This window comes from Hypanus sabinus, chromosome 1 (genome assembly GCF_030144855.1).
Source record: "Hypanus sabinus isolate sHypSab1 chromosome 1, sHypSab1.hap1, whole genome shotgun sequence".
NCBI lineage: Eukaryota > Metazoa > Chordata > Chondrichthyes > Myliobatiformes > Dasyatidae > Hypanus > Hypanus sabinus.
Window position 1 is genome coordinate 49,775,577 of NC_082706.1, and position 115,880 is coordinate 49,891,456.

Below are 115,880 nucleotides of genomic sequence, written 5' to 3' on the forward strand. Positions count from 1 at the left end.
AACTACATTCCTCCTTAGAACACCTGGAGAATAACGACACATATGTAAGGCTCCTTTTCATTGACTACCACTCTGCCTTTAATACAATCATTCCAAATAAACTGATTCCTAAGCTCCGGAACCTGGGTGTTAGGACTCAGATCTGCAGCTGGATCTTCAACTTCCGCACAGACGGGACCCAGGCTGTGAAGATAGGGGACAACCTCTCCTCTACAATCACTCTGAGCACCGGTGCCCCACAAGGCTATGTACTCACCCTGCTGTACTCACTACACCCATGATTGTGCAGCCAAGTTTCCATCGAACTCAATATATAAGTTTGCTGATGACACCATTATTGTAGGCCGCATCTTGGGTAATGAGTCTGAGTAGAGAGGAAATGAAGAACCTGGTGGCATGGTGCGAAGACAATAACCTATCCATCATCGTCAGCAAGACAAAGGAATTGTTGTTGACTTCAGAAGGAGTAGAGGACCGCTCAACCCCATCTACATCGGTGGTGCGCAGGTAGAACAGGTCAAAAGCTTTAAGTTCCTCGGGGTGAATATCACAAATGACCTGACTTGGTCTAACCAAGCAGAGTCCACTGCCAAGAAGGCCCACCAGCGCCTTTACTTCCTGAGAAAGCTGAAGAAATTTGGCCTGTCCCCTAAAACCCTCACTAATTTTTATAGATGCACCGTAGAAAGCATTCTTCTAGGGTGCATCACAACCTGGTATGGAAGTTGTTCTGTCCAAGACCGGACGAAGCTGCAGAAGATCGTGAACCTTGCCCAGCACATCACACAAACCAATCTTCCATCCTTGGACTCACTTGGACGACACCACACGCTGTCGGAGCAGTGCTGCCAGGACAATCGAGGATAAGTCGCACCCAACCAACACACTTTTTGTCCCACTTCCCTTCGGGAGAAGGTTCAGGAGCATGAAGATATGTACGACCAGATTTGGGAACAGCTTCTTTCCAATTGTGAACAGATCCTAACCCGGATCTGGGCCATACCTACCAGATATCTGGACCTGACTTGCACTACCGTACTTTCCCATTTCAATTTTTCTAATTATGATTTATAATTTAAATTTTTATTATATGTACTTGAATTTGTACTTCAGGGCGTGGGAAGCGCAGAAACAAATATCATTGTGATGATTGTACGGTCTAGTATCAATTGCTTGGTGACAATAAAGTATTTGTATTTGTATTCCTGACTGGGAGACCACAGTCAGTCCGGATCGGAAGTAGCATGTCCAAAACCATCACACAGAGCACGGTTGAGTGCTCAGTCCACTGCTGTTCACTCTGCTGACCCACGACTGTGCAGCAATACACAGCTCGAACCACATCATCAAGTTTGCCAATGACATGACCGTGGTGGGTCTCATCAGCGAGAACGACGAGTCAGCATCCAGAGAAGAGGTGCAGCGGCTAACAGACTGGTGCAGAACCAACAACCTGTCTCTGAATGTGAGCAAATCAAAAGAGATGGTAGTTGACTTCAGGAGAGCACAGAGCGACCACTCTCCTCTGAACATTGACGGCTCTTCCATTGAGATCGTTAAGAGCACCAAATTTCTTGGTGTTCATCTGGCAGAGAATCTCACCTGGTCCCTCGACACCAGCTCCATAGCAAAGAAAGCCCAGCAGCATCTCTACTTACTGTGAAGGCTGAGAAAAGTCCATCTCCCACCTCCCATCCTCATCACATTCTACAGGGGTTGTATTGAGAGCATCCTGAGCAGCTGCATCTCTGCCTGGTTCAGGAATTGCACCGTCTCGGATCGCAAGACCTTGCAGCGGATAGTGAGGTCAGTTGAGAAGATCATAGAGGTCTCTCTTCCCGCTATTACAGACATTTACACCACACGCTGCATCCACAAAGCTAACAGCATTGTGAAAGACCCCACGCACCCCTCACACAAACTCTTCTCCCTCCTGCCATCTGGCAAAAGGTACCCAAGCATTCGGGCTGTCGCGACCAGACCGTGTAACAGTTTCTTCACCCAAGCCATCGGACTACTCAATACTCAGACTCTAGACTGACATTGTAATTTTTCCTCTACTGTGCCTGTGGTCTTGTTTACTAATTATTGTACTGCAACACACAGCTGGTGGAGCACAGCAGGCCAGGTTGCATCTATAGGAAGAATTACAGTCGACGTTTCGGGCCGAGACACTTTGTCAGGACTAACTGAAAGAAGAGATAGTAAGAGATTTGAAAGTGCGAGCAGGAGGGGGAAATCCGAAACGATAGGAGAAGACAGCAGGGGGAGTGGTGAAGCTAAGAGCTGGAAAGTTGATTAGCAAAAGGGATACAGAGCTGGAGAAGGGAGAGGAACATGGGCCAGGAAGCCTGGGGAGAAAGAAACGGGGAGGGGAGCACCAGAGGGAGATGGAGAGCAGGCAAGGAGTGATTGTGAGAAGGACAGAGAACAGAGAGAGAGAAAAAGAAAAAAGTGGGGGGGGGAATAAATCAATCAATCAATCAATCAATCAATAAATAAATAAGGGATGGGGTAAGAAGGGGAAAGAGGCATTAATAGAAGTTAGGGAAATCAATGTTCATTGCATCAGGTTGGAGGCTACCCAGCCGGTATATCAGGTGTTGTTCCTCCAACCTGAGTGTGGCTTCATCTTGACAGCAGAGGAGGCCATGGATAGACATACCAGAATGGGAATTGGACATGGAATTAACATATGTGGCCTTTGGGAGATCCTGCTTCCTCTGGCGTACAGCGTGTTCAGTGAAACGGTCTCCCAGTCTGCGTCGGGTCTCACCAATATATAAAAGGCCACACCAGGAGCACCGGACACAGTATACCACACCAGCCGACTCACAGGTGAAGTGTCGCCTCAGCTGGAAGGACTGTCTGGAACCCTGAATGGTGGTGGGGGAGGAAGTGTAAGGGCAGGTGTAGCACTTGTTCCGCTTACAAGTGCCAGGAGGGAGATCAGTGGGAAGGGTTGGGGGGACGAATGGATGAGGGAGTCGCATAGGGAGCAATCCCTGCAGAAAGCAGAAAGAGTGGGGACGGAAAGATGTGCTTGGTGGTGGGATCCTGTTGGAGGTGGCAGATGCTACCAATATATTTTGGACCCGGAGGCTGGTGGGGTGGTAGGTGGGGACAAGGGGAAGGTGGGAGGATGGGGTGAGAGCAGATGTGCGTGAAATGGGAGAGATGTTTTTGAGAGCAGAGTTGATGGTGGAGGAAGGGAAGCCCTTTTGTTTAAAAAAGGAAGACAACTCCTTCGTCCTGGAATGAAAAGCCTCATCCTGAGGACAGATGCGGCTGAGACGGAGGAATTGCGAAAAGGGGATGGTAGGGTGGGAAGAGGAATAGTCCAGGTAGCTGTGAAAGTCTGTAGGCTTATAGTAGAGATCAGTAGATAAGCCTTCTCCAGAGATAGAGGCAGAAAGTTCAAGAAAGGGGAGGGAGGTGTCGGAAATGGACCGGGTAAATTTGAGGGCAGGGTGAAAGTTGGAGGCAAAATTAATGAAGTCAACGAGCTCAGCATGCGTGCAGGAGGCAGCGCCAATGCAGTCGTCGATGTAGCGAAGGAAAAAGGGGGGACGGATACCCATATAGAGTTGGAACATGGACTGCACCTCGAAGCCAAAAAAAAGGCAGGCATAGCTGGGACCCATACGGATGCCCATGGCTACACCTTTGGTTTGGAGGAAGTGGGAGGAGTCAAAGGAGAAATTATTGAGAGTAAGGACTAATTCAGCTAGACAGAGGAGAGTGGTGGTAGAGGGGAACCGGTTAGGTCTGGAATCCAAAAGGAAGCCGAGAGCTTTGAGACCTTCCTGGTGGGGGATGGAGGTATATAAGACTGGATATCCATGGTGAAAATAAGGCGTTGGGGGCCAGGGAACTTAAAATCATTGAGAAAATTCGAAGTGTGAGAAGTTTCACGAACGTAAGCGGGAAGGGATTGAAAAAGGGAGGATAAGACAGTGTCGAGGTATGCAGAATTGAGTTTGGTGTGGCAGGAGCAAGCTGAGACAATGGGTCTACCTGGACAGGCAGGTTTTTGGATCTTGGGTAGGAGGTAGAAACGGGGAGTGCGGGGTGTGGGAAATATGAGGTTGGTGGAAGTGGATGCGAGATCCCCAGAGCTGATAAGGTTGGTGATGGTGTGGGAGACAGAAGCCTGGTGCTCCTTAGTAGGGTCATGGACGAGGGGTAAATAAGAGGAGGTGTCAGCGAGTTGTCACTGTGCCTCTGCAAGGCAGAGGTCAGTAAGCCGGACAACAACAGCGCCCCCCCCCCCTTATCAGCGGGGTTTATAGTGAGGTTGGGATTGGTGCGGAGGAAGTGGAGAACGGTGCACTTGGAAGGAGTGAGGTTGGAATTGGAACAAGGTGTGGTGAAGTCAAGACGGTTGATGTCCTGTCGGCAGTTAGCAATAAAGAGATCCTGAGTAGGCAGAAGAGCAGAGTGGGGTGTTCATGAAGAGGAGGAGGGTTGAAGACGGGAGAAGGGGTCATCGGTGGGGGTGGGAGACTCCTTGCTGAAGAAGTCGGCTCGAAGACAGAGCCAGTGGAAGAAGAGTTTGGCATCATGGCATACGCGGAACTCGCTAAGGTGTGGGTGAAGGGGGACAAAAGTAAGGCCCTTACTGAGGACAGAGCACTCTGCCTCAGAGTTGAAGGTCGGAGGGGATGGTGAAGACCCAGCACGGATGAGTTCTGTGATCAGAGGGGGGAGGGAGCCTGGTAGAGCCAGTGGAGAGGGAAGGGTTGGGGTGAGGAAGATGGAGCCTGTGAGGGCCCAGAGGCTTCCGGCGGTATCTGAGGGAGCGGAGATTGCAGAGTGGTGGTGGGGGACATGTAGACGGGAGTCACAATCACAGCACATGAAGACCCGGCCTGGAGTCGCTGTTGGAGGCTGTGCAGTCATTTTGAAGGTGTCCATGGTCGTTGGATCACACATTGCTGGTGCTGGAGTCCGGGTTTTGAATATGATACTGCCCTGCACTGTTTCCTGCACTTTATGTAGTCCTGTGTAGGTCTGTAGTCTAGTGCAGTTTGTACTTCGTTTAACATAGTCTAGTGTAAGCCTTGTGCTGTCTCACATAGTCAAGTGCAGTTTTGTGTTGTTTCATGTAGCACGAGGGTCCAGGAGGAATGTCGTTTCATTTTTACCATGTACTGTACCAGCAGTTTATGGTTGAAATGACAATAAAAGCAACTTGAACTTGATGTAGCACAGGAAAGGTTGGGATGTGATAGCCTGAGTAGGCTTAGAACGTAGACTGTTCCATGTAGCCAACAAAGTGGCAGGAAGAGCTGTGACCCATGTGAGTGCCCATGGCTATACCTTTGTGTGGTGGCATAATCAGTTCTCCAGGACAGGGCACAGTCTATAACTGGAGGGCACAAGTTTAAAGAGCAGATTTTTAGTGTCCTTTAAGGGACAGGTTTTTCAGACTGATGTGGGGTTTAGAGGGAGAGGTAGAGGCAAGTGTAATTATAACATTTAAAGGACACTTGGAGAGGTATGTGGAAAGAAATGATATTGAGGAATATGGGCGAATAGGACGTTTGGATGGACTCTTGACCAGCAGGGACTTTGGGCCTGTTTCTGTCCTGTATGACTATAAACGATTCCCCTTGACCACAGCATCTGCAGTGTACTTTGTGCTTACTATTCGTTAAGGTAAATAGTTTGGCAGGGTGCAGGCAGAAGAACCAGTTTCTGTCTTATTTTGTTCTGCTCTCTGTATTCTTCTCCCCACTTCATATTTGAGCCTGGTGTGTGGGGGCCAAGAGACTCCCCATGTCAGAGAGAGACCAGACCAGAACCCCATCATGCAGCCCATCTCTTTCTCACCAATTCCTGACCGTAACCCCCACCGGCCATGCCATTGTTGCAGAATTTCCTGAGAATGGTGTTTTGAGGAGGAGGGGGCCAGGGGAGCAGAGTGTGCAGAAACTGAGAGACACTCATTCCCTCCCTCTTAACCAGTTCTCCATCTGCATAGCTAGGGGGTTAAACCCACCTGGACAGGGAATGGGTTAAAACTACCCTTGGCAGGAATAGATCATAGCACATATAACAATACGGCACAGTACAGGCCCTTCGGCCCGCAATGTTGTTCCGACCTTTAAACCCTGCCTCCGATATAACACCCTCCCAACCTTAAATTTATCCATATACCTGTCTAGTAGTCTCTTAAATTTCACTAGTGCATCGGGCAGTGCATTCCACACACCAACCACTCTCTGAGTGAAAAACATTCCTCTAATATCCCCCTTGAACATTCCTCCCTTTACCTTAAAGCCATGTCCTCTTGTATTGAGCAGTGGTGCCCTGGAGAAGAGGCACTGGCTGTCCACTCTATCTATTCATCTTTATATCTTGTGCACCTCTATCATGTATCCTCTTATCCACCTTCTTTCCAGAGAGTAAAGCTCTCTTAATCTCCCTAAATCTCTGATCATAATCCACACTCTCTAAACCAGGCAGCAGCCTGGTAAATCTCCTATGTACCCATTCCAATGCTTCCACATCCTTCCTATACTGAGGTGACCAGAACTGGACACAGTACTCCAAGTGTGGCCTAATCAGAGTTTTATAGAGTTGCATCATTACTTCGTGACTCTTAAACTCTATCCCTCAATTTATGAAAGCTAACATTCCATAAGCTTTCTTAACTACCCTATCTACCTGTGAGGCAACTTTCAGGGATCTGTGGACATGTACCCCGAGATCCCTCTGCTCCGCCACACTCCCAAGTATCCTGTCATTTACTTCGTACTCTGCCTTGGAGTTTCTCCTTCCAAAGTGTACCACCTCACACTTCTCCGGGTTGAACTCCATCTGCCTCTACTCAACCCACTTCTGCATCCTAACAATGTTTCTCTGCAATCTTCAACAATCCTCTACACTATCTACAACACCACCAACCTTCGTGTCATCTACAAACTTGCCACCCCACCCTTCTACTCCCACATCCAGGACGTTAATAAAAATCACGAGAAGTAGAGGTTCCAGAACCGATCCTTGTGGGACACAACTAGTCACAACCCTCCAATCCGAATATACTCTCCCCACCATGACCCTCTGCTTTCTGCAAGCAAGCCAATTCTGAATCCACCTGGCCAAACTTCCCTGGATCCCATGCCTTCTGACTTTCTGAATAAGCCTACCATGTTGTACTGTGTCAAATGCCTTACTAAAATCCATGTAGATCACATCCACTGCACTATCCTCATCTATATGCCTGGTCACCTCCTCCAAGAACTCTATCAGGCTTGTTAGACACGATCGGCCCTTCACAAAGCCATGCTGACTGTTCCTAAACAGACCACGATTCTCTAAATGCCCATAGATTCTATCTCTAAGAATCTTTTCCAACAACTTTTCCATCACAGATGTGAGCCTCATTGGTTTATAATTAACTGGACTATCCCTACTACCTTTTTTGAACAAGGGGACAACATTGACCTCCCTCCAGTCCTCCGGTACCATTCTGTGGACAAGGAGCACATAAAGATCCTAGCCAGAGGCTCACCAATCTCTTCGCTTGATTCGTGGGGCAGCCTGGGGAATATTCCGTCAGGCCCTGGGGATTTATCCATCCTCATGTAATCTAACAATTCCAACACCTCCTCTCCCTTAATATCAACATACTCCAGAACATCAACCTTATTCATTTTGTCTTCACCATCATCAAGTTCCCTCTCATTGGTGAATACTGAAGAGAAGTATTCATTGAGGACCTTGCTCACTTCCACAGCCTCCAGGCACATCTTCCCACCTTTATCTCTAATCAGTCCTATCTTTACTCCTGTCAACCTTTTGTTCTTCACATAATTGAAGAATGCCTTGGGGTTTTCCTTTACCCTACTCGCCAAGGCCCCCTTCTTAAGCTCCTTTCTTGCTACCCTATATTCCTCAATAGACTCATCTGATCCTTGCTTCCTAACCCTCAGGTAGGCTGCCTTCTTCCATCTGACTAGATTCTCCACCTCACATGTCACCCATGGTTCCTTCACCCTACCATTCTTTATCTTCCTCACAGGAACAAATATATCCCTAACATCCTGCAAGAGATCCCTAAATAGCAACAATGTGTTCATAGTACATTTCATTGCAAAAACAACATTCCAATTCACACCCACAAGTTCTAGCATTATAACCTCATAATTGGCCCCTCCCAATTAAAATATTTCCTGTCCTCTCTGATTCTAGCCTTTTCCATGATAACGGTAAAGGCCAGGGAGCATTGGTCACTGTCCCCCAGATGCTCACCCATTGAGAGTTCTGTGGCCTGACCCAGTTTGTTACCTAATACTAGATCTAGTATGGCATTCCCCCTAGTCAGCCTGTCAACATATCGTGACAAGAACCTGTCCTGGACACACTTAACAAACTTTGCCCCATCTAAACCATTGGAACTAGTCAGGTGCCAATCAATATTAAGGAAGTTAAAATCACCCATGATAACAACCCTATTATTTTTGCACCTTTCCAAAATCTGCCTCCCAATCTGCTCCTCGGTATCTCTGCTGCTACCAGGGGGCCTGTAGAATACTCCCAATAGAGAAACTGCTCCCTCTTGCTGACTTCTACCCATTCTGACTCAAAAGAGGATCCTGCTACTTTACCCACCCTTCCTCTAGCTGTAATAGTATCCCTGCCCATTAAAGCCACCCCTCCTCCCCTTTTTACCCCCTCTCTATCCCTTTTAAAGCACTGAAATCCAGGAATATTGAGAATCCATTCCTACGCTGGTGCCAGCCAAGTCTCTGTAATGGCCACTACATCACAATTCCATGTATGTATCCAAGCTCTCCGTTCATCACCTTTGTTCCTGATGCTTTTTGCATTGAAGTACACACACGTTAGCCCTTCAACCTTATTACCTTCACACCCTTTATTCTGCTTCTCTTTCCTCAAAGCCTCTTTATATGTCAGATCTGGCTTTACTCCATGCACTATACTTGCAGCTCTCACATGACTTTTATCCTCCGCCACCTCACCATCTGCTCTAACACTCTGGTTCTACTCCCCCTGCGGAAAAATGGAATAAAAATGCCCGCGCCAAGAATGGGTTCAAAACGCCCACACTGGGAATGGCTTAAAAACATCCATGTTGGGAATGGGTTAAAAATGCCCATGCTGGTAATTTGTTTAAAATGCCTGAGCAGTCAATGTGTTAAATACAACAGCGCAGTGAACAAGCGAAACTCGCCTCTGCATTCCTGTGCCCCACCTGTGCCCTCTGATTGCTGACTTGGCAGTGGAGAAGATCCCGGAAGTGTCTCTGCATCCAGGGATTTTCCCCAGCCGGTCTACCCTGTTTGTCCGACTGTGCGATCTGCCAGGCACAGCCCATGAGGAGGTTCAGGGAGACCCGACGTGCACGTACACACTCACACAGAACAATAGGACTCTCTGTGATGAGAATTTAAGTTGGCACAGATAGGTTGGGCCGAAGGGACCACTGCTATGTGGCACAGGAACACCGATCCGAGAAAACACAATGGGGCACACCCTCCTTTGCCAACCTTCCCGCAATGGGGAGCTCCCTCTTCACAAATATAGAGACATGTAGGACAGATTCCCACACAGACAGCAGAACGACTGGTGAAGAAAAGAAGTTTATTGGCTGATATAAAAAAGATAATTTATTTTCCATCAGATTAGTTTAACAATCCCCCCTCCCCCCCACCACAGTAGACCACAGATGAGCAGAAAGATCGCCCCTTCTCACTGGTCGGTGTCTTGAAGACACAGCTGGGGTCTCAGAGTTCAGTGTGTTCCCAGTGTCAGAGTCACAGTGAAGCAGGCATTCCGCATAAGGTGGGAATACCACACACACACACACACACACACACACACCAGAAACCTAGACATACAGATCATAGACACACAAACTCACACATATACACATGATGAGGTTAAAACCACGTTAATGATTCAGTAGTGATGCTTGGTCCCACGCAGGGTACAAGGTCTGTCCATTACCAGCGAGTGTTCTATCCCCTCCCCACTCTTCATTCAACAATAACCACGCCCTCTGCCACAAATACCGCCTGCTGCAGGCTTGGCCGTCGCCCCACACCACCACTGCCAAGGGAGAGATCCCAGGAGTCTCAGCGAGCCTGCCTGGCTCCGGAGTCGATGGACAGGCTGCAGAAGGCAGGGCCGACCACCAGATGGCAGTCGCTCTCCACAGGGGAGGAGGCTCGGCTCTCATACCGATACACTCCCTGCTTCAGGTGAGCTGGGAGTTCCTATGGAAGGAGATTTCCACCCAAGGACCAGGGAAGGTGCTTCGCAGAGTGTTTCAGGCACTTTGATAAAGGTTCAGGCACAACAAGATCCCAATCTAGATGGGGATCAGGGAGGGGAGGGAAGATGGAGAGAGCAGAGTAGGAGGAGAAGGGGTTGGATGGGAGGAACTAGAGGCTATGGGGTAACGAGGTCTGCAATGATCAGAATGGATAAGGGGAATACGGAAAAGGGAGGATGTGGGTAAGGGGGGAGTTCCAAAAGATGAGGGAGAGAGAGGGGACAAGACCATGGGCAAAGGGCAAGAAAGGAGAGGGGTGGGAGGGGGAGTGGAGGGGTGAGTTTGGTTGGGGGAGGCTTTGGTCACCAGCATTATTGCTTTGGTCTCTGAGAATCTGGAAATCAGTGCCTGCACCCATCCAGGACTCACCCACCCCCCACCCTCCCCACCCAATAACAAGGCTCTGCAGGCAAGCAGGAGTTGGCTTTGGGGTCTGGGCCTCTTGACAAGAGACCGAGTGTAGAGGAGATGGAGCAGGCTGGCAAGAGAGAGGGATGTGCGCCCTACACGAACATCCCCTTGGAGACAAACTCTTGGCTCTTCCTGTGCTCAGGTTCAGGCTCGGGGTACTGAACACCATTGTAGATGGGGTTCTCTTGCTCCAGGTAGTCTCCATACTCCATCTCTAGCGGAGACTTCAGGTCCTCATCCCCCTCTGGTTCCGAGTATCTCCCCGTCAGCGTCTATGGGGGCAGGGGGTAAGAGGAAGACACAGTTAATGAGTTTGTGGGGTGGGTCATTGAGTGTTATAACAGAATCTAGGCCAGTTGACTTACACAGCAAGCAGGGCTCTGGGGTGTATAATAGAACAGAGGGACCCAAGGGTACAGGGACACTGTACACAAGGTGGTGAAGAAGGCGTTCATCACACTGGCCTTCATCATTCTGGAATACTGGAGTTGAGACATCAGGTTAAAGTTGTACCAGATGTTGGTGAGACTGCACTTGGGGTATTGTGGGTAGTTCTGATCGCCCAGGCACTCAGCTAGAAAGAGTGCCGGAAATATTTACCAGGGTTTGCTTGTCCTTGGTTTGAAGGGGTTTCTGTGTCCGTGTTGCTTGAGAGGCAGGAGAGGGGCTTGTTTTTGGTTATGTCGCTGTTGTTGTTACTTCCGTTCTTCTGCCAAACATCACTGTGGGCTGTTATGCTGGCGACAGAATTTGTACTGACACTTTCGGGCTTCCCCTCACCACCCCGCACACAAACAACGCTTTTCACCGTATCGTTCAGTGTACTTGTGATACAGAAATGAATCTGAGGGGCATGAATAAGGTCATGGGTCACAGAAGCTTCCCCAGGGTAGGTGCTGGTGGGGGTCTAACACAAGAGGACATAGGTTTAAGTTAAGAGCAGGACGATTTTCACCTGGAGGGTGGTTCCTCTATGAAATGAGCTGCCAGAGAAAGTGGTTGAGGCAGGTACAGGAAAGGCTTTAAGGGATTTGGGCCAAATGTGGGCAAACTTGGGATAAGGTGGACACCCCAGTTGGCAGGGGTGTGTTGGGTCAAAGGGTGTGTTCGTGGCTGAGCGCAGAGTGATGGGAGACAGAGTGACAACCGGTAGGATGCTCACCATCTCGTTCGCCTCCTCGCCTGAGGTCTCGAAGTAAGTAGTGTTGAGCGGGATCGTCTCCGTCTTCTCTGCCATCTCCACCTGTGAGAGGAAGCGGAGGCAGTCAGGGCTTGTTCAGGGAGGGGATGCCTCAGGAGGGATTGGAGCATTGGGACTAGGTGGAGACCTGCGGATCAGGGGTGTGGGGGAGCACAGAGGGAGGGGGTGAGTTCAGATGCTGCACAAGGGACGGTGAGGTCGGGGTCGAGCGGGTTCGAGGGTCCTTAGTGGGTAACTGTCGCGGGTTTGGGAGCAGCGAGATGAGGAGGAGTGAGGGGGAAGGGGGAGGAGCGGTTCACCATGGGAGCAGCGAATGTGGCAGGTTGTCTGAGGTGCAAAGGTTGTAGAAGGCCCCACTCAACGCTCGGTAGAACAGCTCACGGCCACTGTGAGATCTTCCTGTTTGAGAAACACCCACACACCCCTCCTTCGTTCGAGTTACCTTGGCTGGGTCAGCAAGCGTCACTCTCGGTGGGGGGGGCTTGTGGCTCGGGGGCTCTCTGCCGGACAAGATGAAACGCAGATCAGCAGGTGGCTACTCCCACTCCACCCGCTTTCCCGTAGACTTCCCCTCCCATCCTCAACCTTCACCTCCACCGTCCCCTCTCCCACTTCCCATCTATACTACATCTCCCCTTCGTCCCTGATTACTCCCCTCCCCTTCACCCCAACCCCCCACCCCTCCATTACCTGTATATTCATCCCTGATTCCCAGGGAAAAGGTAGCGTCTACTCAAGAATTGCCTGAGGAAATTCATGCCCCTTCCTTCACACCTCACCCTCCCAATCTGCCGGAGTATCTGTCCAATGCTTTCCCAAGGAGGGGATTCTTCAGAAAAAAAATCACACGAAAAAAATCCAAATGGCTGGCTTCTGGTTCTTGTACACGAAGCTCCCCCACCCCCGGAATATTGCCCGGATGCTCACACACTCCGGCGTTCCCGCTCATTTCCAGCCTGACAGAATTCCCTATGGTCAAAACGGATAAGGCCCAGAGCTATCCTGCAAGCTGTTGTCAGTCCTGGTATCTGCCCCCTTTGACTGGTGGACAGACTGGAAGGTTCTGGCACAAACATTTCACTGTTTATTCCCCTCCAGAGTTGCTACCTGACTTGCTAAGTTCCTCCTGCATTTTGTGTGTGCTGCTCAAGATTTCTAGCATCTGCAGAATCTTTTATGGTTGCTACAGCCCTCCTTTTTCCTATCATCCATCTACCTGTCTAAAGATCTCTTAACATATCTACCTCTGTCGCTCCCCCGGCAGTGCGTTCCCACACCCACCAGCCTTTGTGTGAGAAACCTGCCTTGAAAATTCCCCTTAAATTGTTCCCTTCTCACCGTTGGCCTTAAGCGGATGTCCATGGGTATTGGCCATTCTCACTCTGAAAAACCAGCACTGGCTGTCCACTTTGTCTGCACCTCTCTGCATCTTGTACACCTCTATCAACCCTCCTCTCATCCTCCTTTACTCCAAAACCCTAATTTGAACAACCTTTCCTCAACATATGCTCTTTAATTCAGGCAGCATCCTGGTAAATCTCTTCTGCATTCTTTCAATAATGAAGTAACTAGAACCAAACACAATGCTCTAAATGACTTTATAGAGCTGCAACATTACCTGGAGCTCTTGAACTCAGTCCCCTGAACAATGAAGACCAACACACCATACTGTATGCCTTTTTGACCACCCAATCAATCTGCGCAGCACTGTTGAGGGATCTATGACTTTGGACCCCAAAGTACTCTATTCCTGCACAGTGAGGCCGAATTTGGAATACTCTAGTGTGTACTTCAGTCACCCAACTGCAGGAAAGACGTCAATAAGACTGAAAGAATACAGAGAAAATATTCAAGGCTGTTACCGGTAGTTGAGGACTTGAGTTGCAGGGAAAGGCTGAATAAGTTATCACTCTATTCTTTGGAGCACACGAGAATGAAGTGAGGTCTTACAGATGAATATAGAACGATGAGGGGTAGGGATACAGTGAACGCGCTCAGGCTTTTTCTACTCAGTTGAGTGCGGCTGGAACATGGGTTCAGGGTGAAAGGTAAAATATTTAAGGGGAAACTTCTTCACTTAGAGTGTCCAAGGAACTGCCAGTGGAAGTGTTGGGTGTGGGTTCAGTTGTTACATTTAAGAGAAGTTTGGTTTACATGGATGGGAGGGTCATGGTCCGGGTGCAAAGAGATGGAGCTAGGCAGATGAACAGGACAGCATGGACAAGATGGGCCGAACAGCCTGTTTCAGTGCTGTAGTAACCCTGGACAGTGGCTGTTGAGAATCCTGTTATTGTCAGCGCCACGCTAGTGGAGAGATTAACGTGATGCTATTACAGCTCAGGGTGTCGGAGTTTGGATTCAATCCTGGTGTTCTCTGCAAGGAATTTGGAAGTCTTCCCCATGGAGTGCGTGAGTTTCCTCCGGATGCTCCGGTTAACTCCCACAGTCCAATGGCATACGAGCTAGTAGGTTAAGTAGTCATTGTACATTAGGCAGTGATTAGGCTAAGGATTGTCAGGCAAGACTGGAACGACCTATTCTGCACTGTATCTCAAAATAACTAAATCAAGGAGCAAATAATTTGACGTCCTCTGCCTTCAAGTCCAAACTTCCAAAGTGCATCGGCTCACACTTGTCTGAATTGAATAGATAGGATGGGGATGTGGATTCTGCCCTCTCTCCACCGGCTGGGTGGAGCTGAAGGGGAGAGATATCTGCAGTGTTGGGGAGGGCCTGTGGGCTGCCTCTGGACTGGACCCCTCTGCAGGGCAATCGCCATCACAGTCCCACCCAACCACATCCTGCTAACAATTCCCCTCCCCTGCTCCCTATTCGGGAATGACACCCAGTCCCGCTCAATCCCAGGCAGGAGAGGAGGGGAAGGGTCAGAGGGAGGATGGAGGAAGGGAGGGGAGAGGGGAGGAACATGGTAAGAGAATGAGATTGGTGGTAATGAACTTGACCATTGATCTGTATGTCATAGATCTAGTTTTGGTAGGACTCTGGTACAGACAGAGGTGAAATGTCAGGGGATGTGAGATTTCAAGTGTTGTCGGGTGTAAGAGATCAGGAGGGATGAGAGTTTGGGGGTGGGGGCACTCTAGACACCAGACAGTCACTCCCCACATACTCGTCACTAGCGTCCAAATCGGTTTTCTTCCTCTGCTGGCGGAAGATTAGTACGGCCGTCACCAGCACCGCCAGGATGACCACTGCCGCGATGATGCCACCAACGATTGCCCCGGTCGTCGACCCCGACTGCAGTGGTGCCTCTGGGAAAGGAGGAAGGAGGAAGACTGAGAATGAGGCAAAGAATTCTGACAGGGTCCTGGACAATTTGAGCTCCACAGAGTGAAGCACCCTCCACGCTGTTCCATCACACACTCCTGGGGTCAAACCATCGAGTGAAGCTCCCTCCACACCATCCCAGGGTCAGACACTGAGTGAAGCTCTCTCCACACCGTCCCATCACACACTCCCAGGGTCAGACACAGAATGAAACTCCCTCCACACTGTCCCATCACACACTCCCAGGGTCAGACACAAAGTGAAACTCCCTCCACGCACCGTCCCATCACACATGCACAAGTTAAAATAGAAAATTATGTACCCTCCACACTGTCCCATCACACACTCCTGGGGTCAGACACAGAGTGAATCTCCCTCCACACCGTCCCATCACACACTCCCGGGGTCAGACACAGAGTGAATCTCCCTCCACACCGTACCATCACACACTCCCGGGGTCAGACACAGAGTGAAGCTCCCTCCACACCGTCCCATCACACACTCCCGGGGTCAGACACAGAGTGAAACTCCGTCCACACCGTACCATCACACACTCCCGGGGTCAGACACAGAGTGAATCTCCCTCCACACCGTCCCATCACACACTCCCGGGGTCAGACACAGAGTGAAACTCCCTCCACACCGTCCCATCACACACTCCTGGGGTCAGACACAGAGTGAAGCTCCCTCCACACATCATCCCAACACATTCCCGGGGTCAGATTCATGTCATACACACACACTCACTCTATCTCACAGACACAGCCATAAGAAAACTGTCAGGGCACTGCAGAATTGCTGAAGTGGACAAATTCGAGTAACACAGCTTTCCCACAGTTCCATTGACATTGGATACACCATCACAGTCCTGGGATATGGTGATCCTGGCCATGTATGAAGGTAAAACAAGCAGAGCCCAGAATCCACATCTGCTTCACTGACAGCAGCACACAGAGTAGGTGACACCATTCAGCCTCCCCAGTGTGTCTGTCTATATGCATTCATGTCTATGACTGGGTTCTCGAGTGACAACACGTCGCCACATCTCTCTGTTATACCATGACAGACACATACCCACCAACACTGCATCCCGGTTTTATAGAGTGACTGACATGATCCTAGCAGTATGCTACCTGACTTAAACAGTGATAATCTCATCCCCATCAGTACAATAGTCCGGTGTTATACAGTAACAGACATGATCCTGTCGGTACTGTATCCCAGTGTTATGTAGTGACAGACATTTTCCCAGCACTACTGTACCCCAATGTTATACAGTAACAGGCATATCCACCAATACCATACCCTAGTCTTATATAGTGACTGGGACTTCCCCACTGGTACTGTACCCCAAGTGTTACACAGTAAGAGACGTTCCCACCAGTACTGTACCCCAGTCTTAAAGAGTGACTGGCACTTTCCCACCGGTACTGTACCCCAGTGTTATACAGTAACAGACACTTCCAAAAGTACTGTACACCAGTGTTATACAATGATTAATGCTTTCCCAGCAATACTGTACCCCGGTGCTATACAGAGAGAGACCCAACTACACATTAAATAAAGAAAAGCATATATAGGTGTCAAAGGTAGATTTAATATCAGAGAAATGTATACAATATACATCCTGAAAGGTATTTTTCCCGCAACCATCCAGAACAACAGAGGAGTGCCCCCAAAGAATGAATGACAGTTAAATGTTAGAACCCTGAACCCCCCGCAGCTTCCCACTCCCATGCGTAAGCAGCAGCAAAGCAATGAACCCCTCCCTCCCTCACCGAGCAGCAAAGACTCAAACTTGCAGCACCCCAGAGACTACCCGTTCACCCAGTACTCGGCATACCACATGCTCACTCTCTCCCGAATAAGGGAGAAAAAGATGTCTCTGTTTCACAGAGAGAGGGGAGACATAACAAACAACTCGCTGGTTTACGATGTTTTAAGTCCGCTGTGTCACTTTTTCCGAGCTCTGTGCCCAAGGATCTCAGGTCGCTGGGTACGCAGCCGGGTATTTTCTTACTCCCATGACACACCGATTTCCTGCCAGGACACCAATCTTTGACCTGCCCGACTCCAGAGCCTCGAGATCTCGGACCTCTGAAGCTGAGCTCAGCTCTCAGTCTGCACCCTTGGTATGCTAAATAATGGCCAGTAATGAAATCCCGAAAGCAGGTCCCATTCTCCAAAAGAACCATAGGCAGTGTGTAACTGCAGCTTTTCCTGATCCTGTGCAATGGCCTCTTCTTACCAGATGATGATGCAACCAGTTAAAATGTTCTCCACGGTACATCTGTAGAAATTAGCATTACTAGAACCTTTGATGCCTCAAACTCCAAAAGAAGCAGAGCCTCGGATTTGGTAATACCGTCTCATGTGATGCTAATTCAATTCTACCTCAAGGAAATTCGTGGGCATTGTTTGGAGAAATGCAAACAGGGTAACATCCCAGAGAGAGAGTGCAGAATGGAAGCAAATTTTCCATGGAACTCCTTCATCTTATCATGCAAGCTGCTGTTCGTCTTGTGAGAGGGGGTTTTGGTAAACATTGCATTACGGTATCCAGAACAGCTGCTTTAATCATGCATATATCAGAAGATGTATAGATTAGTTGGGTATTTGTTCACACAGGATTGGATGATGTGGGCTCCATCAGATTAAATATTATAAATCCTTACACAGATTAGATATTGGAGTTCAGGAACCTTCAGAAGCAGCTGAATTTTGGATAATATATGGATGTTGTAGGGGAAGGTGAGAGTACATGCACAATTTAATGGTAATCTCCTGAAATAATTCTCTCACAATGCGATGGTATTATTATTTATTTCATGGGAAACCATCAAAAAGGAGAGGAGCACAGCGTTTCAATAGGCAGGAAAGATAACAGGGATATTGTACCAGAGAGGCAAGTCTGTCTCTGTATAACCCCGGGGTACAGTATCAGTGAGACAGGTCAGTCACTGTATAACCCCGGGGTACAGTATCAGTGAGACAGGTCTGTCTCTGTATAACCCCGGGGGTACAGTATCACTGAGACAGGTCAGTCACTGTATAACCCCGGGGTACAGTATCACTGAGACAGGTCAGTCACTGTATAACCCCGGGGTACAGTATCACTGAGACAGGTCTGTCTCTGTATAACCCCGGGGGTACAGTATCACTGAGACAGGTCAGTCACTGTATAACCCCGGGGTACAGTATCACTGAGACAGGTCTGTCTCTGTATAACCCCGGGGGTACAGTATCACTGAGACAGGTCAGTCACTGTATAACCCCGGGGTACAGTATCACTGAGACAGGTCAGTCACTGTATAACCCCGGGGTACAGTATCAGTGAGACAGGTCTGTCTCTGTATAACCACGGGGTACAGAATCAGTGAGACAGGTCTGTCTCTGTATAACCCCGGGGTACAGTATCAGTGAGACAGGTCTGTCTCTGTATAACCACGGGGTACAGAATCAGTGAGACAGGTCAGTCACTGTATAACCCCGGGGTACAGTATCACTGAGACAGGTCAGTCACTGTATAACCCCGGGGTACAGTATCAGTGAGACAGGTCTGTCTCTGTATAACCACGGGGTACAGAATCAGTGAGACAGGTCTGTCTCTGTATAACCACGGGGTACAGAATCAGTGAGACAGGTCAGTCACTGTATAACCCCGGGGTACAGTATCACTGAGACAGGTCAGTCACTGTATAACCCCGGGGTACAGTATCAGTGAGACAGGTCAGTGACTGTATAACCCCGGGGTACAGTATCACTGAGACAGGTCAGTCACTGTATAACCCCGGGGTACAGTATCACTGAGACAGGTCAGTCACTGTATAACCCCGGGGGTACAGTATCACTGAGACAGGTCTGTCTCTGTATAACCACGGGGTACAGTATCACTGAGATAGGTCTGTCTCTGTATAACCACGGGGTACAGTATCACTGAGACAGGTCAGTCACTGTATAACCCCGGGGTACAGTGTCACTGAGACAGGTCTGTCTCTGTATAACCACGGGGTACAGTATCAGTGAGACAGGTCAGTCACTGTATAACCCCGGGGTACAGTATCAGTGAGACAGGTCGGTCACTGTATAACCCCGGGGTACAGTATCACTGAGACAGGTCGGTCATTGTATAACCCGGGGGTACAGTATCAGTGAGACAGATCTGTCTCTGTATAACCCCGGGGGTACAGTATCAGTGAGACAGATCTGTCTCTGTATAACCCCGGGGGTACAGTATCAGTGAGACAGATCTGTCTCTGTATAACCCCGGGGTACAGTATCAGTGAGACAGGTCAGTCACTGTATAACCCCGGGGTACAGTATCACTGAGATAGGTCTGTCTCTGTATAACCCCAGGGTACAGTATCAGTGAGACAGGTCAGTCACTGTATAACCCCGGGGTACAGTATCAGTGAGACAGGTCTGTCTCTGTATAACCCCGGGGTACAGTATCAGTGAGACAGGTCTGTCTCTGTACAACCACGGGGTACAGTATCAGTGAGACAGGTCAGTCACTGTATAACCCCGGGGTACAGTATCAGTGAGACAGGTCAGTCACTGTATAACCCCGGGGTACAGTATCAGTGAGATAGGTCTGTCTCTGTATAACCCCGGGGTACAGTATCAGTGAGACAGGTCTGTCTCTGTATAACCACGGGGTACAGTATCACTGAGACAGGTCAGTCACTGTATAACCCCGGGGTACAGTATCAGTGAGATAGGTCTGTCTCTGTATAACCCCGGGGTACAGTATCAGTGAGACAGGTCAGCCACTGTATAACCCCGGGGTACAGTATCAGTGAGACAGGTCTGTCTCTGTATAACCACGGGGTACAGTATCAGTGAGACAGGTCAGTCACTGTATAACCCTGGGGTACAGTATCAGTGAGACAGGTTAGTCACTGTATAACCCCGGGGGTACAGTATCAATGAGACAGGTCTGTCTCTGTATAACCCCGGGGGTACAGTATCAGTGAGACAGGTCTGTCTCTGTATAACCCCGGGGGTACAGTATCAATGAGACAGGTCTGTCTCTGTATAACCCCGGGGGTACAGTATCAGTGAGACAGGTCTGTCTCTGTATAACCCCGGGGGTACAGTATCAGTGAGACAGGTCAGTCACTGTATAACCCCGGGGGTACAGTATCAGTGAGACAGGTCAGTCACTGTATAACCCCGGGGTCATCTTTGCCTGTTCATCGATCTTCAATGATATCTGAGGCCTGGGCAAGGATGTATGGAAAACCTATGTTACAAGTCACCTTCTCCACACCACCGGTGTTGTCCAAGGGAAGGGCATTGGGACCCATAAAACTTGGGCCAATACACATTGCAGAGGTATATGTGGTTAAGTGCCTTGCTGAAGGGTACACACACACAGCCTCAGCTGAGGCTCAAACTAGAGACCTTCAGATCACTTGGCCACACGCCATAACCACTGTACAACGCCAGTGTGCAGCGTCAGTGGGGCAGAGGGGAATGGAGTGGGGGAGAGAGAGGTGTAGTGTGAGCAGGAGGGGGAGGGGGCAAAGGGAGAGAAGGGGAGGGGACGGGGAGTGAGAGGGGTTGGAGAATGGGGTTGGAGATGGAGGTTTGGGGGATGGAGGGGTGGGAGAGAGTGGGGGGGAGAGGAGGCGAGAAATGAAAGAGTGATGTGGGTTAGAGATGGGGAAAGGAGGGAGAGATGGCGGATAATGGGAGAGAGCATAGAGACGAGTTGGAGGGGGAGGGGTGGGGAGAGAGAGGGAAGCAGAATGGAGAGACGAGGGGTGGAGAGAGTGGGGAGGAAAGTTTGCCAGCGGGTTGGGAGGGGGAGAATGGTGGAGAAAGAACACAGAGACAGGGAGTGCAGAGAGAGGAGGGTTAGAGAGGGGGAGAGGGAAGGACAGGCAGGGAGGTGGTGGAAGGGGGGAGAGGGAAGAAGAAGGGTGGAGAAGAGAGAGGGGCACAGTGTGGATGGAGGAGAGAAAGGGTGGTGGCTAGAAGGGGGCAAGAGAAGAGTGTAATAGAGGGGGTGAGAGAAGTGGGGAAGAGTTGGGGTGGAGAGGATATGTGGGGGAGGGGGAATGGCAGTGAGGGTGTGAAGGGGTAAGTGGGATTAAAAGAGGGGGTGGGTGAGAGGGAGCAAGGAGCCAAGAGAGATGGAAGAGTGATGTGGGGGGAGAGGACAGAGGGGTGGAGAGAGGGGGGAGATGGGAATGGAGGCGGGGCAGGGTTGGAGGATGGGCAGAGATGGAGAATAGAGATTAGATGGGGGAGGAGAGGGAGAGGTATAGGGAGAGAACTACGTACCTGTTTCTCTATGGGGGGCCGTACAGAGTCTTCATTTCTTTGTCATTCAGAATATGTGTTAAAATATTTCTTATGAAGCTGTTAAATCCTAGTTTTGTAGTTATTTGTGAAGTGCAAGAAGAAAAGTGCAAGCTTAGAAGTCCTGCCGAAGGTTTCGGCCCAAATCATTAAATGTTCTTTTTTCTATAAATGCTGCCTGGCCTGCTGAGTTCCTCCAGCATTTTGTGTGTGTTGCTCGGAATTCCAGCACCTGCAGATTTTTGTCTTGCTTGTGATTTGAAGAACAGATTTTTGTTTTGTTTTGTCTTGTCTGTGCTTTTTTTGCTTTCCCATATGGAACCGATTTTCAGAGACTCTGGCCCATTGAATCCAGGTGACGGAAATCTATTTGTCTCCATCCTGAAATGCAGTGCTGTGGCGACCCATTTCCTGGCACATCCGAACCGACTCACAATTAGATAGCCTACGGGGGTTTGCGAGCACAGAGCTTTGGAGCCTCTGCGCCATGGGGGGCAGGTTGAGGGAGGCTTAAAAGTGAGGCTGAAGATTTCAAATAAAGTTTTTTCCTTCGACTGCAGTTACCGACTCCATGTCGTAATTTTAGCGCTGCGTGTAGCACACCGCTACAATTGGTGACCCCGACGGTCCAAACGATTTTTGGACCAGAAATGACCGCCGCCGCCTCTGTTCATGCGGTTTCGTTGAAACTGCCGGGTTTCTGGACACAGCGCCCGAACCTATGGTTCCAGCAAGCCGAAGCCCAATTCCACGTTCGCCAGATCACCTCAGAAGACACCCGCTACTACTACGTGGTGAGCTCCCTCGACCAGGACACAGCGGCCCAGGTTGCGGAGTTCGTACAGTCGCCCCCGGCAGACGGCAAGTACACAGAATTCAAAGCCCTGCTCCTCAGGACTTTCGGACTCTCACGGCGCGAGCGGGCTGCCCGTTTACTGCACCTGGATGGCTTGGGCAACAGACCTCCATCGGCTTTAATGAATGAGATGTTGTCTCTCGCCGACGGACACACACCCTGCCTCATGTTTGAGCAGGCATTCCTGGAGCAGCTGCCCGAGGACATACGCCTGCTGCTGTCCGACGCGGATTTCAGTGACCCCAGGAAGATGGCAGCCCGGGCGGACTTGCTGTGGAACGCCAAAAAGGTGAGCGAGGCGTCCATCGCACAGATCTCCCAGCCACGCTCCCGGCAGCAAACCAGTCCAGGCCCGGCCGCAGAGCGCGCCCACCCCCGGCCCAATGAACACTGGTGCTTCTACCACCAGCGGTGGGGCGCAGAAGCCCGCCGTTGTCGCCCGCCCTGCAAGTTCACGGGAAACGCCAGGGCCAGCCGCCGCTGATGGCTACGGCGGCTGGCCATCGGGATAGCCTCCTGTATGTGTGGGATAGAAGGTTGGGACGCCGGTTTTTGGTCGATACTGGGACTGAGATCAGCGTTTTACCTCTGACGAGTTACGACACCCGCAGCAGGGCACCGGGTCCCCCCCTGAGGGCCATGAATGGCAGCACAGTAAGGACCTATGGCACCCGTCAGGTGCAGCTACAGTTCGGCTCCAGCCAGTTCACGTGGGACTTCACACTGGCCGCCGTAGCCCAACCGCTTCTGGGTGCGGATTTTTTGCGGGCTCACAGCCTACTGGTCGACCTGCCCAGGAAGAGACTGGTACACGCCGAGACCTTTCAGACATTCTCCCTGGGTGCAGCCCAGTTGCCAGCCCCTCACCTCGGCTCCATCACGCTGTCCGACAACGAATTCACCAGGGTCCTGGCGGATTTCCCATCGGTTCTGGCACCCGCAGTTCACAGCGGCCATGCCTAGGCATGGCGTACAGCACCACATCCCAACCCAGGGACCACCCCTCCACACCCGCGCTCGGCGGCTTCCCCCGGACAAGCTCCGACTGGCGAAGGAGGAGTTCCAGAGGATGGAGGAATTGGGATCATCCGGCAGTCCGACAGCCCATGGGCCTCCCCCCTGCACATGGTGCCCAAAGCAACGGGGGGCTGGAGACCGTGCGGCGACTACCGCAGGCTGAATGAGGCTACCACACCGGACCGCTACCCTGTGCTGCACATTCAGGACTTTGCAGCAAACCTGCACGGCGCACGGATCTTCTCCAAGGTAGACCTCGTCCGAGGGTACCATCAAATCCCGATGCATCCTGACGACGTCCCCAAAACGGCTCTCATCACCCCGTTTGGCCTTTTCGAGTTCCTCCGCATGCCGTTCGGCCTGAAGAATGCCGCACAGACGTTCCAGCGGTTAATGGACGCAGTGGGACGGGACCTGGACTTCGCGTTCATCTATTTGGATGACATCCTCATAGCCAGCAGCAGTCGTCAGGAGCATCTGTCCCACCTCCGTCAACTCTGCGCCCGACTGAGTGAGTACGGTCTTACAATCAACCCCGCCAAATGCCAGTTCGGACTCGATACCATTGACTTCCTGGGCCACAGGATTACTAAAGACGGGGCAACCCCTTTGCCCACTAAGGTAGATGTGGTCCGCCTCTTTCCCCGACCCACCACGATCAAAGGCCTTCAGGAATTCGTAGGTATGGTCAATTTCTACTGCCGCTTCCTCCCTTCAGCTGCCCGGATCATGCGCCCCCTGTTCGCCCTGATGTCGGGTCGAGCAAGGACATTACCTGGGACGAGGAGTCCGCCGCCGCTTTCGTTCAAACGAAGGAAGCTTTGGCGGACGCCGCAATGCTAGTACATCCCAGAATGGACGCCCCTACCGCCCTCGCAGTGGACGCATCAAACATGGCAGTCGGTGGGGTGCTGGAGCAACACATCGCAGGTCGCTGGCAACCCTTGGCGTCTTTCAGCAAACACCTGCGACCACCCGAGCTCAAATACAGTGCTTTCGACCGGGAACTGTTGGCGCTCTACCTGGCAATCCGGCATTTCAGGTACTTCCCAGAAGGTCGGCCCTTCACCGCGTTCACGGACCACAAACCGCTTACCTTTGCGTTTACGAAAGCGTCCGACCCCTGGTCGTCCCGCCAGCAACGCCATCTGTCCTACATCTCTGAATACACGACGGATGTCCGGCACATCTCGGGTAAGGACAATGTCGTGGCGGATGCGCTCTCTCGCCCTACCGTTCATGCCCTTTCCCAAGGGGTAGACTTTGAGGCACTGGCAGAGGCGCAGCAGGCGGATGAGGAGATTCCGAGTTACAGAACCGCAGTCTCTGGTTTGCAGCTCCAGGACCTCCCCGTGGGCCCGGGTGAGAGGACCCTACTCTGTGACGTCGCCACCGGCCAGCCCCGCCCCGTCATCCCGACAGCTTGGCGGCGCCGCGATTTCGACTCCATTCATAACTTGGCGCATCCCTCCATCCGGACAACTGTCCGGATGGTTTCCAGCTGGTTCGTTTGGCACGGACTCCGCAAACAGGTCAGTGAATGGGCCAAAATGTGCATGCACTGCCAGACGGCCAAGGTGCAGCGGCACACCAAAGCCCCACCGCAGCAGTTCCATCCCGCCCACCGGCGTTTCGACCACATTCATGTGGATATCGTGGGCCCCCTGCCAGTGTCGCGCGGAGCGCGGCACCTCCTGACTATCGTGGACCGGTTCACAAGATGGCCAGAGGCGGTCCCGCTCACCGACACCACCTCCAAATCTTGCGCCCGAGTCCTGATCGCCACCTGGATATCTCGCTTTGGTGTACCAGCCCACATTACCTCTGACAAAGGCGCCCAGTTCACCTCCAGCCTGTGGTCAGCTATGGCCAGCCTTTTGGGGACTCAGCTGCACCACACAACTGCCTACCACCCATAGTCGAACGGGCTAGTGGAGCGTTTCCACCGTCACCTGAAGTCGGCCCTCATGGCCCGCCTGCGAGGAGCCAACTGGGCGGACGAGCTTCCCTGGGTCCTACTCGGCATCCGCACAGCGCCCAAGGACGACCTGCACGCCTCGTCGGCCGAGTTGGTATACGGCGCGCCCCTGGTCGTCCCCGGGGAGTTCCTACCAGCCCCAAGGGGGCAAGAGGAAGATCCCGCAGCAGTCCTGGGCAGACTACGCGAGAAGCTCGGTAACCTGGCCCCCATACCCACTTCACAGCACGGGCGGCACCCGACCTGCGTACCCAAAGACCTACAGAACTGTAAGTTTGTGTTTGTACGAAGGGGCGGGCATCGGCCACCACTGCAGCGGCCATACGAGGGGCCGTTTATGGTGCTCCGGAACAACGGGTCCACGTTCGTGCTGGACGTTGGGGGTAAAGAGGAGGTTTTCACGGTGGACCGCCTCAAACTGGCCCATGTGGACCTGGCGCAACCGGCCGAGTTTCCGGCACCTCGGCGCAGAGGCCAACCTCCCAAGCGGGTTCTGGCCCAGACTGTGGACATTGGGGGGTGTATCGCCGGTTCTGGGGGGGGGGTTATGTGGCGACCCATTTCCTGGCACATCCGAACCGACTTACAATTAGATAGCCTACGGGGGTTTGCGAGCACAGAGCTTTGGAGCCTCTGCGCCATGGGGGGCAGGTTGAGGGAGGCTTAAAGTGAGGCTGAAGATTTCGAATGAAGTTTTTTCCTTCGACTGCAGTTACCGACTCCGTGTCGTAATTTTAGCGCTGCGTGTTGCACACCGCTGCAGTGCCACATTTCAGAGGGGAATGGGGATTTGAGGAAATTGCTCATTGGTGAAAGAAATTAAATAGGGAATGTGGAATTGATTTGCTATTTTGGAACACTGGAATATCTGGCATGCGATCTGAAAAGTTATTTATGTTAACAAGACTGCTGTGGCTAAAAATTCTTTCATTTACCAGAGCATAAAAACATATTCCTCAAGATATGACACATATCGAGTTTCTTTAGATGTAATCATAGTGTTTACCACGTAAATTACAACTGGTCTAAACTGTGATTGAGCAGTAATCCCCCACCCTGTAAAAAGCACATTTATCCAAATGCCAATGGATGGTCAAAGGCAAGATTCACCAGCAAACAATGCAACCAGCAGAATCATCCTGCACTGGAGGTTGTTACACATTTTGCTCTGTGTTTTAATGCAAGACCATAAGATGTACGAGCAGAGTTTGGCCACTTGGTCCATCGAGTCTGCTCCGTTATTTCATCGCGGCTGATACAATTGTCCTCTCACCCCCAATCTCCTGCCATCTGCCTATACCCATTCATGCCCTGACCAATCAAGAATCTATCGAACTCTGCCTTAAATATACATAAAGACTTGGCCCGTGACAATGATTTCCACAGACTCATCGCTCTCTGGCAAAAGAAGTCCCTCATCTGCTTGCTAAAAGGACACCCCTCTATTCTGAGGCTGTGTCCTCTGGTCTTGAGACTATCACACCAGAAGAAACATCCTCTCCAGATCCACTCTGTCAAGGACTTTCACCATTCTATAGGACTGGAAAACTGCAAATGTCACTCTTTAAGAAGGGAAGAAGGCAAAAGAAAGGAAATTATAAGTTAGTTAGCCTTACCTCAGAAGTGTTAGAGTCTATTATTAATGATGAGGTTCCAGGGTACTTGGAGAATAGTCAGCAAGGTTTCTGTACAGGGATATCTTACCTGAAAAATCTGAGTTCTTCAAGGAATTAACAAGCAGGGTGGACAAAGGAGAGGTAGTGGATTTCATTTCAGATTTTCAGAAGGCAATTGATAAGGTGCCACACATGAGACTGCTTAACAAGATAAAATCCTATGATGTTACAGGAGAGATAATGGTGCAGCAGGAAGAATGGCTGAGGGGCAGGAGGCAGTGAGTGGGAATAAAAGGGACCTTTAGTGAGTGCCTGCCAGTGACTAGTGGTGTTCCTCAGCGGTCAATATTGGGACCACTACTTTTCACATTGTTTGCCAGTGATTTGGATAATGGAATTGGTGGCTTTCTGGCAAAGCTTGTGGATGATACAAAGATAGGTGGAGGGTAGGTAATGTTGAGGAAGCAATGCGATTGCACAGAGACTTAGATAAATTGGAAGAATGGGGAAAAAAGTGGTAGATAGAATACAGTGTTGGGAAATCTATAGTAATGCATTTTGGTAAAAGGAACAATAATGCAAACTATTATCTATGGTGAGAAGGTTTAAACATCAGAAGTGCAGAGGGACTTGGGAGTCCTTGGGCAAGACTCCCTGAAGGTTAATTCACAGATTGAGTCTGTAACAGAAGGCAAATGCAATGTTGGAGTATTGTCAACAGTTTTGGGCCCCGTATCTCGGAAAGGAATTGTTGTCCTTGGAGAGAGTTTGGCAGCTTTGGGCCTATACTCATAGGAATTTAGAAAAATTGGGTCTATCTCATTGAAACCTACCAAATGTAGAAAAGACTAGATAGGGTGGATGTTTCCTTTGGTTGGGGGGGGGGGGGGGGTTGGGGAAGATCCAGAACTAGAGGGGCACAGCCTCAAAATTGAGGGGGTGAACTTTTATAACAGATTTAAGGAGAAATTTTGTTTTAAGCCAGAGGGTACGGAATCTGTGGAATGCTCCATCACAGACTGCAGTAGAGGCCAATTCCATCAGAAGTTGATCATTTCCTTATTGGTCAGAGTATCAATGTATATGGTGAGAAGGCACGTGTTAGGGGTTGTATGGGATCCAGAATCTGCCATGACAGAATGGCAGAACAGATGGGCTGAATGGCCTAATTCTGCTCCTGTGTCTTATGGTCTAAAACTGCTTGCAATTCTCCAAGTGAGGGTAGACCAAAGCTTTATTTTGGTCCTCTTGAAATGAGTGCTAACGTTGCATTGCCTTCCTCACCACAGGCTCAACCTGCAAATTAACCTTTGTAGAATCCTGCACATGGACATCCAATATTGTACTTCCTTTCCTGTAATACCATAGGCTCATAGCTTGTTAAGCAGCCTCACATGTGGCACCATGTGAAAGGCCTTCTGAAAATCCAAGTACTGATCAACTGATTCTACTTTGTCTATCCTGCTTATTTTTTCAAAGAATTCCAACATATTTGTCAGGCACGATTTTCCCTGGGGTAACCTTGCTGACTACAGCCTATTTTATCATGTGCCTCGAAGTACTCTGAGAACTCATCCTTAACAATCAATTCTAATGTCTTCCAACCACTGGGGTCAGACTAACTTGCCTATTGTTTCCTTTCTTCTGCCTCTCACTTCCTGAAGAGTGGAGTGTCATTTGCAATTTTCCAGTCTTCTGGAAACATTCCAGAATCTAGTGATTCTTGAAAGAACATTACTAATGCCATCTATAGTCTCTTCAGCCACCTCTTTCAGAACCCTGGGGTGTATACCATTTGGTCCAGTTGACTTACCTACCTTCAGAAATTTCAGTTTCCAAAGAACCTTTACTCAAGAAATGGTAACTTCACATATTTCATGACCCCTGACACTTGGAACTTTCACCATACTGCTAGTGTCTTCCACAGTGAAGATTGATGCAACGTACTTATTCAGTTGGTCCGTCCCTTCCTCGTCCCCCATTACTACTTCTCCAGCACCATTTTCCAGAAGTCTGATATCTACTCTTGCCTCTCTTTGACACTTCAAGTTTCTGAAGAAAATTTTGGTATTCTTTTTAATATTATTGGCTAGCTTACTTTTGTATTCCACCTTTACCTTCTTAATTACACTTTTTATTTGCCTTCTCTTGGTTTCTGAAAGCCTCCCAATCTTCTAACTTCCCACAATTTTTTGCCCTATTATTTTCCTTCTCTTTGGCTCTTATCACGGCTTTGACTTCTCTTGTTAGCCATGGTTGTGTCAAACTTCTTCCTGTTTGGAATAGAGATATCATGTGCCTTCTGAATTGCTTCCAGAAATTCCAGCAGTTATTCCTGCTCTGCCATTATCCCTGCCAGTGTTCTTTTTCCAGTCAATTCTGGTCAACTCCTTTCTCATGCCTCTGTAATTCCCTTTACTCCATGGTAATACTGATACATCTGTCTTGTAGCTTCTCCTTCTCAAGTTTCAGGGTGCATTTGATCATATTATGATCACTTTCCCCAAAGGGTTCTTTTACCTTAAGCTCTCCAGTCAATTATGATTCATTGCACCACACCCAACCCAGAATAGCTGACCCCTGGTGGGCTCAAATACGAGCTGCTCTAAAAAACCATTTCATGGGCATTCTATAAATCCCCTTTCTGTTTTTCCAAATTTACCTAAATATTGAAGTCTCCCATGACTATTGTAACATTGCCCCTTTGGCATTCATTTTCTATGTCTCATTGTAATTTGTCGACCTCATGCTTTCTACTGTTTGTGGATCTGTATTCAACTTCTCTCAGGATCTTTTTACCCTTGCTGTTCCTTAGCTCTGTTCACAATGATTCAACACATTCAAAGCCTATGTCACCTATTTCATTTTTTACTAACAGGGCAATGCTACCTCCTCTGCTTTCCTACCTGTCCTTTTACTATAATGTGCATCACTGGACATTAACCTCCCAGCTACAATCTTCTTTCAGCCATGACTCAGAGATGCCTACATCATACCTGCCGATATATAACTGTGCTACAAGTTCAACTACCTTATTCTGTATACTGTGCACATTCAGATATAACACCTTCAATCCTGTATTCACCTCTCAAAAAAGAGAAAATCTGCAGACTGTGGAAATCCAAGCAACACACACACAAAATGTTGGAAGAACTCAACAGGCCAGGCAGCATCTTTGGGAAAAAGTACAGTTGACATTTCAGCCGAAACCCTTCGTCAATCCTGCCAAAGGGCTGATGCCTGAACATTGACTACTTTTATCCCCAGAGATATTGTCTGGCCTGCTGAGTTCCTCTAGCATTTTGTGTGTGTTGCTCTGTATTCACCCTTTTCAGTTTTGTCCACCTTGTACATTACAACTCATCCTGTTGACTACAAGATTGCCCTCTCAATAGCTTCTCCTTGCTAGGAGTCTCATTATATATTGCCTCTGTATGTAAACCAACAACCTCAGCTTCAGTACTATCATTTGTCTTTTCCAATAAATAACGCTAATCTTTAATCTATAAAAACAAAGTTCATTGATGGGAAATCCCCGGAGGAAAATGCTGTAGGAATTTTTGTGACTTCCTTGCAAGAAGGGCTACTCCGGAACCTGAGGTGGTATGGAAGGGGAATTTGGTGTTGGGTGAGGCTTTGCCCACCCAGTGGATCTTCCACTGCCATTCAGGGCCCACGTGCCCTGAATTCTGTCTTTTGGGATAAGCTGCCATTTGGGATAGAGGGGGTAGGGCAACCAGCTGGGAGTCACCAGGCCAAGGTTCAGCTCCAAGGGAGAGGTCAGAAACTAGGGGGGAGGATCTTAATAACTTGTGATGGATATTCACTGCCTGTGGGCCCAAGGGCCTGTTTGCCAAGTTCGGCTTTCTTAACATAGCAGCTGACTCTTTTAGGGGTCAAACAGTTGTTTTTGAATAAGTTAAACTCCCAAACAATATTCCTTGTCAAGTCTCTTATCATAAACAAATGAACAATATGGTCCTCACTGGCCCACAGTTTAATCTAGGAAAAATAATGGGGGAGGGGATCTCTTTCAGCTTAATTAAACAACACATTCACCTGGCCTGACAAATGTAACTGAAAGACATCTCATGCGTGTAAAGTTGCCAAGTGGCAAAATACAGTATAAATGTTGGACAACAGTCAGACTTAATAGGAATGCTCAAGGGATGCCAAAAATGTCAGAAAGGCATGGTAACTTTTCTATGATATATCACCCGTTCTTCTGCAACTCGTTGCTATATCTGTTTAGCCGATAGAAATTGCACCTGTGTTTTGGAAATCGTTTGTAATCTGGAAACCTTTTGTAAAATAGAAATCATCGGTGAATTTAAAAGTGTTTTTATGAATTTTATCTAATCATCAGTGTTTAAACTACTTTGTCAGCTGACTTGGTAAGGAAAGGAGACTCACTGCTCATGTTCAAGTTTAACTGTCATTCAATCAGACATAAATTCCCATGAATACAGCCAGCATTACTCCAGGGCTAAGGTGCAAAACAATGTACCAACAGGGATACATATGCCATGAATGTGTATGTGCTACATACATTGCTTATATAAGGCAGCAGTAATCATACAAAAAATATATAATCCAAGTTTGCAAGTCCATGATTGCACCAGTCTGCTATCGAACACAATGCATTTTGTATTCTGCCGAGTAAGCGCTGGGGTAGCAGCAACAATTGCAATGCCTTCCCTCTAGATAGCCGCAAAGCTACTCAAAGCCTAGTCCTCACAGCTCTCCTGCTACTCGCTAACAGATCACTGAATCAGACTTACAGCATTCCACATTGGCAATGCTCAACAGGGTCCTGCGATCACAAGAAAAATGACCAAGGCACACCGCTTTCGCATACCGATGCCTCTCTAATGTAAGCAGCCTGCATCAAGTCAAGCTCTTTCACTTTAACCGGCAATGAGCAAACTGCTGTCCAGCAGGGTCTCACGATCATTAAAATATATTTAAAAATAGACAATAACACCTTTAGTTGACCCCATAGAAGCTGGTTCGTGATCACACCACCATTTTAGATGAGGTCCTCAAATTGGTTAGTATTGGCAACTAAACACATCATGCAGGATAAACTAATCTTTCAAGAGTAGCTGGCTACAGTGTAACTTCCCTTTAGAGAGGTAACCTTAGCTATTCTACCTATATCAGATGGGGTTTATGATCTTTGATTGAGTTTGGAACTTTCCTGACAGCAAACCCAATACCATCACAAATTGGCATCTGTACCAAAGCCAAAGAGGGTTTTAGATTGGCACAGACCTTCCACATTCCCCCAACTTCCTCAGCCCACTGGAAAGGGGAATCAGTGGAACAGACCTTTCAGCCATTGACAAGCCCCTACCTTGTATACTTAACCAGTTGTAGGACCCAGTCCCACAGCATACTACCCTGCCAAGAGGGTACCATCCCACATTGAGTTTGTCAGTCTTCCCACTCTCTCCTTCTAATTTAGAGTCCTATCCACACATAGGAGGGGTGGTCCCCGCTCTGGATCCACACACACACACACACACACACACACACACGGGGCTTAGGAACAGGTCCTTTGGCCCACTATGTCACGCTGGCCCATCCACACTGATCCTGCTCCACTCTCGCCACCTCCCATCTCCTCTCCCTCACCAAACCCATCCATCACCCAGGGGGATCATCCCATACAGACCCGTGGATGTTGGAGAGAACTGGATCTCCCCAACAAAACCCAAAGGGTCACAGGGAGAACATGCAAATACTAAACATCCAAGCAGCACTAGGGGCTAGGATTGAACTCATAGGATGTGAGGGAGCAGCTCTACCCACTGAGACACCACAATGCAAAGCTGCATCGGACACAACTCTCCCCACCATTGCTAGTACCTACAGGAGTTGCTGCCTCAAGTAGGCAACATTCACCATCAAAGACCCTCATCATTTGAGCATGCTATCTTCTCACAGCTCCCATCAGGCAGAAAGTACAGAAGCCTGAAGTTGTACACCATCAGATTCAGGAACCACTTCTTTCCTTCATCTATTCAGTTCTTGAGCCAAGCGGCACAATCTCTATTATCTCAGTACAAAAACTGTGACCACTTTGCACCTGGCATACCTGGCAATTGTTCTAACACTATTACAGTGCCAGCAACTTAGGCTTAATTCCCACTGTTGTAGGTTATGTAGGCCTCGGAAGCATGGCGACACTTGCAGTGTTCCCCAGCACCTCCTCAGAATGTGTTAGTCATTGACATTAACAGCACATTTCAACACAACACACACAAAATGCTGGAGGAGCTCTTCTGGCCAGGCAGCATCTATGGAAAAGAGTAGACAGTCAATGTTTCAGGACGAGATTCTTCATCAGGACTCAAGAAGTGCCCTGATGAAGGGTCTTGGCCCGAAACGTCGACGGTTAACTCTTTTCCGTAGATGCTGGAGGAACTCCACTGGCCAGCCAGCACTTTGTGTGTTCTCCTTTGGATTGCCAGCAGCTGCAGATTTTCTCATGTTTGAGAACACTGTATGTACCACAAAGAAAGCTAATATTTACAACAGTCTGTTTTATTTTGTTCTGATTTTGCCCATAATATGTATAATTTAAACTCAATAGCCTATTTATTGGTATCTTTTGCAGCTAATAAAGTGGCCATCGAGTATGTTCATGGTCTTCTGCTGCTGTAGCCCATCCACCTCACAATCTGATGTGCTCTACATTCAGTGATGTTGTAACTTGTGTGTAGAGTTACTTTCAAAGCAGGTTGAACCTGTTTGGCCATTCTGCTCTGACTTCACTCACTCATTAACAAGGAACTTTTGTCCACAGAACCACCGCTGACTAGATGTTTTCATGTTGTTTGCATTATCTGTAAACTGCAGAGACTGTTGTGCATCAACATCCCTGGAGAAAAACAGTTTCTGAGATACTCAAATTAACCGGGCTGGCACCAACAATCATTTCACTGTCAAAGTCATTTAGATCAGATCTTCTCACTATTCTGGTATTTGGTCTGAACAACATGTCTGTATTCTACGATTGGCTGACTGGATATTTGCATTAAAGAGTAGGTGTACCTAGTAAAGGAGCCACTGAATGTATGTATTATCAATGTTTTTCCAGTGAATTCTACTGTGCCTACAATGCTTTGTCAGGAAGTTTTCAATACTCCTTTGTATATATAGACTGGAGCATTTGATAATAAACTAGACTTTGATTTACAGCAGGTGACTAAATCTTTAATATGATTGGCTGAAGAAACATTCCCGTTTCCAGACATTACAGCCCCCAGCCCTGACCTTAGGAACTTCCAAAGCTCCCTGAACTCTTGTATGCAGAAACCGCTGCTAGATTCCTAACCGAAACAAGGACTGACTGCTCAAGACTCTGATCTCTGTGAATCATGCTCTCAATAGTGGGATAGATTCCATGTGCCAGCTCTCGTTTGGCCAAAGTTTATTGCCACTCCCTCCAAGATTATTCACTCTTCCTTAAACTGAAGCAGTTCATGTGGGGAAAATGCCCCCATGGTGCTGTTGGAGAGATCCAGGATTCAGACCCGGCACAGTGAAGGACCACCTGCTAGATGGACGAGTGGGAAGAGTGGAGGGGAACTCTATATATTGCGGTCATTTGCAGATGAGGAACAGGAAGTAACTTTCTGCTGAAAGCCTTATCTGTAAATACATTTGCAATTAATCACTTAGTTACTCGAGAAACTCGTCCTACTCTCAGGAATGTGGATCTGCAGGTACAACAGTAAGAAATCCACACACACACCACCCCCCCCCCCCCCCCCACCATATAAAAGGAGAAGAGTCACAGACAAAATGAAGAGCCAGAGACTGTTGTGCAGGGCTGAAATGGCTAATACGACAGGGCATAATTTTATGGTGATAATTTTATGAAAGTATATGGGGGATGACAGAGGTATCTCTTTTTTTTAAATGCAGAGAGTGGTGGGTGTGTGGAACACCCTGCCAGAGGTGGGGATAGAGGCAGATACATTAGTGGTTATTTCAAAGACTCTTAGCTAGACATATCGACAAAAGAGGAATGGAGGGCTATGCGAGAGGGAAGGATTGATCGATCTTAGAACAGATTTGGCACAATATCATTGGCCAAAAGGCCTGTACAATGCCATGTTTACACATACTAGGTGACCAGTGGATTCTGGTGTGGGCGGTGGTGGGGTGAATGACACAGCCAGTGAAATCAAGGGTCCCACCTACTCTGGCTATTCATTCTTTTTTCCCCTCCTCCCAGCGACCAGGAGATACGAAAATTAGGAGCATGTACCACCAGGCTCAAGGACAGCAGAATGGCCATTTCAGTACAACAAAATGGAGTCTTCACCTGAAAATCCACCTTGTTATCAGCACTTTGTCTGTTTGCAGTGTGTTGTACGTATCACATTTCATCTCTCATTGTTACTGGTTTACCTTTTCTACCTCAATGCGCTGTTTAATGATTTGAACTGAATGAACAGTATGCAAGAGCAATTCTTCACTGTATATCCCTCCGTACACATGTGACAATGTAAACCTGTTCCAATATGAAGTCCCTCGACATCCCTCCCCTCTGGATCCCCACTCTGACATGGAGGCTATGAATCCAGCAAGGATGCAGTCTCTCTTCCTCCCAAAACCAGAAACAATACCTAGCACAGACCACTCAGTCCCCCACACCCCCACTCGCTACCCAGCTGTCCCTGACCGACTGCTGCAACTGGCCCCTGGAAACACACAGGAAAACGTCAAAGGCATTCCACTTTTCATTAATTTACTCCTTTTAATTAAAAAAAATATTGTGCAGCAAAACCCAAATTCATCACATGGATTAGAAAAGGCACTTGAATTGTTCAAGGCCAGCAGGAGACATTTCGGGGGGTGGGGGGGACAGAGGTGATGTGGGGAACAGATGGGTTGGTGGAGGGGGGTGGGAGGTAGATGTCCTGTGTTTTGAAAGGGGGAGGGGAATGGAGGGCAAACATTTTTGGGAACTGGTGGGATCATATATTACACAACCATGGATGGCCCCCACCCTGGAAAAATCACACGGGACAGCAGACACTCCCAACCTGCTGTGTCCATTTTGTTAACCACCTACTCCCCATCTCAGTGAGTACTTATTCTGCCCCCCCCCCAGCTGTTTTGGTGACACCCTATGCTCCTCCCTGTCTCTGCAACCCCCTACACCACCCCCCCGTCTCTATGACACCCACCACCTTTACTATGTCTCAGTGACACCCTTTCTCCTTCTGTGAACCACTAAACCCCTCCTGCCTCTGTGACCCCCGTACCCCTCCGTCTCTGTGACCTCTACATCCCGACTCTGTGACCCCTATGCCCCTCCCGATTTCTTTGACACGCTTCATCACTCCCCATCTCCCTTAAACCCCTCTTGCAGCCCATTCTTTATCTTCCTGAGCATCTCTGTCTCTCATCCACTGTCTCTCTTTTTCTCTCCTTCTCCATGTCTCTCAGCATCTCACTCCCTTTCCATATCTCTATCGAGAAGCCACTCGGCCCAAGCTTTTGACCCCGCAGTTAACCAGACGCACTGAGACCTCCCCGTACTAAACTATCTGTGCGCCAGGACCACCAAGATTAACCCCTAGGGGCCAAACTCAAGTCTTCTGAAAAGCAAACACAGGTGCTGGAGATTAGAGCCACACACCACAAACTTTCTAACATGACATTATCCCAGACCCCACTATTACTGTTAAATGTAGCCTTGCAGGGCATCAAAGTCTCATCAGTATCTCAGTGCAGTCTCCCAGTTCAGAGACTTAGACAAGCTGACCTCAGGACCTCGTCTTGCTGGCAACCACAGGAGCTACTTTGCATCCCAGCCACTATCACTTCCCGCCAAGCAGCCGTGAAGCACAGCCCCTCTCCTGGGAACGGATCCTTGCCCACACCAATAGGGAGTGTTAAGGAGGTGGGAGATGTATGTTAAGAAGAGCAGTGGGACAATGTATATAAGGAATGAGTGTGGGGGGATGTATGGGAGGGATGAAGTGGGGGGGAGCTGTATGGGAATGTCAGGATGGGGGGATATGTATAGAGATCAGGGTGGGGGTGGGTGCCTGGGAGGGACAGGAGTGGGGGACCATGGGGAAAGCGAGGAGAGCAGTGCAGGCGGAGGAGATTCAGGGGCTGGGTGGCTACAGAGACAGACAGCCTGCTGTCTAATCAGAAACGAGGGACAGGGAAGAAGGTGGGAAGACGGCGATGGGGAGCCAATGAGCCACTCAACAGGGAGTGGTCACCCGACCAAGGGACTTGGACCTATGCCCTGTAATCAAAAGCTGGGGACGTGATGGAAGGAGGCATGACACTGGGAGCAAGGAGCCAATGATGTGCCCGCAGACGGCTAAAAGCACTGAGGAAGTCCGAGGAACCGGCCCTGCGGGGTAGCGTCCGTTTGTGCCAGAGTCCAACCCAATCCGGCTCCCACCGTCTTGGCCCCCTCACTGTTGAGTCCAGGAGGTGAGGAGGGGAAGGATCCAAGGCCAGTTGGGGGGACTGGGGGTGCAGGAAGGTCCAGAATGGGCCAGAGCAGACTGCCTCAGACGTATACAGCTTTCTTGGAGATGATGGAGCCATCTCTTTGGGATTCCATGTCATCTTCCAGCATGGGATCTGAGGAAATAGGACCTTTCTCATCCTCCTCCTCCTCGTCCTGGTAGTCGTTGTAGGTCGGTGGTGGGCTCTGCAGCAGGATCTCCGTCTCTGCTGGGGCGGTGACAGTGGTAGTGGGAGTGGTGGGCGCCAGGCTGGGGCCCTTCTCCGAGTCTGAGTCAGGGCGATAGGTAAAGTCAGGGCGGGCAGCACCATTGCCATCCCCGAAGACCCGGGTCTTGGGGTCGTAGGAGCCGGCTGCCTCCCCTCCCCTTCTCCTCCTCTGCAGTAGGAAGCCAGCCAGGCAGGCAAGCAGTAGCAGTGCCAGGATTCCCCCGATCACACCTCCCGCGATCGCCCCGGCGTTGCTGGTAACCACCGCCTTGTGTTCTGGGAGAGAAAACACAGGGGGAAGGAGGTCCCGTGTCAAACAGCGTCAGCGTAGCCACCCTCCAACCTCCTACTAAAGCTTGCAAACATTGGCATCCAATTCTGCAGAACTAGACAATGAAGTATCTCCCCAAAACTTTGCAAAGTGTCAGATACAAGAATATTACAAGCAGTTCTGGGCCCTGTGAGATGTACAGGCCTTGGATAGGTTCACAGGAATAATCAAACAGAAGCAAGCAAAAAAACCTGTAAGGATCGATAAGATGAAATATAAAGTTAGCCAACAATATCAAAGTGGATACCAGAAGTATTTTCAGATATATAAAGAGTAAAAGAGCAGTGACAGTAGATATTGGGCAGCTGGAAACTGATGCTGGAGAGGTAGTAATGGGGCACAAGGACATCGTGGACAAACTGCATAAGTATTTTGCATTAGTCTTCACTGTGGATGACAATTGCAGTATGGCAGATGCTTGAAACTGTCAGGAGGCAAAAATTAGTGTTGTTACTATTACTAGGGAGAAGGTGCTTGGGAAGGTGAAAGGTCTGGAGGCAGATAAGTCACCTGGACCAGCTGACTACAACCAACTGTGAGGGAGGTTACACAGGTGACAGAGAAAGGGAGCGCTCAGACCAAAGATGTAGGGGAGAAGGAAGAAAAAGATAATAAAGTTGTTTACACCGTTAGGGATAAACAGAGAGTAAAAGGTGGATAGTTTCTTAAATGCATCTATTTTAATGCTAGGAGCATTGTAAGAAAGGTGGATGAGCTTAGAGCATGGATTGATGCCTGGAAATATGATGTTGTAGCTATTAGTAAAAAATAGTTGCAGGAGGGGTGTGATTAGCAACTAAATATTCCTGGATTTCGGTGCTTCAGGTGTGATAGAATCGGAGGGGCAAGAGGGGGAGGCGTAGCATTGCTTGTCAGAGAAAATATTACAGTGGTGTTTTGGCAGGATAGATGAGCGGGCTCATCTAGGGAGACTATTTGGGGGGAATTGAGGAATGGAAAAAGTGTAGCAACACTTATAGGGGTGTATTATAGACCACCTAATGAAGAGCGAGAATTGGAGGAGCAAATTTGTAAGGAGATAGCAGATATTTGAAGTAAGCACAGGGTTGTGATTGTGGGCGACTTTAATTTTCCACACATAGACTGGGAAGCCCATACTGTAAAAGGGCTGGATGGTTTGGAGTTTGTAAAATGTGTGCAGGATAGTTTTTTGCAGCAATACATAGAGGTACCAACTAGAGAAGGGGCAGTGTTGGATCTCCTGTTAGGGAATGAGATAGGTCAGGTGATGGAGGTATGTGTTGGGGAGCACTTTGGGTCCAGTGATCACAATGCCATTAGTTTCAGTATAATTATGGAGAAGGTTAGGACTGGACCCAGGGCTGAGATTTTTGATTGGAGAAAGGCTAACTCTGAGGAGATGCAAGAGGATTTAGAAGGAGCGGATTGGGACAATATGTTTTATGGGAAGGATGTAATCGAGAAATGAAGGTCATTTAAATGTGAAATTTTGAGGGTACAGAATCATTATGTTCCTGTTAGGTTGAAAGGAAAGGTTAAAAGTTTGAGAGAGCCATGGTTTTGAAGGGATATTGGAAACTTGGTTCTGAAAAAGAGAGAGATCTACAATAAATATAGGCAGCATGGAGTAAGTGAGGTGCTCAAGGAATATAAAGAATGTAAAGAGAATCTTAAAAAAGAAATTAAAAAAGCTAAAAGGTATGAGGTTGCTTTGCCATGTAAGGTGAAAATAAATCCAAAGGGTTTCTACAATTATATTAATAGCAAAAGGATAGTGAGGAATAAAACTGGTCCCTTAGAGAATCAGAGTGGACAGCTATGTCTGGAGCCAAAAGAGATGGGGGAGATTTTGAGCAATTTCTTTTCTTCGGTATTCACTAAGGAGAAGGATATTGAATCGTGTAAGGTACGGGAGACAAGTAGGGTAGTTATGGAAACTATGATGATTAAAAAAGAGGAATCACGGGTGCTTTTAAAGAATATAAAAGTGGATAAGTCTCCAGGTCCTGACAGGATATTCCCTAGGACCTTGAAGGAAGTTAGTGTAGAAATAGTAGGGGCTCTGACAGAAATATTTCAAATTTCATTAGAAATGGGGATGGTGCCGGAGGATTGGCATATTGCTCATGTGGTTCCTTTGTTTAAAAAGTCTTCTAAGAGTAAACCTAACAATTATCAGCCTGTAAGTTTGACGTCAGTGGTGGGTAAATTAATGGAAAGTATTCTTAGAGATGGTATATATAATTATCTGGATAGACAAGGTCTGATTAGGAACAGTCAAAATGGATTTGCGCGTGGAATGTAATGTTTGACAAATATTGAATTTCTTGAAGAGGTTACTAGGAAAGTTGTTGAGGGTAAAGCAATGGATGTTGTCTATATGGACTTCAGCAAGGCCTTTGACAAGGTTCCACACTGAAGGTTAGTTAGGAAGGTTCAATTGTTAGGTATCAATCTTGAAGTAGTAAAATGGATTCAACAGTGGCTGGATGGGAGATGCCAGAGAGTAGTGGTGGATAACTGTTTGTCAGGTTGGAGGCCCATGACTAGTGGTGTGCCTCAGGGATCTGTACTGGGTCCAATGTTGTTTGTCATATACATTAATGATCTGGATGATGGGGTGGTATATTGGATTAGTAAGTATGCAGATGATACGAAGATAGGTGGCGTTGTGGATAATGAAGTAGGTTTTCAAAGCTTGCAGAAATATTTAGGCCAGTTAGAACAGTGGGCTGAAAGATGGCAGATGGAGTTTAATGCTGATAAGTGTGAGGTGCTACATTTTGGTAGGAATAATCAAAATTGGACATACATGTTAAATGGTAGGGCATTGAGGAATGCAGTAGGACAGAGTGATCTAGGAATAATGGTGCCTAGTTCCCTGAAGGTGGAATCTCATGTGGACAGAGCAGTGAAGAAAGCTTTTAGTATGCTGGCCTTTATAAATCAGAGCATTAAGTATAGGAGTTGGGACATAATGATAAAATTGTACAAGGCATTGGTGAGGCCAAATTTAGAGTATTGTGTACAGTTCTGGTCACCAAATTATAGGAAAGCTGTCAACAAAATAGAGAGAGTACAGAGGAGATTTACTAGAATTTTAACTGGCTTTCAGCACCTAAGTTTCAGAGAAAGGCTGAGCAAGTTAGGTCTTTATTCTTTGGTTTGTAGAAGGTTGATAGAGGTATTTAAAATTATGAGGGGGATAGATAGAGCTGACGTGGATAGGCTTTTTTCCATTGAGAGTAGGGGAGATTCAAACAAGAGGACATGAGTTGAGAGTTGGGGGCAAAAGTTTAGGGGTAACACGAGGGGGAACTTCTTTACTCAGAGAGTGGTAGCTGTGTGGAACGAGCTTCCGGTAGAAGTGGTAGAGGCAGGTTCGATTTTGTCATTTAAAAAAAAATTGGATAGGTATATGGACAGGAAAGGAATGGAGGGTTATAGACTAAGTGCAGGTAGGTGGGACTAGGTGAAAGTAAGCATTCAGCACAGACTAGAAGGGCCGAGATGGCCTGTTTCCGGGCTGTAATTGTTATATGGTTTTAAGATAAAGCCCATGGTATTACAGGGAAGGTACTGGAATGGATAGAGGACTGGCAGTTGACAAGAGGCAAAGAGTGGGAATAAAGGGAGCCTTTCCTGATTGGCTACCAGTAATGAGCAACTTTTCCAGGCTTCGGTATTGGGACCTCTTCTTTTTACATTCTATTTAAATGATTTGGATGACGGAATTAATGACGAAATTTTGTGGATAATAAAGTATATGCTGGGGCAGGTCGTGTTGAAGAAGCAGAGAAGCAAGAGAAAGATGTAGACAGATTAGGAAATTGAGAAATGAAATACAGTATCAGGAAATAAGAGGGGTGATTGATAAGTTTATGGCCTGGTAGAAGGAGTCAATTTTAAAAAACCTAGCACATTTATTTTTCAACATAGCCCCAACCCCCTACATTTACACACTTAGTCCAGCAGTCATGGAGTATGTGGATCTTGGACCTCCAGAAAATTTCCACAGATGGGTGATTGATAAGTTCATGGCCTAAGGTAGAAGGAAATGAGTTATTAACTTCAAACTTTCTGCATAATTACTCTCTGACCGGCATTTGCGTGCAACGACAGCTGTATAACTCTATTCCTTCTACCTTAGGCCACAAACATCAATTACCCATCTGTGGGCACTTTCTGGAGGTCTAAGATCCATATGTTCCATGACTGCTGGACTAAACATATAAATGTAGGAGGGGACTATGTTGAAAAATAAATGTGCTAAGGTTTTTGAAATTGACGCCTTCTACCTTAGGCCACAAACTTATCAATCACCCCCATATATGGGCATCACGAGGTAATCTGCAGATGCTGGAAATTCAAGCCACACACACAAAATGCCGGTGGAATGCAGCAGGCCAGGCAGCATCTGTAGGGAGAAGCATCGTCGACATTTCGGGCCGAGACTCTTCATCAGGACTAACTGAAATGAAAGATAGTAAGACATTTGGTAGGGTGAAACTGAAAGCTGGAAAGGTGATTGGCAATAGGGATACAGAGCTGGAGAAGGGAAAGGATCATGGGATGGGAGGCCTAGGGAGAAAGCGGGAGGGAAGAACCAGAGGGAGATGGAGAACAGGCAGAGTGATGGACAGAAAGAGAGAAAAAAAGGAAGGGGGGGGGAAGAAAAACTAAATATATAAGGGATGGGGTAAGAAGGGGGGGAGGGTCATTAATGGAAGTTAGAGAAGTCAATGTTCATGCCATCACGTTGGAGGCTACCCAACCGGTATATAAGGTGTTGCTCCTCTAACCTGAGTGTGGCTTTGTCTTGCCAGTAGGGGAGGCCATGGTCAGACATATCAGGATGAGAATGGGATGTGGAATTAAAATGTGTGGGCCACATTTTATCATAAACCTGGGATGCACATAAATCTGGGATGCAAAGGGACTTGGGAGTCCTCATGTAGGATTCCCTAAAGGTTAACATGCAGGTTGAGCCAGGTGTGAGGAAGGTAAATGCAATGTTAGTATTCATTTTAAGTCTAAAAGATAAAAACAGGGCTGTAATGCGGAGGCTTTATAAGGCATCGGTGAGGCCTCACTTGGAGTTTAGTGAGCTGTTTTGGGCCACTTTTCGAAGAAAGGATGTGCTGACATTGTAGATGTTTCAAAGGAAATTTACAAAAATACTCTGGAATTGAAAAGAATGAGGGGGAGATTTCATTGAATCATATCCAATGTTGAAAGGACAAGGTAGAATTGATGTGGAGAGCGTGTTACCTGTATTGGGGAGTCTTGGACCACAGGGCAACATTTCAAATAGAGGGATGTCTATTTAGAATGGAGATGAAGAGGAGTTTCTTACACCAGTGGGTGATGAATCTGTGGAATCGGTTGCTACAGGTGGCTGTGGAAGCAAGGTCATTGGGTGTTTTTAATATGGAGATTAATAGATTCTTGATGTCAAGACGTAAAATGCCAAGACATTCGGGTTGAGAGGGAAATAGATCAACCATGATGAAATGGTGGAACAGATTCGATGGGCTAAACGGTCTGGTTCTGTTCAAAGGTCCTGTAGTCTTATGATATTGAAAGGCCTTTTTAAAGAGGACATATGGAGAATGTCCCCATCAGCAGGACAGTCTAGGATCAAGTGTCAGAATAAAAAGACATCCCATTAGAACTGAGTTGAAGCAGAATTCTTCACCCAGAGGACGGTGAATCTATAGAATTCATTGCCAGTTGGCTGTGGAGGCCAAGTTCCTGAGTACATTTAAGGCAGAGACTGATAGGTTCCTGCTAAGGAATTCGAGGGTTATGGGAAGTAGGTGGGAGAAATCAGTCACAATTAAATGACAGAACAAAGTTGATGGGCTGAATGGTCTAAATCTAGTCTGGTTTATTATGAGATGTTAAAGCAGCAGAATTAGGCCATTTTCCCCATCAAGTCTGTTGCAGCATTTGATTGTCTTATTAATTTCCCTTTTCAATGCCATTTTCCTGCTTTTCCTCCATGACATTTGATGCCCTGACAAATGAAGAACTTATGAACTTTTGCTTTAAATATAACCAATGAAGTGGTCTCCACAGCTGTCTGTGGCAATGAACCCATAGAATTACCACCCTCTGGTTGAAGAAAGCCCTGAGGTTCCATTCCTTTTGCAGGGGCGAGGGAGGGAGATGTGGAATGTCAGTAGATGAGGGCAAGGTTGAGACAGGACAGCGTAAGGGGGCGCTGAAGGTGATGGCAAGATGGAGAGGTAAGGGAGCTGCCAAAGTGTGAAGTAGCTCCTGGCAGAAGATTTTCAACAACTCTCCAATGACAGACTTCCAAATTCCTCAAATGAAAGGTAAAAAGATCAGTCTCATTGTCCTGCCTTGGCCTTTGGCTCTCAAAAGAGGAAGGCCAAATTCTTCACCCAGGTAGAAGACAGGACTGAGAGGGAACGGAGAAGGATGGACAGGTGAGAGGTTAAGCAGACTGACCCTGAGATGTGGGGAGAAGCAGGGGTCCCGGTCTCTGAACAAGGAATCAGTGGTTCAGCATGGAGATGGGAAGAAAATCTTTCGCCTGAAAGGTTGTGGAACCCTGGGAATTTTAAGCAACCCCACCAGACCACCCCAAACCCCAAAAGAAGTCTCTGCGAATCCAAGAGAGGTTTAGGTGCATAGAGGTTTTGGGGGGGGGGGGGGAAGTAGGGCATTGGGCCAGGAAGCCACATTCCTTCCTGATTTGCTTCATGGTAACGTTTCCTACCACCCCCCCCCCCCCCACCAACACCCTTCCACCCATCATCTCCTCCATGCACACTGTGTGCTGATTCCCAATCATGAGCCGAAAATGCCACATGTTCTCACGACCCCATGCTGATTTGGAGCGTCACAGATAATGGAAAGAGGAGTAATTGAGGTGCAAAACCAGAACAGGTGAGCATCAACCCCACAAGGCACAGATCTCTCACATCTCCAGATAGATCCCAATCCTGCCTCCTCCAGTGTGTCCATCCTGGACCCCCTTCCAATACAGACAAAGCTCCCAAACCTAGGAAAGTCAAAGGGCAGGGGAGCATAACTGTCCACAGATTCCCCATATCAATTATCTCCATCGCTGGCACCGAACTCCAAACTCCCTTCCTCGTTAAGAGCACCAGAAGGCAGCTGTTCTCCATGAAGGGGGCAGTTAATGCCCCTGATTACCACCCTGCTGAGTCTGATCTGACATCAAGACTACTTGAGAGGCAGGATATGGGCAGTGGAAGGGCATCTTCAGCCAGTGAAGATGATCGGTTCATAGGACTGGGGTTGACCTGCACCTGTGCTGCTCCCCATGTGCTGTGGGGTTCCCTGATGCATTGACGAGCAGTGAGGGATCCAGGTCCTGAGCTTGAAGGTGGAAAGGAAGGAAGGACAGGCAGGGAATGGAATCAAGCTCCTAACCCCCAAATGAGGAGAGTCTCCATCATCTGAGAACCAAATATGGGCTGTGGAGATGAGTATGAGTGTGCAAACAGAGTGTGTGTTTGACTACACCAACACACGGACAAGGAGCGAAGGGACATTGTGGGAGATACTACCTCCCTCCCTTCACCCACACACTAAAGGAGGCTCCTACAGACACCTTCAAATGATCTGTTGAAATGATCCCCAGGGATTAAAGGGTTAGCCTGCAAGGACCTATGTTGATCGCAGTGACTCGTACCAAATGTTGAAAGCAACACACACAAATAACTGGAGAAACTCAGCAGGTTAGGCAGCATCTATGGAAATGAATAAACATTCAACATTTCTGGTTAGAGTGGGCATGGAGATGATGCTTCCAATAGTGGGAGAGTCTAGTACCATAGGGCATGGCCTCAGAATGCATTCCTTTAGAACACAGATAAGGAGAAATTCCTTCAGACAGAAGGTGGTAAATCTGCAGGTTTCATTACCACAGCGTGACTGAGGAGGAAAGACACTGAGCATATTTAGTAGTTTCTTGATTAGTAAGGATGTCAAAGGTTACGGGGGAAAGCAGGAGCATAGAGTTGAGAGGGATAATAAATCAGCCATGATAGATGGCACAGCAGACTCGATGGGCCAAATAGTCCAATTCTGCACCCATGTCTTATGGACTGGTTACATCATGGTCTGATTACAGCAATTCAAATGCGCAGAAACGTAAGGAGTTGCAGAGCAGTGAACTTAGCTCAATACACCACAGGCACGTCCCTCCCCACCACTGGTAGCATTTACAGCAGGCACGGTCTTAAGAAGGCAATGTCCATCATCAAAGATCACCAGCATCCACAACATACTCTCTTCTCATTGCTCCTATTGGGCAGAGGGTAGGGCAGCCTGAAGTTCCACATTACCAGATTCAGGAACAGCTACTTCGCTTCAACTAACCTGCACAACCCTCATCACTTCATCAGTGTAGCAATACTGTGAACACTTTACAATACAATGGATGACTCTCTGCTCCAATTTGTATTCTTCCTTGTTTAATTTACAGCAGCTGATTAATCCTCCCACCCGGCATGTGTGGGAAGGAAATGGGGGCTCCAGGGGAACCCAGGGAAAATGTGCAAAGTCCACACAAATGAAGCCAGCGTTTGGGATGGAACCATCGAACCCGAATCCCTAGGTCTGCGAGGCAGTGACTCTACCCAAAGAAAGGATGAACTCTCCACAGACGGAGGTGATTGAAGGCTCACCATTGATTTCAGATGCAGGGTGTGGTTTATCGTGAGGAGAGATTAAGCAAAGTAGACAGGGATTCTCTGGGGTTTGGGAGGATGACAGAAGGTCTCAGTGACATGCAAAACTCTCAAAACCTCCTGGTAGGGCGTCTAGGACGAAGAGTCCCGGTCCCAGAATGAACTGTTAGACAATCAGGGTAGAGAAGGAGAGAGATTCCTTTACCCAGAGGCTTGAGAGATATTCACGAATCTCTCCCCCAGTTTACTAGTGGAGAGCCCCATGTATCCAAGAGAGGTTTCCAGATACTGCGGGCACTGAGAAATACAGAGTGAGTGCAGGGGATGTGGGGCGGAGGGAGCAGACCAAATGTGGTCAGAGAGAATGGGAAAGCAGCGACAAGGGGCTGAACTACCTTGTTATGACCATGTATTGAATCATTTACTTGCACTGCACTTGCACCTTATTCTAACCTCAACGTTCATCCAGATCAAATCATTGCACAGTGCAGCTTGCAAGACAAGATTTTTACTGTATCTTGGCATATGTGACAACAACCAAACAATACCAACTAAACTTGCGCCTTCTGCCTAGACAATGTCCATATCCCTCCATTTCCAGCACAAACTGAAATGCCTCTATGGTATCTGCCTCCATCACAGGAAGCAAGTATCAGTCACCCACCATTCTGTGTGAAGTAATTTATCCCTCTCATCTCCTTTGCACACTCTATAAAGCTTCCCTATCCCTCCTTTACATAGAGGTTTAGCAGGATGCTACCTGGATTAGAGACCATGTCTTTTAAGGATGGGTTGAATGAGCTGAGGTTTTTCTCTTTGGAGGAAGGAGGATGAAATGTGACATTATGTACAAGATGATAAAAGGCATAGATCGAGTGAAGAGCCAGAGATTTTTTCCCAGGGCGGAAATGGCTGATACGAGGAGGGATCATTTCAAGGTTTCTGGAGGAAAGTATATGATGCAATGTCAGAGATAGTTTTCTTTTTCACACAGAGTAGTCGGGGTGTGGAGATACAGGTGGTGGTCGGGGCAGATACATTAAGGACCTATAAGCAACTCTTAAATAGTCAGACAGATGAAGGAAAAATGGAAGGTTATGTGGAAAGGATGAATTAGATTGATCTTAGAGTGGATTAAAGATTTGGCATAACATCACGGGCTGAAAGGTCTGTACTATACTGTCTTAACACACACCAGATGACCGGCAGGTTTTGGTGAGAGGTTGGGCAGTAAGGGCTTGTGTGGCCAGAAGGGCCTGTTACAGTGTTGTATCTCTAAATAAACAAATAAATTCCATTTGCCTTTTCAATAATCTGTTGCACCTGAAAATCAAATTTCAACAACTTCCTCTTGACTGGCATACAGACTTAAAGGGGAGAGCCTAGCCTGACTCATTTACAGAGACAATAGAAGTTAGTTCAATCCAAGAAATGTCTCCAGCTGCCGAGGTTCAATCGGATACTTTCTGTTCAGACATATCACCCAGCAGGTAAACTGGGAGGTCCCACACTGGCAGAGAGTGACACAGCACTGACAGTTCTGAACAACAGGACATCAGATCTGCCTACAAACAGGCAGACTGCTGGACCACATACAAAGGACAAAATCAGCCATCAAACCCCTACTGACTGATAATCTCTTCCTACAGAAAAACAACACACTCCACCCTGTCTATAACCTGTTGCAGCAAGACCCAAAACAAACTGGGACAAGAATACCTCTGCATTCTTTGTCTGGGCAAGTCCCAGGTTTGACACAAATGTTCTGATGGGTGGGAGCCTTTTCTTTCTCTCCGCAGCCTCTGTGTAAGATCACCCATTTACTCTCCCTACAGTTGTAGAGCATCACCCACCCGTCATGTCCCACAGACCTGCCTGTCAGCAGCACTTAACGCAGACCATGGAGCCTCTGCATCATTTTAATGCATATTAACGCACCTGGTCCCACCCTATTGGAGATATTTGTCCTCAGTTTACCCTTCCTTTCCCAACTGCAAACAAGCCAGATTGGTTTCTTTCCCAGAGCTGAAGGACGAATTTCTACTGTTATGCACCCGCGACACGTGACAGTGGTGTACTTGTCACGTGACAGGTGTTGAAGCTATACTGGACTTAAGGTAATGGTCTTGTGATGGTGGAGTGACAGCATTTTCCTGCCAGTAGAGGTCATGTGACAGTTTTTTTTTCACAGGGTATAAAAGGAGGACCCCTCCCTGTGAGGAGGGGCAGTTCGTGGCTGGATTTGCCATGTTGACTTCATGCCACTGTGTGATTTAATGTTGTGATGCAGTTTAGTTGAAAGATGGAGTTTTATTTAATGCCTAAAGTTTTAAAGGTCATTGCCAGCAGTTTCTGTATAATACTGCTAGTTGAGAATCAGTGGAGAGTGAAGATCGGAGTTCGGGAGATAAAAGATCGAGGAAAATCGATTTCGACTGTGAAACAGGTTCGACTTTGTTTGATCCTCATTCGGAAGGAATTCGTTGACTGTGCCCGTGTTAATCCCTGTGAATAGCGGAAAGGATTGGGAACAGTTTTGTAAAGGAAAGGTCAGTGCCTTTAAGCCATTACATATCATCTTCGTAAAATTCTTCATGGGAAAAGTAGTTTGACTGGGAATCAAAACAAAACGACGTGAAATAGAATTTAAATCGTCTTAATAAGTCTCCCCTTAAAAGGACTGTAAGCATTTTGAACTTTTGCAATGCTACTTTGAAGAACTGTTTTTGCAACATCGCTTTAAGAACTGTTTAAGCTTCATTGCTTTAAGAACTGTTTAAGCTGCCGCACAGCAGCTGAATTCCGGTTGCGCTAGTGATTTGTTTACTTTTGGGGGGTTTGTTTTTCAGTGTTTAATAAACGTGTTATTGGTTATAAAAACCCCTGCCTAACTCATATATTTATTGTTGTTGAATCCGTAACAGTACTCAAACTAGTGACATGAGTATTCCTAGCATTTTCTGAACTTTCCAAAAATGCCCAAAAAATCTTATCCCAATTTGAACTTTACAGGTGAGGTCCATTTATAGTGGATGTGTGAATTCCGTACACACGCAGTTACAGAGTTCAGGATCCAACCTCGGACAAAAGAACTGTGTGCCCACCACCCGACCCCCCCAAAAAACTACATGTCTTTTTTCTACAAGGTTTGTTCTGTGACAGTAGCAATACAATAGATAAACATAAGCTGAGTGAGACAATCCATCCCTTAGCCTGCTGTTGTCAGTAGAAGATGCTGCAGTCACAAGTCAGGTTTCTGATGTGCTCTCATATTGATGCAGGAAGCCATTACTCATTCCCCACAATTCCCCTTTCTCACTCATTCAGGCTCTTTCTCACCAGCCCATACAAAAGGAACCTACTGCTTATCAGCAGCATATCTCTGGCCACTGTCAGTTCAAAGTACAATCTGTCTGGCTAAGCTCAACAGTCCTGCTGGTTGTATTGTGACCTGCTACAACAACTCTAATGTGCCAGTCACTCATCCCAATTCATCTCGGGCACATTCCTCCCTACCTTAAGAAGCACTTATAGGAGGTGTTGCCTCAAGAAGGATGCTTCCATTGTGATAAGATTCCCACCATCTGGGTTATGGCATCTTCTCGCAGGAGGTCCCACACCACCAGTTTCAAGTACAGGCCACTTCCCTTTGAACTATCCCATTCTTCAACCTCAAATACAGAGCACTACAGACCCACCATGCACCTGTCCCGAGTTTAAACATCTGTATCCAGTCAACCCTACTTTGCACCAGGGACAACAGTCACAGCTTATCTGGTCTCTCCTTGTAACTCAAGCCCTGCAGTCCTGGTAACATCGCCACAATTATTTTCTGCACTGTCTTACACAATCACATCTTTTTTATATCTGGATAATGAGAACTGTGCACGGAACTCCAAATGATTTCCCAACGAGAACTGGTACATTTGTAATGTGATGTCCTGACTCCTGTGTAATCATGGAATCATCGGAAATGGCAGTTAATTTCAGCTTTAATGCCCTGTTTGGCACTTTTCCTTTCCTTCATAATTTGTTGATTGTCTGTGTGTTTCCTGTACCCAAGCCTACGAGCCACTATACATCTTTCTATCGTAATGCTGTGTCACTGTGCATGAATAAAGTTCCACTGGATGCGGGAGCAATGTTTACATTGGGTCAGTGCAGGCAATCATTTCCTGTACGTACACACACAAATTCATACATGTACATACACAACAGGAACAGAGAGAGCTTCCAAAGGCGCTGCCTAAGCCTACAGCAGACCCCACTCCCTCACGTCATACCGGACCCCAATGAACAAATTAAAACATTACAGGTACAAACATGACCACATCCCTCGAGCTGGAGAGGGATAAGGACAAACCCATCTTTCCATTATTTGCAGACATTGTAACAGATTAATTTATTTTCCTTTACACCCACAACCACTAATGCCAAACCACCCACACCCTGTACATACCATAGCCAGTTCTGTCTTGTGACGAAACAGGCAGCATTTTCGGCAGTGACAACTGCACACATCCCACATGACAAGAAGGCAGAAAGCAATTCCCATGAAACAGAGAGGGATAGAGAGTACTGACCCCATCTCCTTCCCCCAGCCCGGGATGTCGAGGGCAGCACCCCACCCTCGCACCACCACCTCTGGAGGATAGACAGAGAGAGAAATATGGCCTCTTACCTCTGACAAAGATATCGATGTTGCCATTGGTTCGGCCCAGTGAATTGCTGGCCTCACAACTGAAAGTGCCATTCACCTGGTAGGTCACCCGGTCCACAGTCAACTGGTGGCCCACTATCCGCACCCCACTGGGGACGTCACCACCGTTCCTAAGCAGGGAGACCGAGGGGAGGGCTTGTGAGACAAGAGCAGCAGCAGGGCTGAAATAACGAACTGACCCTTGCATAAATGGGGAGGTGTGTGGGGCTGAACTGGGTCACAGAGCAGGAGAGGAGTAGAAGGGATGGGGTTGGTTGGGGGCCCAAAGTGCCCGGAGGTCACTCAGAGGAAATGAGGTAGGGTCACAGACACGGGAAAGAGTGTACGGAGTCCTGGCACTGTGGCTGCAGTGGTATGACAGGAAACGCTGAGGGGTGGAGGAGGCATCAGAGGGGTGAAAGTGTCCAGGAAGGGATCACTTGGTTCATCAAGATAATGATGGACTTGTGGTTGGTCGATTCAATCCCTGCATGCATTGCACGATGTTCCCTGTTTCCATGGTCGGATTGGGGAAAGTTGAGGCAGGGCCTGGGCCCACGGAGCAGACCAGGCTCCAATTGGAAGCACAGGTATCACCAAGCATGATCTGTCTCTCTGTGCCCACACAGCACGAGGTCCCCAACACTGAGACAAATCCACACCAGTGCTAGCTCCAACGTGGTTCCCAATCACTTCTGTAGCTGGAGTTATCCTCTGGGAACCGCTTGTGTGGGAATTCTCCCCGGGAGCTGTCTGGGCTAGGATTCCAGTGTTCCGAACCAGTGGCAGGATGCTGACTCACTCCACTCCTCTCCATGTGGGGACGGGGGTGGGGGGGGGGGGGGGGGTTACCATTTGAACCAGCAGTGAGGAGATCACAAATGGACACTCACATGTACCACCGGTAGTCACTGGCAGCAGGATTAGCCTTCACATTACACGTGAGGGAAGCGTGTTCCCTATCCAGGTACCAGTTGTCATCGTAGCCCTCGATGGTGACGATGGGAGGATCTGTGGGGGAACACAACCACAGCCCAAGTCAAATCTGCACCCATCCCCATCTGAGACCACCTCCCTCTTCCACACTCCCTGCCCCTGTGACCCATTTTATTCCCTTACAGATAGCTGGTCTGTGAAACCCTCCTTTCCCTACATCTCTGCTGGCCTGACTCCCTCATGTGACCCCTCTCCCTTCCCTTTACTGCTTCTGGTCTGTTACCCTCTCCCTCCCCTACACCATCCTCCCCCGATCCCAGTCTGTGACACACTCCTTCCCCTACACCCACTCCCCCCATTCTGTGAATCCTCCCTCCCCTATTTGCTTCCCCGTACCTGTGACCCAGTCCCTTCCCTGTGACACAGTGCCCATGGTACTCACACTGGATAGACAAAGCGTTGCTGATGACCTTGGGTCTCTCCAGTGTTCGGTGGGTGACCACGCACTCCAACATCACTCCGTCCAGCTCACTACTGGGAACTGCCTGGTACTGGCTGGTGACGGTGGTGGTGCCATCTGCGTTCTGCGTCAACTCCGTGGTGGCGTTCCCGGGTACATTACCACGCCAGGTGATGGAGGCCGGGGGCTTTCCACCTGCTGCGATACAACTGGCCACGGGGACTGGCGATTTCCCGGACTTGACCAGCAGCGGGCTGCCTCTGATTTCTGGCTCGGCTACAAGGCAACAAGATCAACGGCGGTTCAAACATGGCGCCACTTGCACAAACCAAATGGTGTTACCCGCACCAGTCCGGTGGGGGATGGGGTATAACTCATGGGGATTACCCAAGTCAAGGAATTCCAAAACTGGGGTCTACAGACCACTTCCTTAATGGGTTTGGGCCATGGCCCAAACCCCTGATCTAGGTACAGATGTGCTGGCTCTGGAGAAGGTCCACAAGAGGTTCCAAGAATTATGCTGGGAGTGAAAGGGTTAACATGAGGGGCTTTGGATGCTCTGGACCTGTACTTGCTGGACTGTTGAAGAACAAGGAGGGATCTCAATAAAATCTATCAAATATTGAAAATCCTAAACAGAGTTGATGCTTCCTACAGTGCAAGGGTCTAGCACCAGAAGGCACAACCTCAGATTAGAAGGACATCCCTTTAGAAAGATGAGAAAATTTCTTAGCCAGAGAGCAGTGAATGCGTGGAATTTATTGACACAGACAGCTCAGGAGGCTATATCATTGAGCATATTTAAAGCAGAGGTTGATCAATTCTTGATTAGTCAGGCTGTCAAAGGTTGCGGTGAGAAGACAGGATAATGGGATGGATCTGAGGCACAGTGTGGACAGGTGCCGGGAATTGCCTGAGCAAGTCACCGGAGCTGGGAAGGCTAGGAGGTACGAGGATATGCAGGGAGGTGCAGGAACAAATGGAAGCTGTCGTCTGATGCATCTTGGCAAGTTGCTGCAGTGGAGGGAGGAGGTAGTCGAAAGGCAAGGATGGTGACAATGTAGGGAATGGGTGTGAAGAGTCCTAGGGTCAGTGAGAGTGAGGAGGGCGAGGGGAGGAGATTCTGGGAGTCAAAGCTTACCTAGCACAGTGAGGTTGGTGGCTGCCTCCTGATTACCCTCAGGATAGGTGGCAAACTCACAGCTGTAGATGCCGTCATCAGACATGAGGAGACGATCAATAACCAACGAGGCGTCGGTCAGGCTGGCATTCCGGAAATGGATGCGGTTGTTGGTGTCTACTGGGTAGTTGGTGCCATACTTGGGGTTATGCACGGCCATGTTTATCTTGGCCCCTGATGGGTCCTTCACCCACGTCACCTGGGTGACCTGCACGCTGGAGGCAGGGTCCACAAACTGGCAGCGCAGCACCACCTGGTTCCCCACGAAGCCAAAGACAGCGGGCTCCACCTTCACATGCTGGGCAACAGCAGCTGGGAGAGGAAAGATCAGAGATGTGTCGATCAGCGCCCAATTGAAAGTCAAACCCAGCATGCAACAGTCAATGCTGAGTTCAAATCCAATGGCACCTTCAAAAGCCATTATCCAACATCACCCAATGTGCAGCGTCACCCTCAAAGACAGAAGTCAACATCATAGAGACACAGAAAAGTACAGCAGAGAAGCCGTATGGGCCACCAAGTCCATTCTGCAGAATTTCAACTGCCTAGTGCCATCAACCTGTATCCATACCCCTCACAACAATGTACTTGCACTAACGGCACTTCGTGCATTACTGTGATATTCTGGTGCTGCTGCAACTTATTTTCTGCTACTTATCTATTTAATACTGTTTTTCTATCACTGTCTTGTTTTTATCTACTGCTTTGTTTGATTGCCTGAGAGGAAGCCAAACAGAGTTTCATTGCACCTATGTATAGTGACAATAAAGATCATTCAATTCAATTCAATGAGGTCAGCACTGACACAAAAAGCCAAAGGACCCTGTCCAGTGCTGTGGGATTTTCAATAGAGTCTTGTCTGAGCAAGCTGTATGTGACAGGTTCGGTGCTGTACACCTTTCCCCCACCGAGACCACAGAACCGACCCTTGGAATTCCTCACATCTCCTTTAAACATGTTTCCTCAATCATGGAAAAAATAAACTGGCCATCTAATCTGTCTGTGCCTCTCATACTCCCATAAACCTCCATCAGGTCTTCCCTCAGTCTCCACCACTCCAGAGAAAACCCAGGTTTGTCCAACCTCCCCAAGGTGCATGTCCTGTAACACAGACAGCATGCCGGGAAACCTCGTGTGCACCCCCTCGCCAGAGAGCCCACATCCTTCCTGTAATGGGGTGACCAGAACAGCATGCAGCACTCCAGCTGCAGCCTGGCCAAAGATTTAGACATTTGCACCACTCACAGAGGCAACTGGGCTGTCTGCCTTCCTTACCCCTGTTGAATTGTTGTGTACAATTGTTTTTTTTTTGTTTTCTGGCAGTATAACTTCCCAATGCTTGTTTAAATTGTTTGCTTATATTTTTATATAATCATCAATATGTGTGTTAGAGTGATTTTTGGGTTTAGGTCATTTGGCTTTGGCCACCAGTCTTCTGTTCCATTACAATGTACTGTGGATTAAATTTCAACAATGCATTTCCTACAAACTGTGAATACCAGTTCCCCCCCCCCCCCCCCACCTGGACGCTGCTGGCGCTTGGGGGGTGGGTTTGACCAGAAGATGTGAAGTCTTCCTGAAAATGCTGAAGACAGGTCTGAGCTCAGTTTTACATTTAGGCATAATGGACCCACTCTGCGATAGTTTCATGGGCCAGTGAGATAGACCAAAGAAAGTGAAAGAGAAAACGTAAAGTGGCTATAGTGGATGCAGCTGCTGTGATGTCCCAGAGAGTTTGTTTGCTTTCCAGCAGCCAGGAACTGCTGGAATAGACATGGGAGGGTAAAAGAGTTGATATGCGACAGGTGCGTTCTGTTGGGACATGGCTGGAGGCAGTCCAAAAAAAAGAGGAAAGATAAACAGATGAACGTCACAGCAGACACACAATTCTCACCCCGTCGGTGCCCAGTCTGACTGTTGGTCAGATCAAAGAGCTAGTAAAGACGGCTCCAAGGTCAGAAAAGGATGTGACAGCGGGCCCCACTCCCACGCTGGTGACCCGTGGATGTACACAACAGCATTGCTAGGGGGATGGCAATACAAAACATTAGTGGACACAGGGACATCAGTATCGATAACAGACCTACCCTTGGCAACAACTGGACGGGCTGTGTTGACTCAACCTGAAAGCAGCGAAATCAGAAAGAAGCGAGTCGCAAATGCTCGAAATCGGCGGAGTGCAGCTTCCAGTGTATTTCTGGGTATGTCCAAATATGGAGGGCACTATCCTTGGAATAGACATCCCAAGGGAAGCAGGAGCTGTTGTAGATTCGGGAAAGCGAGAGATAATATGGACAAGTCAGGAGCAGCGGACGCGTACAACCAACAGAATCCACGGCCGGGCCAGCATCGTCGCAGCTGCTCTGATCACCAGAGACTGGAGCCAGGATGGTGTCTATGGGTTACTATGGCAGCAGTTCCCAGCAGTGCGGGCAAGACACAAGCAAGACTGTGGTCGAGTAAAGATAAACCGAGCTAAAATAGAGGAGAGGCTGTATAAACCCCATAAGCAGTACCCTATAAAAACTGACATACTGACAGCTGTCCAGGGTATAGTGAAGGAACAAAACCACCAGGGGATTCTCAGAGAGACTGCGGCCACTACTAACTCGCCTCGCCTATAAGTGAAGCCCAGTGGATCACAGGCTATACCACCCTTAAGACCAACCATACTGAAACTGCATCCCTTACTGGCTGGCCCTGCAACAGTCATGAATGGCTTGTCTCCAGAACAAAGTTTCTCTGGCCCCTCCGAGGGCAGACATTACTGTGAATAAGGCAGCAGAGGAACAGAGGCAACTGAAACTGCGAGTGCGCAGGAAGAAATGACAGAAACCAGTTCAGAAAATTATATGAAGAGGTGGAGGTAGAAGAGGAGAGGTGGCGGACAAAAGGGGCAAAAGAGGGACGAGACTGGTGCTGGTCACACGGGGAGGAAAGAGTCGCGGTGGCCCAACCATATATTGGGCAGATACTATTGAAGTTATATCATGGAGTGATGCATCAAGGAAGGCAAAGCACGATCACAACCCTCCAGCAGGACTGGTGGTGGCCAGGGATGGGTGGGGATGTTCAGAAATTCTGCCACCATTGTATCATTTGTGCCCAGCATAACCCTGTTATGGGCAGAAAGCAACAGCTGACAAATCAGCCTCGGCCGAGGGGACCCTGGGAAGACATCCAAGTAGATTTCACAGGCCCCTTCCAAAAAGCAGGGGAAAAAGCTACTGTCTAGTAATTATGGATCACTTCACCCGGTGGGTAGAGGCTTTCCCAAAAAGAGACCGCACTGCCAGCACCGCTGCATGGATCCTAGTTCAGGAAATCCTCCCAAGACGGGGAACCCCAGTCCAGGTGGATTCAGATCAGGGAGCACATTTCACGGGGAAAGTGATGAAGGAAATGTGCTGACTGCCAGGGATTCGACAACGGTTCCACGTACCCTACCACCCCCAGAGTTCAGAGATGGCAGAAAGGATGAACTGAACAATCAAGAATGTGTTAGCCAAAGCTGTAGCTGAGACAGAAAAGACACAGGCTGATGTATTACGGGGTATCCTGATGAGATTGCGTGCGACCCCAAACCGAATGTTGGGTCTCAGCCCCTACAAATTATTAATGGGACAAGCAATGCGACTACCCTGTGGGGTAATTATGGGTTGCGGGGAGTCTGGGGCTTACAGGAATAGAATTACGCAATATGTGAAAGACCTTTGCAACCAACTTGAAGTGTTAAAGGACTTAACAAAACAACAACAGCGAATCGCTGATCAGAGAGAGCCAGAGGAAAGGAGATGGTACTCTTCTCCCTCCTGCCACCTAGCAAAAGGTACCAAAGCATTCGGGCTCTCACGACAAAACTGTGTAACAGTTTCTTCTCCCAAGCCATCAGACTCCTCAATACCCAGAGTCTAGACTGACATCTACATCATTTATTATATATTGAAATTTGTCCTCTACTGTGCCTATTGTCTTGCTTATTGTTTATTTTATTATTGTACCACCCTGCACTGTTTTGTGCGCTTTAAGTAGTGCTGTGTAGGTCTGTAGTCTAGTGTAGTTTTTGTGTTGTTTTACATAGTCTAGTGTATTCTTGAGTAGTTTCATGTAGCATCAGGGTCCTGGAGGAAAGTGGTTTCATTTTTACTGTGTACTGTACCAGCAGCTTATGGTCGAAATGACAATAAAAAGTGACTTGACTTTACTTGACTTTCATCGAATAAAGAAGCAGCTTTGTATCTACCAGTAACGCTCTGCTCCGGTGATTTCATTCACGCAACAACAATGTGTGTGATTGCTCAGTGAATCAGTAATAGCATAGTGTAATTCCCTGGTTCATATTTTTAATGTTACACTGTATGCATTTCATTTAGCAGTTCTGTAAGTGCAGTCTGTTCTGCTGTCAGCCTGTTTGCGTTATTGTGGAAGATGAGTGACGATGAGGAATGTGTGTTATCCAATTAGGGGGAGCTTTTCTTGTTGAAGGACACTATGGCTGGTCTTGGGTTTTTCTTGGTTCGGTAGGAGATGGAGAGCGAAGATGCAGGGGAGACCCAGTTGTAGGATATGACCCGGAGGGAGACCAGTTTGCTCCAGATGGATTGTGAGCGATGTTCGGAAGCTGGTGTGTGCTTTCACATTGACCAGTGCATGAGTGACAGAAAAGTTCAAGATGAGCTCCAACTTGTGCACATCTAATTAGACTTTTCTTCTCTCATTCCTCCTGTTCTGTCCTTTACAGTCAACTGAGTTTATCTTTTTATTGACATTAACACCTAATTACACAGCTCTAATTATATGATTCGCATCGCATTCCTGATTACAGAATCTCTGAAACAACATCGCCAGACCCAACACCACCCTGTCTACTTGTGCGACCGCTTTCGACCCCCAACATCAACACCGTTCAATGTACTGCCGTTCTTAGAATAGTACAGCACAGTACAGACCCTTCGGCTGAACTGGCCTTTCACCCTATTCCAAGGTCAATCGAACCCCTCCCTCCCACAGAGCCCTCTGTTGTTCGACCATACCAAGATGCTGCTGAAAATGGGCTGCCACCAGTAGCTTCGAGCTGCTACTGCCTGATTCCTCCTGGTCGGAGAGAGAGTCAAATGAGGGGTTTTCTGCCGGCGGCTGCAGTGACAGCAAGAGCAGGCCCAGCGTCCGGGTCAACTCCACTTCCAGTTCGGGGCTGAAGGCAGCCCGCAGCAACGCCCAGTCGATCTCGCCGGGAACAGTGGCCAAGGGCCCTAGGCCCCCCCAGGCCAAGCTCGAGAACCTGGTGTTCTGGCGCAAGCAAGGCCAGGGTCCAAGATGGTGTATGAAGTGACAACAGCTAACATACGGGCAGAAGCCAGTGCTGAGGTAGGTGCGGCATTGTTCCATCTTGTACTTGGGGTGGCGACTGAGAGTCCGCAGCTCAGCCAGGCCGTGCGCAAACTGGCATTCATCCCCGTCTTGTCCAAGAGACTCAACTATCCCTATTGTATCTGCCTCTATCACAATCCCTGGCAGTGTGTTCCAGGAACTTATATAATCAATCTTTGTACATTTTCTATCTTATGTATTTATATGTATTGTTTTTATTATTATGATATTCTTTGTTGTGCTTTTTTTAATGCTGCATCAGATCCACAGTAACCCTTATTTAGATCCCCTTTACACTTGGTTCAGGAAGTCAAATTACACAATCTTGAATAACACTTGCTATATACAAAAAATCTACCCCTGAAATCACCGTATACTTTCCTCCTATCATCTAAAAAATAGCACTTTCACATTAGCTATTTCTACCCCATGGGAAAAAGTCCCTGCCTATCCTCTCTTGTCTATGCCACTCACATCTTGTACACGTCTGTTACGTCCCTTACACTCCAAACTCAGCTCACTCAACATAACCAGAGAATACATGCTGTCAAATCCAAGCATCACCCCAGGAAATATCTCTCAGCAATTCACTATATACACCCATTTACATCTGGCCTCCTAAAGTACATACCTCACACTCGCCCGGATTAAAGTCCGTCAGCCAATTCTCTGCCCATGTCTGTAAATGATCTACGTAATGCTGATACTAGAGCAATTAAACCTCCGGTGGAGGTGGGAGGGACAAAATGCAGTGCCTCCTTTGTTGAAAGGATATGCTTGTCAAGGATTTCAGATGTGTGAGATAACGTCAACTGATAACAGCTAGTGAAACTGTGGGTGGTGATATTACAATCGCGACAGCCACAGCACTGATAACAATCCTCTCTTTGGCCAGCGAACACCCGCCTCTTTTTGTCTGAAGGCTGAGTGAAGAGGCAGTCCAGATCATGAGAAAAGGGTTCTCATCTGCAGTAGAAGGGATGGGCTTCTACGAGGGGCCAGCTCTCAGCTTGCTAAGCAGAGAGGCAGTCAGCACACAGCCATTTTGTCCACTGGGATGACCTGCCATCGGCATGCCCCACGGGGTCACAAAAAGAATGTGCACTGTCCAGACACACGGCTTCCGAGGTTGACATCTCCAACTTGCGACTCTGGGTCTGGGAGACAATGGCCCTCCCTACCCACTCTGCCAGGCCCAACCGTGGACAGAGACTTGCCCACAATGTTTAAAGCTGCCATAATGACGATGATACAAGATCAACATTAAGATGTCTCATGTCAGTTGTGACACACATTGGCAGGCTGGCTTGTTAGACATCCCCTACTCTGTTCCCACTCATGCACACAGCTGTCTGAATTAATCTCTCTCACTGACAAACCACCCAACCACCCGGCACAGAGTACAGGATAGGGGAGGGTAGGGTATGGCCTGAGACGATGCTGACATGCCCACGGTTGTGTGCAAATCAGGTCAGCACATTGGTGACTGCACAGAAGAGAGTAGGGAGGAGATTCCCCAGGATGTTCCAGAGGGGGTGTTCCAGTGATGAGGAGAGGCTGAATCTGTCCCTGGAGTGAAAGGGGGCTTCCTGATGGAGATGGGTAATATTATGAGTGGTAGAAATGCAGCTCATGGCAGGGTGCAGAGTCAGAAACTTTCCTGTACCGGAGGTACTGAATAAAAGAGGGCAGATTCCAGGGAGGAACGTTTCCCACGAGGTGACACTACCAAAGGAGGTACAGAAAAGACTCTCACCACAATGAAACAGTCTGCATGGGCACTGGAATAACAGAAGCAGGGTGGGGGAGGGGAATGAGTGCCGGGAACAGGATCCATGTCAAGATCTTAAATATTAAATTTATTTGTCACATGAACATTGAAATATCCAACCATACAGAGAAATCTGTTATTCGTGTCAATGACCAAGACAGTCCACAGATGAGTTGGGGGCAGCCCAGGAGTGTTGCCATGCTCCTGGTGCCAACGGAGCAGGCCCACGACTTACTGATTAATACATCGCTTTGGGATATGGGGGCACTCAGAAGAAACCCACATGGTCATGGGTGAGCATACAAACTCCTTACAGACAGTGCAAGGAATTGAACCCAGGTCACTGGCACGATAAACCGTTATGCTAACCACTACACTCCAGGGCCATGTCGTGGCGCAGTTGGCATGGATGTTGTAACTTGTGCCGTGGGACTCAAAGACTTACACCCAATAGACACCCCGGACCTCCCATACAGTGCCGAGCCAATAACCCCTCCACAACAGTTCGCTCACTCCTACTTTGTTGGCTGCAACCTCCTGTGGGCAACCTTGCAGGAATGTCATTTAATGTCATACAGCATGGGCACAGGCCATTCAGCCCATCTGGTCCATGCATTCAAAGATGGTCTCATTTGCTCACATTTGGCTCACACCCCCGCTCCCCCAAACCTTTCTTATCCATGTACCTGTCCAAGTGTCTTTCACATGTTTTTAATGCACCCATTTCTATGACTTCCACTGGCAGCTCGTTCTATATATGGACCACACTCAGGGTGTAGAAATTGTCTTCCCAGTTCCTAATAAATCTCTCCACTCTCAAAACTTAAACCTGTGCCCTGTAGCTCTTGATTCCCCAAAGTGAAAGACTTAGGTGCACATGCCCTATCTATGCACCTCATGATTTTATGCACCTGTTTGAGGTCACTTCTCAGTCAGTGTCCTATAACTACAGTGAATGAAGTCCCAACCTCTCTATGTAACTCAGTCCCTCAAGTCCCAGCAACATCCCTGTAATCTCCTCTTAACGGCACTCCTCATTCCAGTTTAACGGCAAAAGGCCATAAGATACATGAGCAAAATTAGGCCTTTTGGCCCATCAAATCTGCTGCCATTTCATGTTGGCTATCCCATTTCCCTCACAGCCCCAATCTCCTGCTTCCTCCCTATTATCCCTTTCTGCTCTGACTAATTAAGAATCTATCAACCTCTGCCTTAAATATACCCGATGATTTGACCTCTACAGCTGCCTGTGGCTGGGAGTTCCACAGATTAACCATTCTCTAGCTAAAGGAGTTCCTCCTCATCGTTGGTCTAACTGGATATCCCTCCATTCTGAGGCTGTGTCTTCTGGACATACATTACCCCACCACAGGAAACATCCTCTCCACATCCACTCTGCTCAGACTTTTCAACATTTGATAGGTTGCAACGAGATCCCCCTCACTTTTCTGCATTCCAGAGAGCACAGGCCAAGAACCATCAAATGCTCCTCATATGATAAGACTTTCAGTTTCCGAATGGTTTTTGTGAACCTCCTTTGAACCGTCTTCAAGGTCAATACATGCTTTCTTGGATGAGGGGCCAAAAACTGCTCACATTGCTCCAGGTGAGGCCTCACTAAAGCCTTATAAATCCTCAGCATCTCATCATTTCATCCTCGCTTTTATATTCTAGTCCTTCAGCAGGTTCAAAACTGAACACAATATTCCAATCTGTACATCACATCGTCTAATGACCCATCCAATCTACTGACACGTCCTCAGTCAGCTTCTGTACATCGGTGAAACCCAATGCTCCCCCCCTCAGATCCATGCAGACCCTCTCCAAACCTATTACCCTTTTTAAAGTCTTCTGTTATAACAAACATACCAAATTATTCTAACATTTGCAGGGTCTTGATCTGCCCCTTGTCACATATTTGCATTACAGTGAGTAAATTGCCATGTGTACTGTTCACACCAATCAAGTCGTTGCACATTGCACTGTGCTAGAATAAGGTAAAATGATCACAGGCTACCAAAAATGAGCAATGTAGGTTAATGATAAAGTGCAAGATCATAATGAGGTAAATTATGAGGCCAACTCTCCATCTTCTCCACACAAAGGGACAACTCAGTTAACTTATAACTGCAGGATAAATGCTATCCTTGAGCCTGGTTTGTCTTTTCCACCCATTGGGAGAGGGAAGATAGGAGAACGTCGAGTATGTGTGGGGACTTAATTGTGCTGGCTGCTTTAGTGAGGCAGAGAGCAGAATTCCCTAAAGTTTAACTCAGCATTGAGTTGGTATTAAGAAAGACAAATGCAGTGTTAGCATTCATTGTAAGAGGATTAGAATACAAGAGCAAGGATGTGATGTTGAGGCTTTATAATTGGTCAGACCACACTTGGGAGTACTGTGAGCAGTTTAAGGATCATTCCTTAAGAAAGGGGTGCGGACATTAAAGAGGGTACAGAGGAATTTCATGAAAGTGTTAAAAGTTTGTGGAGCATTTGATGGCTCTGGGCCTGTACACACCGGAGGTTATAAACATTGAGGGGGGCAGGGAATCTTGCTGAAACCTATTCAATATTGAACATGGAAATATTGAACAGTAAAGAAAGACTGGATGTGGAAGGTGGTTTCCTATAGCAGTGGGGTCTAGAACCCAAGTGCTCAGCCTCAAAATAAGGGACATCCATTGAAACAGTGTTGACGAGAAATTTCTTTAGACAGAGGGTGGTGAATCTGTGGAACTGATTGCCACAGATGGCTTGGAAGATATTTCATTGTTCATTGGAGATATTTAAAGTGGTGGTGTGAGATAGGTTCTTGATCAGTAGTTTGTAAAAGGTTACAGGGAAAAGGCAAAAGGATAATAATTCAGCAATGGTGGAGCAGGCGGTGGGGAGGATGGCCTAATTCTGCTCCTTTGTTTTATAATCCAAGGGTAGTAGACTCCATTTGGAGAGGGAAGTGGGGGTGGGGGGGTATGGTGTGTCAGGTTCCCTTCAGTTGAGGTGATCAACTGAATTTCTCTATTACAGTATGTGCTTTGTAAATATTTTCCCACCTGGAAAATCCAATTTAATAGAAAATCTGCTCAGTTTATAATACATGTTGGAGTAGTGAACTGCAAAATTATTCTACAGAAGCCTTCAGCACATGGTACTTCCCTGTTCTCCAACCATTCCTTTTTCTAAAGAATGGGACTGACACTTAGGCCACTCTACTCCACGCGTGCCCTGCATGAATGACGAGGAACCAGAGGATGAGCAGTTTGTGCCATTGGTGAGGTGAAGCGCAGTTCAAAGTAAGGATCTAATTAAAAAGTACTCTAATAAAAACAGACTGATTTAAGAAAAACAAAGAAGTCAAATTCTCTGTTTTCATTGCTCTCTCCATGAACTGCACTTCCCTATTGTCACCAGAACAGACTCTCCAGTAATACCAGAAAATTTCTACCAACTTTTCTTTTCCCATCTCCTCATCCATCTGGTTCCTCTCCATCCCATCTCCTCACACCCACTAGATCCTCACCATCCCCTCTCCTCATCCCTCCGCTTTCTCTCCAAGGGACCCATATTTACTCCACAGTACACAGTGGCAGTATGTTTCAATGTTCTTTTGGAAATTTACTGCCATTGAACCAATGAGATGTAAATGAGCATGGGGAGAGAGGATAGATCTTACAGCACAGAAACCGGTGCTTCAGTCCATCACAGCACTGTTGACCATCCTTGTCTGCATACATGAATCCCGTTTTCCCACGTTAGGACTATATCCTCCTATATGATGACTCATTTAACATCCAACTAATTGTTGCTTAAATATAACCATATAACAATCACAGCACGGAAACAGGCCATCTTGACCCTCCTAGTCCGTGCCGAACCCTTAATCTCACCTAGTCCCACCTACCCGCACTCAGCCCATAACCCTCCACTCCTTTCCTGTCCATATACCTATCCAATTTTACATTAAATGACACAACTGAACTGGCCTCTACTACTTCTACAGGAAGCTCATTCCACACAGCTATCACTCTTTGAGTAAAGAAATACCCCCCTCGTGTTTCCCTTAAACTTCTGCCCCCTAACTCTCAAATCATGTCCTCTAGTTTGAATCTCCCCTACTCTCAATGGAAACAGCCTGTTCACGTCAACTCTATCTATCCCTCTCAAAATTTTAAATACCTCGATCAAATCCCCCCTCAACCTTCTACGCTCCAATGAATAGAGACCTAACTTGTTCAACCTTTCTCTGTAACTTAATTGCTGAAACCCAGGTAACATCCTAGTAAATCGTCTCTGCACTCTCTCTAATTTATTGATATCTTTCCTATAATTTGGTGACCAGAACTGCACACAATATTCCTAATTTGGCCTTACCAATGCCTTGTACAATTTTAGCATTACATCCCAACTTCTGTACTCAATGCTTTGATTTATAAAGGCCAGCGTTCCAAAAGCCCTCTTCACCACCCTATCTACATGAGACTCCACTTTCAGGGAACTATGCACAGTTATTCCTAGATCTCTCTGTTCCTCTGCATTCCTCAATGCCCTACCATTTACTCTGTAAATGTAATACAGAGAATCTCAGTTCATTGGGCCATTGATTAATCAGGGCAGCCTCTTACTTAGGACAACTCTAAAAGAACAAAAACTAGTTGAGAAAAGACATAATTTCTGTTTATTTGGTACACAATGTCAATTGATTGGGTCAAGAGAATGTTGGCCAAGTTTCTAACTAGCATCAGTCACGTGCACTTTTGTGGCCATTAAAAGACTGCATCGAGCTTAGAGCAAAGCATGTTTAAATGATGTCATTTGCATGTGTTTGTGTTTAAAGAGAAGTGATATTTGTCAATGATAAATGGTGAGAAATAAACATGAAGGCAATTCAGAACTGTTTTGCTCATTCAAGCATTCAAGTTTGGAGACGCCAGAAGCAGCCAGGAGTGAATTTGAAATGATTTCACTACCTCAACAAGTTAAGGACTACGAAGAATTTGAAGATGTTGACAATCAACTCAAATGTTACAATGAAGATGAAGCTTTAGAGGATGCAATCACGAAAGCATTGTCGAAGGAGTCCATTATCTACACTAGGGGTCTGCACTAATTTTGTTCATTTAGAATCAATGGCACCATACAATGGATGAAATTTCCCATCGATAACTATCAGAAGCTACTGCACAGTTTGATTGCCCTATTGGTAGTGTTCTAACTTAGTCTGCATTCAATTTAAATATACAATTTGTTACTTAGATAAATAATAGTTAGCCTTTTTTATACATTTTTAACTTTTCCATGAAGTTTCGGATAATTGGGCCAGCTGCTTGATTGGGCCAAAATAGTACTGGTCCTGATGTATCCCACTACCTGAAATCCACGGCAATTATGTCCACCTCCCCCTGCCTTATCAACCACTCTCCGTGTGGGGACAAAACCTCCCACTTTTATCCCTTAACTTTTTCCTCTTGTTTTCAATACTCCCACTGTACAGAGAAACAGATTTTACCTTATGAGAAAAGGCTGAGCTAGCAAGAGCTTTTCTCTTTGGAGTGAAGAAGAGCGAGAGAAGGTTTGATAGAGATTATCGGAGGCCTAGATGAATTGGACAGCCAGAAACTGCTTCCCAGGCTGGCAAACAGTCAGAGGATGATGAATCCATGGAATTCAATGCCACAGATTCATATCATTTGGTAGGTTTAAGGCAGAGGGTCAATTTTTAAAGGCAAGAAAAAATAATGTGAGAAGTCAGGAAAATGGAGTTGAGTAATACCTACACAAGGCTGCTGTTTATTGATTACAACATGATCATATGTTCAGTTTGAGTCAACCAGCTCCAAAATCTGGGGCTCCATGCCTCCATTTGCAACTGGATCCTTGATTTCATCATTTACAGAGCAGTCAGTGCAGATGTGAAGTAACTTCTCCTCCTCACTGATAATTAACATCAGTGCACTTCAAAGATGCATGCTTACTGCACCACTCTACACCCACAGGCACATCTCGAATACCAGATATAAACTTACCGATGACACACCTTTATTGGCAAACTTTCAGAAACTGATGATTCAGGATTCAGATAAATCAGCTGATTGAGTGATGTCACAACAACCACCTTGCAATCAATGTCAGGAAACCAAGGAATTGTTTGTGGACTTCAGGCCAGGGAACACTCCTAATCGAGGGATCAGAAGTGGAAAGGTTGAACAGTTTCAGTTTCCTGGGTGAGAACATCTCTGAGGGAAATTACAGATGCACCATGGAGAGCATTGCATCACTGTCTGGTATGGAGCAGCTGCAGAATGGGCAGTAGCGCTCCTCAGTATCCAGGACAGCTTGAAAAGGTGATGCTTCAAAAGGCTGTCCTCCATCATTAAGGATCCCAATCACCCAGAACATGCCCTCTTTCTCATTGCAACCATCAAGGAGGAGGTGCAGGAGCTTGAAGACACACACTCAATGTTTCAGGAACACCTGCTTCCCCACCACCATCAGCAATGTGTATTAACTCACTACTTATTTTCTTTTTTAAAACTCTATTTATTGTGCTTATTTAATTTAAATATATATTTCGATAGTACTGTATAGCTGCCGCAAAACAACAAATTTCACGACATATGCCCGTGATATTAAAACTGATTCTGATTCCGAATGGGAAGGTAAATCAGCCAGGATCGAATGGCAGAGGTCTGAATGGACAGAATGATTTAATTCTGATTCTGTGACTCCTGCTCGTGTCGATTCAGTTCCCAATAATCCTTTCTTTCATTCTACCTCCCCAGCACTGCTCAAACTCCATTCACAGCATGGAGCCACTGGTTCACTTTAGAGGCATTTTAAATCACGTCTGCCAACCCCAAGGACTTCCCTCTCCAACCAATGTAACGTCACATATCCCTCTACAGCACTTCTCCACACCGCTCCCCCCCCCCCCCCCACCACCCTTCGGGAAACTTAAGTAAAAAAACACTGCATTAAAAAAGATTCGCAACTTCCCCGTGCTGCAAGTTCCAAGGATACGGGTTTCGGTTTGATGTGGTGTAATGCACCACACATTCCTATCACACACAGAGAACAAAAATACCGGGCGACTTGTAAACTGAGCAGCAGACATCGGGTAATCTAACACCGAAAAAGCAGCGACCTACTGGAGGGGGCAAGCGCACACACTTCACACTGAAAAGACGACTACTTTTACTGGAGGGGGAAAGGGGCAGAGTAAGAGATTGAGGGGAAGGGGAAAATTTCTCAATCTTCACCTCCACAGACATAGAGTCCGAATCAAAACAACATGTTAGTTACCTGGGTCACGCCTAGCAATGGCGGGAGGCAGCCTCTACTCCCGGAGTAAAGACAGGTAGAAGCCATGTTTAATGCCATTTTCTCCATGGCACGACGGGGTTCGGAAATTGGAACACAAAGGAAGCACATGTTCTCCCCCAATCCCAATACAATTCAAAAAAAAATCTCACCAGCCAATAAAGAGAGAACGGCGATCACTTCTATCGAGGACATTTCGCTCTTTGCGTAGGTTTTGGCCCTGTATCTGAAGAGGCAACGCGGATACCTTCAGCACCCGGATCTCAATGGTTTTGTCTCTAGGTGGGTAAGGGGTTATCTGGTTAATCCTAATCCAGGTAGATCTTCGACCTAGAGCGGCACAACTCGCCGCCGATTCCAGTGGAAAATGACCCAGTGTAAATACTGCAATGCAAGGGAAAAAAAAACCTGCCTGCAGTATCGGTTCGTCAAAGCCCCGCCTCTAAAGGGCGAGTCAGGCTCAATTAATCCACCTCTCTCTCGCCAACAAACTATCATTCATTCTCATTCTCTCTCTCTCACACACACACATTCTTTCCCCCTTCTTCAGCCGGGAAAGATCGCAGATACGGGAGAGGGTGTAGGGGATAAAGGGAGAGGTGTGTATAGGTTGGAGGAAATTCACAGGGAGGGGTGTAGGGGCAGCAGCGGGGTCACAGAGATGGGGAGGGGTGTAGGGCTCTTGTGGGGGAGGGCACAGACTGAGAGGGGGTGTGGGGGCTGGAAGCAAGTTACAGAAAGCCCTGAGGTTCATTACCCACGGTTTCCTCAATCAATTTGGGAATGTATCCCCATCACCGACACAGAACTCCAAAACTCCCCTCCCCATTGAGAGCACCAGAGGGTAACTGCTCTCCAGTCAGTGTGCCCCTGATTACCACCCCGCTGAGGCTGATCTGAAACCAAGCCTAGTCAGAAAGTGGGATTTGGTTAGGGGATGGGCAACTTCATCTGGTCAAGCTGACTGGTGCTTTGGAAATGGGGTTGACCATTCCCATGTGGCTCCCTGTGTACTGATGGATCAAGGATCTGGATCCTGACCCTGAATGTGTAGGAAGGAAGGATGGGCAGGACATTGAATCAAGCTCCAGGCCCCAAATGGTGAGCATCTCTGTCACCTGAGAGCCAAGAGTGGACTGTGGAGATGAGAGTGACTGTGGAAACAGAGTCTGAAGCAGAGTGTGGCTCTTCAACCAACCCTCCCAACTCCTTCATCCTTCCCCGTCTCTAAGACTCTTCCAACTCCTACACTCCTTCCCATCTTTGTGACCTTTCTGACCCCTTACACCCCTTTGTGACCGTAATGACCCCTCTGGCTGCAACATCTGGACTATGACCCCCTCTGGCCCCTGTACACCTCCCGATTTCTATGATTGCCCGGCCCGCCGGTGTCCCAGACCTCTCCCCATGATTGTGACTCCCTCCAGCCCCACAACTCACCATCACTGTGACCCCCACATCCCTTCCCATCTCTATGATGCAACCGCCACTGTTGCCAGAAAGCTCATGGTCTGTGTGAATCCCCACCGGTCAGTACACCCACCCAATCTTCTGCCTTCTACACCACTCCCAGTCTCTATGAACGACCAACCAGCAGCCTCCGTGTCTCTCCAATCCATGAGACCACCCACACTTCTCCCACCTCCAGCCCCCACTCTCCCTGTCTCTGTGAGTCCTAACAAGTCCGACCAGCCTTTACAACCCTTCCCATCTCAATGAACCCCAGCAGTTGTCCCACCCCTCACCCCCAGCCGCTACACCATTCACTGTCTCCGTGACCTCCTCTGGCACTCAAACCTCTCCCCATAACTATAATCTCTACAGCCCTCAAACTCTCCCGATCTCTGTGACATCCCTCAGGCCCTTAAATGCCTTCTCCACATCTCTGTGACCCCCTCTCCGCCCAGTCTCTGTGAACACCCTCAGCCCCCTACAGTACTTCACTGTAACCTCCTCTGGGCCCTACATGCTTCCCTGACTCAATGAGACCCCTCCTCCCTCTGATCCCACACCTCTCCCCATCACTGTGTCTACATACTCTGTCCTCTAAATCCCTACCCAAACCCCTATACCTCTTCCTGTCTCTGAGATCCTCCTCTAGACCCTATCCCTGTGATTCCACCCCCCCCAGACCCTATACACCTCTCTGACTGTGATCCTTTCCTCAGCCTAAATCCCAGCCTGTCTCTGTGACATGGTTCTCCATCTTTTTAATATCTCTCTATGCTCCCAGTTGCTATGGAAACCCTTGCCCTGGCCCCACACCTCTCCTTGCCTCTGTGTATCCTATTCAGTTCTTTATGCCCTCCCATCTCTGTGACCCACCAGTGAGCCACCACATCCCACCCTGAATCCACCCCCCTTTTTGGCCCCCAATTCTCTCCACATCTCGGTGACAACCCTCAGGCTCCAGCACTCCTCTGCATATTTGTGACACCACCCCCCAAGTCCCTACAACCCTTTCCATCTCTGTGACACCCTCAGGCACCTACACCCCTCACCATCTCTGTAAACATTTTGCCACCTGCCTCCTCTGGTGCCTTTGAATACAAACATTTGTTCCGCTTTCTGATCACTCAGAGGGGAAGTTCAACATTGTCACTGTCGAGCAGTTCTGTGTAGCAAGAACATCCACGATGGGGGGGGGGGGGGGAGACAACTATGCTCCGGATGGACGCTAGTGATTCCTTGATCAGTCCTGGACTGTGATTTTCAGTGATGAGGAGAGACCATCCTCTCCTGGGGGCCCCTATGACCTTTTGTGGGTGTGTGTGTGTGTTTACCTGTGAGAAGAGTAGCGGAGTGGTGACAGGGAGGAGTGGGAGCAGAGGAGAGATAGGGAGGAAGAGACTGGAGGAGACCAAGAAAGAGGCAATGGAGGAAAGATGGGGAGGATAGGCATGGAGAGTGGCATATTGGAAGGTGCTGACAGCTGGGTAGGGGGGAAATAACTGGGAGAAAGGGGAGGGGTAAGAAGGGACGAGAGGATGAACCGAAGAGAGTGGGAGAGCAGGTGGGAGGAGGGGGAGAGTGCAGGGGGAAGTGGGAGGGAAGGAGAGTTGGAGGTATTGGGGAGAGGGCAGAGGGGGGAGGGAATCGGGAGAGTGACGAATGGGGAGGGTGGGGCAGCGGGACACATTAGATTTGGAGCGATACTAAAGTGGGAGTAATACCTGTGTGTGGGTAGGAGAGAATAGAAATTAGATCTGCGGTGTTAGTGTGGGAGGTGAGTTTACCCTGAGGGTGACCCGCTTTTTCGGGAGGCGGGGCGTGAATGAACCGATACTGAAGGCAGGTTTTTTTCTTGCATTGCAGTATCAGCGTTTGGAGTTCGGTCATTGTTTGCTGGAATCGGTGGCCGGTTCGAGCGCTCTCGGTCGAAGATCAGCATTAACCGTTTGCGGCAGAACCGATTGAGATCACGGTGCTGAAGGTAACCGCCTTGCCTGTTCAGATCCAGGACCGAAACCCACGTACTACAGTTAAAGAGCGAAATGTCCTCCGCGGAACTGCTCGTTGTAATCTTACTGGCCGGTGTGTACTTTTGTTTACATTTAAAAAGAAAATATTTATGTGGGATGATCGATGGAGGAGAAAAGGCGCGTTTTTATGTTACAACTTCCAAATCCCGTCAGGACAGAGAAAATGGCATTAAACAGGTAAAGATTGAGGATTTTTCCCTGCCTTCAGTCGCTCACTCCTCCCCTCCCCCTTGCCCCCAGTAAAAGTCATTTCAATGTGAAGTGCTCCCGCCGTGTAGATTACCCACGAAGGCAGATTAGTGTACAAGTCGCCCGGTGTTTTCGTCTTCTCAGCCTTTTCGGAGTTGGTGGTGGATCACACCGCATCAAACCGAAAGCTGTTCCCCTGGGGAAGCTGAAAATCTTTTTATATTAAGCGTTTTTATTTTTAGTTTTCCGGAGGTGGTGGTGAGGCGTGGAGAGGAGTTTGTCACCTTACATTGATGGCAGGGAGAGGTCCTGGAGGATGCGCAGACGTGGTTAGAAACGCCTCAGGAGTGACCTCCCGGCTCAATGCTATATTTACAGATGGCGGTTTGTGGGAAGAAGAACAAGATTGGGAACTGACTCGACATGTCTAGGATATATAGAAACGGAGTTATACTGTTCCGTCCGGACCTCCGCCATTCGGATGTCGCTGACCTGATTTCCCAATCGGAATCAGAATCACGTTTAATATCACTGGCGTACGTCGTGAAATTAATTGTTTTGCGGCAGTGGAAAATTGCAATACATAATTTTAAAAAACTACATTGCAGCAGGAAATAAATAAATAAATGTGAATTCATTAAACACTTTAAACAAAGTATTTAAAGAAGAAGAAACATAGTGAGGTTATGAACATGGCTGGTGGTGGTGGGGAAGAAGCTGTTGCAGGAAGTTTGAGTGTGTGTCTTCAAGCTCCTGTACCTCCTGCTTGATGGTACCAATGAGAAGAGGGCATGATCTGGGTGATTGGACTCTCAATGATGGACAATGGCTTTTTGAAGCTGCCCCAGACACTGGCGAGTGCTACTGCCAAAGATAGACTGGCTGAGTTTTTCCCGTCCTGTGCAGTTGCTGCTCATACCAGACAATGATGCAACCCATTAGAATGCTCTTTGTGATATACAGTATCTGTAGAAATCTGAGAGTCTTGGGTGACATACCAAGTCTCCTGACACTACTAATGAAATATAGCCCCTGTCAGGCCTTCTTTTGTAATTATATCAGTTTGTTGTATCCAGAATAGATCCTCGGATCTTCTGCGTTGCCAGAGACATGAAAAACGTGTGGCAGGGAATCCAAAGAATTACAGGCTGAAAGTCTACCCAGTGACTCAGTGGCCGGATGCATCATTCCCTGAGAGGCTGAATGTCGTCTGATTTGATGCACAGAACAAAGTGCTGGCAAGGAACGCACCCCATTCCCCCCCTCCCCACCCCCCAGGGGAACAGACACCCCCTCTGGCTGAAGCTGAGGAGAGGAAGACCCTGGCCAGAGTCGACCCATGTAAAGCTGTGGGGCCCGATAATATACCAGGTTAGGTTCTGAAAGACTGCACAGCCCAGCTGACAGATATATATTAACATCTATCTGGAATTGTCTCCTCTGCTTTCAAGATGGCAACCATCATTCCAGTGTAAAGTAAGTAACAGTATCGTTTCTAAATGACTATTGTCTGGTGGTATTAACATCAATCATTATGAAATGCTTTGAGTGACTGGTCATTGAGCATTTTAAAGCCTTTCTCCTGACTACAGTTGACCCTTTCCAGTTCGCTTAACATTCAAGTGGATTCACTGATGATTCAGCAGCCTCTGCCTTCCATTCTGTTCTGTCCCACCTGGAAGATGGAGTCTTGCATACCAGCCTGCTGTTTATAGACTTTAGGTGGGCATTCAACAGCATCATTCACCAGAAACTGGTGGGAAGGCAGTCTTTCTGCAATTGGATACTGACCAGTTCCATACGGGATGACAGTGACAAATATCACTTCTCTTTAAACCCAAGCATATGCACAGATGTGATATAATAGTGCTTTGCTCAAAGCACAATGTGGTCTAATAGTGCACATGACCAATTCTGGTTTAAACTTCGGCAACAGTCTCATGTCCCAATTAATTGACATAGTGTCCCAAATAAATGTAAGGAATCATGACTATTTTCTCCATTTGTTTTTTGTTCTTTTACAGTTGTCCTAAATAAAAGACTGCCCTGATTAACCAATGGCCCAGTTAACTGGAATCCTCTGTATTATATGAAGGAAACATGCCAGAACAAACATTATGTAGGAGGATATAGTCCTCATGTGGGAAAATTGGATTCAGGTAGGTGAACAAAGATATTCAGCATTGATATGATGGATTGAAGGCTGTTCTTTTTTATATCCCACTGTTTTGATGGCAGTACATATCGGAAAGAATATTGAAGCAGACACTGCAGTGTCTGCTGGAGAGCAAGGGTCCCTTGGAGAGGGAAGGGGATGGTGAGGAACTGGAGGGATCAAAGAGATAGGAGAGTGAAGAACCAGATGGATGAGGAGATGGGAAAGGGAAGGGTGGTAGAAATTTTTAGGAATTACTAGATATTCAGTGTTCTGTTGAGAATAGGGAAGTATAGAATGTGGAGTCTGGTGCAAAAATAGGAATAGCGAGAGCAGCTGAAACTGATTCTTCCAATTCTTTTTTTACTTTTTTGAAATTTGTCTATTTTTATTAGAGTACTCTTGAATTAGATTCTTAGTTTGAACTGAGATTCACCTCCCCAATGGCACAAACTCTCATCCCTCTGGTTCCTCACCCTCTCATGCTGGGTAAACGTGGAGCAGAGAGGACAAAATGTCACCCCCACCGTTTAGGAAAGAGAAGGGGTGCAAAATGGGGGAGAACCAAGTGCTGATGGCTTACATCGAATAATTTTTGCAGTTTGCCACTTTGTCATAAAGTGAGTAAAATTTCTATTAAGTTGAATTCTCCTGGTGGGGAAAATGTTGTGAAAACAAATACTGTGATCAAGGAACAGCGGGTGACATGATTGAAAGTATTCTGACCATTCTCCACACCCCCCCCCCCCCCATGGAGGAACTTGGTGGGTCATCTCAATCTAGCAAACCTGACTCTTTTGCCCTCCCTCCCCCAACTTACCTTCACATGTGTACTCAAACCATTAAGACATAGGAACAGAATTAGTCCATTCTGACCATCAAGTCTGCTCCACCATTGACAAATCATTATCCTTCTCAACTCCATCCTTCTGCCTTTTCACTGTAACCTTTTACACACTGATTAATGAAGAACCTATCCACCCACCTCTACCCCCACCGGTTTAAGTATATGCAATGACTTGGCTTCCAAGCCATCTTTGGCAATTAATTCCACAGACTCATCACCCGTATGCTAAAGAAATAGCTCCTCAACCCTGTTTTAAATGGATGTCCTGTATTTTAAGGCTGTGCCCTCCAGTCCTGGACTCCACCACTATCAATCATCTTCTCCACATCCAGTTGATGGACCCTTCAGTATTTCAAAAGTTCAATATTGAATAGGTTTCAATGAGATTTCAACCTCATCTTTACAGACTGCAGCAAGTACAGGCCCAGAGCCTTCAAACTGTCCACATACTTAGCGTTGTCATGCCAGGAATTTCGCTTGAACCTCCCTGTGTAAACTCTCATTGTGAGCTTCATTGAAAGTGGTGTCACAGGAGGATAGGGTCATAAAGAAAGCTTTCAGCACATTGGCCTTCATAAATCAATGTATTGAGTACAGGAGATGGGATGTTACATCAAAGTTGCATAAGATGTTGGTGAGACCTAATTTAGAGTATTGTGCATTTCTTCCATTTCACGTACGTCTGCTCTCACTGCATCATTTCCTGCGCCCTACCAGGAATAAGGTTCCTCTTGTCCTCATCTACAACACGCCCAGCCTCTGCGTCCAGTGCATAATTCTCCACAGCTTCTGCTGTCTCCGATGGGATCCCACTAGCAAACATAACTTTCCCTACCCCCCTCCCCCCACATACCACTTTGAGCTCGCTCCAACATGGCTCCCTTGTCCATTCATCCCTCCACACTTAACTCCCTCCTGACACTTATCCTTGCAAGCGGAACAAGTGCTACACCTGTGCCTACACTTATGCCCTCACTATCATTAAAGGCCCCAAACAGTCCTACCTGGTGAGGCGACATTTCACTTCCAAGTCTGTTGGGGTCATGTGTCTGGTGCTCCCAGTGTGGCCTCCTTTATTTCGGTGAGACCTGGCATAGATCTGGAGATTGCTTTGCCGAGCACCTACACTCCGTCCACTAGAAAAAGTGGGATCTCCCAATGCCCACCCATTTTCATTCCAGTTCCCAATATATCTATTTATGTCCTCCGCTGTTGTGATGAGGCCGCTCCTAGGCTGGCAGAACAACACCTTATACTCTGTTTGGGGAGCTTCCAACCTGATGGCATAAGCATCGATTTCTCAAGCTTGCGGTAGTGACCCCTCTTCCCTTCCTTCACCATTCCACATCCCCTCTTCCCTCTCTCACCTTATCTCCTTGCCCGCCCATCACCTTCCTCTAGTGCTCCTACCCCCCTTTTCTTTCTTCCATGGCCTTCACTCCTCTTCTATCAGACTCCCCCTTCTCCAGCCCTGTATTTTCCCAGCTCTTTACTTCATCCCTCCCCCTTCAGGTTCCACCTATCAGCTTGTGTTTCTCGCTCCCATCCCCTCCACCTTTTAAATCGACTCCTCAGCTTTTTCTCCCAGTCCTGCAGAAGAGTCTTGGTCCAAAACATCAACTGTAGTCTTTTCCATAGATGCTGCCTGGCCTGCTGAGTTCCTCCAGCATTCTGTGTGTGTTGCTCGGATTTCCAGCATCTTCAGATTTTCTCTTGTTTGTGATTGGAGTATAGTGTGCAGTTTTGACCACCTACGTGGAGGAAAGCTGTAAATAAGGATGAAAGAGTGGAGTGAAAATTAACAAGGGTGTTGCTGTGTCTGGAGGACCTGAGTTCCGAGGAAAATTCCTTGGGAGATAGAAGATGAAGCAGACAGAGGTATACAAAATTATAAGTGATATAGGTAGGGTAAATGCAAACTGACTTTTTCCACTGGGATTGAGAGGGATTGCAACTATGTGGTAAGTTTGAAAGGTGAAAAGTCTAAGAAGGCATTGATAGGAAACTTCTTCACTCAGAGGGACGTGAGAGTGTGGAAGGAGCTGCCAGCGCAAGTTGTACATGCAAGCTCAATTTCAATGTTTAAAAGAACACATGGTTGTGAGGAGTATGGTGGGCTATGGTCTAGGTGCAGGTCAATGGGCTCAGTAGTTAAAATAGTGTGACATGGACAAGATGGGCTGATGGGCATGTTTCTTTCCTGTACTTCCCTGTGGCTCTTGCATTGAATACTAAATTTGGGAGTGATGTTGAGTAACAATGAACATTGGGTGATGGTGGATGATACTGGGTTTGGGAGTAACACTTGGTTTGATTGTGGGAAATGGGTGTGATGTTGAGTGACATTTAATGTTGGATTTGGGTTGGAGTTGGATGACGTGTTTTGGGGTGATGTTGAGACTGGCTATGGTGTTGTGTGAAGTTGAATATTGGGTTTGGCATTGAGTGACATTGAATATTGGGTTTGGTGCTAATGTTGAAGGACATTGAACATTGGTTTGGGGGTAACATTGAAAGTTGGGTCTGGGGATGACAGTGAATGGCATTGGGTTTGTTGGTCACATTGAGTGATGTTGAATGTTAAGCTTGGAGTGACATTGGGTTTGAGCACAAGATGAGGGAGTCACATTGAACGTTTGTTTTTCAGCTGGTGATGGATGACAGTCTGTTTAGTGGTGACATTGGGTTTGAACTCAGCATTGGCTATTGCATGCCAGGTTCGTCCTTGTACCGGTCACTGATAAATATCTCTCTGTTTTACCATCTCTTGTCCTCCCCTAGTTGCTGGGGCCCAGCATGTGAAGGTGGAGCTCATTGTCATGGGCTTCGTGGGAACCTATTGGTACTGCGCTGCCAAATCTCAGCCTCAAGTGACCTGGCTTAACACATCAGGGGCCAAGCAGAACCTGGCCATGCACAACCCCAAGGTGGGCACTAGCTACTCAGTGGGAACTGGGGGCACTTCTGGAATCTCCGCCTGGACAACGCCACTTTCCTTATTAATCGTCTCATTATGTACAATGTCGGCACCCAGCTGTGAGAACACCACCTATCCCAAGGACAACCAGGAAGCAACTACCAACCTCAGCATGCTCGGTAAGCAGCAACCCCCAGAATCTCCTCCTGCCCCCTGCCCCTCACCCTCACTGTCTCGACCCTGGCACCCTTTCACATTTCTTCATACCTCTTCCCCATACTCAATCCTGGCCCCTTGGCACCCTCCTCCCTCCACTGCAGCAATTTGCCAAGATGCATTAGACAACAACTTCCATCTCTCTGTTTCTTTGCCTCTCTCCATCCCCCCAATAGCACCTCTGCCCCCACCCCACTCACCATCTCCAGTGATTACCCAGACCATTCCCAGCACCCACCTGCACATCCCAGTCTCACTGCCCCAGCTGTCCCTTTCTCCTGACTTTTCACTATAACCTTCGACGCCCTGATGAATCAAGAATGTGTCAGCCTCTATTTTAAATATACCCCATGACTTGGCCTTCACAGCTGTCCGTGTCAATAAATTCCACAGATTCTCCTCCCTCTGGCTAAATAAATTCCTCCCCAGTTCTGTGTCTCTATTCTGTGGTTGTGCCTTCTGGTCCTAGACCCTCCCACTATAGTAGTGGTCACCAAATTTTAAGCCCAAGATCCCCTGCCTCGGCCTTAGTGAAAGGCAAGCTATACCTCAGATCGATTAGTTACACGCATGTGCACCGGGGCAGAAAAGACCAGAAGTAAAACCTCACAACCCGGAAGTAGAAATGATGTATGTAAACCAGGAGAACCCACCCTTTTTTGCACCGTGGACTGGTTTAATGTTGACAATATTCTTGCAGATGGAGGGGGGCGTGTTAAACACGGTGGGAATACAGTAATACTCGAAGCAGGTTCCTTATGTCCAGTCTATTCCACAATTTAGATTTCATGGCTCTCTGCACTTAGCTGTCCTGCTTGCTCACGTTTTTTCCGCTGAATAAACTCAATGGATGTGTCTTTAAGTGCAGGGTGCTTGGAGTTGAAGCAGTTTTGAGGGCTTCTTTGCCCCATCAGACAGCCTCCGGGCCCGAAATGCAGCCTCCAGCCTGCCAGCCGCCTTGGCCAGGAGCGGCTGGTCGAGGGTAGGGTGAGATGACAAGGTCAGGGCCGGAGGTCCCAATGCTGGGGCCATGGCGGTCGCAGTCTGGAGAGAGTGACCAATCGAGTGAGGAGTGCATTAGTACACGCGCCTACCCTCTTGTAGGGAGGTAGGATCTATCGGCCGACAAAGGTTTGGCTCGAGGGATGACTTTCAGTAGTGAGGTAGCTGCTCTGCCACTTACAAAACCCTGAGCCCGAATTAGGATGTCTGTGAATATTTTAGCACCAGGTTCGCCATGAATATTCGGTGTGGTAAACAGATTTAGAGGTGATGCCCATCTATCCGCACTCCAGGCCAGTAGCAACGGCACTTCCCGCCGGCTGCGCGAGACCAGCCAGTGAATCGTGACATGAGGGTGTCACTGTGTTTAGGCGACTGATGACTTGGCACGCATTCTAGTTCAACAGTGGGCATGACAGGGAATGAGGAAAGGAGCAGCTGACTCATATCGTTTCCTCACGGCCCGGTGGTTGGGGACCACTCAAGTACACTGTGTAGTGCGGGGGAGCTACACGCATGCGCACTGGGCAGAAAGAACGGAAATAAAACCCCGCAACCCAGAAACAATCTCTCAACAGTATTTGTGTATCTTTCATTTTTTTTTCAGGATCTACTGGGAAAGTCTCAAGGATCGACCAGTCGATCACGATCGATGGAGTGGCGAACACTACACTACAGGAAACGTCTTCTCCCTGTCACCTCTATTTAGGGTTTTCAATATTTGATAGATTTGAATGAGATCTCCCCTCCTCATTCTTCTACAGCTCAGTAAGTACAGGTCCAGAGCTTTCAAAACTCCTTATGTTAACCCTTTCACTCCCAGCATAGTTCTCAGGAACCTCCTGCTGACCTTCTGCAGAGCCAGCACATCTGTACTTAGAGCAGGGGTTTATGCCATGGCCCAAACCCATTAAGCAAGTGGTCTTTGGACCCCAGTTTGGGAATTCCTGTCTTGGGTAATCCCCATGAGTTAAACCCCATCCTCCACTGGACTGGAGTGGTAGTGAAAATGTGAAGAGGGTAAGGGGTACGTGTAGAAGGGGTGTGAGAGGGGTGAGAGTAGTGAAATATGTAGAGACAATGTGTTCAGCAAAGCTTTTTGAGCTATATACCTATTTCGAGTGTTTTGCTTGCGTCCATACCCATTCCAAGTATTACGCTTGCGTCTATGCTTATTCCGAGTGCAATAGCCAATCAATTGATGAATTTACATCGGTAACCATATTTGCGAATGTAGTACCCTGCTTTTGGGTATAAGTATGACCTTTGTAAACCGACAAATTGGGAGTTGGCTACCTTACGCCCGATGTGCGTGGGGCTGCAAACTCCTCTCTGAATAAAAACCGTTTCAGGGGTAATTTTGTGTCTCTGGTGCTTTTCCTCATCTGAGCAGGTTAATAATTTCAGGTTGACAGTAGCACCATTTGGTTTGTGCAAGTGGCGCTGTGTTTGAGCCACCGTTGATCTTGTTGCCTTGCAGCTGAGCCAGAAATCAGTGGCAGCCTGGGAAATCGCCAGTCCCCGTGGCCAGTTGTATCGCAGCAGGTGGAAAGCCCCCGGCGTGGCAATGTACCCTGGAACGCCACCATGGAACTGACGCAAAACACGGACTGGGTCTCAGATACAGGGAAGCAAATAGGGAAGGGAGGATTCACAGAACGGAGTGAGTGGGTGTAGGGTGAGTATCACAGATCAGGATGGGAGGAGGGAGGTGTAGGGGAGGGATGGACTAGAAGGAGTGTGAGAGGTGTCACAGCTGGGGAGCATTGCAGGGGCTGGAGGGTGTCACAGACTGGGATGGGAGAGGAACAGTCTAGGGGAGGGAGAGGGTAACAGACCAGGAGTGAAGGGGAGGGAGGGGAGCAATGTCGGGGCTGGATCGGGTATAGGGGAGCAAGGTGTTCACAGGAAGTGTGTGGGAGTGAGAAGGCGGGTTTTTAAACCATCAACTCTGGATAAGGCTTTTTTCATATGGAAAACTAAGGGAATTTGTTTTTTAGAGGAATGTTTAATGTCTTTTTTTGCAACTAGTGGATAAAATTGATATACCTAATGCACATTTTTTTAGATATTTACAAGGTAGGAATTTTTTACGTGATTTTTTACCAAATTATCCATTTGTTCATTTACCAAGTATGATACATGCTATTTTTCAGTTTAAACTATTTCAGAAATGATTGATAGTCATTATATATAAACTGTTAATGACTGCACGTATGTTGCCTAATGATAAGATTAAATATGCTTGGAAAATGGAACTTCAGCATTCACTTTCAGATGATCAATGGACTAAAATTTATTATTTAGTTAATAATTCATCTATCTGTGCACATCACTGAGCAAAGCCATGCCAGTTTAAGATAGTGCATATGTCAAAAGATAAACTAGTGCATATTTTTTCTAATATTATCCCCACCTGTGATAGATGCAACACTGAGTTGGCTACTCTAACTCATATATTTTGCTGCTGTACGCAGTTAAATAATTTTTGGAGAGATGCTTTTAGAACGTTATCAAAAGTGATAGGTGTGGATTTACAACCTAATTCATTTACGGCAATCTTTGGGATTACTCCAATGGAAGCAGGAAATGTTTATGCTTCCACTCAACACGTGATAGCGTTTTGAACTTTATTGGCTAGGAGAGCTATTTGGTTAAACTGGAAAGATTCCAATCCACCCCCTGTTTTGCTTTGGCTCTCCTCCATTACGTACTGTTTAAGTTCGGAGAAAATTAGAAGTCGGACGTTTGATACGTCTTTTAAATTTGAGCAAACCTGGTGACCTTTTATTCAATATTTTCATATGGTCTAATTTTTTTTCGTTTCTCTTCTTTCTTTTTTTTTAAGTAAATTTTTTTTCTTTTTTTTCTCTTTTTTTCCCCTCTTTCTCTGTGAAGATTCAGAGCTGACCAGAAGGATGTTTTCTTTTTGCTTTTGTAATTTTATCTTGATTTGGACTGCCCAGTCCTTTTTTTTTGTTTTAGGTTACTTTTAGTGGTTTTTTTTTCTCTTTAAAATTTCCTGTCTTTTTTTTTGTATGAATTGCCAAGAGGTGTTGTGGTTTTTTGTTTATACACAATAGCCTAATATTACATTTACATGACTGACAGTATACATCCCTTTGGTTATTTTTACATTTATTGCATTATGTATTTGATATAACTTCTCTGATTGGTATCTATTCATTTAAAAAAAATCAATAAGAAAAAGATTGAAAATGGGAAGGGGGGTCACGGAGGCAGGGAGTGTGGAAGACGGAGGGAGGTCTCAGACGGGGATGGGTGCATGTTTGATGGGCTGCATTTCCCCTCTCCACACCACCGATGTTGTCCAAGGGAAGGGCACTAGGACCCATACAGCTTGGCACCACTGTTGTCACAGAGCAATGTGTGGTTAAGTACCTTGCACAAGGGCACACACGCAGCCTCAGCCAACCAGCTGAACTCAACAGGCTCGAACTAGCGACCCTCAGATCACTAGACGAACACCTTAACCATTTGGCCACACAACAACACACCCATACGTGTAACATGAAGGCTAATTTGGCTGCCAGTGACTACCGGTGGTACATCTGAGTGTCCATAAGCAGTCTGTTCACCGCCAGTTTGATTTTTAAACCCCCCCCACCCCCGCAACATGAAGAGGAGTGGAGTGAGTCAGCATGCTGCCAGTGGAAATGTGCACTGGGACCTCACACAAGCAGGTTCCACAGGAGAATTCCTGCTACAGAATTGGTTGGGAACCTCGTTGGCAAGGCTTTGCTAAGCGAACTCTGTGGGCACAGACACACAGATCCCCTGTTGGGTGCTGCCTGAGCTTCACACTGGAGCCCGTTCTGCCCCATAGCCCCAAGCCCCACCTCAATTTTCCCCAGTTCCTCTACATCACCTCCGGACTGTGTGACACCAAGTCCCCTACACCCCTCCCTGTCTCTGCGACCCACTCCAGCCCTCACACACTTCCCCATTTTAGTTTAAGTTCCACCCTGTTGCAGCTCCTGGCACATTGACCTCTTCTCGGTCTCCCTGCTTAGGAAAGTTGGAGACATCCCCAGTAGGCCTCCAGCAGACCATAGGTCGGTTGACCTACCAGGTGAGCAGCACTTGCAGTTGTGATGCCAACAACTCCCTGGGCTGAACCAGCGACAGCATTGATATCCTTGTGTAAGGGGTTTCCAGTGCTAAGGCTAATAAAATGGTTTCTTTGTTATGTTAAAAACTAAAAATGGCTTCCTTATGTTAACTGCTGAGAAAGTGCTTCTCTCTCTCAGCTTGTTTGGGTTATAATTACAGATAGAGAAAATTGTATTCATTTGTTAACCAGTTGGGATAGATGTTATTCTTCCTTGTGTGTCTGTAAGCTATTGTTTTCGCGGTCTTTGGGCAGAAGGCGTGATGGGGACAGAGAGAGGAGTCGTGATGCTGTTAACTGAGTGATGGGACGGACCACGACCGGGAGTCCGAGGCCCAGGGTCTTTGGTGAGGAGAGGAGAGGAGGACAGACTCGTGTGGAGCATCTGGTCGACCACCGTGGTTGGTCCCATGCGACGGGTCGAGGATGTCAGAGGGGATCGAATGGTGGCCAGAAGACTTCGTTAACTGAGCTCCAACAGTTTTGCACAAAGTGCTTGGAACTTTGATAAGTTTGGCACCTTTTACTTTTCCTTTTATATGGTATCTCTATTAAGTACATAGTTTCAGTAAGATCTATAAAGTGTAATCATTTAATCGTATATGGTGTACTGTCTGTTATTTGGCGGGGTGGGGACATCACACAGCATCCACCCAAACTGATTGCCCAGTTTGGTGGGGCTGAAGGCTGCTCCCCCTAGATGGAAGTGAGCTGAGTGACTCTGAGGGTAGCCAGGGGGCTACACTTGACCGAGGTGGGAGGCCATTTGTGCTTGTCCGTCTTTGCTCCGGGTTGCTGCACCATCCTGTTCTGGGAGAGGAGTTGGGGTCAGTACTCTGTTTCATGAGAATTTCTTAGTTCTTTGCATCGTGTGGGATATGTGGTTGTCACTGCTGAAAATGCTCCCTGTTCCTTCAAGGGCTAAAAGCGGCAGTGGTATGTGTGGGTGTGTGGGTAGGGTTTGGCCTTAGTTATAACTAATGTAAAGGAAAAAAGATTTGTGTATAACATGGTCTGTAAGTAATGGAAACAGAGCCCACTATGTTCATTCGGAATATCTGGTGTTGTGAACATCCCATGTGAGCATGTGTACAAATATGAATATGTGTGTGTGTACAGGAAATGATTGCTTATGCTGACACATCAATACGACAGAAACATGTGTAGCAGCTCAAGGGCTCAGGAGTACAAGGAACACAATGAAGGAAAGAAAACTGCCAAGCAGGACAATACTGCTGAAATTAACTGCCATTTCAGAGGAGTCCATGATTACACAGGAGTCAGGACGTCACATTACAACTGAACCAGCTCTCACCGGGAAATCACTTGGAGTTCCGTGCACAGCTCTCATCATTCAAATCTAAGAAGGGTGTGATTGTGTAAGACTGTGCAGAAAATATTTGTGGCGACGTTACCAGGACTGGAGGGCTTGAGCTACAAGAGAGAATGTGAAGAGGGTAAGGGGTACGTGTAGAGGGGGTGGGCGAGGGGTAAGTGTAGTAAAATATGTAGACAGGACCAGGGAGAGGATATGTCACTGGGGAAGTATAGGAGGACTGGGAAGAGGTAGCTGAAATAAGATCCCAAACAGCATGTTGCAACCACAAAGAAGAAGAACCTTGTGGCCACAAGACAATGTGTTCGGCAAAGTATTTTGAGCTATATACCTATTTCGAGTGTTTTGCTTGCGTCCATATCCATTCCAAGTATTACGCTTGCATCTGTGCTTATTCCGAGTATTTCGCGTGCTTAGCTATGCAATAGCCAATCAATTGATGAATTTACATCGGTAACCATATTTGCGAATGTCGTAGCCTGCTTTTGGGTATCAGTATGACCTTTGTAAACTGACAAATTGGGAGTTGGCTACCTTATGCCCGAAGTGCGTGGGGCTGCGAACTCCTCTCTGAATAAAAACCGTTTCAGAGGTAATTTCGTGTCTCTGGTGTTTTTCCTCAATCGAGCAGGTTAATAATTTCAGGTTGACACAAGGAGAGACCAGATAGGCTGTCCCTGGTCCCTGGTGCAAAGTAGGGTTGACTGGATACAGCTGTTTAAACTCATGACAGGTGCATGGTGGGTCTGTATTTGAGGTTGACGAACTGGATAGTTCAAAGAGAAGTGGCCTGTAGTTGAAACTGGTGGTGTGGGACCTCCTCTGAGAAGATGCCATAACCCAGATGGTGGGAATTTTATCATAATGGAAGTAACTTTCTTGAGGCAACACCTCCTATAAGTGCTTCTTAGGTAGGGAGGAATGTGCCCGAGATGAATTGGGCTGAGTGACTGGTGCATTGGAGTTGTAGCAGGTCACAATACAACCAGCAGGACTGCTGAGCTTCGCCAGACCGATTGCACCTGGAACTGACAGTGGCCAGAGATATGCTGCTGATGAGCAACAGGTTCCTTTTGGATGGGCTGGTGAGAGAGAAGCTGAATGAGTACGCAAAGGGAGTTGTGGGGAATGAGTAATGGCTTCCCGCATCAATATGAGAGCACATCAGAAACCTGACTTGTGAATGTCAGCTGCAGCATCTTCTACTGACAACAACAGGCTAAGTGAGGGATTGTTTCACTCAGCTTATGTTTACCTATTTTATTACTACTGTCACAGAACAAACCTTGGAGAAAAAAAACATGGCAGTAGTTGGGGAAGGGGTGCTCAGTGGCACAGCAGGTAGACGCACTTCCTCCCAGTTCTCTTGAGCAAGATTGGATCCTTAACTCTGGTGGTGGTGGTTGTGTGTGTGTGGTTAATGCATCCTGCCCGTAGTTGTCTGGGTATCCCCGGGTACTCTGATTTCCACATGCATCTCCATTGGGTAAACACTCACTATAAATAGACCTCCCCATAGTAAGGTTAAAGTTGCAATAAATTTTCCGGGAGTTTCTAGAAGTTCAGAAAGTGCTGGGGATACTCAGGATCTGTGCTACTTGTGGTGAAAGGAGAGGTCACCGGACTGAGTACAAATTCATTCATCAGCTCTGGGAAAGGAATCAAATTAGCTTGTTTGCAGTTATAGAGGTGGTGGGGTAGAGACGGAAAATATCTCCAGTAGGGTGGGACCAAGTGTGTTAACATGCATTAAAAGGCAGCTGAGATAAATCAATATGCATTGTGCTGCTGACGGGCAGGGCTGTGGGAGGTGACTGGTGGGTGAGGCTGTCAAATATGGGGAGAGTAAGTGGCTGATCTAACACACAGGCAAAGGAGAGAAAGAAAATTCTGCCTTAGCTCACAGAATTAGCCATCAAAACTAGGACTTGCCCAGACGCAGTGTGGAGGTGTTGTTGTCGAAGTTTGTTATGGGCCTCGCTGTAACAGATTATAGACAAGGAGAAGTGTGTTTTTTTTGTAGGAAGGGATTATCAGCTGGAAAGATTTTCCAATGTGTGTGGTCCAGTGGTCTGCCTGTTTGTAGGCAGATCTGTCGGTCTGTTTTTCAGAACAATCAGTGCAGCAACACTCCCTGCCCATGTTGGGCCTCCCTATTCTTCCGCCGAATGATATGTCTGAACAGAAAGTATCCGATCGAACCTCAGCACCAGCCAACATTTCTCGGATTGAACTAACTTTTACTGGGCCAGGCTCTCTCATTTGAGTCAGTGTGCCAGTCATGAGGAAGTTGTTGAAATTTGATTTTCAGGTGCAACAGATTATTGAAAAGGCAAATGGAATTTATTTGTTTATTTAGAGATACAACACTGTAACAGGCCCTTCTGGCCACACAAGCCCTCACTGCCCAACCTCTCACCCAAACCCGCCGGTCATCTGGTGTGTGTTAAGACAGTATAGTGCAGACCTTCTGGCCCTCCATTCCCATTGTATCCAAAAAGGTTGACTGTTTATTAACTTACATAGATGCTGCCTGACCTGGTGAATTCCTCCAGTTACTGTGTGTGCTACTTTCAATATTTGGTAGGTTTCAATGAGATCAGCCTTATACTTGGGAGGAGAGATTAAGCAGTAAGGACAGGTATTCTCAGGAGGTTAGGAGAATGACAGGAGGTCTAAATGAGATGCAAAACTGTCAAAAGTGAGGAGGGGTTGTGATTGAGGGTCAGGATAGTCTTCATGGGTGAAATAGACAACTTTAAGGCTCCAGATAGCAGATCCAGTGGCAATAGTACTGTTATTCTGTCCCCCACTGTTTTCCCTCTGCTTAGCAAGCCATGAGCTGGACCCATCACAGAGGACATGTGCCTTGTGCCTCCTGGCTGCTGAAGCTAGGAGAATGGGCTTGTCATAGAAGTTCATCCCCTTCTGCTGCAGGAGAGAGCCCCTTTCCCATGGCCTGTGCTGGCCCCTTCACCCAGCCTTCAGGCAACAACAGTGGGCGTTTGCTGACTGCGGGGAAGATGGTTATCTGTCGCGATTGTAATATCACCACCCACAGTTTCACTAGCTCAGACTGTCAATGTTATCTCACACATCTGAAATCCTCATCAAAGCCATATCCGTTCTACAAAGGAGGCATTGCAATTAGTCTCTTCCACTAGAGGTTTCTCTTTGCAATCTCTCCAATATCTGCATGATGTAAATCATCTACAGGCATGGACAGAGAAGTGGCTGACAGACTTTAATCCGGGTGAGTCTGATGGGAGGTCATATGTAAATGGATATAGATAGTGAACTGCGAAGAGATATTTACTGGGATGATGCTAGATGTGAGTGGCATTGATAGAGTAGATAACCAGGGACTTTTTCCCAGAGGTCAGAAATGGCTAATATGACAGTGCATACTTTCAAGATGATGGGAGCAAAGTATAGGGTGATTTCAGAGGCAGTTTATTTAAACATACTATCACTTCCTGAAAAAAAGTGTAAAGGAGAACTAAATAATTGTTACTGTGGATCTGATGCAGCATTAAAAAAACATGGTAAAATAAAGAATATGTTAATCATAAAAACACTTTAAGTATAAATACATAAGATAGAACATGTACAAAGATTGTTTAGATAAGTGCCTGGAACACACTGCTAGTGGTTGTGATAGAGGCAGATACATTGGGGATGGTTGAGTTTCTTGGACAGTCACATGTGTGCTCGAACAACAGAGGGCTCTGTGGGAGGGAGGGGTTAGATTGACCTTGGAATAGGGTGAAAGGCCAGTTCAGCCGAAGGGTCTGTACTGTGCTGTACTATTCTAAGAACGGCAGTTCATTGAATGGTGTTGATGTTGGGGGTCGAAAGCGGTCGCACAAGTAGACAGGGTGGTGTTGGGTCTGGCGATGTTGTTTCAGAGATTCTGTAATCAGGAATGTGATGCGAATCATATAATTAGAGCTGTGTAATTAGGTGTTAATGACAATAAAAAGATAAACTCAGTTGACTGTAAAGGACAGAACAGGAGGAATGAGAGAAGAAAAGTCTAATTAGATGTGCACAAGTTGGAGCTCATCTTGAACTTTTCTGTCACTCATGCACTGGTCAATGTGAAAGCACACACCAGCTTCCGAACATCGCTCACAATCCATCTGGAGCAAACTGGTCTCCCTCCGGGTCATATCCTACAACTGGGTCTCCCCTGCATCTTCGCTCTCCATCTCCTACCGAACCAAGAAAAACCCAAGACCAGCCATAGTGTCCTTCAACAAGAAAAGCTCCCCCTAATTGGAAAACACACATTCCTCATTGTCACTCATCTTCCACAAGAACGTAAACAGGCTGACAGCAGAACAGACTGCACTTACAGAACTGCTAAATGAAATACATACAGTGTAACAGTAAAAATATGAACCAGGGCATTATACTATGCTATTACTGATTCACTGAACAATCACACACATATTGATGATTATATAAAAATATAAGCAAACATTTTAAACAAGCATTGGGAAGTTATACTGCCAGAAAACAAAAAAAACCAATTGTACACAACAATTCAACAGGGGTAAGGAAGGCAGACAGCCCAGTTGCCTCTGTGAGTGGTGCAAATGTCTAAATCTTTGGCCAGGCTGCAGCTGGAGTGCTGCATGCTGTTCTGGTCACCCCATTACAGGAAGGATGTGGGCTCTCTGGCGAGGGGGTGCACACGAGGTTTCCCGGCATGCTGTCTGTGTTACAGGACATGCACCTTGGGGAGGTTGGACAAACCTGGGTTTTCTCTGGAGTGGTGGAGACTGAGGGAAGACCTGATGGAGGTTTATGGGAGTATGAGAGGCACAGACAGATTAGATGGCCAGTTTATTTTTTCCATGATTGAGGAAACATGTTTAAAGGAGATGTGAGGAATTTCAGGGATCGGTTCTGTGGTCTCGGTGGGGGAAAGGTGTACAGCACCGAACCTGTCACATACAGCTTGCTCAGACAAGACTCTATTCAAAATCCCACAGCACTGGAAGGGATACTTCGGCTCATTGTGTCGGTGCTGACCTCTTTGCCCATCTGTACTAACTTGTCTGCCTGCAGACGCTGGATCAGGGGCTGGGGGCTGGTGTTGACGGATCGCTCGGACTCCACCACTGTGAGATTGGGCAGAGGGTGGTGGACAGAAAGGCCTCTGTGTTGGTGAGGATGGTCTCTGTCCTGTGTGGGGTTGGGGTTGGGATCCCAGTACAGAAGGGGAGCTGCTCCCTTAGGATCTTCCCACCAGGGGTTCCTCTGCTGTCAGCTGGTAGATGGGTTGATCCATTGCCAAAGGGCGGAATGGCCTCAATACTGACCTTTGAGCGGGACTGTGTGTAGGTGTATATGACTTTGTATTTGCACCCATATGGTGTAGTCTGGTTGTAAGTTGTCTCTGTGTATGTGTCTGCGTGTGGTTCTCTCTACTTCGCAGCCTCTGTTGGCCTCTCTCGGTCTCTGTCTTGTTTGGAGTTGCACCACAGCTCTGGGCCCAGATCCTGACCACTTCCTGTAACGTTACCCAAGCAATCAGGCCACCTTGAGCCTGCTGTCACATGTGTGTATATGTTTCTGCCAGTTTGTACGCCCTCGTGGGAAGGTGTAACCATAGGAGGAAATATGGTAATTTCACTTGCGGTTAGTTCAGATTTCATGGCTTGTGTGTGGGGTGCTGGGTGATGGGAGCACAGATTGGTCGGTGGGGTGGGGCTACGGATCAAGACATCAGTGAAGTGCCAATTTCTCTGCAGTGAACCCCACCATCGCCTATCCCTTGTCCCCCTCTTCTGGTGAGATCGCAAATCATCAAGATTATATTTACTTGCACAGTTTGTGTTCCTTTTCATATAGATTGTTGTGTTGGTATTAACATGTAGGTTTCTTTGTAAAATTCTATTTTTTCTTTCTAAGTGCCTGTTTTAAAAAAAAGGAATCTCAGGGTTGGTATATGTTGACAGTGTTGGTACTTTGAAAGAAAATTTTACTTTAAACTTTGAACCTCTGTTTGATGGTGAGCCAGGCACTTGGTTTGGGGTGACGTTGGGAGGGGGGTGAGTGTTGAATTGTGGAAAGCGGCAGACAACCCCTGCTCCCCTGCAATGACATGCAGCAGGAAGTGATCTTCCCCCCACACTTGATCTGGGTGGGCTCGAGAGCAGTATCCATGCGTCTCAGCTCCTCATCTCTGTGAACCCTTCATACCTACACCTCTCACAGTGTCCGCTAGACCTTTTCTGTCCCTGGACCCTTCCGTATGTCTGTTGCCCCCACCCTCCTGAAGCATCTACACCCCATCCGTAGCCCTGCAGCTATCCACGTCAGCTCTCTGAGCCTCAGGTTCTCGAGAGACCATCCCCTGACCTGGACACATTGCTCTACATTGCTAGAATTCCTGGAGGGTGAATCATTCTGCTCCTCTCTTCCATCCTCGCCTCTCCTCACTCCTCACCCTGCCCATACTCCGCCCCCTGTATACACTTATAGAATCCTCCACCCAGGAGCGGTAATATTTTACTGCCCACAGTCACACAGCTCAGTCCCCGAGCTCCTGCAGATCTCGAGGCTACAATGACAGATTCCTGGAGTGCGGAATTTGGGAGGCAGCAGTGTTGGGCTGGCTTTCGTGGAGAGGGGAGGGATCTTTCAGGAGCAGGCTGCTGTCCTCTGCACGTGGACCCGCCCAGTCACAGGAAGGTGCCTATTCCTCGTCTTCTGTTCCGTCCCGCAACCCAGCAACGGCCAAGGTCAGTTGGTGATTCCTTCTCATGTGGTTGAGGGGTAGTCTGGGGAGAATGGACTAGTAACTGGGTCAACAGGGACACAGTTTAAGGGGTAGCGAGCGTTTCATGTCTCAGCCTGTACTTAATGGAGTTTGGTAGAATGGGGGGCGTCCGGCGAGCGGGGTTGGGGAAATTCACTGTCACTTCCTGGATTCTAAAAGGCCTGATGGAGCGGAGTGAGAAGATGTTCCCTATAGCGGCAAAGTCTAGCACCAGACACTAGGTATATTTAAGGCAAAGATTGTTAAATTCTTGATAGGTGAGGGGTTCAAGTATTGCAGGAAGAAAGTGGGAGAATGTTGTTGGGATAAAAATCAGCCCTTATGGAGTGGCAGGACAGCCTCGATGGGTAGAATGGCCTAAATCCGCTCCTATACCTTCCTGTGCCATGTAGTCGGTGGGTTGAAGAGCCTGATCCAGTGGTGTCTGTCCGGCTGCCAGACCTGTGGTCCTCCTGCAGCCACATTTCCCCGGCTTCCAGTGCTGGAGCCTCTGCTGATTTCTGGGGACAGCACCAATATCCTGAGAATTCTTCCCCCAGCCCCCTGCACCGTAGTGCTGTCACTCCACATGGGCAAGGGACTTCCTAGAAAATAAGATAATAGGCAAGGAGTTTACTCCCTGCTTTCTAGTCGACTGTGTGGTGTCCTTATGGCATGTGTGAAATCATGAGGGGTGAAGTAGGGTGAATAGTTACAGTTTTTCCTCAGGGTTGGGTATCTAAAACTAGAGGGCACAGGTTTAAGATAGGAAGGGAAAGATTTAAAGGTGACACCAGGGAGTCAGATTTTTCACTTTGAGAATGGTGGATGTATGGAATGAGTTGCCAGCAGAAGTTGCAGAGGTAAGGAACAATGACAAGATTTATAAAGTATAGGATCAGAATTTTCCCCAACCACATTCCCAACTTCCTCTCTGTAATTCAATCAAGAATTTAACTATTCTACTCCCATTCTTCTAAACTCCAGTAAGTACAGACCCAGAGCTATCAAACGCTCTTCATATGTTTACCCAGAATAATTTTAGTGAAACTCCTCTGGACCCTGTCCAATGACAGCTCATCTTTTCTCTGGTAAGGAGGCCCAACACTATACACAATACTACAAGTGTGGTCTGAACAATGCCTTGTAAAGCCTCAGCATTACATCCCTGCCTTGTATTCCAGTCCTCTCGTAAGGAATGCTAACATTGTGTTTGTCTTCTTTAACTCAAGCTGCAAGTAAACCTCTTATAACACATCCAGATGGGTACAGTACATGCATAGGAAAAGTTTACATGGACCTGGCCCAAGCTCAGGCCAATTGGACTCCTGTAGGTGGGCATATTTCCGGAAGATACAAAAGCCTAAAAGCACATCCCACCAGGCTCGGACAGTTCCTACCCCACTGTTGTAAGGCTATTGACTGAGTTGGAGTGGATGGACTCTTGACTTCACAATCTATCTCCCCGTAATCTCGCATTTTGCTTTACGTGCTCTGTACCTCACCTTGTTCGGAATTCCATTACTGTTTACCTTGTTCTACCTCAGTGCATCGTGTAATGATTTGATCTGTATGAAGAGGCCACTGTAATTTTCACTGTAATTTCGGTAGATGCAACAATATTCAGAATCAGGTTTAATATCACTGGCATATGTCATGAATTTTTTTGTAAATTACGTTAAGAGAGTACAATAAGAGAATGTTGGATATTCGAATCACCGAGCTCTTTTCCAGGGAAGATGGGATCTGTACGGATGAGTTAGTTTGCACCTGAACTGAAAGATGCTGATATCTGAGCTGGAAGGTTTGCCAGGGATGTGAGGGGGGTGGTGGGTATTAGGCTGGTGGTACATGGGCATGGGATCCAGAGCACCAGAATAGATTGTGGAGAGGTTGTGGAGACCTCAAGCGAAGTCAAGAAACAGAAGATTGAGCGCGGTGAGACTAACATACTGAATATATTTAAATGCAAGAAGTATCGCAGGAAGGGCAGATGAGCTGAATGCATTGATTGACATATGAAATTGTGATATTGTGTTCATTAGTGAGACTTGGTTGCAGGAGGGGCAGGACTGGCAGCTCAATATCCTGGAGATCAGTTGTTTTAGACTCAGCAGAGCAGGACACATCAAAGGAGTGGAGGCGGGGGGGGGGGGGGGCATGACCAGTCGGGAAAATGTCACTGCAGTACTCAGTCAGGGCAAATCAGAGAACTCGTCTAGCGAGGCATCATGGGTGGAACTGAAAAAAATGAAAGGTATCAGTATGTTAATGGGGTTATATTACAGACACCCCAACAGTCCACGAGATTTAGAGGAACAAATTTGTAGAAAGATTGCAGACTGATGTAACAAACCTTAGGTTGTTATAGAACATGATTTTAACTTTCCACGTATTGACTGGGACTCCCATACTGCAAAAGGATGAGATGGAATAGTTTGTCAACCGTGTTCAGGAACGTTTCCTTCATGAGTACGTAGAAGTCGCAATGAGAGAGCCGGTGATACTTGACCTGCTATGAGGGAATGAGACAAGGCAGGTGATGGAGCTTGTGTAGGGGCACACATTGCATCTAGTGATCATAAATTCTGTTAGCTTGCCAGGTAACTATTCAAAAAGATCGGTCTTGTCCATGGATTGAGGTTCTAAATTGGAGAAAGGCCAACTTTGATAGCATCAGAAAGGATCAGGCAAGTGTGGACTAGACAGTCTGCTTCTGGCAAAAGTGTACTTCACAAATAGGAGGACATCAAAATTGAAATTTTGAGGGTGTATATGCCTTTTAGCTTCTTCAGCTTTTGAGGCAAGTGTCTCAAAATACTTTCGCTTGTCCTTTCTGCTGCTTCGTTTAACATCCTTGTCATTCTCGGCACATTCAGCAGCAGGTCTCTCTTTCAGGAAGTTGTACTCAGCATTCTTTTCTTGGTCTCTTTCCGTTTCGTTATTTTCATCCAGGTTGTCTCACTAATCCATTCTTCTTTCCGTTTCTTTTGGTATCGCAGAATCTCTTTACTTGTCTCCTTCATCACATTAAAGTCGTGGATTGTCATGTCAGGATCTTTGCCGAGTATGCTAAATCTGTTTGTAAGTTTGAGTGTAAATTTTCTCTGTATCTCGAAGTTTTGAAGTTTGCTGGAATCGAAGCATTGGCCTCTGCCTAAACCCATTCTCACTTTTGCAATTTTAGTTTCCCTTTTGTTACAAGGAGATGGTGGCTGGCAACATCCACTAGCCTTTTTAGCCAAACATCATTGTGTGATCACTTCCATTTGTTGTTGATAATGATATGGTCAATCTGGCTGTCTGCTTTCCCATCTGGGAATTTCCACATGTTTATGGAAAATGGTGCCACCTACTGTAAGACGGTTCATTTCACAAAAGTCACAAAGTCTTTCACCATTGTCATTCATGACTCCAACAACATGCCTTCCAATAGTTCTTCGGTGATTGCTGTTTTCACTCACAACACTTGCATTGAGGTCCCCCGTTATAAAGAGCGCATCGTGTTTCGGGATCTTTTCCATGGCAGCTTGAAGGCTGTTATAAACTCATCTTTAGTTTTCTCTTACACATCCTCAGTAGGTGCATATACCATAATTATGGACAGTTTAGAGAACTTAGGGTTTAAGTGAGTGTACAGGAGTCTTTCGTAGATGGTGTTCCATTCTAATAAGGCCCTCGAGGCATCCCTGTCCATGATGAGTGCCAAACCTTGTAAATGATGATTGTCCTTATTGTAATCATCAATAATCAGCAATATGGAGATAGTGGTAAGGATGTATTACCAAGACTATCTAAAGCATATCAAGCTTTTGGCAGCCTCAATGCAGTTTGGAAATCCACAACTCAAACTTAACATCAAAATCAAAGTTTTTAAAAGCAACGTCCTAAACATGCTACTTTATGGAGGTGAACGTTGGAATATGACAAAAGACATCTGCAAGAAACTTGACACGCTCCAGACAAAATGTCTATGACGTATCAAGATCTTCTGGCCTGAGAAAATCAGAAACCAAGACTTGCTTACCTCTTGCAATATGGGATCAATCTCAGTTTGTGTGAAAAGAAGACGATGGAGATGGCTGGGCTACGTCAAGTCAAGACAAGTCAAGTCAAGTCACTTTTATTGCCATTTTGACCATAACTGCTGGTACAGTGCATAGTAAAAATGAAACAATGTTTTTCAGGACCATGGTGTTACATGACACAGTACAAAAAACTAGACTGAACTACGAATTAAAAAAAAAACACAGAGAAAGCTACAGTAGACTACAGACCTACACTGGACTACATAAAGTGCACAAAAAAGGTGCAGGCATTTACAATAAGTAATAAACAGGACAGTAGGGCAAGGTGTCAGTTCAGGCTTTGGGTATTGAGGAGTCTGATAGCTTGGGGAAAGAAACAGTTACGTAGTCTGATCATGTCAGCCCGAGTACTTTGGAGCCTTTTCCCAGATGGCAGGAGGGAGAAGAGATTGTATGAGGGGTACATGGGGTCCTTCATAATGCTGTTTCCTTTGTGGATACAGCGTGTGGTGTAAATATCCGTGATGGCAGGAAGAGAGACCCCGATGATCTACTCAGCTGACCTCACTATCCACTGCAGGGTCTTGCGATCCGAGACGGTGCAATTTCTGAACCAGGCAGTGATGCAGCTGCTCAGGACACTCTCAATACAACCCCTGTAGAATGTGATGAGGATGAGGGGTGGGAGATGGACTCTCCTCAGCCTTTGCAAAAAGTAGAGATGCTGCTGGTCTTTCTTTGCAATGGAGCTGGTGTTGGACCAGGTGAGATTCTCTGTCAGGTGAACACCAAGAAATTTGCTGCTCTTTACGATCTCTACCGAGGAGCTGTCGATGCTCAGCGGAGAGTGGTCTCTCAATGCACTCCTGAAGTCAACAACCATCTCTTTTGTTTTGCTTACATTTCAGAGACAGGTTATTGACTCTGCACCAGTCTGTTAGCAGCTGCACCTCCTCTCTGTTAGCTGACTCATCGTTCTTGCTGATGAGACCCACCACGGTCGTGTCATCGGCGAACTTGATGATATGGTTCGAGCTGAGTGTTGCAGCACAGTCGTGGGTCAGCAGAGTGAACAGCAGTGGACTGAGCACTCAGCCCTGGGGAGCCCCCTTGCTCAGTGTGATGGTGTTGGAAATGCTGCTCCCGATCCAGACTGACTGAGATCTCCTAGTCAGGAAGTCTAGGATCCAGTTCCAGAGGGAGGTGTTCAGGCCCAGTAGGCTCAGCTTTCTAATCAGTTTCTGAGGGATGATTGTGTTGAATTCTGAACCGAAGTCTATGAACAGTATCCGAACATAACTGTCTTTTTTGTCCTGGTGGGTTAGGGCCAGGTGGAGGGTGGTGGCAATGGTGTCATCTGTTGAGCGTAATGTGAATGCCAAATGATCAACTCACAAAACTAGCAGTAAGGTGGACCCCAAAGGGAAAGCGAAATGGGGGCAGGCCCAAAATGATGTGGCAAAGATCTGTGGAAGCAGAACTGAAAAGAAGCAGGTATGAACTGGGTAGCGTCGAGCAGCAGTGTGAAAGACCAGCAGAAATGAAAGACCCTTGTGGAGGCTCCATGTGCCACCTAGGCACTAAGGGTTCAGATGATGATATGCATTTTAGAATAAAAGCTAAAGATAATAGGTTCAGGGAACCTTGGTGTTTAAAGAGATATTTTGAGTCCCTGGTTAATGGAGGTGCATAGTGGCAAAAGGCAGGTAGGAACAAATGAGGTATCCATGGAGATTGTCAATGGAAATTTTTGCATTTGTGTTTGTGTACTAGATGGGCCGAGGGCTCTGTTTCTCTGCTGTAATTTCTGTGGCTCTTACATTGAATGCTGTCTTTGGGAGTGATGTTGAGTGACGTTGAACATTGAGTGATGGTGGATGATGTTGAGTTTTGGAGTAACATTTGGATTGGTTGTGGGATTTGGGGATGATGTTGAGTAACATTCAATGTTGGAGTTGGATGACATGCTCTACAGTGATGGTTTGGGTTTGGCTATGGTGTTGTGTGAAGTTGAATATTAGGTTTGTCGTTGAGTGACGTTGAACATTCAAGTTGGGGCTGATGTTGAGGGACGTTGAATATTGGGTTTGGGGGTAACTTTGAAAGCTGGGTCAGGGGATGACGGTGGGTTTGTCAGTGACATTGAGTGATGTCGAGCACTAAGTTTGGGGTGACATTGGGTTTGGGCACAGAATGTGGGAGTGACATTGAAAGTTGGAGCTTTGGGAGGAGATGGACGATATTGTGTTTTGGGTGTGGTGTTGGGTTTGAACTTGGCGTTGGCTGTTGCATGCCATGTTTGACCTTGGACTGGGCACTGATAGATGCCACTCTGTTTTTTCCCCTCCCATCCTCCCCAGTTGCTATTGCCAAGCATGTGAAGGTGAAGCCCACTGTCTTTGGCTTCAGGGGGAACCAGGTGGTGCTGCGCTGTCAGTTCATGGACCCTCGGGAAATGGTGGTAGTTACCAGGTGACGTGGGTGAAGGAGCCACCAGGGGCCAAACAGAACCTGGCCGTGCACAACCTCAAGCTCAGCACCATTTACCCTGTGGATACCAACCACCGCATCCACTTCCGGAATGCCAGCCTGACTGGCGTCACCTCATGTCCAATGACAACATCTACAGCTGTGAGTTTGCCACCTATCCCAAAGGCAACCAGGAGGCAACCACCAACCTCACTGTGCTGGGTAGGCATTGACTACCAGAATCTCCTCCCCTTGCCCTGCTTGTCCTCACAGGACAGACCCTGGGACCCTTTCACGTTTCGTCACAGCCCTTCCCCACCTTGGCAACCTCCTCTTTCCACTGCAGCAACTTGCCAAGACAACTTAGACACCATGTTCTGTCTCTCTCTCTGCCTCAACCCACACCCACACACCACCTATCCACTTCCACCCCACCCCCTCCGCTCAGACAATTCCCGCTCCTTTGCGCGCTGATCCCAGACACTGGTCCCCTGATGAGGGGTGTAGTGATTGATGGGGTTACAGAGCCTGGAGGGGTCACAGAGCCGGGGAGGACGTAAGGGTTGAAGGTAGTAAAAACATTCGGGAAGGAATGGAGGGGTTGGAGGGCTCACAGAGATTGGGAGGTGTGTAGGGCTCAGAGGGAGGGGATCACAGATGTAGGTCTGGAGGTGTTCACTGAGACAGGGACAGGTGTAGACGCTGGTGTGGGTCACAGAGAGTGGAAGGGGTTTAGGAGCTGGAGTGTTTCACGGACATGGGGAGGGGTTTAGGGATTGGCAGGGGTCACGGAGATGGTGATGGTTGTTGGGCTGGATGGTGTCTCAGGCAGAAATAGGGAGTGGTGTAGCAGTCATAGGTGTCACAGAGGTGGGGATGGGCGTAAAGGTCACAGAGATAGGGAGTGGTGTAGGGGTCATCGCAGTCACAGACCTGGAGGGGTGCAGGGGCCAGAGGGGATCACAAGGAGAGATAAGAGTGTAGAGTCCAATGGGGGTCACAGAGATGGGGAAGGGTGTAGGGGTTAGATGGGTCTCTGAGATGGGGTGGACTCTTGGGGTGAGAGAGGTTCACAGGGCCAGAGTACATCATGGAGATGTGGAAGAATTTACCCTGATTTATTGTATTTTACTGTAAAAGAATTTTGTCTCCAAATTTACTGTCAGAAGCTTTACTCTGTTAGGGAACAGAAAGAAAGACACAGACCTTGATATAAGGTTAACACTTTAATAGGGGGAGCTGTTGCCAATGCCAAGTCACACTTCAAATTTATACAGTAAATTGGCTAACAGCCAAACATATTTTGTCAGCAATTTCAAGAAGCATTTTTCAGATATCAGCAACTCTACTAGTGTTCCTGTTTGATACACAGAATTGCATGTCTGCAGTCATTTCCTCCAGTAGCCAGACAATCTTGGGAAAAGGTTAACAAAACCTCATGACTGGCATAATCTATTGCTAGCTACTGTTAGCTCGCACAAGCAAGGCCATGTCTGCATCTTATCCTGTCACCCTCATCATCCAGGTTCTTAGTTAGTCAAGCTTGACAACAATATTTAATTTAAACTCTAATTTCCCTCTTCATTTTCTTTCACAGCGTCACAGAGACGGGGAGTGTTGAAGTGTCAGGGTGGATCAAAGAGAGGGGAAGGGGTGGAGGTGCTGCGGGGGCTCACAGAGACGGGGCAGAGTATAGAGCTGATGGAGAGAGCTGTAGGGTCCAGAGGGGGTTGTAGGGACTGGAGGTGTTTACAGGGACAGGGAGGGGTGCAGGGGCTGGAGGGACTCACAGAGATGGGTGGGGGAGGGGTTGTGGGGGCCGGAGGTGGGTACAGAGACAGGGAGGGGTGTAGGGGTCAGTGGGAGTCACAGATAGGTGGGGGAGTATGTAGGGTCACAGATGGTGAGGGCATTAGGAGCTGGAGCTGGAGTGGAGACACAAAGGCAGCAATGTGTGGGAGTTGAGGAGGTTTTCACCGAGACTGGGAGGAGTCTAGGGCTTGGAAGGTGTTACAGCTCCTGTGTGAGGTGTAAGGGCTGGAGGAGGTCACAGAAAGTATGTGGGGACTGGAAGTGGAGGGGGTCACAGTCTTGGTGTAGGTTTCCGAGGGGGCTCACGGAGATCGGGAGGGCTGTAGATTGGAAGCAATCACAGTGATTGCTGACCTGAGCAGCTCACAGTGCAAGAAAGGCCTATCCCTGCTGTAAATTGATGAATGACCAACCGAGCCACATAGGGATGTGTTGGGGGCAGCTTGCGCGGGTCCCCACCTGCAACATGTGCCCACAATTTTCAGCACAGCCACTCAAGGAACAACAACAGCGTCCCGTTGCCACCCTTCCCCCCACCCAGGCCCTCACGCAGACTGAGTACTGCACTGAGGAGGTTAAAGAGCCGAGAACAGTTGGGAGTTGGAACTTTTCACCCATTTATGGTCTGCAGGAGATCCTATCTCCCCAGGGACGTTCAGAGTCTCGGCATCTGAGTCACACAGTACTTCAGCCAAAGCCTCTGCCGACTGTTCCTTACCCTCCTCCCATGCTGCCCTCAGCTGTTTACTGGGCACATGGATGAAAGGAAAAGAGAGGGCAATGTGGGAGAGAAGGGTTAGATTGACCTTGGAGTAGGTTAAAGTTTTTAGTTCATGAATACAACAGTGGATGATACTCGTTTAAGCTGTAACAGGAATGATGGCTTTAGAAAGGTGACTGCAGCCATCCTGCACAGCATTAGCTTGGCTAAGGTTTGCCAAATGTAGTTCAAGTTTACATGAATTCAACCATAGGTAAATACAGCCAACTGAACTAGCATTCCTGTGGGGCAAAGGTGCAAAACACAAACAAACTGCACACTGCACAAAACATGAGTACAAAAGCAGAAAACCACAGCCACACAAAAAGTAATACATTTCAAGCCCCTGCGAATCATGGCCTGCAAACTGATGCTGCCTGGGCTGTTGTCTTGGAGTCGTATCTCTGCAAGAACAAGCCAGCAGCAGCAGCTCTAATGAGCTGTCCAATATGTCTACCTCCCGGAATAAAGTCGGTAAAATACCTACTTTAATGAAAAAGAACTGGACGGTCCTTATACCAAAGGGTTGGGACAAAATCATTGGCCAAGGGGCTCTCTATATATATTGCGCTATACTGTCCTTTGTTGTAAGGTCAGAGCATCTCTAGATTTGTGGTCTGCGGACAGACGAGGTTCAGTAATCATACCACTCAGGGATAGGTTCCCAACCTTACCTAGAGTGGGACTTAACCAGAAAGTAGAACATTTCACAGGGCCAAACAAACAGCAAGGAGAGTGAAATGAACATAGCACAGAAACAGGCACTTCAGCCCAAATCAGGCAAGGATGCCCATCTACGGGACTCTCTTTTGCCCATAAACCTTTCCTATCCATGCATCTGTCCAAATATTTTTGAAATGTAAGTGAAACTGCCAAAAGTTTGTTCTATACCCGCCCCCCTCCATTGAACACTTGCACCTTTACGGGTAAAGAGAAAGATTAGCTGTATGTGTCACATGTACATTGAAACATACAGCGAGATGCAGCATCTGCAACAACAACCAAGGCAGTCCAGAGTTGTGCAGGAGACAGCCTGCAAGTGTAACCGTGCTTCTGGCATCAACAGGTAATGTCCAACCACTACTGGCTCTAAACGTTTAGGTGGAAACTGGAGCACCTGGAGGAGAACCGGATATACAAATTCCTTACAGACCGCGGTAGGAATTGAATCCGGATTGTAGGCATTGCAAACCACTACGCTAACCGCTATGCTATGTACCACGCTCAGACCCTTCTGAAACATTTCCCCCCTCACCTTAAACCTCTGCCCTCTTGGTTTAGACTCCTGCTACCCAAGGGGAAAGACTGACCTTCCTCCCTCTCTGTAGCCCTCATGATTTTAGGCATATTCATGTGAAGAACCCTACACTCCAGGGAATAAAATCCTCACCGGTCCAACAGCTCCCCGTAACTCAGTCCTCTCAATAGGATTTGCACTTTTTTCCCTGAGACTATAAAGGTGGTTGTGTGCTGGAAACAGTCCTCCCTAATGGTTTAAGTCAGGTTAATGTTAAAATATTCCTCCCTCAGAGTGATCACAGTCACTGACTGTCAGTCGGTGGCACTGTTTTTTTAATTGTGCAAGCCTGTGTTCCCGCTTTTACTCCCCCCAGCAAGACTCCTCCAGAAATGACCCAACACCATTAGCTTTCATTTCGCGAGCACTCGAATATAACGCTGCTGAGCATTTACCATATTGGTCTGGTTGGTCAGACCATATTGGGAATATTGGAAGTTGTCTTGGAAAGAATGTGCTCTTTTGGAGAGGGCCCAGAGTAAGTTTACATAAACAATTCTGGGAATTAGAAGTCTGACATATGAAAAGCATTTGATGTCTCTGGGTTTGTACTCGATGGAGTTTGGAAGGGTGGTGTGGATAGGGTATCTCATTGAAATCTCCTGGATACAGCAAATGTGGTGACGATGTTTCCATCAGTGGGATAATCTATGAACTAAGGGTGCAGTCTCAGAATAGAGGGCTGCCCCTTTAGAGATGAGATCAGAAGGAACTATTCAGCCAGAGGGTGGTGGAGGGCATGTCATTACATATACTTAAGGCAGAGATTGATGGATTCTTGATCGGTGAGCGGGTTTAGAGTTATGGGAAGAAAAGAGTTTACTGACTGGCTGCATCACATCCGAGTGTGGAAACACCAATGTCCTTGAATGGAAAAGCCTACAAAAAGTAGTGGATATGACCCAGTCCAGCAAGGGTAAAGCCCTCCCCATCATTAAGCACATCTACACAGATTCATGTTGACTATTGTCTTTCATTGATTCTATAGTGCTTCTAGGATTTACTGTGAATGCCCGCAAGAAAGAGAATATTAGGGTTGTATATAGTGACGTACAGAATATGTACTTTCATAATTCATTTTGAAATTTGAACAGGTTCTGCTCCTGAAACGGCTGGTCAATGCTGCCGCCTGCTGGGCTCTGCCTTCATTGCAACTGGAGAAGCTCCGCAGGTTTGTTTGGTTGCCTGCTGTGAGTGGTTCCCTCTCATTCTCAGAATAGAATCACAGAATGTACAGCACAGAAACAGGTCCCTCGGTCCATCCCATTCAATATGACCAAGATACCCATTTACCTGCACCTGGCCCTTACCCATCTTCAACTTTCCTCTACCAGTCCAGTTGCCTTTTAGAAGTTGTAACTGTACCTGCCTCTACCATTTCCTCCGGAAGCCCATTCCATAAACCCCATTTGTGGAAAACTTACCAAGTAGATCCCCTTTAAATTTCTTCTCCACTCAGCTTAAAACTATTTCCCCAAGTTTTGAACTCCCTTTCCCTACAAAAAAGACTGTGACTAAACAACTTATCTGCACCTCTTAACATTTTAGAAACTTGCACAAGCCACCAGTCAGCCTCCCTCACTGCAGTGAGAAGACAACACAGAACAGTACAGACCCACAAAGGTCTTTCAGCTTACACTCTATGCTGAGCTTTTAACCGACTCTAAGATGAATCTAACTCTCTCATCCCACATAACTTCACACGTTTCTTTCATCAGTGTGCCAATCTGAGAACCTCTGAAATACCCCTAATGTACTGGCCTCTACCATCACCAATGCATTACATGCACTTGCCACCCTCTGTGTAAAAATACAATTCTACCTCTGACATCCCCCCTAAACTTTCCTCCAATCATTTTAGCAAGACGGCTCTGGTATTGGCGATTGCTGTCTTGGCAGGGAGAAAAATATCAGTCTCTTATCTTTCAGTTAATCTGCACCTTTTATCATCTTGTGCACCTCCATCAAGTAGCCTCTCATCCTCTGTTACGTCAAAAGGAAAAGCCCCAACTTACCCAACCCTTCTAGACCCTGCAGGAGCAGATGGACTACACCCCAGGGATCTGAAGAGATCATGGAAGCATTAGATGCTAGAGTCCATTATTAGGGATGAGATATTAGGGTATTTGGAGCCCAAAGACAGCATTGTTCCCTTTGGGGGAAATCTTGCCTGACAAATCTGTTGGAATTATTTGAGGAAATAACAGGGAGGATAGACAAAGCAAAGTCAATGGATATTGTTTACTTAGATTTTCAGAAAGTCTTTGACAAGGTGTTAAACATGAGGGTGCTAGACAAGGTTTCAGCCCATGGTATTACAAGAAAGATACCACCATGGATAGAAGATTGACTATCTGGTAAGAGGCAAGGATTCTGAATAAATGGGGCCTTTTCTGATTGACTGCCAGTGACTTTTAGCATTTTGCAGGGGTTGGGTCTTTTCACATTATACGTCAGTGATCTGGATGATGGGATTGATGCCTTTATGCTCTGGTTTGCAGACAACACAAAGATGGGTGGAGGGTTTGATAGTGTTGTGGAAGTTTGGTCTCTGCTGAAGGACTTGGAAAGATGAGGAGCAAGAGTAAAAGGATTCAGCAGGGAAGTGTATGGTAATGCATTTTGGTAGAGGTAATAATGGCATAGACTATTCTCTGAACAGGAAGCAAATTCAGAAATTTAAGATGCAAAGGGACTTAGGTGTCCATGTGCAGGTTGACTTGTAGGTTGAGTCAGTGGTAAGGAAGGCAAATGCAATGTTAGCTTTTAATTCGAGATGACTAGACTATAAAAGCAAGGATAAAATGCTTACCATTTATAAGGCATTTGTCTGACCATGTTTAGAGTTTTATGAGTGGTTTAGGGACTCATATCTGAGGAAGAATGTCCTGGTGTTGAAGAGCCTCTGGAGGAGGTTAACAAGAATGATTCTGGGAGTGAAAGGGTTAATACGTGAGACACATTTGATGACCCTAGGCCTATACTCAATGGAATTCAGAAGAATTAGAGCAAACCACATTGACACCTATCAAATGATGTGGATGGGGATGTTTCCAATAGTGGGAGAGTCTAGGAGCAGAGGACGGAGTCTCATAGTTGAAGGACTTCCCTTTAGAACAGAGATGAGGAGGAATTCCTTCAGCTTGAGGGTGGAGAATCTGCGGAATTCATTGCCTCGGGTGGCAGTGGAGGCCAAGTCATTTGGTATATTCAAAACGGCGGTTGCAAGATTCCTCATTAGTCAGAGCTTCAAATGTTATGAACAGAAGGCTGGAGAATGGGGTTGGGGGGGGGGAACTAAATTAGTCGTGATTGAATGGGGAGCCCTTGATGGGTGTCGTGGTCTCCTGTGTCTTTTGGGCCTTATGAAATTCCATGGAGACAATGTCTATTGCCCTGGCCTCCTTCGGACAAAACCACGGTTGAGCTGCAATGATGGCCCTCCCCAACAGGTGGCAGCACTTTGTCAAACGGACAGCCAGATTCCCGTCGTTACTTCAGAACATTTACTTTCAAACAACTCTGCCTCACAACCCCCAACCCCACCCAACAACGTCCAGACACAGAACAGGGTCTGAGGTCAGGAACAATACATCTCCCCACCCCGCCGACAGGCAGCAGCATCCAGTAGGGATGCTCTCACTCTCGCAACGAGCATTGTCTGCAAATGCTGTGAGCTGGAGGCGGCCTGCGTGAGAGCATGAAAACCGAGAGACTATCAGAATACAGAACTAACAAGGATAATGTGACAGCTTTCTCAGCTCCTGCCTCGATGAGTGCAGCCCAACAAACACAATGCCACCCACCCTTTCATGCCACAACCAACACCTGTCACCTGTACCCGAGGCCAAATAATGCCCATACAACCTACACATATCAGCTACCTTCTCCATTTATATTGATTGTGCTTTTATTATTGCTGTGCTTTCTAAATTGATTGTAGTGATACAGGACAGAACTCGAGCCACATTGCCCCAGCAACCCCCAACAAAGCCGATTAGCCCTGATCACAGGACAAGTTACAATGTCCGGTGTACCTACTCGGTTTGTCTTTGGACTCGGAGGAAAGCGGAGCACCCAGGGAAAACCCATACATTCCACAGGGAGAACATACAGATTCCTTAAGGTGGCAGAATTGAACTCCGAACTGCGGAAGGCCTTGAGCTACAATACTGTCACACTGACCGACCGCTGTGCTACTGTGGCTGCACTGGATCAGGAGTCACAATCAGTTTATTCTCCTTTACATTCACATGTACAGGAAATGACATAACACCATCCTGAATCTGAAGGAGTGTGACAGCATGCAGCCCTCTTTACAGGCACACCATTGACTCACCATTGTACAGGAACAACAGTCTGCACCAACTGCAACAACCCACTGAGATTCCTTGGGCAGCTCCCTCCAAACCCAGTAATGTCACCAACTACAAGGACCAGGACACAACTGCCCAGGTGTCATCCTCCAACAGCACACCATCTGCTCTTGGAAGTGTAGCACTGTTCCTTCAACGTTGTTGAGTTAAAGCCCAGGAACTCCCTCACAAACAACATTGTAATAGTCCCTGCACTTCAGAGACCTTTGCTGTGTAAGGCAACTCACCAACACCATCTCAAGGGAGCTCCCCTCCCACCTTTTACATGTCCTCAGCTTTCTTTGCTCCAGTCCTGCTGAAGGGTCTCGGCCTGAAATGTCAACTGGACTTTTTTCCATAGATGCTGCCTGGCCTGCTGAGCTCCTCCAGCATTTTGCATGTGCTGTTTAGATTTCCAGCATCTGCAGATTCTCTCTTGCTTGTCATCTCAAGGGTAATTGGGGATCATGTAGTTAAATACCGAAAACATCAGCATCATTAAAGAAGCCCTTTGACCCATCTGCTGTAACTAGTAATCTGCCTAGTCCTATCGACCTGCACCCATACCATAGCCCGCCATACCCTGCCGTCCATGTACTTAACCAAACTTCTCTTAAGTGTTGCAATGGAACCTGCATCAGCACTTCCACACTCTCTCCAACGTCCGAGTAAAGAAGTTCCCCTTCAGGTTTTCTTTAAGTACTTCACCTTTTACTCTCAAAGTATAGCCTTTAGTTCTGGTCTCACCCAAACGTAGTGGGAAAAGCCTGCTTGCAGTTTCTCTATCAATGGGATTTTGTTTTCCTCCAGCGGCAGGTCCCCAACCCAAGAGCAGTTAACGAACTGATGTCTGGCCCATCTAAGTGCTGAACCGGATTAAAAAGATCGAAGATTCGAAGGGAAGGGCGAAGGATGAATTCTGTGAGGTTTTCTCACCCCAGCACTGAACTGACTGCACAGCTACAGCCTGCAGCCATCGGCACTCGCCTCCACACTTCACGATCTGTGTGTTTGTTACTTCGTTATTGTTTGTACAATTTGTTCTCTTTACACACGTTGGACGTTTGATGGCCTGCAACAAGTTGAATCTCACATTCGTATAAGTTATATATACTTTTCTAATAAATATACTTTGAACTTTAATTAAATCTCCCCTCATTCTCCTATGCTTTGGGGAATTGAGTCCATAATCTACAGGAGCAGAATTAGGCCATTTGGCCCATCATGGCTGATCCATTCCCCCTCTCAGCCCCTGTACCCTGACTAATCTAGAATCCATTTTGAGGCAGTGTCCTCTGGTCTTAGACTCCCTCACCATGGGACACATACTCTCCACACCCACTCTGTCGAGGTTTATCCATAGGTGTCCATGAGGCCGCCCCTCATTTTTCTGAATCCCATTGAGTAGAGGTCCAGAGCCATGAAGCACTCTGCTTATGATAAGCTGTTCAATCCTGGAATCATTTTGTAAACTTCCTTTGAACCTTCTCCAGTGTCAGCCCTTCCTGTCATAGATAGAGGGCCCAGAACTGCCAAGGGCACCTCACCACTGCTTTATAAAATCTCAATGTTACATCCTTGCTTTTATATTCTCATCCTCTCAAAATTAATGATAAAATCTCATTTATCTTCCTCACCACACACTCACCCTGCAAATCAACTTTTAGGGAATTCTGCACGAGGACTCCCAAGGCCTTTTGCACCTCATATTTTTTAAATTTACCTCCATTTAAAAAATAATCTACTCTTTTATTTCTTCTTCCAAAGTGCATGGCTGAACTCTTCCTGACACTGTATTCCATGTGTTACTTCTTTGTCCAATCTCCTAATCTCTCTAAGTCCTTTTGGAGCCTGCTCCTCCACCTATCTTCATATCATCCGCAAACTTGGTCAAAAAATCCATCAATACCTTCTTCCAAGTCACTGGCATAATATGTAAGAAGATGAAGTCCTAACACATACCGCTGTAGTCACTGGCAACCAAACAGAAAAGGCCCCCTGTATTCCCACTCTTTGCCTCCTGCCAATTTCCTAACTAATTCAAACTTTGTCTATAACTCAGGTCCTCCTGTTCCTCTGTGTTCTTTCAATTGCATTAATATCTTTCATGTGGGTAGATAACTAGAACTCCAGATTAGACTTCACCATGGTTTTAACCATAAGTTACCAGTTAACTGACCCCGCATGTAATGGTGTTGCACGTTCTGTCGGGCCTGGGCAGGGTTGTATGGGAGACCGGCAGTTGCCCAAGCTGCGTCGCCACCAATGTTGTCCAAGGGAAGGGCAAGGGCCAATACAGCTTGGCGCTGGTGTCATCGCAGAGCGATGTGTGGTTAAGTGTCTTGCTCAAGGACACAACACACTGCCTCAGCTGAAGCTTGAACTAACAACCTTCAGGTCACTAGAGCAACACCTTAACCACTTGCCCACGTGCCAACACATATTAATTATATGTGTGTGGCATCTGTCGGTCTCGAGAGACCATGGATCTGCGCCTGGAGTTTCCAGGGTGCAGGCCTGGGCAGGGTTGTGTGGGAGACCGGCATATATATATATACATATACAACACGCACACACAAATATTAATTATCTAATAAAACATTCATTCGTTATCTAAAACATTAATGCTGGCATGACTACGAAGTCCTCGACCCCAGACTGAATTATCCAAATAACAGTGTATTACAGTGTGCGGATCCGTTCCGGGCTTTCTATTCACCGCGGGGAGTGTCCAAGCCCGGGGCCAGGGTGTGTCCGGAGCCAGTGACCAGAGGCTGAAACCAGTGTCACGAGAGTATCCAGAGTCCGGAACTAGCCGTTGAGCAGCGGAGTGTCCGGGCTTGGACCACTGCCCATCGTTCATCACGACCTCGGCCCAAAACGTTTCCTCCCTATAGTTGCTGCCTGACTTGCTGGGCTTCTTCAGTACTGTCTGTGTGTGTTGCTCAAGATTCTCATCATCAGCAGAATCTCTGGTGTTGGGGTGGATACGGAGCTATCTCACGGGGAAAGGTGGGTTTACACCAGAGCCCAGTGTTGCCTGTGCTTTGGGAGCACTGATTCCCGCCGGTTACATGACTTTTATATTGTGGCGAACATTCGGTCTATGATGACAGACCAGAGAAGTTCGTTCAGCTCATCTGCTGGTTTTATTGCGACAAGCACAAAAACAGACCGGGCGCTATGACCAGGGAGAGAACCCACTCTGCCACGAACAGACGGCGGTTATTATGAAATACTATTTTTACTGTCGGGGTGAGCCACAAACACACATGCGAATAACGGTATAAACCAAGTTAAGATGTAACAATAAATGACTTCAACATCCCATCATAATCCCACGAAAACATTTTAACACTAGAACAATAAATAGCGCTGGTTATTACGAATGCTGTCAGAGCGCCGCAATGTTAACTGATTTATTCCCCTGCCGAAGTGAGAGCGAGCACAGAGCGTGAGTACTGGCTGTCGCATCTGTGGTGCAGGGCTGCCACCTGCTGGAGACTCCTTTCAGTGCAGGTCTCAGAAGAGCCGTGCCTTTACCGAAGCTGTTCCCTCCGTTCAGCAAGCAGGCAAACCGGACGAGCTAAGATCTGCAGCGTAGTCAGCATGGAGCCGTTGGGCCGAAGTGCCTGTTTCTATAATGTCTAAAAACGATACAAAAATCTGAACGTATGTCTCACCAAGAACAGCTTCTACCCCGTTATAAAACGGCTCGCCAGTAAGATAGCTGGGCTCTTGCCTTCTCAATCTACCTCGTTATGATAATGTATCCCATGGCATTGCACTTCCTCCGTAACTGTTACATATAATTCTGCACCAGTGATTGTTCTCACGAACAGCAGCACACACAAAATGCTGGATGAATTCAGCAAGTTTGGTAGCAAGTATGGAGTGAACAAACAATTGACGTTTCGGCCGAGACCCTTCATCAGAAGAAGTGGGGCAAAGCCAGAATAACGAAATGGGGGAGGAGAGGAGTCCCAGCCCGCCGGTGATATGTGAGAACGTGGGGGGGGGCGGTTGTGGGTGTGAGAGGAAAGGGTAGTGATGTAAGAACCTGGGAAATGATAGGTGGACGAGGTGAACGGCTGAGGGAAAAGGATCTAATAGCAAAAGATATCGTACCACAAATAGAGGGATGGAGGAAAGGCAGGTAATCATGAGAAGGAGAAGGAGAGAGATGAGAAATTGAGCGGGTAAACAGATTGTGGAACGGAAATATAGAGAACGAGAACAATCAAATGGAGTGTGTGTGTGTGTGTGTGTGTGTGTGTGTGTGTGAATTACTGGAAGTTTACAGAAATCTGTGTTCATACAATGCTGCAGGCCGCCAGTAGGTACCCCCACCGCCACTGTGCGTTAAGCGGGGTAGATTTCGGACTATCCCCGAGCCGCAATGTGACCGCAGATTTCATGGTCTTATTCCCCCAACTCCAATAACACTGATAATCAGCGACTCAAGGCTCAGGAACATAAACTCAAATTAAATGTGACAGGTTATTCTCCTGGCGTTAAATTCTCTGATATAATGTACTTGCCTTCTAACTGATCATCCCTCTGGAAAAAGGATAGCTCTTTCTCAATTTCTCTCTCGCTCTCCTCTTCTCTCTGACATACACACATTGTCTTACACATTCTCTCTCAGCTACATGCACACACACACACACACACACACATGCTCACACACCAGAGACTTCTTGAAATGAGCTAATTTCCAGAGCCCCACCTGTCCCAGGACATTTCCCATTGACAACCCAGCACAGGTCAGGGTAGAAGAAGGGAGCAGTGGCCTTTCAGCAGTGAGGTCGTGGACCACTTGAAGAATTAGCTCAGAAACTATAGGCCAATGAGCCTTACATCAGTAGTGAGCAAGTTATTGGGATTGTGGGAATATGGATGTATCTGGATATGCTGGATCTGGTCATGACTTGTGCATGTTGGTTATGCCTACCCAAATTTATGGAGCTTTTTGGGGGGTTACCAGGAAAGTTTGATGAAAGAAAGTCAGGGGACGGTCTTCAGGATATTTCTCCATTTACAAATCACAGTCCACATGCCCATCAACAGCAACAGTGTGCCTTTAACGTGGTAAGAGGCTCAATAAGAAAGATATCCACATATCAATGAATCATTGACACAGAATTTCAAGAGGAAGTATTAGGTCAGCAGTGGGCCAAGCAGGAACATTGAGAAGTGTCTAAGAGGAGAGAAGAAGGAGTGAGATAGACAGAGAGAGCATTTAGCCTCATGGGATCCAAACACAACAAGGTGTGGGGAAGGATGTGTAGACTGGTGGTTAGTACAGTAACGTCAGCCCAGGGTCAATTCCCCTCACAGCGTGTAAGCAGTTTGCATGTTCTTCCTGTGAGTGCGTGGGTTTCCTCTGGATGCTCGGCTTTCCTCCATAACTGAAAGATATATTGGTTGGTAGGTCAATTGGTCATTGAAACTTCTCCTGTGATTAGGTTGGGGTTAAAGTGGGGTTTGGGGCAGCACGGCTACTCCACACAGTATCTAAATCAATAAAGAGATACACAAATACAAACAAACAAACATGAATAAACATAAACAAATAAATAGACATGCTAGAGTGCAGAACCAAATATATCTGCCTGAATTGTATTCTGTGGCCAGGGGTAGAATTTAGGCTGGGAGTGGTACTGAATTAGTGGTGAATGATTTTAATTTGTGTACAAAGTCATCAGATATTTTCCGTCACTGTCCAACGCTTGAGAAGGTGTTGGTAAGCCCCTCTTTCAAAAGCTGCTGTCCATGTGGGGGATGTTCTCCAACAGTGGGGGAGGACGTGGGGGAGAGCTCCGAGATTTAGATATTTGGAATACGGACACAGGGCCGACATTACTGAGGCAAAACAGCAGTGAGGTCATCGGCCATGTACAGATTATGGAAAAGGATGGGTCTGCTGTCTTCAGGCAAGTATAGTGAATAAACCTCCAGGACGAGACGTGGAATGTAGTGTGGAAATTATATAGGCCCTGGCAGAAATATTTACAACTTTCTTAACCACATGTACATTGCTGGCATCTGTGGGACTGCTAATTTTGTTCTGTGTTCAAGAAAGGCTCAAGGAATAAGCTCAGAAAACATAGGCTGATGAGCCTGACGTTTGTGGTGAGCAAATGATCGTGAGGTACACTAGTGGTCAGGATATGTAAGTACTCGGATATAACGGGTCTGATCGGGGATAGTCAATACTTCCTTGTGCTTGGTAGGTCGTGCCTGACAAAATTTATGAAGCTTTTCTGGGGGTTACCATGAAAATTGAGAAAGGGAAGTCAGGGGACGGTGTTGACAGGGAGCATTTGAATAATTTCGCATGGAAGGCTGGCCCCTGAGCATTCAGGGGAAGTCTCAAATTATATCCAACACTAGTTTAGTGGGAGGAGTCAGCGAGTGGTAATAAATGGTTGGCTTTCTGATTGGAGGCCTGAGATTTGTGGTGTGTCACAGGAGTTGGTGCGATTTGTCATCTATATCAAAAATGTGCATGATAATGCGGTCAAGCGGATCAGCAAATTTACAGATAGAACCACAAATGTGGGGTTGGTTATTGGACAGTGAGGAAGGTTATCAAAAAATAAAAGAGAAGAAGTATAACATAGCAAAGATGAGCGGGAAGCTGGAAGACTGGGAAGCTTTTAAAGAGCAACAGAAGATAACAAAAAAGGCAATATACGGAGAAAAAATGAGGTACGAAGGTAAATTAGCCAGGAATATAAAGGAGGATAGTAAAAGCTTCTTTAGGTATGTGAAAAGCAAAAAAAGTAGTTAAGACCAACATTGGGCCATTGAAGTCAGAAATGGGTGAATTTATTATGGGGAACAAAGAATGAGTTGAACAGGTACTTTGGATCTGTCTTCACTAGGGAAGACACAAGCAATCTCCCAAATGTAATAGTGGCCAAAGGAACTAGGGTAATGGATGAACTGAATGAAACGGTGTTGGATAGACTGTTGGGTCTGAAGGCTGATAAGTCCCCGGAATCAGATGGTCTGCATCCCAGGGTACTTAAGGAGGTGGCTCTAGAAATCGTGGACACATTGGTAATCATTTTCCAATGTTCTATAGATTCAGGATCAGTTCCTGCGGATTGGAGGGTGGCTAATGTTGTCCCACTTTTCAAGAAAGGAGGGAGAGAGAGAACTGGGAATTATAAACCAGTTAGCCTGACGTCAGTAGTGGGAAAGATGCTGGAGTCAATTATAAAAGAGGAAATTATGACACATTTGGATTGCAGTAGAAGGATCAGTCTGAGTCAGCATGGATTTATGAGGGGAAAATCATGCTTGACTAATTTTCTGGAGTTTTTTGAGGATGTAAATATCAAAATGGACAAGGGAGAGCCAGTGGATGTAGTGTACCTGGACGTTCAGAAAGCCTTTGATAAAGTCCCACATAGGAGATTAGTGGGAAAATTAGGGCACATGGTATTGGGGGCAGAGTATGGATTGAAAATTGGCTGGCTGACAGGAAACAAAGAGTAGCGATTCACAGGTCCCTTTTGGAATGGCAGGCTGTGACCAGTGGGGTACCGCAAGGTTCGGTGCTGGGACCACAACTGTTTACAATATACATTAATGATTTAGATAAAGAGATTAGAAGTAACATTAGCAAATTTGCCGATGACACAAAGCTGGGTGGCAGTGTGAAATGTCAGGAGGATGTTATGAGAATGCAGGGTGACTTGGACAGGCTAGGTGAGTGGGTGAATGTATGGCAGATGCAGTTCAATGTGGATAAATGTGAGGTTGTCCACATTGGTGGCAAGAACAGGAAGGCAGATTACTATCTAAATGGTGTCAAGTTAGGAAAAGGGGAAGCACAATGAGATCTAGGTGTTCTTGTACATCAGTCAATGAAAGCAAGCATGCATGCATGAAGAAAGCTAATGGCATGCTGGCCTTTATAACAAGAGGAATTGAGTATAGAAGTAAAGAGGTCCTTCTGCAGCTGTACAGGGTTCTGGTGAGACCCCACCTGGAGTATTGTGTGCAGTTTTGGTCTGCAAATTTGAGGAAGGACATTCCTGCTATTGAGGGAGTAGGTTCACGAGGTTAATTCTTGGAATGGCGGGACTGTAATATGTTGAAAGATTGGAGCAACTGGGCTTGTATACACTGGAATTTAGAAGAATGAGAGGGGATCTGATTGAAACATATAAGATTATTAAGGGATTGGACACGCTGGAGGCAGGAGGCATGTTCCCACTGATGGGTGAGTCCAGAACTAGAGGCCACAATTTAAGAATAATGGGTAGGCCATTTAAACAGACTCTGAAAAACTTTTTCACCCAGGTAGTGGTGGATATGTGGAATGCTCTGCCCCAGAAGGCAATGGAGGCCAAGTCTCTGGATGCTTTCAAGAGAGAATTAGATAGAGCTCTTATAGATAGCAGGGTTAAGGGATATAGGGAGAGGGCAGGAACAGGGTACTGATTGTGTATGATCAACCATGATCACAGTGAATGGTGGTGCAGGCTAGAAGGGCCGAATGGCCTACTCCTGCTCTTACTGTCTATTGTCTAACCCTTTCTCTCCCCTCTCCTCAAATCCTTCTCCCTCACACTACTCTCCCTTCCTTCTACATTTCATTCCCCTTCTCCCTCACCTCCTTCTCCCTATACCCCACGTCTCTCCCTCTTCCTCTCCATCTCTCACCCGCTCTCACTCCACTTCCCTTCTCCCTCCCTCCCACCCACTCTCTGTCCCCCTCCCTCCTCTTCCCTTATAGTCCTCCCCTCTCCTCTACTCTCCTCTCCGTCCCAACCTCTTACACTCCTTTCACCCCCTCCCCACTTTTCCCCTGCACCTCCGCTCTTCTTCCTCCCAATCTCCTCCCCTTACGCTCCCCACTCTTCCCTCCTCCTTCGCCCTCCCACTCGCCCTCTCAATTCCCTCCTTTTCCTCCTCATGCCTCCCCTTCTCTCTCCCATTGGCTGTGCACACCTGAGTGGCATATAAATGATCCAATGGAACCGCAGGTCTGGAGGGTTTCTGAGTTTGTCCCCGCAGAGGTTCAGTTGTGCGGATGGAGTTCTCCCCCCTCATCCCCTTCCCCCATCAATTTCGATCCGGTTTTTCATGACGCAACGCCTGTTTATGTCTGAGTGGCAGGTGGACGATCCAATGGAGCCCCTTGACTGGGGACACTCCCGTGTTTATCGGCGCAGCGGTTCAGTTTTGCCGAAGCTGAGAGGATGGGGTCGAGCGAGTCGCCCGCTTCCCTCGGCTGGTCCTGGTTCTGGATCTGGGTCTGGGTCTGGTCCTGGTTCTGGGTCTGGGTCTGGGTCTGGTCCTGGTTCTGGGTCGTCCCGCTATTCGGGGCCATACTTTTGATCGCACTCTGCCTCTGCTGTTGTAAGAGTCGTTTCCGTCTCCAAGAAATCCCCGGAGTTCGCTCCGTTCTATCTTACGGGACGCTCCCGCGGACTCTCCCGTGCCAAGGTGGGACACGGCACTGGAAATTGGGGTATCAGAGGAATGGAGGGAGATCTTACTGCAACATCTTAGACCCCGACACAGGACCGGGGAGATGTGGAGATGTTTCTCCCAATGGGAGAGTCTCGATCCAAGGGACAGAATTATGGTATCGAAAGTGAGGGTGTCATTTAAAACTGAGGTTCATGGAAAATTCTGGCAGTGGGGGG

At 47.3% G+C, this 115,880-nt stretch overlaps 1 protein-coding gene across 2 annotated transcripts; it reads right to left on the minus strand.

The window, feature by feature from the left end:
- Window positions 1–9,593: 9,593 nt before the first annotated feature.
- Window positions 9,594–68,895, minus strand: LOC132393557 (nectin-2-like). 2 transcript variants are annotated; one of them, XM_059968972.1, is made up of 9 exons: window positions 68,593–68,893; window positions 53,944–54,294; window positions 52,785–53,078; window positions 52,300–52,417; window positions 51,389–51,537; window positions 15,049–15,190; window positions 12,361–12,418; window positions 11,880–11,960; window positions 9,594–10,989 (listed from the first exon to the last, which is right to left on the minus strand). In XM_059968972.1, the coding sequence occupies exons 1-9, from the start codon at window positions 68,633–68,635 to the stop codon at window positions 10,810–10,812; spliced, it is 1,416 nt and encodes a 471-aa protein (XP_059824955.1). In that variant the 5' UTR covers window positions 68,636–68,893; the 3' UTR covers window positions 9,594–10,809. The 2 variants fall into 2 exon arrangements, with proteins under 2 accessions (XP_059824955.1, XP_059824964.1); XM_059968981.1 differs by lacking the exons at window positions 9,594–10,989; window positions 11,880–11,960; window positions 12,361–12,418; window positions 15,049–15,190 and adding an exon at window positions 35,932–37,980 and having other exon boundaries at window positions 68,593–68,895.
- Window positions 68,896–115,880: the final 46,985 nt, after the last annotated feature.

What these genes read in the sequence shown, in the direction of transcription:
- LOC132393557 (XM_059968972.1), bottom strand. Translation starts at nt 68,635, where the DNA reads ATGTCCTCGATAGAAGTGATCGCCGTTCTCTCTTTATTGGCTG. An exon ending in CACCAACCTCACTGTGCTAG is followed by an intron (nt 53,079 to 53,943) that starts GTAAGCTTTGAC and finishes GTTGCCTTGTAG; the next exon opens with CCGAGCCAGAAATCAGAGGC. An exon ending in CGCTTGCTGACCCAGCCAAG is followed by an intron (nt 11,961 to 12,360) that starts GTAACTCGAACG and finishes TTCCTCTCACAG; the next exon opens with GTGGAGATGGCAGAGAAGAC.